At 29.1% G+C, this 144,179-nt stretch overlaps 2 protein-coding genes across 11 annotated transcripts in view; one reads left to right on the top strand and one right to left on the bottom strand.

The window, feature by feature from the left end:
* The first annotated feature begins 8,447 nt into the window (after positions 1–8,447).
* On the top strand, positions 8,448–84,967 carry LOC105149324 (uncharacterized). Of its 2 annotated transcripts, none has more exons than XM_011061653.2 (7): positions 8,448–10,777; positions 25,114–25,155; positions 52,031–52,121; positions 57,332–57,455; positions 79,812–79,986; positions 81,088–81,339; positions 82,190–84,967. In XM_011061653.2, the coding sequence occupies exons 1-7, from the start codon at positions 10,294–10,296 to the stop codon at positions 82,351–82,353; spliced, it is 1,332 nt and encodes a 443-aa protein (XP_011059955.1). In that variant the 5' UTR covers positions 8,448–10,293; the 3' UTR covers positions 82,354–84,967. The 2 variants fall into 2 exon arrangements, with proteins under 2 accessions (XP_011059955.1, XP_011059957.1); XM_011061655.2 differs by having other exon boundaries at positions 8,450–10,777; positions 81,163–81,339.
* A 1,503-nt stretch (positions 84,968–86,470) lies between these two features.
* The window catches only part of DAAM (disheveled-associated activator of morphogenesis-like protein), an 80,078-nt gene continuing 22,369 nt past the window's right edge, over positions 86,471–144,179 (bottom strand). For 2 of the 9 annotated variants that reach the window (XM_011061659.2, XM_087414782.1), the window contains exons 2-12: positions 124,205–124,312; positions 98,961–99,269; positions 98,123–98,347; positions 97,290–97,887; positions 96,949–97,223; positions 96,106–96,438; positions 95,428–95,903; positions 94,717–95,153; positions 94,329–94,456; positions 94,065–94,235; positions 86,471–93,453 (exon numbers count right to left, since the gene is read on the bottom strand). In XM_011061659.2, the coding sequence (XP_011059961.1) occupies positions 93,184–93,453; positions 94,065–94,235; positions 94,329–94,456; positions 94,717–95,153; positions 95,428–95,903; positions 96,106–96,438; positions 96,949–97,223; positions 97,290–97,887; positions 98,123–98,347; positions 98,961–99,269; positions 124,205–124,246 (3,264 nt within the window). In that variant the 5' untranslated portion in view covers positions 124,247–124,312 and the 3' untranslated portion in view covers positions 86,471–93,183. Of the gene's footprint in view, positions 93,454–94,064; positions 94,236–94,328; positions 94,457–94,716; positions 95,154–95,427; positions 95,904–96,105; positions 96,439–96,948; positions 97,224–97,289; positions 97,888–98,122; positions 98,348–98,960; positions 99,270–124,204; positions 124,313–124,991; positions 125,249–137,190; positions 137,330–139,609; positions 140,056–140,840; positions 140,927–141,718; positions 142,100–144,179 lie in introns of those variants that run through there. The other 7 variants (XR_015547812.1, XM_087414781.1, XM_087414779.1 and 4 more) reach the window with 7 other exon arrangements.

Here is a 144,179-nt window from a genome sequence, read left to right on the forward strand (position 1 = left end):
CCATAACAAAGTCTTTGCAAAAAATAAAATATGCAAAATCATTTACGACAATATGATAATTTCGATGTGCATCAGAAGCAATCAAGGACGCGTAGTTGAACAATAATTAACGAATCACGCTTTTTCCATTTATTTTACAAAAATCGCTTTCACAGAGATGTTAATCCGCATGTAACAAACGCTGACAAACCGATCGTTTATCGCAAGAGAAAATATTCAAATATCAAGCGTCAAAGTGATGCAAATTGGTACATTGTCTGTATAAAAATTTTCCACGCGATCAAAGTGGATATTCTGAATAAAATAAATATAGCTACAATACAGTGTACGTTACATAAAGCGTATAAAAATAATATTAGGAACACGATATAGGACATTACGTTCTACTAACTATGTTCTGTTAATACTTGAGACATACGTGTACTATTACGCAGAGCTAAATAGGAAGTTTTGATTCAAATTCAGTTCATTTCTGAGCACGCAGAAGGCAGCACATCCAGAATTACCGACTAGACATCTGCTGCCATCTATTATATTCTTTTTAAAGCTAGCCTTCTGTACAAAAGTTGTTATAAATTGTCCGACTGTCCAATATAAATTTAAATGTGATTTTATATTTATTTTATAAATGAGATCTGAGTTTATATAGACTTTCAATAATTATGAATTTAAGTGCTTAAATGTCGAATTATTAAACCAATTAAAAAAAATAAACCCTCTTCTCCTAAATTTATATATTCTTTTTTAATTTGAAAAATATTTATTTGTTAATTTAAAAAATTTAGAAAAAAGATTTTTGCATTAATAATGTTTACATGTCATAAATTATACTTTTTTATGCTCAAAAGGATAATTTATGACATGTTTATTCTTTACATAATTAAATAAAAAAATGTGACTTTTTTAAATCAATTAAAATTAAAAACAAATTGTTAGAGCTATATAAAATATTTATTATTTAAGTTATGATTGTAAAATAAGATAAGGCATGAATTAAAAAAAAGTGTGTGTGTGTGTGTGTGTGTGTGTGTGTGTGTGTGTGTGTGTGTATGTGTATTAAGAATATTATTTTTATAGCATTTTCCTCTTGGTATTATTCAGAAATAATTATTAATATAAAAATATTAAAAGATATAAGCAATCAGAAAGAATATATCATGCGGGAAAATGCTTCAAAATTTAAATAATATTATTATTAAGACTGATATCCTTATTAGCAGATTTTTAAGACTACATTCTTCAAAGCTAAGGAATAACATCTTTGAAAAGTTCGTTAAGTCACAGTTGATATAATAGGATTCGTAGTTCACTTTTCAAAAACTAGATTGAAGATATGAAGATGCGTCAGTATGAACATTGTGAAAATCTCAAGTGGCCGTGGATACTCGAGGATTCATGGAGTGAAGATTAAGAGAAAGACTACCAGTTAGAGGCGATGACTGGCTGACTTTTTTGAGAGGCAAAAATTATCTTGTCGCTCTTCGGACGATCTTTGGGTGGTCCGATTCTCTCACATCAAAAAGCTGCGAATTGCGACCAGTATTAATAAATCATTTTAATAACAAAAGAAGAAAACAGAAAAGAAGATCAAGTCATAATTATTATTAATTATGATACAAATATAATTATAAATAATTACATATGTATAATATTAATTTTAAAAAACTATTAAATAAAAACATTTTGAAAATGTTATTAAAACTATTAAATCTTGAATAATATAATTGTCCATAAATAATGTAAAATTATTTACAAAGCATGAATTAGAAAAACTGTAATTCTTTAATAATGTAATAAGAAAATTTTTAATTATTTTAATTTTAACTTAAATACAATATAAAGTTGATCAATTTGACATAATGTTTACTTTACTATTAGATTATCACTATTTTTTAAACAGTTTGCACAGGCAACATTAATTTTTCGATATTAGCCAAATTTAAGTAGGTGCAGCTATGAAATGTCATCAAAATTGTTAGTGTTATTTATTCTCGAAGTGTGTGTGTGTGTGTGTGTGTGTGTGTGTGTGTGTGTACATATACACACACTTCAAGATATATATATATATATATATATATATATTAAGAGATCCTAAATAGAGAAGTAAGATATATATATATATATATATATATATATATATATATCTTACTTCTATTTAGGGCATAATAATTTGAATAACGTACAACAACGTATTCCATCGGGTTTCCCCGCGGTGAAAACAGGACGAACAAGTTTTAATGATCGGACATCCTTCGCAACAGTTATTCAACTCAAGGGTGGGCTAAGCAGAAAGAGATCCGGCTCGTCCGATGGAAGGAATTCATGGAAGGAGAAACGGCAAGCGTCCTTCCTTAAGCAGAAGATACTTAGAATTAATCAGGAATGCTGTAATTGAATTTAACGTTCGAATTGAATATTTTCGCTTACAAAGAGACTAGAGAGAGAGAGAAAGGGAGAGAGAAAGAGAGAGAGAGAGAGAGAGGGGAGGGATCAAGGGAGAGAGTATGGTGATGTAGATGAAGGTATGGGAGAGTCTGTGTAATTGGAAAAGCTTGGGATTAACAATTTTGCAAGACTCGGCGAAAATGTTCTCGAAAAGAGGATTGGCAAGGCAAAGAGATCCTTCGTGGTTCTATATTTGTATAAATATATATTCCATGTATATATGTGTGAAAGAGATAGACGTAGTTTATCGGTATTGACATTGAGCTTCTTCGGCAAAATCTAATTTGAGAAATTAATTTATGAGATTTTACATTGAGCTTGTTGGCTAAAATGGCGATCATGCAGAAATTTCGGAAATGCGTATATAAACTTGCATTTGTAAAATGTTTCGTGAAAGTCCTCTAATATCAAAATGTTTTATTCCGCTTTGCATAAAAAAAATTGTTGAGATATTAGATATTTTTAAAAACAAAATTATTTTTTACACATTTTATGTGTATAACATTTGATAAAAAATTATAAAAGAATATTCTGACTTATGAGACATTTCTCTATTTCTTTAAATAAATTTTTTTAAATAAATGTGAATTAAGAATAAATATGGAAATTGCTTCTGTATGATATATCTTCAGAGCTAGATATTTCAAAACAGTTATTTAATTCAGATATGTATTTTCAATTTTCCTTAAAGAAATCAACAGATTTCTGTTATAGTTGTATATATATGCAGATCGTTTTTATCTTGTAAAAAATCATATAGAATATAAAATACAAAAATACAACACAGATCTCTCAAAGCTGAGCAATAAATTTGTCCCTTGTATTAACAGATTATAAATACATATACAATAAAGGAGCATAACAGATTATAGCTCTATTCTAAATTCCGCCTATTGTGTATGTTTGACGAAACCGTGTATAGGTGGCATAGAACGGTAGATATCTTTTCAGTAAATTGTCCGCTTTTGAAGTTTAAACCTTCTTCGGTGCAATCACAAGCGTCCGACTTACTGAATTTTTTTATTTTAGTAATCAAAAATCTTTGTAAAATTACATTAGACGCAGCGAATATTCAAATGCAAATTTCTAGGAAAAAATAATTAATAAATATAGTTTAAAACTTTTTAGATTTACTTTTTTTTTAAATTGTAATAAGATATATTTTCTAAAAGAAAATATAGTCATAAAAACAGTGATTGAATTAGTAGAACTATAGAAATTTGAATATCAGATATGTAAGATATTGAATAAATACAATTTATGTAAGATTAACTTCTTCTGCATACTTATTTTTGTTATTATACATTATCGATACGCTTTCAGTTTATTTATTATGTATATTAATATATCTAGCAAAATAATAAATTAACACCTTAATAAAATTTGTTATAATAATTGATAGAGTTTTTAAAATATATTTAGAAGATATGCGTACACATATTAAAATAAAGTGATAGCCTTAAAAAAATTGCATCTTGAAAGAAAATCTAATCGATGTTAATTGCAGTACAAATATTGCTTTATGGATAATTGCCTTAGAATGAATAAATTAGCTAACAATAGTATCTTTAAGTTAACTGGAGTCTCCTGTTATTTTACTAATATATAGTTCCATCTTTCGGTATTTATACTCGGTCTGTTAATTTATCTAATTACCGTAGGATAATTTACTTTATATATAGGAGATTTGTGTGAAAAATAGGAAAGTATGAAATTATTAATATTATATAAAACATTTAAATTTGCGTGTGTAAAACGCAATATAATCACTGCTAATGTTCAAGCATTGTCAATCTTATTGTTAATACACAATCAAAGAGAAATAAAGCTTATAATAATCGAAGCTAAATTTTTAATGTTTAAATACTTCGGTATAAATTTATATACTACGTATCAAATCTTGCCAAACTGCGCGCCGAATTGATTTTTCAGTCTTGAAACGTTGTACATACTGACAGACCCATAGTAGTAATATCATAAATTCAATTGCTTAGCAATATAATAATTTAATAATTTAATACTCATAGGCATCTTAGAAAAATCTTAATGATGATTGTTAATATATATTTAAATATTAAGCTAGAAATAATTTAAATTTTGTTTGAAATTAACATTAAAATTAACATTAATTGGCGTAACGAAATCATTTTTCCTTCATTATTTGCATGATAAGCTTATATGTAAGTTAACATGTGTAGTATATATGTATGTATATATGTATCATATATATGTATATATGTGTAATTAGCTCAGATAATACAATAGTATACAGTTTAAATAAAAAAAATATATACAACAATGCATTATCCTGCCGTTTCTATTATTACAAATAATTTCAAAGATTTCATACATTTTTGCTTATGCGTGTATATGTATATATGTATCATTATAATGCAAACTTGTCGAAATTATACTCATTTTAATACGTGACAATATAACAAATTATGTATTGTGTGTTAAAGTGCCGAAGGTACATTCAAGCAGTAGCTTAAATGTCTTCGTAAACAGTAATACAACAGAAGATCCCCCTGTTGCGAGTTAGCGCTTTCGCGAACACAAGCACTGCAAAGTGAACAATAATCTCTTGATGCTGGCGAATAAGGATGAATCGCAAAAGAGACGTCTGTCTACTTTTCTTAGACTGAAAGAATGAACAGAGAAAAAAAATCGAGAATTTTTTAGTGAAACGAAACACAAGACATCTCTTTGAAACTCTAAAAGGGCCGGCTCTAAAAAGAACTTCTGATTATTTACGATCTATTATTTACTATTATCAACTTTGTACTATTGTATTGTACATTCAAGCCTTGTATTACAATTTATATTTATTTTAATACATTACATACTAAGTTTTAATATTACTGGAGATGGATGCCGTCTTCGATATGCATTAATTTTAGAATAAAGCATGTAATAGTTATATTATTATATTAAAAAAATTATATATACATAATTTTATTTATTAATATAATTTATATAATTTGATGTTATTAATATAATTCATGATTTACAGTCAATTGTATAATAATTTTATTATCGTAATAATAAATTTATTGACTTTTAAATGTATATATTTTTTAAACATGGAGTCAGTATCAGTGCGCTCCTTATCTTGAAGTGAACAGAAAGGTCCATGAAACGTTAACATTAGCAATGGATAAAGACACGACGATATAACCCGCAAACCCTCTGATCTTATACATTCATACATATTTGATATGTGTGTGCGTGTGTGTGCGTGTGTGTGCGTGTGTGTGCGTGTGTGTGCGTGTGTGTGCGTGTGTGTGCGTGTGTGTGCGTGTGTGTGCGTGTGTGTATGCGTGTGTGTATGCGTGTGTGTGCGTGTGTGTATGCGTGTGTGTGCGTGTGTGTATGCGTGTGTGTGCGTGTGTGTATGCGTGTGTATGCGCGTGTGTGTGTGTGCGTGCATGTGTGTGTTAAATTTAATGTATGTAAAATTTTTTATGCGCATTCTGCAGATAGATTTATGCGTAAATATTGTTATTATATGTATTGTAATAAAATTTGATAAAATAAAAACATTTGATAAAAAAATTAATTTATTATATTTTAATTAATTTTCACATAAGATATAAATTTATAATAGAAACTTATTTATGTAAAGAAAATTTTGGCCATTTTGAAAAATATAATAATGAATGAAATAAAAATGTACAAAAATATGCATAATACTAAAAGCATAAAAGTATAAAAATAAAAAAACAAAGAGTAGAAATTAAAAATAGAAACAATTTAACAACAACAAACAAGTAAAAAGGAAGAGAGTTATAGTATAAAATAAAAAAGAATTTCATTTTTTTAAATAGCTCAATTTTGATTAAAGATTGACTACAGAGAGCGTTAGAGACTTTTGAAAAAACATCTTTCGACGTTATTGGGAATGTTGTCGGGGATCAGAAATTTCCACCCTTCCAATTTACCACCACCTCTTGCTTGTAGCGCTACTCCAAGCTCACCGCCACCTATCTACAGTTGAATTGGCGGTGTTGGAAGTCACGACAGGTTTGCCAGAGTTGCAAGAAGAGTAGACTTTAAGCAGAACGATTTTAAGGGCGTATATCCATGCTCGCTCACCATCAGAGTGAGTTATAAATCGATTTGTGTTCTGGCCAATGAGGGTTGGAAGTGGCGTATTCTGATTGGCCGGTACCTAGACCACTCCCACAGTGTTAATAAAGGCTTTGAACGAAAGCCGGTTTTACAACGCCACAACTGTTGCTTTGCTAAATGTAATGTAGATCAACGATGTTAAATATTCAGTAGTTTTCTTAATGTTGATAATAAAAAATTTATAATTTCTAAAGTTCAAATATTTATATTTTAATATTAATATAAATAAAATAAAATGTATTTTAATATTAATATATTTTTCGTAATTATAATTTCATTATGTAGTGCACATATCAAATTTAATAAATACAAAATAACTATTTATTAAAAATCAAATTTAAAAAAATATTTTTTATATAAAAAGTACTTCAAAATATGTGTTATTAATATTTAGCGTACAATATATTTATATATTAGTGTAGTAATACCGCATTATTATTTATCTTTGTTTTTTTATTTATTTGATAAAAAAATAAGCAATGTTTTGTATAAATGGTTTCTAATAGACTGTTTTACATATTTACGACATTAAGTAAAGTTAGTATTAAAATTATGTTACGTAAATGTAATATAATAAATAGCAGAAGGCACGTCTAATCATATTTATATTATAAAATCAAATAAATATTAGAGATATAAAAGTCAAAAATTACAAACTGTAAATTAATTTAAAATAATTTAAATGTTATTTGTTATTAAAATAAAAAGAAATGATTTAATTACATTTAAAACACTTGCAGAATAAGTTTAGATATAAAGGGTTAGTTACTGTACATATACGTAAAGCGCCTTTAAAATGAAATACATTACAATCATTTGATATTCGTAATTGTAGTATTATTGATGAATTATTTAACAATAGAAACGAGAGAGCGTACATTTATAATTACCTGGAAATACCGATAGCTTATGATATAATGGCAGTACAATGAATTCAATATGATCCACATCATTTTCAGCTCATGTTATCAATTAATTAAATAAACAATTTCGTTACATCATGAATTCTCACAATCTAATAAATCTAACCATTATCAGATCTGCGCTGTAATAACAAATTAATATATAAATTATTTGTCTATCCGATGTGATGCATTATACTAAGAATTTTATTTGTTGGACCTCTTTTCATAAATATTATTATATACGTTTATGAAAAGAGTCAGAATGGATGAGATAAATAATTATATTTTTCATTCTCTCAAACTTTCAAATTAGTTCCTATATTACAAATATAGGAAAAGATATGGATGAAAGGTACCATTAAACTGATTTTACAAATCTTTATATAGTTCAGATATCAGTCAGATATATCTTTCATATAACATTAAAAAAAAAAGCCATAAAATAACGTTAAATGTATGCAGATGTGTTGTAAAAAGATGTTATAAAAAAAATGTATATAAGAATAATAATAAAATGAATAAGGTTGAAGAAAGATAGCAAAGGTCACAAACAGGCCGTTATACCTCACCCAACTCAGCTCCAGGTCGACGTTTATTCACGGCTGCCTGGCATCGCTTGCTCTCTCCAAGTATCCATGATTGAGTACGAAAAGTCCCTCTTTTCTCCATGGTGAACCGCTCCGCCGTAGGCGTAGCCACGTTGAGGCGTCGACATTGCTAGACCCCACCTTCTCGTTGGTAACTAGGGCTATGTCTACTCGGCTGGCCGTCTCAAAAAGCCGACCAATCCGCGATACGAGACGGCCACTGCCAACGCATAAAGTAGCGGAGGCGCCTTTGTCGCCTGGGTCTACGAGGGGTCGCAGAACGGAGGGCAAAAGAGGGAGAGGTGGTGAGCGAGTCGTTGGGCATAGAGGAAGAGAGGGGCCAGGCACGAGTTGACGAGTTGTGCGCACGGATGGGGCAAACACCACCCTCAGAGCGTAAAGGGTATGTGTATGGGTGCATGTAGTATTCGTACAGTCGCCTCTGGGGTTTCCCTTCTTCGTACCCGTCGCGCACCCATCGAGCAACCCCGCGTTATTCGACCGCTCAGTTGTCCAACGCCGCGACGACGACACGGTTGCCACGACGGCAAATACTCGAGCTGCTCTAACCGGGACCATTTCTCGAGGTCCTGTCTACGCCGCGTACGCCTTCCTCTTCTTCACACACGAAGTTGCTGCCAGCAACTGTGGTGTTAACGAACGTGCGTTTCAACAACGAAAATTGGAGCGAAATTTGGAATTTGTACGAACGCACCGACAAAATGCGATAACTGAAAATTCTTCCGTGATTCGAAAACATTCAACTTGGTTTAATCAACTGCCGACGGTGGATCGTATCTTCATAGATGTAGGCGCAATAAAAGCGCTCAGAATAATGGAAATGTATTCAAGAGACATGTCGGCCGAGGCATTCTATCGAGGAGGTTGATAAATTCTGCCGAAACTTTTGGAACAATATCGATCACTTTCTGATCATTTTGTTAGCATTTTTTCTCAAAATCAGTAGTCATCAGATTTTGGGAAGTCAGTATTATTCCAATTAAGTCTGACAAATAAAATTTTACCTCTTGTTCTTAAATTTTAATACATTTTTTTTCGAAGAATGGAGGCGATTTTGCAGAGAATGGACCAATTATCTTAAGCTCGCATGTGCTTTTATGAGTGAAATTACGCGTGACATTTTTAGCGTGTGTTGTTTAGTGTTCATCCAAAGGAGAGACATAGTTTTGAGTTACATTGAAAAAGATTCACATTTACGCGCAATAAAATAGTGTCGCAACAAGCAACAAAACAGAGCAATCTGTACCTGATCACAACGAAAACATTCACTTCGTCGAAGTGAAGCGAAGAAGAACGCGAGCAGAAGTTATAGATTATGATTAAAACGAAAGTAAGTAAGATTTGGCGTTTCGTCTGATGGAAGTGTATTATTCATCTTGCCGACGGTCATGGAATGTTGAATGAGAAAGATTACTTGCTGGTGACATTCTTTATTTTTTTTACAACGAATCACGGATCCTATTCTGTTGTCACTGATTGTGAGCACTACTACAGATATTTATTTTAAAATTTTTGTTCTTATATACATCTATAAGCAGAAAATATTTAAAGCTTACTAGATGTTTGAGCTTCTTTTATGCTAATCGCGTACAATACGACTGTAAATCTAATTTCAAACGGCCTTATGTCAAAGATATGAAATTTCGAAAAAGCAGGCACTTGTGGAAATAATCGCTGCAAGCAGAGTGATGTTAAGGCCTATCAGATTTGAAGATGTTACTTCGTTAATGCTGACAATTTTTGTAAAAATTACTAATTATTAAGAATGATAATGGTACTGCTCTTGTAATCCAGATTAAAAATTTTGTAGTGTCTATTGGTTTTTGTGTTTAAATCTTAGAAAACCAGTTAGGTATTTTAAGAAACAATGTACAACGATTCTCTTCGATTGAGTTCCTAAACGTCGGAAGAAGAATCTTTCGAAGAAACCAAACAACGATCGTCTATCTGGAAGACCTAATCGCGCGTTTTGTAGTTCAACAATTAGAACACGGTAAATAAAGCCACAAATTCCCGAATGCACTCTGACATTAGCTGGTGGCACTATACGCAGCTCAATATTCGCTTGTAGCATCTTTACACTTCCATTATCAAATATCGTGGATTGAAGATTAATGGTTAGACTTCGTCCTTGTGAATACTCGAGAGTATGAAGAATGTCGCTCTAAGCTTAAAGTCGGATCTCAATTAAAAAGGATACGAAGATGCCACAGCAGCAGCAGCGATCAGCGTTCGCAATTCAGGAGCTGCTGGGTCTAGATGGTACCGGAAATAGGAGTGGTACTGATCGCGGCTCTCCGCAAGGCTCACCACCCGCCGGAGTTTCGGCTGTTTCCTATGCTCCGACTGCACCTCATCACTCGAAATTATGGGAATATATGCCCAGCCTAAATCATTTAGGCAATTTGGGGAATCTGGGAAATTTGGGGAATCTGGGCAATCTTACGGCCTCAAGGATGGCCTATCTGAATGCGCAGGCGGCTGTGGCAGCTGCCTTTCTACCGCCACCCCATCCTCACCCAGCCCACCATGTAACACACCATCAGGTACATCAATCAGGTCAACTTCCGGCTTCGCCACCCGGCGTTAACCTGCATCCTGCGGCACACGCGCAGCACGTACTTCCTGGTACGGCTGTTACCACGAATCATCATCAACATAGCCCGACACAACATACGCCGCCTCATGGTAAGTCAATAATTGTGAATTTGAGCTTTTATTAAGCAATAACTATTTGAATCTACTTGTATCTAAATTTTGTATTAGAAATTCAAAGAATAAAATAACGGCTTAAAGCTTTAAGTTCTTCTTTGCTATAAAATAAAGTATAAATAAATAAATAAATATATATATATATATATATATTACTATAAAATATTAATATTTTTATTTTTTATTATTATACATAATTTATAAATATGCAACTATATTGAATAAATAAATTTGTATCTGCTGAAAAGAAAAAGAAAATATTTCTTTCGTATTCTTTGAAAATCTTATTTTTTACTTATGATCTTCGAAATTTTTAATTATTTTTAAAAAGTCTAACCTTTAATATTATTGTTAATATCATTGTCTTATCAATATTCCTTAAATTATATTTATCAATATGTGTACCGCGAACCATTCGGTAATTGTGAATGAAATTGAACTTATAACCCTCTATTTTCACAAACTCTGAAGTAAATTAATAGATGTATCGTCGTTCTAGCGTGAAACGAGCACTTAACTGCCACTTACAGCTATCACTTAACAGAGAGCCACTCAAGATCAAGTTACCGAAAATTGACACACGCCTTTGTCGCGCATCAATGTCGACACTGTATGTGCCAAGAATCTGGGGGAATTTTTGGGAAAATAGTATTCAGTTAGACAGCTGCATAGCTGTCTTATATTTTCAATATATACAACAGTAATTGAATGTGTACATCGATCAAAGCAGGAATTACTTTTATTTAGTTAGCAGTCCAAAAATCGAATTATTATCATTTATTATAACTTGAAACTATTTTCACAAAAATGCTGCCTGCGGCACGTAAACAAATAATTTATTTTCATAAAACAACTTATTTTCTTCTTTTTTTATACCTACGTAATTATTCTTTATTCTTATTTTAATTAAATATAGTCAAGCAATAGCACACGTAATTAACGAAATGCAACATACACACACACACACACACACACACACACACACAGAGAAGTAAAAAACAAAAAGAAATAGACTGTGGGAATTGATTTTTTTCATCAGAATAATTCCAAACGTTATGAATAATTAGTGGTATAATGAGTTGAGTGTTAGGTAGGCCTGCAATGTCTCACCAAAGTACAAAGAGCGTCGACTGGCCGTTACCGAACTGTTCTCAACCTTCGTCAATGATATTGATATCTTAACCATAATTTTATTAAAACATGTATAACAAAATGTTAAATATTTTATTTACTTCTAAGTATTAATCTGATTAAGTAGATTAGATAATGAAAATTGAAATGTAAAATTAAATTTAATAAAGACAATATATAAAATTCATATTTTTAAATATCAAAAAATATAAATAAAATAAAAATTTTTTAAGCAAATATATGTATTAAATCGAAATTTATTAAATATTTATATACATATTATTAAGATTTACGTAAACTTAAACGTATTATGCAGTGAATTTAATGTATAAAGAGGGATACTTCTTCAAAATATATATGCAATACATATCATATTATAGGGACGTGTATTAGATATACGTATACATATGTATATATATATATATATATATATATTTCTTCAAAAACTATTTTATTATATAAAGTTTTGTGTAGGTATATCATTGTATAATACAAGTTATATATAATTGATATCGTCTTGAAATTGTTCTTACGTCATTATTTTTAATCCGAGATGTATCCGAGATTTCGCGGAACAGGACGAATTTTGAGAACTATTTTCGGGTGTCGGATTTCAGATAGAATACAAAGGTTCTACCGTTCCATTCAAATGTCACTCTGGCACCTCGTCTTACAGCATTTATTCGGTATGCTTCATTTGTTCGTTTTTGTCTTAAAACTTACGTAGTCTTAAATGAGGGTACAGGATAAAATCTTACTACCGTTATGTTAGCCATATAATGTGTTTTTATTAACAACTTATATTGATCATGTAGTATATGCTAGCGACGAGTTACGATAAATTAGGCAGAGAGAGAGAGAGAGAGAGAGAGAGAGAGAGAGAGAGAGAGAGAAAGAAAGATGTAAAAAATTTATTTATTCTTGCTTAGAAAAGCAAGTTACAACAGTAACAACATCTATAACAAATAAAAAAAGAAGAAAAAGGTATATGTATGTATATATGTGCGATGGAAAGAGGAAGGAAATGTGAGGAAGAGGGAAGTGCGTGAACGGGCTTCTCAGGCGTTGATAGGCAATTTAGTTGATTGCCGACTTCAAACGATCCGAAAAAGCGACTTTCAGACGCGATGCAATGCTTAGAAAGCCAAAGGCGCGAATTAAACAATCGCAAATTCAAAATTTTTAGAACAATGTATTTAGCTTTTCTTATCCTTCTTATTCTCGTAATATGATTATTCATTTTTTTTATATAGGAAAATGCTTTTAATTTGATTGTATTAAAATTATTTTAATTATTTTAATTATATTAAAAACATTTTTCTTTTCTATAAGTTTGATTCGTGCATAATGAAGATAACAATATACATAATCGAAGCGTTGTGTGTTGATTAAGATCTGTACTTGCAGTTTGTATATGATCGGTAATTTGTGCGATTTTCGATTTTAAAAAAGAATTTTATAGATACAATATTTTATTTTGTAGAAAAATTTTTAAAATATCCTAAACGTGTTTTTAAAAATCGAGAAAAAAAATTCAACTATATTATTGTGAGTGATTCAATTCTGACGATACAAAAATGTTGTTTGCCAACGTATTCATTTCAGAGAGATTTCTTTGTTATAATATCTTTGTTATAATATCATTTGGAATAAAACAAGCGAAACGTATCAATTTATTATATTTCTTTCAATCCCGATAATAAATATGCGTGCGTTACATTGAATTGTAAATTATTTACAAACGTAATATTTAAGTTTCTTAAAATTATTAAATTTGAATGTAATATCGAAATTTCAAAATGTCGAGAGTATTACCGAAATTTCAAATATGTGTTTTCGTCTTTTATTTACACATAGTCATTGTCGTTTGTCGTCATTTGTCGTTGACTTTTATGTTGTCGATTTTCGCACAGTCACACTTCTGACGAAATAATTTTCAAAAAGTTTCAACGTCGAAGAAGAAAAAAGGAACAGAATTCTTTTCAGCAACATTTAATTACATCTTCAAAGAATATACGCGGTTAAAGGATATGTTTTTCAAGTAAATCTTGAAGGAGAAGATGGTGTATGTTCCTCCCTATCATTTAACTTTTATATAATAATCAATATTGAAATTTACAATTTAACGACTACATTTATCAAAGTGTTGTTTAATTCGATTCTAGACTCAAAGTTCTGAAACATATTTTATATAGGACTTTATTTATAAAAATGCATTATGGCTCGAAATAAAACAGGAATAGTAATGTGACCTTCCACAAAAATAGATTTAAAAAGTTGGTTTTGTTTAAAAAAAAGCACAGTATTTATTATAAAATTATATAACAAAAAAGTAAAATATTATTTTGAGAATATATACAATTGCAAAATATAACACATGACTTTTTCTGCATATAGACTGCTCAATACTAAAAATTTATAATACATATAACACATAAATTATAGATTATGAACTACAATCGATTTAATTATTTTGATATGAAAATCTTGAAAAAGAAAGAGAGGCCATCAGCAATTAACACGCTTAGGAAGCCATATAAACAAAATATTATTCTATTGTTTAATTGTGTATAACTCGAAATAGCTAAATAAAATAATACATACACACAAATAAATAACAAACGATAAAATAATAAATAACATACTCAAACATATATATATGTGTATATATTTGTATAATAATACGTTCAAGTTTAAGAAGAATAAGGAAGGATGTGTAATAATTAATGCTGAAATAAATAATGCTGAAAAGTATGTGGAAAACATTTCAAAATGCTTGAAAGAAAAATGAGATATAATAAATGGTGTTGTGTATTATAGCATAATTAGTATTATATGTAACGGCAAGCTACTGAATAAATAATTCAATAAGTAAAATCACTAGAATTTGCCATCTAATAGCGGATCTGATATTGAGGGATTAGTCTATCCTGGAAGCCTGCTCAAAATCATATCTTACTTTGAGAGATAATTATTAAAAAGTTAGATATGGTACAAAATATCTTTTTATACCTAGTTACTTGTATTTTAATGTACAAAATATTTAAAAATGATAAGAAACAAAATGGCGGCGTTACAGCACATTTTTTGCACATGCCTGCATGTGATGAAGACATTCGCGGTGGACAGCAGAACAAGTCCAAGATATGTTGTAGCCAAAAATTAAAAAATTATTTTTAATCTGCATTAAATTTGTTAGAGAAATACAATATTTGACAGAATAAAAAAATATTGAAAAAATGTGAAAATGATGGATGCATGAAAAAAAAGATTCTTCACGTAAAAATTTGACATAAAAATATGAATAACAAAAAAGTATCTAAGTTATCTCAAAAATCAGAGGTATTTCTTTAGATAACACGATTGACAATAACTGAGCTAAATTTCTAAGCATTTGGATTAATTTTATGATAGTTCTGATGTCCGTTTTTGAAAGTACCATTCTGAGAAAAACGCGATTAAAGTTTCAACATCCTTTTTGTCGTATTTTAAGCACATGGACGCACTGATTTCTAACCGAAACTGCTATATTCTATATTAAAATTGTGTGTCAACTTCATCTACAGTACAGATATGTAACTATAACGTCAAATAATAGCTATTCATAAATGGAACAGTTTAACAGCGGCGTGGAGGCACCACTCGACATAACTGTATCTTCGTTAATATTAAAAATTTCACTTTCGGATAAAAAATTTTATATTCTTAAAACCCTAAATTATCGATTTAAGCAAAAAATTTTTGATCTTTTTAAAATTTCAGAGTGGACTAATCCAAGGGCTATTACACACAAGCCATAATACTCGTACCACCTTCTCCTCCATTCTTTTCCCATAACGCTTCTTTGTTACTCCGCTTTTTTATCTTTAACGTCACCACTTGTTAAAGAAAATTATTTCGTTAGAGACATGACTGTGCGAAAATCGGTATATCAACGACAAATAAATAAAGAGGTAAATACACGAGTTCGAAACTTTCAGTGATCCTTTTGACCAATTTCATTTTCGACATTTACATTGAGTATAAGATCGATATTGATTAGTATAAAATAATATATCAAAACGCGCGAGTCTACTCTCTTTTATCACTATTTAACATTCACGTTGACATAAGATTTGTGCGTAAAAACGTGCGATATAATGTGTTTGAGTAAAAATTGACAAATTAGTAGATTATAAATTTTTCAGTAGGTTTTACTACATGTAAGTGATTTGCGATGCAAATTAATTTACTAATAGTTATAATAAAACCGATATAGAACGTAATTTCTATAGGCTTATAAAAGAAATAATACTTGATCGATAGTGAGAAATGTTATCAGTTTTCAAAATTTTAAAGTTTATGACTGTTTCGCTCTATTCGAGATAAAATTATGTAAACTGTGACATAATAATAGAATGTACGTATTTTCGAAATAATCAAATCCTATATGGCCTAATATCCAATATGACCTATTTGCTGTTTGTAGGCAATTAAAGGTGAATTCATCTCTATAGCACTAAAAATGCAAATTGTCCATCTGACTCGATTGTATCAGCTTATTGTTCAATTTGTTCAATCTGTTATTGTCAGTGAAGCAAAATGTAGAAATGGTGATTTTGATGTAATATTTCGTATTGTATGTGAGTAATTGCTTTCTGCAACTATCAAGAGATGGTTATTAATTTTCGTAATTTATGTTATAGTTCTGCATTTACAACATAATTTTATTCAGTTTATATTTTTATCACAACATTTATAACCAAAGAGAGGCAACTCTTTATGAGGTAGAATCAATATGACCAACCTAGGCATTCTGAATGTATATACACATTGATTGTAATGTTTTTTTTTTGGTACTTTTGTCATTCCAGAGCATGGATTCTAATTTATTTGCCAAACATTGTGAAGATAAGTAGACAAATAGATATAAGTCAATTATTCGGAAAAATAGAATTCTTTGTGAGTTCTTATTTATCTTAGATAAATAAACAATGTCAATATGTCAACAAATTTATAATCTTATAACATTATAGTTAACAGTTTTCATTTCGCTAACATTTATTTCACAGAGAAAAATATATACAAAATCGTATTAAGTAAATAATACCCAACATGACTTAAATGCTACTTTTCTCAAATTGCCTCCACGCAAGAGCGTTTCTAATTATTAAGAAAACGTTATATATTTTTTTGTAATGTTTAGAAATGTTTCCTACTTTTATTCTAACCATTAGTTTTCAATTTTGGACACAACAAAAATTAGAAAAGAAAACTTAGGTAGGCGATAGGCTGTAGGGTCCGGTTACCTTATATATAATTCGCTAATTCAACAAATAATAATTTAAAAAAATTTATGTATTATATTTTTATATAATATTTATTTTCTAATTATTTTCTAAACATTTTGTTTAAATTAAAATATGTACAACATGTTGAAAATAACTTAATGTTGGAATTAACTTAAAACTTTGATAAATTAATAATTACAGTAAATTAATAAAAATATAATACTTCTGAAAACATTATTAAAAAGTTTAATAAGAAGTATAAAACAAGGAATTAATTCAATCAATGCGCATGATTACCAAAAGAATTTAAAGTTGTAGACTGGCGTTTAAAAAAGAAAATAAATGGCATTCACACTATAACGGATATCTTTCATTTTTTATATAATTCAAATATATTCCAAGAGTTTTTTTTCTTATTGGTTTATTTTACAGGAAAATGCAACGCAGTCGTGGCGCTTAGCCTAGCTTATGCAATTGCGAATGCAAATTAAACGAAATTAAACAGTTAATTAAAGTGCTGGCGCCCCCGGAGAAGTTAATTGAGATTCTTGGGAGATTTGTCGCGCGGAATGTCTTAATTTAGTCCCTTAAGCGCCCTAACTCGCCTTAACAACTTAGAATAATTGGATAACACTGCCGAGGCGCTTTCACCGCTAGAAGGAGGAAAATTTAGTCTTCCAGCATGGACATCTCCTTTTTTAAACGCGTCGCAATTCACGTTCAAAATAATTCTGTCGGTTTTTCCCTAGCGAAACATTTTTACTTGTCAGTACAACTTTGTGTACAACTATTTGTTCTCTACACATGACCGAAAATAAAACAATAAACTTTTATATACAAATAAACTTATTGTATTGCATTCTCTTTTTTTTTTTATTAAAAATAATGACTCTCTAGTTTTCAATTGGAAAACTAGAGAGTTTTCCGTTTGGAAAAATTTTTTATTTTAAAATATAATGGATACAATATGCTAAGCATTCTATTAATAGATATTAATTAATGAAAATAATCTTATATTATTACAATCTAATAAGGAAGATTAGATTGTATAATAGTACCTATATAAATGTTTAAACTATTTGATTAACTTCATACAACTTTAGTTACGAGACATTATTGTCTTTGTTTTTAATTTTAGAATTTCATTTTTAATTTTTTATTTGGTGTGAATGTATGTTTTGTTTGTGTTATACGTAAAATATAAATAACGAAATTTACAATATATATATATATATATATATATATATATATATATATATATATACATATATCTATAATGTTAAAATTATACATTTATAGTTTATTGTTTTATTTTCCCAATTCTCATATAACGAAAGCAAAAACTCCGTATATATTTTGCACATTTTAATGATTATATTTTAATTTGTAGCGTATATTTTTATACGATACATAATATTTTAATTATTATTTTGATAATAATTAAAATAAAATAATTAAAATACTGGATGTAACATGTAAAGTATACATATTAAAATCAATGTTATGTGAGGTAGTAGAAAATCTAAAAATCTTAAGAATTATTTATAAAAATCTTGTTATTGACGCTAAACAATTTTCACGTGTACATAAAATACAGATTGTTGAAGACACCATACTTGTACTATTGTTGTGATTAATCGTCTTCTTTTTTTTCTAGTCATATTTTGTTTTATTAACTTTATATTGTTTGACCAAAATTTATTAGATGTAATAATCTTGATTTGATATTTTCACTAGTGACAGATTATATGACAGTCAGTATTGAACATATATGTATATAATAATTACATATAAATAATATCAAAATCTAAATTAATCAAAAGTTTTTGTAGATTAGAGATGACTTGCTAAACTCTTTATCTATTTAACATCTTTGCTCGGCATGTATAACAGTCTAATTTGTATTCTATCTCCGATTGATTGAATTTTTCCGAATTGAGCGGAGAAATAATTTTCTCTCATTATACTCTCGTCACGACGTCAATCATTTGACCCTCGTTGCCACAATACCTAATCGTATAATCCGCTCCAACAAATCAATTCGGGTCTCTGACAAAAGCACCACTTCACTCGCTCTATAGCTTCTGTCTGGCAACTATGTTGATTACGAATATAGAGAATTTTGTACGAATTTTGCTCGAATTATTTGGCATAATACATTTTGATGTGAGACAACATCAAACTTTGAAATTTGTTCCATGATGATTTTGCACATATTTGTCAAATATTAATTGCAAGAATTAATGAATTTATAATAATTTGTACTTGAAACCGATCATAGTGTTACATAATAATGTAAGAAAAGAGAAAGAGAAAGATAAATAATATACTGTATTATAAGTAAAATAGTGTAATATGTAGTGTAAAATAGCAATAGTATTCCATTGTATTCCTTGTAGGTTCATATAAAATTATACAAAACATAAATCTGCTCTCTAGACGCTAGAGATTTGTAATGAATAGGAAATGCAATTTGTGTAAAATGTTTTTTAGATATATGAATGTACGAACGTTGTTAGATTTTTGATAACTTAGATGTAAAAATTTATTTAACATAATATATTAACTAATATATTATTCATAATCATAGAATTTATAATTTGTATACGTTTAAAATCTTCTTATTTTGCGTAATACTTTTTAAATTAATGCATTATAATATTAAATTAGAAATAAAAATTATCTAATCTACATTTAGATATTTAATTTTACACCGACCGACTACATTCAATTTTGAATTAATGGTTTGGCATTACAAACGATATTGATCTACTCCGAGTAAAGACATGCGCGCTGCTAACGGGGTAGGTAACTATGGTTCGTCATCCCATAAACTTGTCGGCATTGTTTCAAGGCAGCGTACATACGGCCGGCTATCAATCGGTCTTTTCGCGCGAGGCACTCACCTCATAAATTCTCACCCTTTGACACGTGCCCGATACGAACCCCTAGACCCGGCGAGGATCAGGGACAACTATGGCGCTGCGCGTCGGCGCGACAGTGGCAACCCCCTTGGAGTAGAAGCTTTACCCCTCGGGACCTGTGGGACGTTAATGAAATAACACGGGAATTAGTCTCGGACATTACCGACAAACTATGTCCATTACCACATCCCACGAAAGTATAGTACCCCACGAAAGCTGAACTTTGAGGGTTTGTTGCATCGGGATAAATTGGGAAAGACCTAAAAAATCAAAGTAAACTGTTTCTTGTACGTTGTATATGTGTAATTATACTTGCGTGAAATTCATTATTATATTTTTCTATCAAAATTATATAATTATATTTAATATAATTATATTGTAAATTTATAAAGTAAACAGGCTCGTAAGATTGCAAAGCAAAGTTACAATGTTTAATAGCTTATAACATGTAATAACAAGTAGTAATTAATTAATATGCATTTAATTTATTGTCATAACCATATAATAACAAAGATGTTTTGATTTACTTAATCTTTCTCAATTTCTAATAATTACATCACTATGTTCATCTAATCTAAACATTATTAATTAACAACTCATAAAAATTAACACAGCCAATTTATAAATAATTTTCGAACGTATTATTTATACCTATCTCTAATATATGACAGTAAATCTTGAGGATAAACGCGATTTTTATAAAGATTATGTTAGTATTGCTAGATAGTAATTGCCAGAATAGAATGTAACAATAAATATTCATCCGGTCAATTAGCATTTCAATATTGTAAAATAATGTGAGTATTGTACATTCAAACTTTTTTATCCCGTGAAGATTGAGAAAACAAATGTACATATTATTACATAGTTTATATATATATATATATATATATATATATATATATATATATATATATGATAATAATGTACATTATATGTATATGCATATACATATATGTATGTGTACATATACATATATAGTGTATGCTGTTACTGAGCTTTTAAGCGAACGCGTGTAAGTCGCTCAAATTGGTACGGATTTCCAGCCTAACACCTCGATTGTCTTCTCTAAAGAGTACTTCACAGGCACATACGTGAAATCATGTCTCGAACACGCGCGCGTTGTTGCCCTCTCCCCTTCATCGTGTCTTGCCGCAATACGCTCTCTCTCTCTCTCTCTCTCTCTCTCTCTCTCTCTCTCTCTGCGTTTCTTTCTCTTTTTTGATCTCACTTTCTTGCTCTTGTAGTTTCAGCGTATAATTATCTTCTTTTCTCTTATTTACAAAATCCTTTCCTTGTTGATCTCTCTTTTGCTCACGTGTGCCACCCTTTTCTTATTCGTTCATTCCTTCGTTACTCATGCATTTCATTCCCTTTCTATTCCCCTCTTTTTGTTTTTTCTCTTTTTAATGTACTAATCTCTCTGTCGTATGTCGTATCTACTCTTGCATTTATTCATTCTTTAGTTGCGTGGCTTTCTGTTTTTTCCTCTTTTCTTACTCTATTATTCTTATAAATTTTCATATAAATTTTTTTCTTTAGTTAGTTTTTCTTTTTATTAATTTAATTTTAGATTTCATGTATATACAATTTCTCTTATTTATTTATTTTTTTCTCTTATTCGATTTTTTGACAAAATTATCTTTTTGTCTCTTTATTTCTGTTGTTCTTATATATTTATTTAAATCAGATTATATGAATATCTCTTATTTGTATATACATATTTTAATTTTTTAAATTTTTATAGTCTTAATTCAATGTGAATAAATATAATTTTTAAGTTTATTAATAATCATCTAATTTTTAATCAACTAATTATTATTTCTCTTTCTTTCTTTGTTAAAATTTGTAAATTGTTCAAATTTAATATTGTTAATATTGTTGTGAGTAGCAGTGACATATACGGAAGCAAATGTAAATCTAAGAACAGAGGAAACTCGATTTTTTTCGAGGGAAATCGCATGTCAAGTTATCAAGAAGATACGCTCGAGCAGTGTGTTGAATGAGCCGGCGTGTCCCGCAGCCGTCCGCGTGCACGCCTTCGACCGTAAAAGAGACCCGTAGAGGACTCCTTTCAAGAAGTAACCGCAAATCCTAGTATAATACTAATAGGGCCATAATAGGGTCAATAGGGCTTAGCCGTGCGACGACAATAAGATCTTGTCAAAATACGCCAGGTAACACGAGCCTAGGAAACGGATTTTTCTCAATGGGGGTCTGTCTGTTCCCCTCTACTACAACTCTACTCAACTGGTACGACACGATGCGCATTATGAGGTTTTCAAAAAATCTGAAACCTTCCACCCGAGTGCGCGATTGAGGTTTAAATTTCATCACGTTCGGTAGTTGTGAAAAGAAGATGGATAGGAAAAACCGAAGAATGCCATATCAGTCTAACTCTATTGGGATTTCAAATGAACAGTTTCACACACGATATATGTGGCATTTACACTGAATGCTAATTCAATTTCCGGCAAAGTTTTTTCTAGAAACGGAATAGTTTTTATATAATCACTTAATCAATGTAATTACGAGGGACAGAAAATAAGTATTCAAAAAGTAACGTATTATATTTTTTTCGACCAATAATAAAAATAGAGAAGTAAAACTTTACATTCTGCTAATTTCAAGTTTATCTAGCTTTTGTGTAAAATTACATGGCATTTTGATAGATGTAGTAGTTGCAATCATTTTTGAAAATACATTCACAATATTTGTGTTCAGTGCATGGAAGTTGTGTAGTCGATAGGAGCACTTATTAATCAATCAAAAAATTATAATAGATTACATAGTTCGTAATTTGTAACGCGAGTAATTCGCAAATGTTATTTTAAAAAATTACAGCAGCTGCTCCTGTTTGTAGGAATGTCATATAATTTTACACAAAAGCTCGATAAACTTGAAGTTTTGTTAAATATTAATAAAATTTCACTTTCTTATCTATATTATTGACCGAGAAAAGAAGTATTATTTTCTGAACGCTTCTCGTATATGTAATGATGTATTAACTAACGGCATTATAAAAAAAAAGTTAATTTTATAATATGTTGGCATTTTTTATATTAATATTAATATGGAGATTTAATAAATTTTGAATTAATTAAAAATAATAAAAAATTTACATATATATATATATAAATGTGTGTGTGTATATAAAATATTTAGAAAGTCTGTTTTTTTTTTCGATTATTTTATCAGATTTATTATATTATTAAGATGTATACATATGTGTGTAATTTCGAACATGTTTTGTATTAAGGTCCAAAATTACGTCTCTAAGGTTGCACCAACGTTACTTTGATTTTAAGCAAGACTCTCTCCGTCGTTTTAAAGCGATAGAAAGACAGATACTAAATATGTAATACTTAACTAAAGTTTAAAATAATCAGAGTGTTCAACACAAGACAATAATTTTTTTGCGCGCGCGTATAAAAATATCGTTATATTAGGTGTTGGAATTAATTCGTAGCGTTTTTTAATGAAAGAATGTTATTTATTTCACATGAGCATTAAAAAATACATTAATGAAAGTACTTCCCATCACTTGTAAAACGCTACGAATTAATTCCAACACCTAATACATATATAATAGTATATATATATATATATATCCTTAAAAGAAGCGTATCGCTTTTTATAAAACGAATAGTGAATTAGGCTTGTTTAATCTTCTATCGACAAGCCATACTTTTCTGGATTAATTTATCAAACAAACGTGCAAACTTGGGTCAAGCTTGGCGTCCCTATTTTAAGACGCCAACTCGTTAAAGTCATTTGAGGGTGCAGTTCCGCCACCATCATTGCTAACCTTCCCTCCGTGAAAACGCAAAGTCTATCTTGTACCCACCAACAAGCCCCAACTTTCTTAGAAGGCAAATCTTTTCCAACCCCTGTTTTTCGCCACCCTAACATCTACGTCGTGCATGGTAGGATGACTTTATCAGAACATGGCTACGCTGCGAAATATCTTAATATACAGTGTTTCTTACTCTAAAAATGTTTTTGCAATATTAAAAAAAATATTTACTTTTTATTATGCAGCAAAATTAAAAGAGTAATTAACAATTAAATATTAATTTTAATATGTATTTAAATAGTGAGTATATATAGTAAATATAAGAGAATACGACTGCGCGTATTCTTTAAAAATTAAAAAGAATATTTCTACATAACGTCAGACAAAAGAGTTCATATTTTACGAGGTACTTTAGAATGCTGAAATAATGCAAGTAATTATGTTTATCACATGTTAACTAAGCAAATGCTCTGACAAATTTTCCCAATTGTCAAAGTGATGTATTTGCAATTGAGCGCAAATAACTTAAAAAAAATTTTCTCCTTTCCTCGGAAAAGATAAGATATTTTTAGTTTCGTTGGTTTAAGATTTTGAATTAATTATAATAATTTCGACATTTGTCATCAATTTTTCATTAATTTGTCATTATTGCCGAAAAAAATAGAAATAGTGGATTCTTATATACTTATATATAAGAATTATTTGAATCAGATTACCTATAAGATCATAAACTTCTTTTTCTTTGAAAGAGAGAGAAAAATTTTTTAATATGATTTTAATTAATTGAATTACAGTTAATTCTGAATATTAACAAATTATGGCACACTTAAGCTACATCGTGACGTATGTTTATGTAGGCAGAAAAAATAATTAAGAACATTGAGATCTAGAATATCTTAATTCGCAATAAAGAAGAAATTGTCACATTAATTTCACAAAATTCGCGTTAATATGTGATATATCTATTCATTTAATGATATATTTACTGATTTATTTAATGATCAAAAGAATGGAAATTTAACGTCAAACTATCAATCTTACTTTATAGTTATGGATAAATATTAATCTTACTATTTGCAGACTTAAATTTGTAGTGAAATAAACTAGTTAATGATAAAAAACTTTTAATTGATTAATTATTAATTAGTATTATTATTGATAATTTAATTAATATTTATTTCTTTGTTTTAGGATTTTCACAATCAAAAGGGTCATTCTCCAATACAAGTCCAGGTGAGATTTTTTAAATAAAAATATGACATTTCTAACATAGTAATAATATTACACTAAATTTTAAAAAATGATTTTAATCATTTAAGAAAATGTAAAATAATTTATGTAAAACGTATCTACATTCACATGTAGATAACGGGTAAGATTAATTTTAAATATTTTAAATGTTTACGTTAATATATTTATTTTAAAAAGTAAATAAAATATAAGCTAAAAAGAAATATACTTTTATCAAGAAAAAACATACATTTGTGAGAAATTATAAAAAAAAACAAAATCATATAACTTAAGGATAGAGAAGGAAACTTGATATCAAATAAGAAAGATCTGCTGCACAAAATAGACAAATTTTATATAACATTTTATACAAATCAAATCCACTTAGATATAAATAAACAATCATAAAGTACAGAATCAAGGTTTAGAAGACATTTCGGAGATTTCAAAAGATGAGAGAAGATGAAAAACGATAAAGCTCCTGAGAAGGATAGTGTCACAGAGAATGTAGTGATAAAAGTAAAAAATAGGAAGGCATGTTTAATCGATAAAATTTAAAAGCTTTTCAACCTCTGTCTCTATAGCCAAAATATTCCCACTCAATGGAATAATTGTATTATGATCCTTCTCCATAAGAAAGGACATACAGACCGATCAGTTTTCTAAGTCATTTATATAAACTTTATACCCGAATACTAGCAACTAAATTGGAAAGAAAGTCCGATATTTATCAATCTAGGGAACAGGATGGATTCTGTATTGAATACGGAACAAACAATCATTTGTAATGTTTAAAAACTTTAATAGACAAATTATATTATTGTTTAAAATTTGACAAGATGATAAAAAAATGTAACGCTATAACATTTTTATACTTTAATAGAGTGTTTTTGAGCGTTTTTTCTGATATGCATATGAAAATTCACTAGTCTTTCATCGAGACGATAAACGACTACTAAAATCATAAATACGTTCATATAGTTGAATTGAATTTATAATGCTTCTCGAATGCGAACACTATAAAAATTGATCAAGTTTGTAATATGTGTGTATGCAATACTTGTTCCATTTATTACATATAATAAAAATAATGTTTTTGAGTTAACGTATTTTGTTTAAGAATATAAAACTAACTTGTTGCAAATGGTACAAATTTATAAATATTAATCTATTGATACAAACATATATATTAATCTATTATCAATATATATTATATTATTAATATTATTACGTTGACAATATAAGACAATTACGTTATATAAAAATTCTTCAAGTGTGCTGAAATAAAAATTAGAGTTCTTATTATTTTGTAAATTGTAACGAATTACAATATCGTTAGTTAATCATAGATAATATTAACAAACATGGTATTTGGAGTTCTATACAACAATAAGTTCTACAGATGCAATAACCATTATCGCCATATGACATCGTGTGCACATTGAAAAAAACTGCTTACGTATTCATGTGCGCGATGATTTCGATTTTTCCAAGCCATTAAGCGCGATCCGTTTAGCCCGCAAAGCGATGTCGCTCGAAACAAGAAACGACAAGTTAAAAATGATTACTGAGGATGAGTTTCACATCTAATGGGGTTTCTGTATTGCTTGCCATAAATTTATTGTCACTATTATATATCTATCAATTAATTATTATTAATGATTTTTGGAAATGTCTCTGTAAGATGTGTCGTTAATGCCATTTTTTAAATATCAAATTAAATATGCATTAATTTGAAATGAATCTAAATATTTGTCTGCAAACAAAACTTCTTAATGGTTAGTAACAATTGCTTCTAAAAATAATAATATTGTTTGGTACTTTTATGCGCGTTAAATAGATATAATTATTTATTTTTAATAGATACAATTATTTTTGATAAAAATATCTTAAAAGTAATTTTCTTTAATTTTTAAGAATAATTTTCTTCAATTATTAATTTAACTGTCAATATTATTTAAGAATAAAATATATGGATAATATTATATATACGTGGTTTCTCAAAATTCGCGAATCAAAATATCACAGTAACAAAGTTTTTAAAAAATTAAATAAAAAAGTTACATATAGGTACATTTTTTTTTAAGCAACAATTTGTATAATAATAAAGATATAAATATGACCAATGCGGACTATATTTAAACGCTAAAATCTGTGCTTACTAATACTATCGCACTAACGATTGTTAGACAGATGACTTAGTATAATCTATAATTGGCTATATTTAAATTCTATATCTTAAAAACTACTGCTTGAAATAAAAATGTACACATAACTTTTTTATTTAATTTTTTAAAAATTTTCTCGCTAAAGTTTAATTCATAAATTCGAGACATCCTATATACATACACGCGCGCGCGTGTGCTTAACGAAATAACATTTCAAAAAGTAACACTTTTGAGGAGTTGAATTAAGATTTGACAGTAGGCGTGGATACATACTCGAATTTCGAGTAAAAAAGTCTCCCGTTACCAATTAACATTTCAATGTAATGAACTGTGCTCAAAACTAATAATTCCTCAAAATATTTTGACATAGAATACAATATATCTGTATGAGACAGATATTAGGCATGGAATCATCTAATTAAATATTAGATCTAAGTATCAGAGTTTAGCAAATTGAGATATAAATATTGTCTTATTTTCACAATCACACTTATTTTTAAAGTTATAATTTTTTAGTTCCGTTTTATATAGTGTTTTAATTTATTGTCCGATAATTTAAATCATTAAATATTCCATAATATCTATTATACGCATAGCTGATATTACAACGAATCCAACGGTGCCAAAGAAAATTTGCATGTTCTTTTTGCGAAAAATCAATGACAATGTTGGATGGTTAAGCTTCACTTCCGCATTGCTTCACTCCACATCATGTTTCCGTACGTCTCCAATTTTCCAGCAATCTTTTCCGAGTAGCACCACCGCGCGCCAACGCAAGTCTCCTTTTACTTGCAGGATTCTCTGCAGTATTTTCCTTTGCCGCCAAATTGAACTATTACGCTCCTAACTCTCATACCTCAGAAACGCGTTTTCGCGAGAACCGCGTACTTCTCGCCTATCTTCTACGTATTTGGGAGTTCACACTACGTTCTGCTTCCGTTCTTATTTTTCTTCTCTTACTTTTTTGTTAAGTTCTTTTTTCTCTTTCTATCTTCGTCTTATACAAAATTCTTTACAACTCAAAGTACTACACAGTTGTTAAAACAACCAATTCTGACTGAAAGCCTCTTGTTACTAGATATCTATTGTTGTCAACTTCTATGTGTCTGATATAAAAAATGTTGTGCTTTATAAAAAAGTGTAAAGATTGTTTTGTCTGTAATTAATATAGTTCTTATAATTGTGTATAGTTAATGATATTATTGATGCACTTTTCATTGAATGTTGACATATGTCATGATATTTCTGCTGAAATGAGTATTAATAATATTTATTGAAATTCATGATTTTTTTTACATACAATTTACATCTAAATAACATACACACATTGAATAGTACTTTTTTACTTACTCTAATACATTAACATTTATATAAAAAAATATTGTTTAATAATTGATGAGCTTAAAGAAATTTAGTTTATAAATAAATTATAATAATTCTCTTTGAAATATAATAATCTAAATAATATGGTAATATACTTACACAGCTATTAAAGCTTCTGACCAAAAGATAAATGCTATACATGAAGAGAGATACATGCATGGTTTATCAAGGTACTGTATCGTCTGTATATCATATTTCATATAGTATATTTTAAATTATAAGATCAATAATGATAATTCTTCAATCAATTGTTACTTTTTATTGTAACAATTGACTTTACAAACAATTACTATAACTTTGTATAAATTTTTGCTTTATGGATTTTGCTTCATGGAAAATATAACAATCATAATCATATTATATATACGTTACATTAATTGTAAGATATTATCATGATTATCCTGCTTATTATTTCGCACATTATTTCAATACTACTTTGCTCGAATGTACAGATTTACGACATTTATTATGTTGCGAAGAATGAAATTATTAAGTAAATCAGCTATCTCTTAGAAAGATTTTATATAAAGAAAGGTCACTGATACCGACATACCACTTTGTTCTTAGACAATTTTTTTAAACAAAAGTAAGAAAACTTTAAAGACATAAATACATACTAGAAAGTATTTTCTATCAGATAATGTAGCAGTTATTATAATAATATTTGTAATTATGTAATAATTAACTTTTCTCTAAAATAAGCAAAAATGAGCATCTAACAAAATAATCTCCAAAACTGGCTCTGTAGGTATAGTAATGTCATATATTCTTGTTCTTTTTCTTTTACAGGACTCATGTGTACAAAATATCTACAAATGAATATATAAAAAGATTTTCTAGAATTTTCGTTTACTTCGATATGAATACTTTTTAATTATTTATATGCGTATTTTACACTGTCTTGCAAGACGCAATTATGCAACATAACTTTTTCAGTATCTCTTTTTCCCATAATACACAATTGCTTTCAACTCCGATAGGACTGTTTAACACCATAACATTATAAACATTATGTTAGCTTATGGTATCTTACAGACAGATGTGCATCTGTTTTTATATTTAAAGCCGTATTATGAAACAAATCTAAAATTGATATACAAAAAAAAATAGCAAGAATTTAATTTTCGCATTTATTGTAGTATTCATTTTAAGCTGATTTTGTATAGAAATATATGCATAATGAGTTTTTACTTTTTTAATCATCTAAATAGATAAAGTTTTTATCAGTATTAATAAAGTGCAATAGTTACTTTCCGAGAAATAAGGGGGCGCCTCTTTAGAAGACTTATGTCAGACTTTCCTCTATTTGTACTTTAATTATTATAATAAATAGTAAATATTTGGTGCAAAATCAATATGTTCAAATTGCACTAATGATTTAAATTCACTAATTTTGTATTGATTGTTTTTTTCTAAATTTCAAGCCTTATACTGCACATCTATATTAATATGTGTATATATTATTGTACAAGTACACTATATAACTTTGATATATTTTTATATAATAAAATGTTTCTTATATAACTAGAGATGCCACAAGCTGCATTATTAACGTTTATCATACCTGAAACACGTTATTGCAAGGAATCTGTACTTTCAGACAGAGCAACGATTGCCCCATCGAAAGGGGCTGCGCGCTATGGAGCGTTTAGAGGAGTGCCAGAAGCATTCCCGTACTCCAATCCAATCATCTCGTTTCCTCTCGTATCGATTTCATCGTCCGCTAGAAATTTCCTCCGTGAAAAGAAATGTACAAGACAGCTGGAGAGGGGAGGACAAGCGACGGAACAGGGAATTACGGTGGTAACTCGCGAGACGGACGACGAGGAGAGAATAAAACCCGGTTTCTATAAACGATTTTGAAATTGTGTGCGTCTCAGCACGACTAGAAGCCCGAACCGGGGGTAGTGGGACAAAAAGGAGGCGGAAGTGCGCGAGTAGCTAGGAAGGGACGGCGAAAATCGAAGTTGGGAGTTGGCGTAAGACATAGAGAGCGAAGTAGGAATATGGCTCGTATTTTTCTTCTATGAAAAATTAAGTGCGTTCAACCATGAAGGAGTTCGTACCTGATTACTAGCATCACTTGAATATGGGAGACTCGCCAACATTTTTGTCGTAAATTGGTTTCCGTTCTAAAAATCTAACCTGCGCTCTATATATATATATATATATATATATATATATATATATATATATATATAGAGCGTAGGTTAGATTTTTATATTATTATATATATATAATTTGATCCAATATACTTTTCAAGTTTAATATAGATATGAGTCCTAGCGCGAAATGAGTCAATCAGTGCTGTAGAAAAATAAGCCTCGTTTTATTAAAAAGAAAAAAATAGGTCTGTTTTTTGTGGCGCTGAACTGGTATACACTTTTGAAACTTAAGTGAGATAGGTATATGTTTAATATTTGGTGAAAGTAAGAGAGGTCTAGTGCAGTCTAGTGCAGAAATAAAAAGCAGAGCTAATGTATTATATATACAAAATATCTGAATACTTTCAAGACAAATATTATAACTATGATTAAAATTTTTATCATTCAATTGATTATTATCTCTACAAATTATTATACAGATTATTATATCTCTAACATATGTATGTACATACTAATTAAATAATAACATATATACTGATTAAAATAGCTAAGGATAACTAAAATAGAATGGAGAGAATAAAATGTATTTAGCAATAGATTAATAAGCAGGAAATATTCATCTATATAAACAATGATATAGCAATAATATTGTATCTAAGTGGCAGTAAAGCTAATATTAAAAATAAAATAAATAGAGAGAGAACAAAAAAAAGTTTTGTTTTTCTTTTTGTGAAATATCTCATATGTAGAAGTCGTATTAGACAACGAATAGGACGACATTTCGGATAGTTAACTGCACCTTGAAATATAGAAGAGGACAGCATATAAATACGACGCGTGAATGTCATCATTTAACTATTGATTCTGACGATCGATTGATATCAATTGATTTTGTGTTTTAGAGAAAAAAGCCAAGTTGTGAGTTTCGGGATTAGGACATGTATTATAATTGTGGAAACAAATTTTATGAAACTTAAATATATATTTCATGTGACTCGTCCTTGCCGTTCAATTTATTTACTTGGAGTGCTATATGGGGATTATTATGTTTTAAAAAATGATATTGTGAAATTGTAAAATTCAGCAATAGCAAAAAGTACATTTTGGTCAAGTAACAAACGAGTTAAAATTAGAAAGTGACTTTACAGAAATAAAATTTTTTGAATCAGATTTTCTGCTGATTGTCATTCCTTTTGTTTCTACTCTCTTTTTCTTAGGCATCTGTGGTTGATTGTAATGGCAATAACAGTTTGAGATACAAAAGCATGCTTTTGTTTGCAGCAGTTTCTTTTTATTCAGCAAACTTTGTTGAGGGAGAGGATATATCATAACACATATTAGAGACGGAAATATAAGCGGAAAGGAAGAAAAAGGAAGAATAGGAAGAAACAGAAGAGAGGTGTAGCTGAAAGTAGAAAGATATATATATTAGGTGTTGGAATTAATTCGTAGCGTTTTTTAATGAAAGAATGTTATTTATTTCACATGAGCATTAAAAAATACATTAATGAAAGTACTTCCCATCACTTGTAAAACGCTACGAATTAATTCCAACACCTAATATATATATATATATATATATATATATATATATATATATATATAAAGAAGTCTACAATGGAGAGAAAAACAAGGACATTAATTAAGAATTAACATGTGCATTGAAATTATTCTTAATTACTAACATCGCTGCCGGGAATATCTTTGTGCGAGGATTTATAACGCTGCTGAATATCAGCAAGATATTTTATTTAAATTGCAATGTAAAGAATTAAAAGAGTGTTCAATTATGACTTTAAAATTTCATAAAATTTACTTTAAGTATTGATATTAAATATTAGTCTGTAATTAAATAAAAAATAGAGGTTTATGGATTTTACTGAAGAAAAGAATTTTATTAATTGTAAAATACACAACTTTTTGATTATATGCTTATGCAATACTAATATTAGTTGGACATAAATTTGTCAATAATAAGCTTTCCCTAATTAATAGGTGACATTAAGCGGATTCACGTGCGATTGTTTTCGCTTAATCTAATAACAGCTTCTTTTCATATTTTATCAGAAACAATGAATTTCGAATCACTTGAGTAGGATGACACGTAACTAAATTTTACGCATACTTGTATGACTTATGAATTAGTTATAGGTGATTTGACAAATTTGTATGCAAAAAAATTAGAAATTGGAAAATTTCTAGATTTTTATTATTTATACTTTAAATACTCAACTACTTAATTGTTTATACTTTAGTCAACTCTCTCAGTTGAGATAGAATCTATGTATGTATTAGGTAGAGATATGAAATTGTGACGTCATTGCCTGGTGGCCATTTTGGCTCAGCTGGTTGTGACAAAAGATAACTCGAACAATAGGACACTATGTCCTGTCCTACGTCCGTCATACAATAGAGACAATATATTCAATAATACGCATATGTCGATGCCGTGAGTCTGTATATGTTTATTTGCATGCTCTCTGTGAGACACATACTAATTACAAATCTTTTACAAAGACATTTTAATTTTACATAATTACATTTTGTATATTAATTTGATTATTAATTGCAAGATATTTTACTTGATAATTTAGAAACTCTTTTTATTTAAAAAATTAATTTTAAAAATTAATCAATCGATATAAATTAGATATAAAATAGAATAAAAAGTTTTCGCTAATCAATCTTTATCAACATAAAAAAAATTCTCTGTAAGACAATTTATATTATTCGTTTAAAGGATGAAAGACATGGAATGAAAAAATGTGCGAAAGGAGGTGTGAAGAGGTAAGGTCTCGGTTCAGAAAATATTTTGACATGTACGGTTGGTGGCGGTGGTTGCATGTAGTGTGTCGGGTAAATTTTTTACGTGGGGGTTTTGGGTTACACTGTATGGGTTGGCGCTTTAAAGCGATACACGACTCGTATAAATATTGCGCGCCTGAAAATGCACCGTCAAGAGCACGTCCGGGCCATCCTCGACTCCTCGAGGCGGAATTGCGAAGAAAGGTAGACGGGCGAGGGTAGTGGAAAGAGAGGGCCCTTTTCCACCCCTGCTTGTACTCTATCTTCTATACGGATACAGTGACTACATTGTGGGTTTAGGGTTCATTGTGCGTCCGGCACCATGGGTATTGTCGCGCTTTTTCGAGGGCCGGAGATTCACACCTTTTCACAGGCGCGATTTTCCACGATGAGCGCGTTCTATTGAGCGAAAGAGGATGAAACGAAAAATCAGAGGACGAACGAAAATGCGATGTAAATCTTGCTTGGACACATCGTTTTTGAAAAAATGTGTACAACTAGTGTTTTGTATAATTTTATTTTGTGCATAACGATAATGCATAACAAAAATTATGGAAATGTCGCTTTATTGCAAATGTAGTAAGAAGTAAATTATTTATGTATTTGAATTGTATGTATATGTGCATATTAATGCAAGATTGTATTAAATTAACAAATATTGCACGAACATATAATTCTTTAATAATAATTTCTGCTTGCTTTTACTTTTGCCATGTGTAGTAATTGTATTCATATTACAACGAAAATATAAATAAATCAGTTTAATATTTTCGATTTTGATAATGTCGAAATTGATGTAATAATTGATATAATAATTGCTATTAACATTTCGATTTATGTGAGAGCATTGATAAGGATCCGAAATTGGATCAAAATGTTTGCGATTGCGATTATTTTAAATAAATCAAATTTCACACTGTGTTATGGTTCTAATCGGCATTATTTTATTGTATTGATTTATTATATTTCAATTGAGCCTTAATACTCATTTTATTAATGAAATTGATATAAATTATTAAGTCGCATTTTTTTCTGCTATTCTCTCAATACGTCGGTATTTAATTGTGCTAATTTCAATGAATCTACTAAGAAAATGTATTTTCCAACGTTTTATGAATTTGTAATCAAAGCAATTGTGTCAGGTCTCTCTCTCTCTCTCTCTCTCTCTCTCTCTCTCGCTCTCTGTCTCTCTCTTTAAAGAGACAATTAGACTTTTCTTGCTAACTTGGAAGGAAATCCGAGATGTTGAAGAGTTTGGTTCGATCATTAAGTTTCTTCCATAGCATTCATACCCTCAACAAAAATAAAGAACTTTTGCATTCCTTATATAAAATATTGTGATAATCAATATAAGTTACAAGAAATAATGTATAACTTAAATATTATATGTAACTTAAATTAATGATTTTTTTTTGTAACATAAACATATATATTATATTGTATAACATGTTTCAAGAAATTCTATATATTTAAATTCTATATTTTATTAAATTATTTTTTAGATATCTTTTTTAAGCCTTTTTTTTATTTTTTATTTTAAACATATAATAGTTTTTTTCTAAAATAAATTTATTATAAAATTTATAGTAAAAGCTTGTACATATATTTCTAAATTCAACAATAAGAAATAGAAGTAATAGCTATAATGATTAAAGCTGGATCTTTATAATGCTTAAATATTTCAATCTGAATTACTATATATACTATATATATATATATATATATATATATATATATATGCATATATATTTCTATTTTTATATGTACTTGCTTACATGTTTCTATTTTTATCTGTATTTCATTATTACACATCCTATTAAATATTTCTTATATGTTAATGTGTACAAAATTAGTGATATTGAAAATATATTAAATAAAATTACAAAATTAAAAATTATTAAAAAAATAGAATAGGTTTCTTATAATATTACTTTTTCTTTTACTTTAGTCTGTATTTGACGGTTCGCGGGTTATGTTTAGATCAACATGTGCAAGCGTAACTTTGTCTGGCGCCAAGAAACAAAATATGCAGCACAAGTTCAGAAATATAAAGTTACATTGAAAACAGCCGGTAGTCGACACTTTCCTGAAACGTTACATATGTCTTTAGAACGCCGTATTGCGATGCTTTGGATAGACTACTTTCAGAGTTTCTCATAAAGTCTAATACAATGTTGTTTAACTTAAGTCAAGTAGATAATAATTATGTTTTACAAATGTACACTCTTTATTATTTCAAGTAAATACACTTATTGAAACAACTATTGAATTGAACAATCAAGATTGTCGTTTTAAAAATGATATATTATCTATGTGTGTATTTTATAAAGAATAATTTTGATTTTGAATTACCGTAGTTAGATTTTCTAATATCAAATTTTTGCGAGACATTTTGCGAGTATTTTATGACATTTAGTTGTTATGAAACACTCGTAATTTTTTTAACGCTATTTTACGATTAAAATTCCTTCTACTAATGAGATGGTTAATTCTAGCACTTTGGTAATGATATTAACGGTACAATAAATACAAACAACGTGCACTATCCAAATAATTACGAATTCATTGAATCATGAAATGTTTCAATTTATATATTCACTGTTCACTCGCTTTTCGACATTTAATGACATTATTTGCAAAAGCTCTGTTATTTATCATAATTATTCTATCCGCGTGATATTCCATATCATTCACACATAACTGTTTTAATTAGGATAAATTATCTGAATATCAATATTAAATAATAAGTAGTACAAACTGATGCAATTATCAAGCGTTTTATCTAAATCTTTTTTTGATCAAAAGAATATTTATATTTACAAGTAAGGAGAAAAAAACAAACTATATATGTAAAGATTTTTACAATATAATATATTACAATCTTTCATAATTTAAATGTAATAGAGGAGACAGTAGTCTATAATAATTTAGTTTTTGCGCGCGAACTGTAGGCGATACGCATATCGATACACTAAAAATTGGAAATTTCCCTTTAGGTGAAAAAAAACATATTTTTTTCTTATAAAAATGTCAGTCTGCATGAAATAGAAGCCTCAAAGATGATTTCTAACTGATATTTTGCAAAATATCGGTTAAAAAATCATCTTTCAGGCTATTTCAAATATTGATTTATTTGTATAATAATCGTCCCTTTTTTACCTAAAGAACAATTTTCAAACGACTTTTAGCATATCGATATGCGTATCGCTTATTCTTAGCACAAACCTTATGTCAACCCGAATCAACGCGAATGTTGAACAGCGATGAAAGATATAGGACCCGTGCTTTGAAGTTAGGGTGACCAGATCTAACCTAGGTAAATTAAGACATTCCCAATTGAAAAATAATACAAAAGTAGAACACTAAGATTCAAAAGTAGGACAAACAAGAGGACAATTTTAGTTAAATTATAATACAAAATAAGTTCTATCTTTGAACTTAAAAGTAGAATAAGAATATATTTAGAAATCCTAAGTATATAAAAATATGTATTTAGTGTTAGCAAAAAAGTGCTTTAAATATAATAATAAAGAAAAGTCACCGATACTGACATATCACTTTGTTTTTAGACAATATTTCTTAAACAAAAGGTAAAAATAAAACTTTAAAAATATAAGTACAAACTAAAAAATGTCTTCTATTAGATAGTATAAGTAATTTTTTATAATATACTGTCTGCAATTTTGCAATAATTAATTTTTTCGTAAGATAAGAAAAAATAAGCATTTAACAAAATGGGCTTCAAAACTGATACAGTAGGCAGTAATGTGAGCTACGTATTCTTATAATTTTTCTTTTACAGGAATTATCTGTATAAAGTATTTACAAATAAATGTAGTTAAGATTTTCACTTCGTTATAAAGCATTTTATTGAATTATATACATATTTATTTTATGTCGTTCTATAAGATGCAAATATGTAACGTGATAATTTTTCAAAAGTTTTTCCATATATGTACGATTGCCTTTAGCTTCAATAGAGCTATTTGACGTTATAACGTAACATTATAAAGATTAAATTAGCACATGATTTGTTTTACAGACAGATGTAGCGGTTTACGCTGCACTCCAATTTTATATTTAAAATCGTATTATGAAAAAACTAAGAGAGAAAAAATACAATAATATAAATAAGATTGATTTGGGAAACTACAAGTATTTAAAACGACGCAGCCTTATCAATAATATAGTCACTATTATTTAAACTGTACAGTTTATAAACGAAAATCGTAAAAATTTTATTTTTATATTCGTAGAATTCGTTTTTAGCTGATTTGATACATAAATAAGCTACAAATATACGAATTATGAATTTGTACTTCTTTACTTGGCTAAACAAATCATGATTTTATTAGTATTAATAAAGTGCAATAGTTAGTTTCTGAGAAGTGAGAGGATGATGCTTTAAAAGACCTATGTCCGTATCGGCGACTTTTCTCTACCTAATTATTTTCAAATTTTTTTTTATCACAGATACATAGATGATGATCTAGTGATTAGCTTACTATATATTTATGTGCGATGAACTTAATAATTTTCGGTTCCTTTACATTCTCTCTCTCTCTCTCTCTCTCTCTCTCTCTCTCTCTCCCCTTTCTCTCTCTCAAAATAATTGCCAAAAAGGGACACACTGGGTTTTAAAAATATCCAAGAAAAACCGGATGTTTGATCATCCTATTTGAAGTACTATTATATACTAATTAGAATATGAGTATATCCACTTACTGATGTACGGATATAATTATTGAAATTTCAATGGTCTAATTATCGAGAGGGTCATTGAAAATTTCGAACTCGTATTTGTCTTTTTGTTTGGTATATACACAGTTTGTTGTTGACATTTGTGTTGTCGATTTTTGTACAGTCATACTTTTAACGAAATAATTTCATTTAAGATGCTTCTACAATAAAATGCCGATTTGGGGTGCCTCACCAAGACCCATCCAAAATCACAAATATCTTAGTAATTTCAATAAAATATTATAAAACTATGTATATATTTTAATAAAATAGTATGAAATAAATGATATTTTGTATGCAGAAATTAATATATTAAATAAAAATAATAATTAAATAAAAAAAAGTTTTGTTCGATATTAAGATTTCATTCGATATTTTGCCATTTCAACATTAAATATCTTTCCAGAATATCTGATGCATTACTTATTACTTTTTGTGACTATTACAATCGTAATTTTTTAAAAATATTATAATCTTGTTTTTAGAAAAATCTATGGTAATGTTTGTATGCAGTTAGTTAAAGAAGCGCCTCCGATCCTTATCTTTCACTATAAGTATTAAGTTACATTTTCAACATTTTTTTCTTTATATTTCATCGATAATCTATCCTAAAATTTTGAACATGTCAAGTTCGGTACTTCAATTTCTTTAAAAAATTAGGCATTTCTATGGTAACTCGATTTACTGTAAAACCATTTTAAAAAGTTGCGACGAAGAGAAAAAAAAGGAGCATGACAAAGAAGGAGTATGGACAAAGAGTAGAGCAGAAGGTATATTATAGCCCTTATAGATATAATGAATCTTCTTAATATCTTCCCTATTAGATAACGAATTCTTATAATTATTTATTAGCTAAGGCCGAAATTAGACGCATGAAATTTGATCAAGAAGGATAAAAGAATTTTAGTTCCTTCTGTTTTGATTGGTTAAATTTCAATCTTTTACTCTTCAATCTCAATCTTCAATGTGTATAAGTCTAATTCAATAAGTCTAACATTTATTATTAGGTGTTGGAATTAATTCGTAGCGTTTTACAAGTGATGGGAAGTACTTTCATTAATGTATTTTTTAATGCTCATGTGAAATAAATAACATTCTTTCATTAAAAAACGCTACGAATTAATTCCAACACCTAATATAATATACTTTTAATTTCAAGCTTTTTCAAAAACTTCATCAGTTTTTTTTCTGTAGTTTTTCAAAGTATATATTTTAGTATTTAGTTACACATACCTTCTCATTTTTTTTTAAATTTGAGCATATTATCGCAGAGATAATATCATAGAGAAAACGATTTTTTTTAAATTTAATAAATTTTATTATACCTAAAATAACAAAAAACAAACTAAATCTGGGCTAATGAGAGTCAGCGCAAACGGAGATGCGCAATAAATTTTTACAAATAAATTTATTAATTCATACGAAGTATTGATATCTTTATTTGAAATCTTGAAAAATCTTGAACGTTTCGATTCTCTTTGGAATCTTCAGCTTCTTTATCCATACTAGATTTCGCGAATGGTCAAGATAGAGTCACTTGCAGGTTGCCAAAACTGTAGTGTAATCTATTATATTTAAATTCATATACTTAAGATATTTAAATTCAACCAATAAAGTAACTCACCCACACAATAGCTAAATCTCATAAAATTTTGGATGATATATTAATATTCACAATTAATCACATTTTATGATACATTTTATAGATTTGTTTGAACTCCGTCCAAGCCATCCGGAGTAACAAATATGTCTAACGAAACGTTTAAATTGACAAAAATCAAATCAACAGAAAATAGTAGACAATAAGTCATAATAAATATAAAATATAAAAACAGTACTCGTATAAAGTATAAAGATAGTATTCGTATAAAGTTGCGGATTTTAACATATACATGTAATATATTTACATATGTAATGTCATATCATAAATGTAATAAATATAAGAACAGAAAATTATTGTAATAATTTGAAATATAATTTAATACAAGAGTTAAAGTGTCAAAAAGAATCTAGAATAATCAAGTTAAAATTTATTGCGTCACATTAACATTATGCGTAAAATTGTGTAGTAATTTATAATCTCTCATTGTAAAAGTTATAAATATAATTGAATACAAGAATTGAAAGAATAGTTGCAAATATAAATTAATAAATGAATTGATGAGTAAAAAAAAATTAAGTAACAAATCAAAATTTTAAACGTCGCATTAATATTGTGCGTAAAATTATAAAGTGAATTTATTATCGTTCAGTCTTGAAATATAAATTATGTCAAATTATTTAATATGGATGCATAAGCATGATGTAGTCCATCTGTGTCAGACCGTAAATTAAGTCTATTTTTTTTTTGCAAATGTATATGTGCTTTTTCAGATATTAACCGCTTATTTAAGCTGTTTTTTCTGACATTCTCCAAATCGAATTCGTGATTGTATTCCAATCTGTGATCCAAGCTAACAGATTAGCTATTTGTATTCCAATTTGTGATTGTGATGTTCTGCAATCCTTGTACTTAATCTCCTATTTGTTTCACCTACTTAAGTTGCATCGCGACATTCCTTTACATTCAATTTTATATACAACATTTTTGTTCAAATTTTTTGGGAGAACGTCTTTTTATACTTTTATAAATTTCTTTAATTTATTATTACTAATAAATGATGGTTTTAAGTTTTCGTTCCTACAAATAATTATAAATTTTTCAGCGTTTGTTGAATTATATGATATCAAAAACGAAGGAATCTTTTCTATACTATTATTGTCGTTAGAAGTATCCAGTTTAGTTTCCACAGAACTGCGTTTAGAGAATAGATATTTTAATATTGTCGAAATTGTTTCAAAAATAAATTCCACTGGATAATTATTTTTTAATAATGTATTAATTATGAGCTTAATATTTTGTTGATGGAACACATAGGATCTGAAAGTAATACCACTCTATTAGTCATTGTACTTAAACTTTGGAATGGACAAACCAATGTTAAATCAATAACGATAATTGTTTTAATTTGAAGCAATGTATATATTTGTTTATTTTTTTATTTTAAATCTTTACGTTTGTAATGTACATTTTTATTTGAAATAAATTATTTGTTTGAACAAAAGATATGTGCTCGTATAGTCAGACCCTCTATACTTAAGGCTTCCTTAAATATAAGGCCTGACTATGAAATACGGGCATTAATCTCTTTTTAACCGGGAATTATATTATTTGTTTCGAATGTTTTGTTGCTCGTATTTATTGTAACTACTCAGTTGAAAAATGTTATTTCAAATAATATTATTATTTCCGTCTATATATATATATATATATATATATATATATATATATATATATATATATATATATATATATATACGTGTGTGCGTATGTGTGTGTGTGTGTGTGTGTGTGTGTGTGTGTGTTCGTAAAAGCTTTTTTAATGAAACAACACAAAAATTGTTATTTAAACAAATAATTTGGATAAGCATATATTGTTCCAATAAAGCAAATTTTAGTCAATATGTATTTCAATAAATAAGAATACTAAATCTAAAGAGACTTTTTTCTCTGTGTGGGTACATTTAAGTGTATTGTTTGTTATTTGGTAGTTCAATGTAGGCCAAGTTAAATAAGATAACATAAGATATGATATTTTGTTAATGTAGCTTTTCATAATATATTGTTAATTGATAACGATCTCTTTTTCGAGGTTTTTGTAAAAATAATTATTCGAGTTTATTGTAGCTTTAACAGATAATATTTATAGACGTTTTATGTAATTGTATATAAATTTTTAGTATTGAGCAAGTCTATATATGGAAGAAATTATGTGAACCTAGATATACACTTTTGCATTCTGCAATATTTTTTTTATAAATATATAATTTTGTAACCAATATTATGTTTCTTTAAACAAAACTAATTTTTTAAATCTATCTTTGTGGGAAATTATATTATCACCTTTATTTCTCTTCGATTCATTATACAGTGTTGTGTACATTTTCATAAATAATGTCCTAAGTCCTAAGTAATAAATATTTTATAATTTTGAGTCCAGAATCGATTAATATTGTATAAAATGTAAATAGGTGAGGAGCTATAATATCATCTTCTCCTCTATTAATTAAATTAAAATTCGATTGCCAATTATCTTTTAAAAAGAATTGTATATCTCTTAATATATAATATAAAAGTATAACATATAAATTAAATAAAGAAATATAATAACCAAAAAAAACAAATGATAAATGTATAGTATAATTTCTGTATATAATTAGTATATTTATCTAAAGCCTTACTTAGGAGCATATATTATTACGATTTATTCCTTCGTTTTGTGCCAGTTTGTGAAAAATTGGACATTGAATCCAGCTGTTAGGATACTAAACTTTCTACGATAACTATTGACAATTTATTCGGTCATTGATGTAAAGTTAATGCTCAATGCAAGACTGATTCAAGGATGGCTTCCGACAGTGCATCGTGGTGGGTGGACAGAAGGCGGTGGCGGTAGTGGCGACAGTGGTAGTAACGGAAGGAGACGAGGAGAGTGAGAGGAATTAATGGGGACGGACTGTAGAAGTGGCTATAGCCTAGAGTCGTGTTAGGGCCAGGGCCATTAAGCTTAATGACATAATGAAGTAAATGGCTGTGCATGCCATGCCACGCCTGGGACTATAGCTTATAACCGCCGCGCTTCCATCCCCGCGCAATATACTGCATGCCAGGAATTCCTGACTTATGCCGCTACTGCCCAGTCGAAAGGGGTAGTCGCGTTGCTTTCTCTCTCTCTCTCTCTCTCTCTCTCTCTCTCGTTGCTGATCTCTCATTCCCTTTTCCGTTTTCTCTTTCCCTCCCGATGTCTTTTTCTCTTGCTCTATGGTACATTACATAAGGGGCGCTTACGTATCGCTCTACACAGCACACACATGCTGGAAGTATTTCGGGGATTGCTAAGACGTCAGCGTTCGGGCATCTCTCGTTTTCCTGGAGATAATCCATTAAAAACGTTGTGTCCTCTGTTTACATACTATCGTGACCTCTTTTTGAGATCTCTTCTTGAAATTAATATTTATATTTGTCTAATTTTTATTTTATCAAATATAATTTATTTTTTTAAATGTTATGATCAAAATTTTGAGTTATATATGTAAATAATATATAAAATATTTTACTCATATTTAATATGTATAAAATATAAAATAATTTGTTATTTGTAATATATTCATAATCAAGCAATAAGTTAAAGGAAAAATTAGTTTTTGAGAAATGCTTATTAATAATTTTAAGTGACTTTGAAGTATTAAAGTCAAGTATGTATTCCAAATATCAAAGATTATTAGAGGAAAGGCCCCTATTATGAGATATCGAGTTTATTTTGGATAAATGCTAAAAGTCTATGGCCAGAAAAAAAATAATAGGTCATTTTGAAGAGAATTTAATAAGCTTTAAGATAATGTTATATTAAATTTAATTCAAATTCCATTTTTTTTTTAAATTAAAGAAACAAAAAGTGAGAAAATCACAAAATCAAAAAATTGTGCTCCTAATATGAGATGTCCCGAGAAATCGATAGTAAAACGCAAAATATATCAGTATTGCAATTAAAAAACTTTATTTCATGTTTCTAAAAATGCAAACAAACACAGCCAACGTAAAAAAATGAGCATACGATAGATTATACTCAGAACTTGTCTTCAGATAGTTGGAATCAAGCATCGCAGAAATAGGCACTCGACGTTGTCCCTTTTTATTATTGTACAATAACATTTACTCTTTAGCAACGATTTTCACTATAACGTAGGAACATGAGTTATTTCATATTAGAAATATCCTGGATATTTCATATTGCGAATTCCACGCCTTGTGGTTTTACGATCATCAAATCTAACTTCTGTAATTAAACAATTCAATATATCCCGTATTTTTTTATTAGTACGACCTTACTCTATCACTACATGACGAATTTATTATTTATTGCCAAATATTTATTTATTAAATAATAAACAAGATTTAAAGGCTTATCAATGAAACTTGAAGATATCCAAATTCTAAAATCTTTTTTTTACAATGACTACAGGCATGATCTAATAATAAATTTTCTACTAAATAATTTTTAATCCAAGAGCAATAAATTTATGGTGGAATCAATAAATAGCGTTTATTAGTTTAGCAGAAACGCCGCTATCTCATAATAGGGGGCTTTCTTCTAAAAATAACAAACCTTAATAAAATTTTTTAATTAATAATTATAGGTATACTAGTTTCATATATAATAAGAATTAGATTTACAAGATTTTCAGTTGTGTAATAGACATTAAATATAATTAATTAATATTTTTAAATTATAAAACAATTATATAACAATGTACAAAATTTTAATTAGTAATTGGTATTAGAAATACACATAACACAAACATGTTTTAATATTCTTTTAGGTATACTCATATTCTTTTTTACTTAAAAGAAATTCGATATATTAATATATTAAAAAATGCTAAATTAATTAAAATATAAAATTCTTTTTAAAATACTTTATTTATTGTTTTGCTAAAAAAAATGACATTTTCAAATATTTTTACTAAAATTTTTTTATAAATTTTCATATATCTATTGGTTATTTATAATTATTTTCTTTTGCTTTTCATTTCCATAAAAAAATAATACAATATTATGATTGGAAGGTGAGGGAATAATTAAGATTGGAGAATGGAATAATTATTTCTCTCTCTGTCTCTCTCTCTCTCTCTCTCTCTCTCTCTCTCTCTCTCTCTCTCTCTCTGGATGTTTTTTTCTATAGCATTCACAGCATGGAATAAAATCTAAGAACATCGATAAAAAAATATTATGTTTTCGGGCAATCAACATTTTGTGCTCTTTGTTCTTATCTGGCACTTGAATGTATGGACATCACAATATTCACACTGTTCGTAAAGGCTCGAATTTCGAGCATGACTATCACGAGACAATGGACCGAATTAAGCACGTAAATACATGGAAGGTGTGAGATTTGCGTCGAAAAAAAGAAAAATAAAACAAATTGTTGAAAATTGAGAAAGGTCGAAGAGGTTTTGAGAACTATCCATTTGTATCTGAAATTTATTATTTCTCAATTTATTAGTATTTATTTTAAATGCTTTCATTCAAAATATTGTTTTTTTTTCTATATATACTTGACAACGAATTAACAATAACATAGGAAAAAAGGAATATATATATATTTTCGATATAGAAGCTATATTACAAATGTTTAATATAAACGTAAAATTTATTTTCTACTTACAATGTAATAGAATATTAAATATAATAATTAATTAATATTTGTGAACAAATTGTGTATAAAATTATAATTAATAATTGTTATTAAAAATACTGTTAATTGTTAATAACGCAAATATATTTCTATATTTCTTTAGATATAAAATATATATATTGTATATATATGTGTGTGTGTGTGTGTGTGTGTGTGTGTGCGTGTGTGTGTGTGTGCGTGTGTGTACGTATATCCTCTAAAATATTTACATAAAATCGTTTATTATTATATAAAATTTGCCTTTGTTGATACGTATTGCATTAGATTAATCGAAAGTGAAAAGAATCGTAGACTTATGCAGTGTGTGATTCTCCAGAGAACCTGACGATTGAATCGATCAAATTAATCCGACTAAAAAACATCGCGGGAGCATTAGCAGTTTACCCTAAAGCTACTGGTTGGTCCGTTACAAGTGTTTTACGCATTGTAGCATGGTGCAACAAAACTGACAGGGTGGAGGGTACCTAATCCACCGAAACATCCCTCGGGATGTATCTAGACTTCGACTACGCTCGAATGCGCTCCATTCGCCCTTCCGACTATGTAGATGACCGCATTACATGTTTCATATACTCTATGAATAATTCCCATTGACGCATTTTTAAAGAACGCCTCAGTGATTGGCGCCTCGATGCTTCTGATGTCAACGGTGTTGACTTACATGGCAATTATTTGCCAGTTTAATTTTAATTAATAATTTGATTTTTAATGAAATTTTCTATGTAATTTATTATATATCCGCGGTAAATAGAATATATCTTAAGAAACTTTCTTATTATTCGACGAAAGAATTTTTTATCAAAGGAAAAGTTTAGTAATGCAGTACTATTGACAATTTTCCGATCTTTGATTATAAATATATTAAAATATATTTTGATTATAAATGTATTAAAATATGAGTAGATGAAAAACATTTCTATATAAAAAAATCATGTGTTAAAAAGATGTAAAAGATAAAATAAATTCACAATTATTTTTTTATATAAAAAAGAAAAATAAGGGGTTGACACAGTGAGGCGTGACTAAAGTTAGCGACAGCGTACAAAATTGACGAGTAATGTGATTTCGTTGGATCAAAGGCTATATTGGAGCATTGCAATTCGTTACAAGCAATGTGCTGACTGAGCTGATGACTTATAAAATTTATAAATAAACAAACAATTTTTCTCTTCGTAAAGTATACAAATCTGCATATTAAACTAATTTTAATTACAATTTCTTATAGATCTTTATTCTTTTTAATAAAATTGATAAAATATTATAAACATAATTAATATTTATATCTATATAAAAGTAACTTATGTGTTAATAATATTTTTTACATTTAACGTACATATACATAAAATGTCGTAAGAAATAGTTATCCTCAATAATTTTTGCGAATAATACAACAATAATAAATACATTGTACAAAAAGAGAAACTGTCATAATATAACACTCTGTGTAATTTTAAAACAAAATTGTATAAAATTTTATATAGAAAATTATTCGTAAATTTATTAATTGTACTGCTAATTTGTTCTCCCTACATTTCTCAATTATGATCTTTTGTGATTGATGTAAAATAGTAGCACAAAATGAGAATGTATGTTTGAGTTGAGTCATTTCATCTTACGACGCGCGACAAGGCAATTTTGATGTAAATCAACAAAAGGCTATTTATCCCTTTTTCATGCCACGAAGGTAAAGGCGGGGGAAGGCAGAGGGCACAAACAAATTTTCAATTACTACGTACAAAAGAACGGGTAATTCACAGTCTAAAATGTCTTTGCGTCATGTACACATTACGAGCGGCGTGGCGTGTGGGCTTGAAAAGATTTCTAAATTAAATTTTGGGATTAGTATCCAGGTTTAATGCGGACAAGTGATAGCAGAAGATGTCCCAAGGGTGTGCTATACGCTACCTTGGTCCTCCTACCAACCCCCATGGGATCATCATACATACGGCCTACTGTGTAAGGACACGACGATGTGCCGTGCTGCCCTCCTCGTAATACTTCACGCGCGTTTCCATTTGCTGGATGTAAACTTGTTCTCTTTTTTCTGTTTTCTCCCTCTCCCCCTCTCCCCCTCTCTCTCTTCCTCCCTTTCTCTCTCTCTGGAACGTCAATCTTCACATGTAAAACGGAATGCCTGGTTTCTCGAGTTACTGTCAGAGATAGACAAAAATGCGTACATAGATCGTGCAAACTGCAATCTTATTATTTAAAACTGATAATGGACGTATAACAATACTTATACATAATCAAACAATTATTTAAAAATTACTTTGAAGTAGGCAATGGTTAGAATATGAAATTTAAATCAATTGATCGCTAGTCAATTAAAAATAAAATTAATAAAAATTTTGGAATGTCTTCATTAAAAAAAAATTTATTTACATCGCTGTAAATTTAAGATTTAGATGTAGTAATCATTGTAGTAATTATATAAGTTCAAATTTCAATATATTAATATTTCTATCAGGATTTTTATTAGGACTACTTTCCCATCCTTAACATTTTTATCTTTAGTACCTCTAAGTATCTCTTATAAAATACTTTTTAGTACTTATAATCTTTGTATTTTTAGAAAGCATCTTTTTCTATGCTTTTCATATTTGTTATTTAGTTATGTATAGAATAAAAATCTTATAATCAAACAAAATTAGAACAATGTCTTTATTTTGCAATTATAGGAAATAAGAAAAAGTGCAAAAAATATGGATTTATTTGGTCTTAACCAAACAAATAGATACTAGAATAGAAACGTTAAGAAATACACACATCTTTATCTATTTTCACTTTTGAGATAAAAAATATAATTATCAATGGCGTTCATTGAATTGGTATATCAATTGTCCAGAAGACTAAGAAATCGAGCTTTAAGGCCAGGTTTTGACATGAGCTGTCCGACACGAAACTTAAAGGCTTTGACAGCTATTAAAGCAAAAGCCTGTTTCTGTCTCGCTTTTTAGCACGAGAAACAAGCTGTGTTAGACGAAGGGGTATTTTGAGGGCCGCCATTGGCTATCCACGTTCCTTATTGTCGGTTGCCTGGTAACAGGCCTGCTACGAACACCGGTACACCCTCGATGGCAACCATCCTGCAGCCGCTACTGACACATACACCATCAGACTCGGACGAGCGTAATCTACCACGACACACTAGCAATAGCAACCCTCTCCGCGGTCTTTCCGCGCGTACACGCACATCCCTCTGTTCGCTCTGATCATTGCGTCTACATACACTTCGGGGTTTCCCTGAGCATGTAAAGCGCGTATATAGCATATATACACTTAGCTACCTCCCTTTCTTAACATGCAACAAAACTTTCGAATTGTCGATTTTTAACGGTTATATCTAATATTGGATATCTAATACGTATATATGGATATCTTTAATTTCAAAATTTCATACGAGAGAGAGAAAGAGAGAGGGGGGAGGAAGAGGGGGGGGGGAGAGGGAGAGAGAAAAAGAGTTAGTAGATATATGAATTAAAAAAATTATTCTGCATTTTTTTTAGAATAATCATAGGAAATATTAGATAATTGAAAACGTCATTGAAATTTCATATTATAAGTGAATACACAATATTAAAGTAAAATTTAGCATACGATGTTGTTTGTGTAAGAATAGATACTATTTTATATTTATTATTTGTATTACTTCAAAATTCATTCTAATACACTACATACTTACTCTTAGCTATTATAAATTCTTAATATTATGATAACAAATATATTTATATTAATAATCATAAAATTGGATATCTAATGATATCCAACATGCATTGTGCTTGTTGGATATCAATATGATATAAAAGTTTTAATATTCAATTCTGTTACGAGACTGAATAAATAATTATTTTTTGAGAGCTTGTACTCTTTGGCGAAGAAATTTTGAAGATAGGTTTGGATATTAAGAAGATATTTATTATCTATAATATCGGGATAATATCTAAGAGCGAATTAGATAGTCTGATTAACGCTTCGCGAGAGCGTTATTAATTAAATGGTCGTATTAACGCATACATTAGTGCATACGCATAGTTGTTTGCATAATAGCTAACTAGATTTGATTAATCGATTAGGTTGTGTATTCCTTAAGCGATGCGACGCAACGCAACGCGATGCGACGCGACGCGACGCATCTATTCAGATGAAATGTTTTCTCATACGAACGATGTTGATCATTTTCATATTGTCAAACATTAGCCATGATAACGAATACAGCTCATTAGCAAAATGATATATGATAATTTTAAATTTTTAAATTGTCTTTCACGTTAAATGTCAATAACTTACTTAATAATTATTTTATTGTCATTCCTTTCTTTACCTTTATTTCTTTAATGTAAGAAAACCAAAAAATTTTCTATTTATGTAAAAATCCTTATTTTAGGATATATTTCCATAAGATGATTGGTTCGACGGCTTGAAATAAACGAGTGTACTTAAAAACTCGGAACAAGAAGGTAACGTAGAACTGAGGGTTTAAAGAGGCCTCTTTGCAGAACTGAAAACAATGCATCGCGCAAACTACAAACGTTGTTATACTCCGAACTTGAAATATTTATTTTTTCTTTCTTATTCCATTTTTCTCCTTTATTAAATTCAAATGTGTTCGACTGCATGCGCTAATTAGATATTCCTGATCATGATAATTTATATAATAAATGTAAATCTTTTTTTCTCTCAGTATCCAGTACTTATTAAAATATTTTATAATAAAATTTATATTTGTATTAAAAATATAACTTGCGAATAGTAGCGAATCAAAATTTACATTATTTATTATCATAATGAAAACATAAATTGTTGCAATAACAATATATGTTTAGAAAAAGTTTATAAGTTTTATAATATCCATCGTAATTAAAAAATGTCTATTCTTTATGTGAAAATAGCATTAAAACGTCAACTAAACGGGAAAAAGTGTTGACCAATCTTCTATGTATTAATGGTGACGTCAGCGAACATTTCAGACTCCAATTAGTCGAGGGACATGTATAATTGGAATTTAGCTCTTAATTACTACTTAATTAGCCACCAGCAGTATCAGCGACAGCAGGAACGATAGTAACGAGAGTTACCCTTAGGGAAGAATTTTATTGTGCACAATGCTTCGGGATGCTTTTCGCTCGTTAATTTGACATTAATTTACAATTGATAATTATTTTTGGCCAACGGATTTTGTTCGTAGCTGGATTTCATTGCAAGCTTTCAAGAGTGCCATGTACTTCTATATATCAATTTGTCGGAAAAATTGCCGTTATTGCCATTGCGTATGCGACAATCATTTCACAGAAATTTGATAAATTTGATAAATTGCAGGCTTTTATAATTGCAACATATAATTTCTTCGACAAAAATGTGTGTATATATAACGGAAAGATGATTGAGAAGTTAGTTAATATAATTTATTAATTTATTTTAAATTAAATTTATATGGACGTTTTGAAATTATTTTTTAACGTTTATTTTTAACGTTTTTATTTGTAACGTTTAATTAATATTTTTAAATAAAGATAAATAAATTATAATTAATTATAATATTTGTACTTAATTATACATACTTTAAATGCTTTGACTATATACTACAGTAATTAGATATAGTGCAATAATCAGATATATGTAGTTGAACTATATATATAGTTATTATTGCTAATATTATAGTAGTAGCCAGAATCATAATTATATATATAGTAATATGTGATTATAATTATAAATATTAAACAGTTTTTCTCTCAATGTATATATTATTGTGTTTTGTAATTAAGTAAGAGAAAATAATATTTTATAATATTAAATGACTTTAATTAAAAAATTAAAAAATTTAATGCGCGCGCAGAAAGCAATATATAGTATTAAACCTAAATGAACTTTATTTAGGAATAAAATATTAGTCTAGCTTGTTTTTGTAATAAAGCAAAGTAAAGCAAAAAGTAATGAATTGATAAGGAGGTAAATTATCGAAATGTAAAATTCACACTTTTTATACATATTTACTAGAGTGGTATTCTGGGTCCAAATCATTGCCAAGTCTGATGTAATAGGTAATTTGATACGTGATGTATACCTACGCAGTTTCAATATACAGAGCTGTATAATCATCAATTATAGATAATGCTATCAAATAATGAGCTGTGAATTCAGTAAAATATTAAATCTCGACACATCTCTGATTTTTGTAATATACAAACATAAATTCCGCTAATTTAACGCTGCTTCATAATTACGTTTTTCTTTTTACTTTTTGTTAAAGTATAAAATTGCAATGTGTAACAATAATGATAAATATTAATAATAAACATACATAAATATACTGTTACTTTCTTAAAGTTAGACAAAAATTATAAATATTATCACAAAAGTTTTATATGTTCGTCTATTATTACAGGTGTTGGACACAATATAGAGTCGGGAAAGGATTTCACGGTAGATGGACTCTCAGGTTTTAGTAAAAAAAAGAAGAAGAAACGTCGTCATAGGTGAGTCTCTGCCAGAAACTTTGCATTTTCCTCTTAGACCACTTTTCTCAGTGAAATAAGACTGTTCAATATTTTAATGGAAATATCTATACTCGTTAACAGCAACTTGTAGTTAGTAAATATTCTTTATTTAAGGCGATCCTTCAGTAAATCGAGTTACTAGAAATGTCTTATTTTTTTATATAATGAAGTTGAAGTATCGAAATTGACATGTGCAAAAGTTCTACAGTAGGTTAACAATAAAATAAGAGAGAAAAAATAGTTAGTAACAAGGGAAGTTATCCAGATGTCCAATTAATTTTGAAAAAATAATGTTTAGAAGTTGTAGTATCCTATCTTATATTAAATAAAATGAGTGCCATTTGCTCGGAAAATTTGATATTTGTTAAAAGAATGGTATTAAAGTCTTTTGTAAGCGACTCCGAAAATAAGTTTAAATGAGTATTTTTTTCATAAATTTTTTTATTCTTGGATTTTTTTTACATATGTACAAGTAATATACGTAAGTGGAATAGAAAGAAACTTGGGTCTCGATTGATGGATTTCAATTGATTTCTAATTTTTCTACCTTATAGTATAGCAAAACTTACAATAAAATATTTTTAACTTTTTAAATTCCAATTCGTTGAAAACGTATAATAATATAGTAATGAAAATGTATAAGTAAGAAAACATATATGTATTTTTGTACGTATATACATTCGTACAACTTTATAAGTATATCATACTTAAACGCAATTCCAACTTTGAGACGGATAAATAAACAAATATTCAAAATCCATCATTGGAATCAACGAGATTCAAGTTTTCCTTTCTATTCTATTTACGTATATTACTCACACGTAGAAAAATCTAAAAAATAAAAAAAATTACAAAAAAATGTTATTTAAACTCATTTTCGGAGCCATTTATAGCGGATTTTGAATTCATTCCTCTAACAAATATCAAATTTTCCGAGCAAATGGTACTTATTTTAATTAATAGGAGGTAGGATACTATAACTTTTAATCATTACTTTTTAAAACTAATTGGATAATTCCCTTTGTTAATGACAGATAAGGTCCGCAGATGCTTTTTTGACTAACTGCACATAAATCTTACCATAGACTTTTCTTAGAAACGAGATTATAATAGTTTGAAAAATTACGATTTTTGGTCACAAAAAAATTGTAGGTCAACGGCCATTCTGGAAAGATATTTACGTGCATAAACTTGCATATAAATTTAACCCTGGAAAATAAACATAATCTTATCTTGTTTTCCTTCGATGAAGATGCAGCTCTTGATTTACTATTTTATTCAAATTATGCAGATATTTGTAATTTTGGGTGAGCCCTGATGAGGCACCCTAAACTTTTGGCACTTTACTAAAGAACAACCTTAACAGTTTTGTATGACTATTGCATATTGATAGTATAGTTTTTTATTTTGAAGCAATAGAGAATTTTATGGTTATTATTTTATATAAAATAACTTTAGTATATCCAAATGAAATGTTACACAAATTCTTCGCACTTTCAATTATTATGCTATTTGATGAATGTTATTTAAAACAATCCTATACAATCAACATTTAAATGCAACTACAACTACTTTGTGTAAAATACAATTGTATGATATTTTAATGATTAATTAATTTAATAATTTCTATATTTTTAATTTTAAAACTTAAACTCTCGATCAAGACACGATTACAGAACTTATACAATACATTCAAATCCCTACGGCACAAAGTTGCAGCAATATTGTAAAGATTTTTGCAGCGATACTGTTGCAAATTCTGTTGTAGGGTAATCTCTGGCAAATATGCCACGTTAGGATTTACGCCGCAGAAATCAGAAAAAAAGAAGAAGTGGGGGTAATTTTCCCGCAACTACTCTGTTACATGCCTTTATGTTATATTAGTTTGTGTTACGATTTCAGTTTTTTACTGTTAATATTAATGAAATTACTGTGAGTTGAATCGATTTGTGTCACTGTGTTAGGTAGCGCAATCATAAATTATAATCTAAATAAATTACTGTAGGAAGGCAAAAGACTTAATGTTCGTGATACATGAGTATAGAGAAATAGTAAAGCATGTTGTATAACAAAATACAAGTACTTTGCTCTTATATTCTTTGTTTAGTTTGTTGTCTTGTATATCCCATCTGTTTGAGATATATGACATTTTTAACAGGCGGGATTTATGCCCAAAGCATATAAAGTGAGCAGATTGAATTCAATGCACTAAATACAATAAACGCATTACATGAAATATGTACCTCGCATCATAACACTTGTAATACACCTGAGAAGATTGTAATTATTTACAATAGTTGATATACATATTTATCATTCTTATTCCTTAATAAAACTTTATAAACGCATTTTATAAGTTATTGTGTTATTTTATGTCTTATTTATATGCTGTCTTGTAAATTTTTTATGAGCCATACATAGCCCTCCGTCCCCCTATGAGTAACCATATATCCCACCCCCTATGTGATATACGGCAAAAATGCAAGGGTTTAAAAAAGTTCATTTTTTAATACGCGCGCGAAATACAAATATTTCTAATATTTTTTTTATAATAGTAAACAGTACAAAATTTTTACTGATATGGATTGTTTACTTTAAATATAGTAAATAATACTTAATGAATTAAGTTTTTAATGGTGTGACGTATATATCGGAGTTACTCTATGGAAGTGTATTGAATTACCCACAGCAATATTTTTTATATTAAAATTCAATTTTTTTTTTAAATAAAATAGATTCCAATGATAAATTCTAATAATAAATATTTAGAGACAGATTATATTAACATGGTATTAACAAATGTTATTAGGAAGATTTATCATATACATATTTATTGTATAATATTTTTATACAATTTTATTTTAATTTACCAATACGAAATAAAAAAATATTTTACTACATGCTGAAATATTATTGGATTATATATAAATCGGATAGTATACACTATTATTATATTTATATATACGATAGAGTCGTTTGAAAAGTTTTGAGCCTCAATATGAAGATGATGTTTACTCGTCAAAACCATTCTGGAACTATAATTGTACATGCTTTGAAAGATACCTGTGAAAATTATAGCCATTTTGGACGTTCAGTTGTTGTTTGAGCTGTCATTTGTGCAAGTAAATGTCAGTGTTTTCAAAATGGAAAAAATATCATGCCATGATTAAGTTTTTGCATTTGAAAGGCAATATACACTTGCGCAAATTAAAACCGAGTTGGATGCTGTTTGCGAGAACTCTGTCCCATCATTTATTATTGTGAAAAGATGGACAACTGAATTTAAACATAGTCGTACCAGTTTGGCTGATGATGAGCATTCAGGACGGCCAACAACTGAGTTAAAGGGGAGGAAGCATCACTGAGAAAAGTATACCGACTTAAAAAGAGATTGTGTTGAAAAATAAAATTGAATTTCGAATTGAAAAAAATACTAATGTTTCTATGTTAGGCTCGACTTTTCAAATGATTCTCGTATGTGTTATACGTTACAACGTTTATATACATAAAAATTATTGTAATATAAAAAAAAATCTGGAAAAGAATCTAATTAGATAGGATAGAGCGGGATTATTCTGTCATTTTCAACCTCAAAGTAACATAAAGTTTATGACAACAAGCAATATCTTTTTGCAGTAACAGCTTATAACCTTATACAATCATGATTGCTTCTTGAGAGTACACGTATGACTTTTAATATAAACAATATCGTGAGAAATGGCCCCGCTCTATCCTATTTATATATTTTGCACAGTTACATTTATAATAAAAAAATGATATTTTATATATGTATGTACAAGAGCAATTGTAGATATTCTCTAATTGTAAATATTCTCTAATATATAAAACTAGAAATATAATTATTCGTAAAAACATATTCTAACAAACTTTACAAACTTTAAATTAGCGCTTATTTCAACTTATTTGATATTTTGATACGATCACTGTTCAGTTAATTCTGTCAAGTTAATTCTGTAGAATTCGAAAGGATTACACGGCAATCTTTAAACGAGCACACAAAACTGAAGCAAAATTGTCGACGATTTTCGCGTGTCCGCTTAACGAGCGGATGATCGTTCGGGAAATGACTTTCAATTTCGAAGCTTTCGTTCGGCCCACAAAGGCAGATGCCAGCTCGTTCTCCGCGCAACCTACAATTTGTCGAATCGCAAGACTAATTGGACGTCTTGCCGTCAAATTCGCTTCTCCAGTTTCTGTCATATCACGCGCATATGTGCCTTCTGGCTGAACACTCGCCTGTCTACCATCGACTGTCCATCACGCGTTGCTAAGTTATACATCCTGCTTATGAAAAAGAAGAAGAAACGTTGAAGAAACGAAGAAATCATTGCTTACTACGCGTTCGCTTCGTCTTTCGAATTTCTACATCGAATTTACGTCGACAAAACATATGTCTGTTTGCAACTATAAATTGTAATAAGCTAACGATGGAATAGATACTTGCGGTTACTTAGGAAAATAGACCTGTGACGATTTTGTGCTGATGCACGTTACCAAGAATGAGAGAGTATGAGAGTAATTTCAAAAGTATTGTCGAGTTGATGATGATTAAATTAAATTAACATTCTATCACTGCCAACGTAAAATTGTACATTCTGTCATTTTTATAATAAACATTATTGTTGCTATTACATTTAGATAATATAACATGCTCTTTAATAAAAATAAAATATGTCTATTCTTTACATATAAATATCGTTTTTAATTTCTTTCTCATAAAAAGACACATTTTCAAATACATTTATGTAGCATACTAAGTACATAATATTTATTAAGATAATTATTAATGTTCGATACGTGGTGTATCTCTCCACAAAAAAATTGTGAAAGCTTATAATTTGGTATTAATGATGCAATAACGATGTTCATAAATTTCTAGTTTGATTTAGATTTTTAGTATTTTTCTGTATTTTTCTGTATTTTTTTACCTAATATACTCATAGAAAACATTCGCTTATTATAAAATGTTATTTTGCTAGTCAAATAATTATTAAAGATTTTAATACTTCTGGTTTTGATATTTCTATATAAATGCCATACATGTTATTTGAATTTTTTCAGTCTTTTGAGAGAGAGAGAGAGAGAGAGAGAGAGAGAGAGAGTAGGATAGATTTAAGGTAGAAGCTCTGTAATGGCATATAACTAGGTTCATGTGGTTGTTGCTCCAGGACGATCTTCACGTCACAGCAGCTGGAGGCGCTGGAGGCAGCTTTCAAGGAAGCCCATTACCCTGACGTCTATGCCCGCGAGATGCTAAGTCTGAGGACTGATCTACCTGAAGACAGGATACAGGTAAGCGAAAATAAAAAAATTTATTTTTACGTATAAATTAAGATAATTTTATATATAGTAAGATAAAATTGAGCATTTTTAACAAATTAAAATTTAAAATAAATTACAGATAAGTAATTAATTTTAAATCGAAATTAGAACGTGAGAAATCTTTATAGCAATAACATCTAGAATATAGGCTATTTTTAGTCTAACTTGTTTAAATAAACTTAAATAGCAAATTATGTATATATTTGTGCTACTATGTTACTGTGCTACCACAGAAAATAATTTCCTACAAGGTCTATACATATGTATATATATATATATATATATATATATATATATATATTTATATATACATATATATATATTTATTTATGTATCCCTAAATTTCTTGGAGCAAAATCTCATTTCAAAAAAATGATAATATTGTCGCTATTAAAAAAGAATGAAAATATATATACTCTTAAATAAGAGTGGCAGATTTCACTCTTTTCTTTTTTAAATAAAATTTTAACCATTTGGAGTAAGATTAACTCCAAAAAAGGAATATGACTTCCTTTCTTTGGAGAAAATCTCATTCCGGAAGAATAAAATCTCATACAAAAAAACTGCCATTCTTATTAAAGAGTGTAAATATTTTCATTCTTTTAAAATGAGATTTTATTTTAAAAAATTTAGAGAGTAGATCCTCTCTGACCGCTTTTCCCCTTTGCGACAATTACATAAGCGTTAATAAATGGTTATAATTGCAAGAATTGACCAATCACTGTAAAATATTCACCTCAAATTCGACTGTAATTGGTCAATTTTTATAACTACAACCACTTACAACTACAGATAGTAATAATGTATTCTTCTTACAGACTCTCAAATTCAACAACAAAAAATTCAAAAAAATCAGGGCAAATGAGAGTCAGCGTGATAGTTAATACGCAATCTTAAATTTTTATTCCAGAAAATAGAATCTTTATTTAAAAAAATAGTACATTTCAGTTCACTTTGGAATCATCCTCAGCAATACAATTTCAGAATATCAATCCCTTCATATTCAAGAAAAATCTGATGGTGATTTTTTTCTTGGACGTGAAGAGATTGATATTTTGGAATTGTATTGCTAATTGAGTCCCTTTTTGCAGCATTGGTTTAATTGTCACTCTTAATAATCACTCCTTAGAATTAGATTTCATTTTAAAGATTTTAGAGAATAGAAAAGAGACTTTCTGTTGCGAGATCTGTGCTGTACTTGGCAAAGCAAAACATATGACCGAAGCAAATTGTGTTTCTTTTAAATATTAGTATGCAATAAATATGCGACGAATTATTACAAAATATATTAGGTGTTGGAATTAATTCGTAGCGTTTTACAAGTGATGGGAAGTACTTTCATTAATGTATTTTTTAATGCTCATGTGAAATAAATAACATTCTTTCATTAAAAACGCTACGAATTAATTCCAACACCTAATATTAGAATTGAGAGTGCCTTTGTGAAAGCTCCAATTTGATAAACTAATTTGGGTGAATGTTAGCTATAGTATTGACTTCTAAATCAGTTGGCTTTTATAAATTTAATGTAACAGCTCACTTTTGAAGCAAAATAGAGTACAAAGAGGTATATCAATAATAAAATATGCCTTCAAATCTAAATTTTTTTACTCTATTATTTTTTTATTGTTTCAATGATAGGAAGAAAAAACAAAAGAGAGCAAGAGAGAGAGAGAGAGAGACTCTTCAAGTATCATAACATGCAGTTTTCATCTATGCTGTCCCAATTGCGCGCGTGTGTACATTAGTGCGGTTTGCGTATATTGTACATCAGAGGTGCCTAAGTGGATTTAACTAAGAGAGTCCGCACCTTGCATCCCCACTACTAACTTATCACGCTTGTCGATTCGCATCGTAGACTAGGGGAAACGGGGAGAGCATGTGGGAGAAAATGGCCCGCGGGCCACGACTCGGACACTTCTGTATATATGTGAATAAGCGTTCCCAACATACGACATATACATATGCACACAACCTGTACGCGGCAGCCAGTGATTATATTTTGATATAATTCGAGGTACGAGGGCGGCTGCCGCGAGCGGCGGGGGTGGCTGGTGAGCCAAGTAGAAGGGAGACTGGAAGAGGGGAGGACTGGGGAATCGCGCGGGGTGATGGCATGGGGTTGTCGAGGCTGCTTGAAGCGTGCAGGCGCGTACACATAGAGTACCGGGGAACGACAAAGCGGCCATTACAGGATGGGTGCGGTCCCGCGGGCCAATCAGAGAGAGGAGTCAGGGACCGGACGGCCAATCAGAACGCGCTTTCCACCCGTCTTTTGTTTCTAAATTTGCGCGCGCGACGGGGACACAATATAACGAGGCGCGAGACGGAAAGAGGAGCTGATAATCGTTAACGGGGATATTTTTGCATGGAGAGGTGGCGTCTTTCCTTCTCTATCGCTCATTTCGTCTCATTCCTTTTTATTTTGTCGTGTATGCAGTTTTACTCTTTATTTTCAAATTTATTTTTGTCTTTCTTTGATTGAACTAGCGAGTTATTTAGATGTCGCACAGTGTTTTTGTACGTTATTTGAATTTAAAAAATTTTGAATTATGTATGACTATTAAAAGATTTATCATTTTATGTTATATTTTAAATAAACATAATCTACGAATTATATTTATGTATATAAAATATACCTACAGATTATGTTTATATGTACAAAACATTGTACATTATTACTTGAAAACTTTTCTGTTTGTAGTATAATTATATCTTGCTATTTATATTAGTCCATTAAATATATTTATTTAATTGCATTTTTGAATTTTTAAATAATGTATAAAGCAATGTATAAAGCAATGTTATGTAATACGTTTACGTTATATACTATATATAAATTTTTTAATACTTATAAATGTAAAAAAAAAGTTTAATTGATATACAATTAGCTTGAAAAATTTTAAAAAGGAAGTATTTAGGTATTAATAAATTAAAGAAAGCAGTTATATTTTTTTAAAAATTATGATTTAATAAGGTTATTAATGACGAAATCGTAAATAGTATCAAAATGTAATTAGCTTTCTAAAAAAGAAATATAGATACACTGTTTATGAAATTAGGCAATTACAAGATAACAAATGAATGTTACAAGGTACAAATGCATTTGTCTATATTTCACATGTCTTTTTTTTCTTTTGTGAAGAATAGTGTCAAAATGATAAAAAATTGATTACAGTTACCTACCTAATATAAATAAAAGATTGAATAAAATTAACTGAATTAATATTTTTTATTTTTTGAATCTGCAATTAATAAATATTACGATTCTAAGAAACTGTGGAATGGAAGATTTCCATTCTAATTGTCTTTTTGGTAATTTGACAATAAATCGATTTATGAATGCCAAAGTATTATTTATTTATATTTATGTTAATACTATTAATGGTTTTAGATACATTGACCTGATCTAGGTAGAATTAATTAGTTATGCTTATTAAACTTCACAAATTTGTTAATCATTATCCTTATTATGAATATACAAGATTTATAAGGAAATTGTTCTAATAAACATTTTTATATGAAGTTATTTTAATGGATATGATAGAAAATAAAAATAATTTATACAATGATAAAAGACAAAGGATTGATGAGATTCTTACAATAAGATGAGAGTAAAATAAGCGGCATTTATGTGCATTGCATTTGCGCGCATTATAATTTTAAACAATATTTGCACTAGTATTGAATGAAGTTAACATTGAGTTATACATCGCTAAATTTGTGTAAAGTAACAAATAAAGTTTAAATGAATAATGTAATCAAAACACTTGTTATTTAATTGATTGCATGAAACAGATTTAAAAATTATTTGATTATTATATTTTAGCAACGGAAACTATCGTTAAATACTACAAAGCTTATTTTATACGTTTCTTGATCATCGTTCTTATTATTATTAGTACAATAAAATTTTGATACTTTTGTTATCATTTTGCCAGTGTTACGGTTGTACCCGAACTGAAATATCGAAGAAAAGCAATCGAAACCTCCTGCGGTGAAGTTAATCGAAATGTCTTCAACAGATTGTCGTATTGGTCTTTTATATTTGAACTTTATATATAAAATATTACTATATATATGATAAAACATACGTTTGTATTGGAATGAAGAGAGCAATTGATGGTTTTTCTTGATCGTAATTTTTTTAGTGCTTTACTGTATTACATAACTACTGTGCAAGATTAAATGCTTAGAACTTCTAACACACAATCAGTTTCCCTGTATACGATATAAGGGAGGCAATTCGTTATAGCGAGCTCATGTTCGCAACTTGGCTGCGTCTGATTGGCGGGTAGAATCACGCACAAACGGACATAATTTCGGTGATCTGAGGGTTATGATTTCTTATGGGGTGCGCGTGAAAATTGCACACTGTGCTATTCCTACCAGTTTTGACGCGATCGATAGGAAGGGTTCCATGTTGCGGAGTGATTCACACTAAATTATAATAGAAATGAATTATTATATGATTATAGAGCTGCATGAATCAAGCATTGTAAGAAAATAACTTAGTTAATATTTTATTCTATGCTTCATTTAATGTTGTCGATGCTATTTTGCTTTTGTTCCTTTAGTTGTTCAACTTAGTTGACTGTAGTTAACTGAAATTTAATAAGAAGAAGGAAAGGATTTTTTTTACATGAATAAGGAATGATTTTTTATTTAAATAAAAAATTTGCTTATTAAATATTATATAGGCGAATAATTTGTTGAATTATACGATTGACTATGTTGATCCAAGAGTTCTAAAATTTTTTGTATTTTCGCAAGGGCGACGATTTTTTTCCTTGGAATAATTTATTGCGCGTAACGAGAATGTGAACTCGTGAAGAGAAAGATGATGTATAGGATCGTGCCAGTGTTCCGTCGTAAGCGGCCCATTAGCAAGGAATTTTGACGTGATTCACACAATCGTCACGCGTCCGTTTGGACGAAGAAAGCAGAAGGATGGAAAGCCGCCTTCGAGTCGAAGAGAAAAAAAATTTATTTCAAGTAGCAGCTCGCAGCTCGCGATGCGCAAGTCATCCACAGAGCTCTCCAGGGTTCTCACCCGAGTTCCACGTGAGTTCCCTGACAAAAGTTTCTCTGAAGGAATCTCCCTTCCTGACAACAAGGCCTCATTGTCAAGGCCCCGTTTGCACTCGGGCGCCATTGAGGATTCGTTAGAACGGCCAGCCAGGTAGGAGGCGCGAGTTGCTCCTCCGACAAGGCGTTCGACATTTCCTTCTCATTCTGCAAGATCACTCTGCCATGTTTTACGATATATATATTTCATATTGCTCTTTCATGATTAACAGTTCTGTCTAAAGCATTTTGTGATTATTTTATATTTTTTATGTTCTTAGAAAGGATCACGTATTGTTGAAAAATCTTTGATAACGCTTAATATAGATATTGTCTATTCGTTTCCATTTCATTATACAGTACCTATATTATGTTTATTTAAAAATATGGTTATTTCAATAAAAATTAAGTTTAATAATCGAATGAATTTTGGGGGAGCTTGATGATGACAACTTAAAGATACATGTTGTTATCAAATATATTACCTTATTTATTAATATGTTTTATGCCGCGCTATTTTTAACGTTTTTACGCGATCCATTTATGTACCATCAATTGTATAATAACTACCATATAATAAGTACTAATTCTATATTCTATATTTTATATATTCTATACACATTCTATATTTAGATTATATCCTGAATGAAAACTTTACCGATGAGACACGGTATTGAATAAGTAAAATATAAGGTGTGATTGGAAATTTTAATATATATGTAACGGTTTATTTTTTAATCAGATTATTATTATTATAATATCCATTAAATTAAAATATTTAAACACTAATATTAAAATTTTTAATGTTAAATTTTTATGCAATCTCGTATGTAAAATACAATATTATAAAATGTAATATTACATATCTACCAATAGATGCATTATAAATGCATTATAACAATATATTTTAATATTAAACAGAGTCATAAGAAGAAAAAGTGTAATAAAGAAATTGTTTAAATAGAAACAGATTCTAATTTATCATAAATACTGCGAATATTAAATAAGTTACAAAGATACTTTGCCAGGCTTCTTTCGTAATGTAGTTCACGTTAAAACTTAACACCACGTCTCACAAGTATACATCGTCTTTCGTGGTTTAAAAACAACTTGATGCAATTTACAAAATGGCGGCTACAGCTAACACTTGCGAAAGCAATGCGAACAACATCGCTCATAAAACGGCTGAAATGGCTTGTTCGAATTCGGTTTCGTCGAAGGAAGAGCTTTTTTTAGTACACACAGCTGTTGTTGAATGCTTTCGTCGCTATTGCAGCTATTGTATTATTTGTAGGATCGAATCGAAAATAAGGAATTCTGTTATGTTGCTATAATTCTTTCGTAACAGCTATATATAAAGAACTAATATACTGTATATATTTATAGCAATAATAATTATCTGTAGATAATTCTAAATAAATTTTGGCAGGAAGCACTGTAAACGATAATAAAATTTCAAGTCTTATATCCTATTTCTATATATAGAAAATATCTATAATTGGAAGAAATCTAATGAATATTCGTATTATAGTAAGTATCTGAAAAAACAATATCTAATTAATAATTCAATTAAGGTACCTGCCCATATAATAAGATCCATATAATTAATTTTATTTTTTTTTATTTCTATTTATGGAAATATTGAAATAAATTAAATAAAAATCAAATCTTCATTTCATTCACTCCCAAAAATAAAAATACAGTTTATATAGAATATATGTAAATGAATAAAAAAAAATTTTGTTAAGCTCTGACATTGAGCCTTATTATATGCATATAATAAGGCCCAAATTAGAAATAAATTAAAAATAACAAAAAAGTAAACATTTTCTTTCTAAATCAAATTTTAAAATTAATACAGAATTAATTACAGAAAGGAAATTTCTTAGGATTTACTCTGCTTTTAAATATTACAATTATCTTTAATTTTTTGTTTGTAATTAACTTTTTAATCTTTAGAAATGTTCAGTAATTTGAATGCAATTTTGGCATAAAAGATAGCAGCATTGAAAATCGTTATTCTTTAGCTTCACATAACAAACAAATAATAATAGCTATAATAATAATCATACAAAAAAAGTGGATCTTATTTAATAAGTACATTGTTAAAAAAAAAATATTTATACTTATTTAAAAAAATTGATTTTTATAGTTATTTTATTTTTTATAGTTAGGAAGTTGAATAATATTATAATGAATAATAAATTATAAAACATGATATACTGTAAATTTTACAGTGGATTGTTGATATAAAAATGGCTCATACTAGTCTCATACACACAAATTTTTATTGTGTTAAACAAACGTGTTGTTATCAATTCTAATTCTTTAATCTTTTTTATCTACTTCCTATGACATATCTTTTAAGTATATATTACAGACGAAGTTTTAAAATAATATTTAAAAGTAGGCCTTATTTAGTGTCTGAGCCTTATTCAGCATAAGTACCTTATAGGTATATATTATATTGTATTTAGCAACAATTAAATTACATTAATTTACAAAATTCAAATATATATAATTATAAGACAATTTTGCATTTATCAATATAAGTTAGACACATAAAAGAGGATTAAATTAGCTATTTCTTGTTTGCTAAAATAAAAGAATACTGAGATGTACAAATTATATATCATGTTAAAGAGTTACTTAAGCAGAGTCGAGTAGTATAATGTTTATCTTGAGAAAATATTAATAATATAAGAAAAATTGTATAAAAGTCAATAAATACGTTATCACATTTATTAATAAAAAATTGTTAAGTATGATATTAAGATATTTCAGGAATTAAGCAACAACAGTTGTTATTTAAACACGTATAACTTGCAGGTGATTTTCGAGCAATGGACTTATATTATATATGTTGGACTTACATATATATGTTTAAGTACTAATACAGTTTTTGTTGCTTAATTCCCGGAATATCTTGATGTCTTATGTAATAACTTTAATTTTATTCTTTGACAACGTTTTTATTTTTGATAATGATTTTTCCATATTCCTGATATTTCTTCCATTATAAGTACTACTTACTCGATCTAAGTAAATACCTGCTACATATAATTTTTATATTTCGTAACTTATTCATTTTAGCTGAAAAAACAACAACTAACTTAATATTCTTTTTTATATTTTTATTATTCACTCTTATGAATAAGTTATTCTGTAAATGTCTGTTATTCCTAAAAATATAAATATTTCTGTTTGTACTGAATATTCTGAATATTGTCCAACTTACATATTATATATTATATATGATATGATGATCGTAAAGAAAATATTTCAGTTTTCTAATAGTTTTCTACAAGATTATAGATTGTATAGAAGTATGCGTATCTATTTTGGCTACTTTAACAACTAATAACTTAGTATATTATGTTTTCTGATGTATCAAATGCTTCCACTATATTGCATCATACGTTATAGAATAAGCATTTTCAGTATCGTAAATATTTAGAATCGACAGTTGAGTGAAATAAAGAAAATTCGTTGGAAGATACAATTTTCTGGAACAACGTAACGAGAAATCGAGTCACGTCTGTGTTGCTACAAGTAACTTTTCTCCTTTTCGTATCTTAAATTTTTTTTCTTTCTTTTTCTCCTTATCTTCCTTTATATCAACTTCTTCGATTTTCTACAATGTCTTACAATTCTCCGCCTATTCTTGGACCGAGTCACAGGATTACTCGTAGAGAAGATGTGCTAAGAAAGGGTAATGGCGCGGAAACGGCTCAAATGACCCGCGAATTTTCAGCAGGCAGACGAGACTTCCTACTCGTGTTTATGTTTAGTAGGCACCCACTGTCGTAAGTCGTTGAGAGTTATGCCGATATTACCATTTACACGGAATTTATTGTAATTCGCAAATCAGTTGTAGTTTCTTCTCTCTATCATCGCACCGCCGTTCTCGGAAACGACCTCCTGCACTATACTCCGACAATTATTATTGATCTCTTGACATTTTTTGACATAGAACGTATTTCAAGTGATGTCTTTAATAATGCAGCGAAAATTACTTATTGCTGCGATGTATAGATAAAGGAGTCAACGGCAATGTTTCGCGCCATGTCTTAGCGCCGAGATACTATCGTTTCTCCAGATACAACGTATTATATATTACTGCAAATTCATACGAAATATTTCTTTTCTGAATTAAATTTAATGATTTCACATGCATTTTCTAATAACAAACGTAAAATTTATATTGAATAATGAATATTGGTATTATTATAATTTGGTATAAAATTATTATATAAAATTATTTCTCCGTTATTATTACTAAGATTTTTAATATATATATATATATATATATATATATATATATATTTTATTTTAGTATCAGTTAAAAAGTTATGCTACAAAATCATGTAGATATAGAAGAAGAATACGATAGAGTCAATGTTGAAAAAACTTGAAAAGAGGTCAAATTATTTTTTAATTTTTAAAGCATAGTGAATTTTAAAGCATTGTGAAAAAGGAAGAAGACGATTTTATTGTAGAGGTAGTTAAAATATGTAATATATAAAACATTTTTATATTACGTTACAAACTAAATAAACTGTATTACAAAATATAATTGAATATTTTAAGAAAAATTTGACGTTTTATATTTATAAAAATTTTTTACAAATTTTCACTAAGACACATAATTTTTATAACATTACTTAATATTTTTTGTAATTTATAAAAGAGAAATTAGTATATTCTATTTTTGTGGTAATAATATTGTACAAATGGAGACATGTCTCTACAATATTTTATAGATACACGCAACAAATGTTTACAACATTTCATTTAGTATACATTTTTATATAAATAAAAGTAAACGTATTCCTATAGAAACAATATAGTATGTAATAAATGTCTTTCTGTGTTTTTAATTTTGTATAAAATTATTTATTTAAAAGTATGTATTCTTTTTATTTACTATTTTAGTATAAGTAATTGTTCTTACACAAACATTTCTGTAGCATTTGTTTAGAGTTGTTGCGAATTCTAGTATTATTAGATATTTAGAAATTTTATTAAAAAGTTCTTATTCTATTTTATTTAAAAAAGCTTACTAAATATATTAGACTGAAAAAAAAAAATATTTTCGTTCAATCGGCCTCTCTGTTCAAAAGCTTCCATTTTATACTAAAAGAACAACTCTAAATTTTTATCAAAAAATATTAAGATTTAGAGATGGTTAATAAATGATTTTTAAATCAAAGTTTCGATTTTCCTTAATATGTTATTTTGATGCAAAAATAGCTTAATCCGCTTAATTTTAAATGTGGTACTGTATATTTTTTTGGTTGCTGAACAATGCAATAATTTAACTGTCCTACGCCTTAAGAAATACAGCCAATTAAATGTGAAAAAATAACCAAATTTCAAGTTCAAGGTCGATTTTAGCAAAGTTCCAAGCGTTCAAATGGCTACTCCTTTCGTTACTCCTTTCAAATTGTCTGTTTACGTAGAACAAGATCCAGTTGGAATTTTCCCGGGAAATCTCCTACAGGGCCTTTAAAAGTTGCATTTAACTGAATTATAAATCGTTTTACATAATAAACAAAATATACTACATAATGTGCAGTTTATTTCAATTAATTAAATAATATTCTTTTTGTGTTATATACTCATTTTATTTTCTAATAAAAAGTTTTTTATTTTTAAATTGAGACATTTAATTTAAGGATGTCAAAACCACAAAGCGATATACTTTAGAATTTGTAAAAAAATTTTTTCCTTACTGAGGTAATATTTTTCGCAATAAGTTTTTTACCAAATTAATTTAGGAGGGGGGGGGGGATTATTTCATATATAGGAATGTTTCTGCGAATGTTTCGGCGTCTTATCATATTTATATTATTAGTGTCTCAGATCAATTGTGATTGATCTGTTTCGGCGCACAGTCACATCTGAGATAATTAAATTTAAATCAAGAATGTGTATATTATATTCATAACATCTAATTTTGACTGATTATTGGCGTTCTCTATCATATTTATGTATATGATTTACACGGTCGTATCTATTCTTAAAATATAGATATATTATCTTATATTTGTTCTATGCACAAATTTTTATTTACATTATTTAATTATCGTCAATTTGTACAATTAGAGTTTTTTTTATTAAAAACTTTATCATGAAAAGAATTATTATTGCCAATTTAAATTATTTATTATTGTAAATGATTTTCCGATTAAAAATAACAAGAAGATATTGTTATTTTATACTTGTTATTTTATCATAAATAGACGAACATTGAAAATCTCTTTATTTGCTGAAAAGTTATTCCTCCATCACGGGTGAGTTATGAGATGGATATCCGGGCTAAGAATTGTATAAGGACTCGAAACTGATTGTAAGGATCTAGAGAAGACGTCAACATCTTTAAGAGTGGGATTAACGCTGAGTAAATAATATTGGGACCCGAAATTAGCTATTTCCGACTGAGTAAAGTAAATATTTTTTTATCGACCGTTCTTAAGGGATTATGAAAACTTTGGAGTTGGATATATGTACATGAGCGCGCGCGCGCACGCGCGCGCACACACACACACACACACACACACACACACACACACACACACACATATATATATATTTATTCGGCTTGATCATATGGCGTGACTGTTTTAAAGTTATAAGAAGTAATTATGACGTGTTCTGTTCGTTCGTTTCTCATTATACCTTTGGAATAAGAAAATTTTAATCATACCTATTTGCTTATAATTATAAATTGCATATTTTATGCATACACAGAATCACTTTTTATTTTGAGAAAAAACTAAAAAAATACAATGACAAACATAAAATATAAATATTTTCTTGTTCCTAAGTTTATTGATCAAGAATATCGAATTAGTTGTACAAGTGTATAGGTATGTGTACATATACGTTTAATTAAAGATTTAATTAAGAAACAAAATAATAATAAGAAATGACAGAGTAATATAAAGAGAATATAAAGAGAATATTTATAACACAATTACAATATTCCAATAAAAAAGTATAAAGCAATTCATAAAGAGAGAGGATAACAATCTCTAATTCAATATTAAAATTAAAAGCTCAGAATGTTTTAATTCCTTATAAAAATAATAACACAAACTCTATATTCATATATATATATATATATATATATATATATATATATATAAATTTGTGTATATATATATATATATATATATATATATATACAAATTTTAAATATTATATATTTATTGAAAGGTGAAGAAATTTAACGTTTTTTTTAAATATAAACGGTTTTCTTTCATTCACAATCTAAAACATAATTTAAAATAAGTTAACAAATTATATATATATATATATATATATATATAATAGTATTTGTATATATATGTATATATTTAATATATGCCACAAATTAAGACTACGTTTTCATACATAACAATTCAGGGAGAACTTTTCGGTACCGCTGACCGATTATTGATTTTATCTTTTGTACGTCTGCAACCAACGCGTGGTCGCGGGTCTGCGCGCGTGTGTCTGTATATGATCGTATATGTGAATGTAGAATATACATAATATCGTAGGGTGACAGACCAACGAATGTATTAAATACTTGAGTATATTCTATACTGACATTATGAGTGAATATCTTCACTCATAATGATGAACACGAATATGTTTAGGAACAGCTTTTATAAATTAATATCTAAAAACGAAAAGGCTCTTTTTTTGTCTGTGTTCGATTTTATCATACCAAAAATCTTAAAAAGCAACGTATAGAAAAGTATATATATCTTTATTTATTCCAAATTTCTATTTTTATTACACTTTTTGCTTAAATTTTTTCACTTTCTATCTTTTACTCGTTGCCCTTGACATCTTTTTTAATTTAAGTAATTTCCTTCTTTTATACGAATTTATCTGTGATGATCCACTAGTTTTCTTTGTAGCACAATAACGGCATATAGTTTTTCGGTATATAAATGTAATTATTAATATTGAATAATTTTTCATTTGCACAACTTCATTATGCACAAATATGTCATACATTAACTTCTGTAAATAAAAACGTGTAGCTTATAGAAGACATAGATTTATGAAATAGATTTATGAGATAATTTAGACGATAAAATTATTATTTAATTCGAAAAATTATGCATAATAAATAGGATATAAAATTTATTACGTAACAATTTCGATTTACTATATAATAATTTATTTTAAGCTTAAAAATAAAATTACGTATAAGCTTGGAAATTCTTGTTTTACAAATTAGAGAACATTGAATAATACATTTATTAATATTAATATCTATTTAAAAATAAATGTATCTTCTTTTTAAAAGATATTTTATTTGTATGTACGTATTTTGGAATTCGTACTGTAATAGATTAAATTACTGGACCAAACCTCAGTTTATTTAAATACAATATATTTCCATTGGTGTGTACATGTACGTTTCGGCTAAATTCTAGTCTTCTTCAGCATGACAATATTGACAATTAATCGAATTGCTCACGTGAAATCTTTGGTTAACTTCTACTTATTCTCTATGTCCAGTTAGTGCTGGATGCCTTCATGTACATAGATCGAGATCTTAAAGTTGTCAAATATTTGTAAAAACAAATTATTTAGATGTGTATAGCTTATGAATAATTAATAAGAGAGTTACATCAGATAGCACGTGCACATATACAGATAACAACGTAGTTTAATTTCCGGATAAAATTGTAATACAAAAATATCACATATAACTAAGAGTAATGTAAAATTGTCGATGATAAAATTGAACTTGACAAAGGTCTTGACGGTTGCGAGTCACATATTAAAATAATACATAAATATAATTGTCGTAAAGTCAAACATTGTTTATCGCTGTTGTATATAATTAATGATCGGTTAAAAAGCAGTGGTAACAAGGACTTAATAACTCTGTGTCTGTGTTAAATTTATACCGTTCTCTCTCTCTCTCTCTCTCTCTCTCTCTCTCGCTTCTCTTTTGACGTTTAATATTTATCATTTCGGAAATCAATCGTTTGTTGTAATTTCTTTCATTGTCTAAAATTTCCACCTTGTCCCAATTGATATATTACCGAATTTATCGGTTTGGATCTGTTAATATCATTTTTATGTTCGGTTATCCTTGTCTTTAATTGTCTATTAGTTTGTCCTGCATAAGACACGTCACAATCATTACATGATATTTTATATACTACATTCTTTTTCATGTTTGCAGGAAGCAGATCTTTATGTATTTTTCATTGAGCACAACTTGTTGAAATTGAAGAACGAGAGCTTTACACTAGAATTATTTATAATATTCTTGAATTTCCGAAATTAATCCAATGTGTGGAATTGTAAACTATGAAATTTTGTCTTTAGAATTGTCCGATAGTTTTTTATTATTTGTACGTGTTTCTCTTTTGGTTAGTGTTTTAATTCTTTGACATATGATTTAATTACTGTTATTTATGTTATTTTATTATAAAGAATCTTATATTACGGCTTTTGTATATTATACATATTTCATTAAAATAAATAAACTTCTCAGTGTTTCAACATATTTAATTCTTAATTTGTAACACGAAGAGATTAATATTTAATCGTTCTATTAATTTGTGTCACTGAATTGATATACTTAGATATATGTAGACGTATACATACCTTACTTTAATGCACTGAAAGAAAAGCTTAGCTAAATATAGCATAGCATTTTTAATTGATTGCTGCAGCCAATTTTTAATTGCGTTAATCTATTGAAATCCTATACTGAGCTTGTAGATAAGCTAACGCAACCAAAAATTTGTTGCTGCAGCCAATTAAAAATACTATGCCATATTTAACCATCTAATTTGCTGCAGTAGTCAATCTTTTCTTTCAATGTGCTGCAAAACTATCGATAATTCGTAAAACATGAAAGCCTTCTCCAATATATTTTTTAGAGTTTATATCTTCAAATTCTAAAAGAAAATTAATATTTGCATCGCTTTATTATTATTAATTTATTTAACTATTACCGAGTTTGATACAGATTGTATATTGACAATCGTAGAATAAAATAAAGCTTTCGTTATCTATATAATTTAATGTCTACAAAAAGAAAATTTTAAAGAAATTCTGTATGTTATAAAAATTAAATTACATTACGCATCCTTATTTGATCTTTGCGAGATCTTTAGAGATTTTAATGATATTGCATTTGCCATGCAAAAATAAATGAGGTTTTACGACTATGTCGGTGAAGTCGAACGCTTGTTGGAGAATCAAATTAAAAGCGAATTATAGAGAATACACGTGTGTGATTCAACGCATAAGCATTCCCATGACGAAGTGGCCAAAATATCTGGATGTATATATACATCCAGAGCAGCTATCACTTGCACATAAAGCCAGGGCATCATCACCCTCGCACGTCTAATACACCATGGACCAAGCAACTCCCATAATAGGGTTGCGGCCGCCAGTAACGTCGGGCTCATGAATTTTCTATCGTTCGTCGTCGAAATGATTAAATGATCTTCGTGGAGGGTGCCCTTTCGACTTTTGCGTGTTTAGCGCGACAAGTGGCATCCACCCTTCTAATGCGATCATCTATTATTTATATTAATAAGCGATTCCTTGGCTAACAATTCGGTGTGTGACTTCGGGAGTGAATGTATGCGTTTCGCATGTTTATGATATAAATAGAGAATTTCTAATAAATGCATCGCTTGCACAATTTTTTGCAGTGTACAGAATTGATCATTAAATCTGCCAGTTATTTTTCTTTAAAGCACTACAAGACTAAAAGATATTTATTTGTGATAAGATATACGTATTTAATTAATTTCAAAAGAATTAAAAAATAGAAAAATGTTTGCAAGAGAGATTTTTACCACAATATTACACTTATTATTAGTAAAGTAAGAAATTGGTAATTTTAGGAATGCAATAAATTATTCTATGTTTACATAATTGTAAAGTAGAGTTGATAGTTTAAGACTATTTAGATTGAATAAACATTTATGACTATTTGGTTGAACGATGACAAGCTTTGAAATTATATTCGCAACACGAAGGATTCCTTGGTGATTTTTAAGACGAAGACTCATTGCCGCGCTCTGCTGCCATGGTCGTAAAACCACCGACAAACAAAGCGATGATTTCCGGATGGGCGCGTTCCACCCCAAAAATTGACCAATAATGCACATCGCGTAGTAGTATCCACTGAGCCTGGTCTGGAAGTTAGCGTAACGGGTGACAAATAAATACGAGTTTCCAACGAAAATCGGGGAACGCGAGTCACGGAATATCCGGCAGTTTGGGCGTTGCGCTACTGTCAGCAGGACCGCTTATAAATTCTAATAAACTCAGCTCGTGCTCGAAAACACGGTGAATCGGTGGTGAATTGGCGAGGTCGGGGGTGAGGAACACGTCGACGACGACTTTGAACAAGGGAATACTGCCAGTAACAGATATAAATCTCGCCTAACCGAATTAAGTTAGAAGCATGGACCAAAGTTTTGCCACGCCCACGCCGCCGATGAAATGCTATTGAAACTGAGTCTGCGTGATGAAAATCGAGAATATGAAAACACGCTGGCGTCCAATACACATCAAGAAGGAAATTCAATAACGAAAGAAAAGATACGTAAAGTCTCAATTAGGTAAAAGCGTCAAAAGTGTACAGTGTTAAATTCATAATGTCAAATTATACTCATACAATTTAAATTATTTTTAATTATGTCTATAGGTCACTGTTTCTACTCAATATATCGTTAATTTCACTAAAACAATGGAATTAAACAATTTAACTCACGAAAATGTATTAAATTTGAGAGACTCAAATTTAGTTTATTATTTACTAAATGCAGACATTAATATGGATGATATTTGGAACTAATCACAGAAATGGATAGATTTACACTTTGACATACATGAAAGTTAAAAATAACAAAATGTTATTTAATTCAATGACTTTTGATATTTAATAATGTAGATGGCAGTTTGGCATTGTGATTATATTCTATAATTCCAAATGCAAAAATTAAACAAAAGTAAGAGAGAGCGAGAGAGTGAGAGAGCGAAAGAGAGAGAGAGAGAGAGAGAGAGAGAGAGAGAGAGAGAGACCTTATCATAACTACTCTACATTTTAATTCGTGATTTGCAGTCGGCTGGCGCTATTAATTTATCGCGGTTCATTACTTCAATGCACGATCGAAACTGAGTTTACTTGCTAATGCATCCGTTCGTCTGAATTATTTTCTGCTTATCGACGCCGAGTGATGGCTAACGCGTACATCCCTTTCGGGCCACCCTTGGCTTGGCAAGTGTCTCACGTAATGATGTCCTGACGCGTGCCGTTTCGCAGCATGGGGTCCTCGCGATGGTCCGTCTGCGACTTAACTATTTATTACCAGCGGATAGTCAAAGAAGGGGCTACTACTAGGCCAGTCTCTTATGCACGTATTATGCGGCAAATAAGTCATGCGTTTCCGAGGGATAACGCGTATATTCTATCCCTTCTCCCTCGCTTATTTGCCAAGATTAATTGGCTTACGAACAACCCCTGATAATAGGGATCGTCGGGATTGTGGGAATCTACGTAACTATTACATCTAAGTATCTCTTTATCTGAATAATCTAAGTATCTCTTTATCTGAATAATCGTCTTTAATATCGAGTAAATGCGAAATAAACTTTTACCATTTAATGTAGACTGCAATATATTTACTTTCTCATATTTTTGAAGTGAACGTAGTCAGAGTTGATATTACGACTAATCATATACTTATTACATATTTGTGTGGATAATACTTAATAATTTGTGTGTTTGTATCGTATCATGAAGGATTAAGTAAAAAAAAGTTGCAAAAATAAGAAACTATTTAAAAATTACAACTTTTTAAGGTTTTATGTACAAATAAAGAAGAAATTATTATTTGTACATCTATAACCAAGAATGTAAATGTATATATCATTTATACGTGTATATATATATATATATATATATATATATATACATATATATATATATATATATAGAGAGAGAGAGAGAGAGAGAAAGAAAATATTCTAATAAATCATAGAATCTCTATAAACATTTGAAAACATAGATAGAGACATAAAAATTTTTATTTTTAAATCTATCACTCAACGTCTCGAACGTATAAAGTTGTCATACTTAATTCACATTTTAATGATTTTGATTAATAAATTACGGCATTTCTAACTTATTTGCAATGTAGAACTTTATCGTTTGCGAGGAGAAATTCCTTCTATTTGATATTACAATATACCAGGAATCAGTGGTAATTTTGCAGAACTATGTAATGACCGTTTACATATTCGCGCACAGTTCGATAACGCTGGCGCTAATAATAACACGAAAATTATATAGCCGTAAATTATTTAGGTATTTCATTATATCCCCTGATATTGCGCTTACGCCACATTGGAGTCATCTTTCCTGTGCATAATATCACGTTACCACAAGTAATGAGATTTCACTGCATATCGCCATTATCATTCTATTAATACCTGTGTACGCACATGCAATTCTATCCTTTTACATTTTAGAGCTTGTATTATTTAAGATTTTATTTAAATCTGTCACATTCTATCATTCTATACTATATCATAAAGATAACTTTTTATTTAAAAGTGATAAAAATTATCGTTATTTTTAAACAAAAATCATATGCTGTTTGTATATCACTCATCAGAGTAATACTTTTCAAGCATAGAAAGCATAATCTAAATTCAAAGTTTATAAACATGCAAAAATGTCATAGAAAAATATGTTTTTATTGCAAATTGTATGATGTAGACAGACATTTGAAGCAGTAGATATTCGATACATTGAAGATATAAGATCTGCGAGAAACGTAATAATGAAGCATGCCGATGCAATAAAGACATGCCGATGCTCGCAGTAGAAGAGAAAAAGTTGCATTGAAAAGCATTGTCGACCAAGCTCGTAAAGGAGGATCAATGATGTTCTGTGCAGAGGTGTCGTTTCGCAGCATTGGGATTGGAAATCGGGTATCTGGATTATCCTTTGGTATCTTCTGGTATATCACGAGTTGCTGAGTTAGAGTAATAGCGGGGTATAAGGAAGGGGTGCAACGGGTCTGCATTGCTGAAGCAGCGGTAGCAGTAAGACGCTACTAGAAGAGATCCTTTATATGATCACCTTGATTCGAAGGAGCGAGGAACTCCGACAAAACGCTTTCTCGGTATTCTTCTTCCCTTTTTCCTTTCCTGTCCTTGCATTTCTCCATCATCTCTGTAATCTCTTCTTATCTTCCTTTTCTTCTTGCTCCTCTTGCTCCTCCTTCTTCTCTTCCTCCACTTCCATCCTCCCTTTATTGGCACACCCGGTATAATAAGGAACGAGTTTGTATTTAGTCGGCCATGCGCAGTACTGCCTGTTGGCGTATCATCGATCAGACTGGCGACTGACTATTGGACCAAAACAAGAGGGATGAGAATGGAAATGGAGATAAAGAGAGAATATCGAGACAGAAAGTACAACAGAGATAGTAGGAAAAAGAGAGATAGTGGGAGGAACAAAACATACGGAAAAAATTTTTGCAGAGACCGATTCTTTGTCAAATTAGATAAAAATAAATAGAAAATGTAAGGAGTAATAACAGACAATTTGCAAGAAGATTATTCTTATTATTCTTATTTATCAAACAAGACATTTAAAATGATTTTTATTGTAATAATTATGTATATTTATTATATTAATCTATCAAACTGTACAAGTGTGTTACAAACTTTCACTGTGAGCTAATGATAATGTTCATTAATATCATATTTTTTGAATGATATTCAAAATGATATCGCAGTAGCGATTAATAGATTTTAGAAAGAAAGGACCTTGCTAATCGTATCGCATGAAATAAAGAGATCGAAGGTTAAGAATTGCTGTACTGTTTCTTTTTTCGAAATCTGCGCAAAGGAGATATATATATGTATATATACAGGGTCCGGCAAAATGATCTCCCACATTTTAATCTTTAATAAAAACGCCATTGTAAATGCTATTTAGATTTTATTTTTATTAACTGAAAATTTATGCTATGCCATTTGTTTTTATTGAGTTTTGAAAATTACAGAGTCCAAGTGGCGATCATTTTTTTCGATACACATTCGAAGCTGATTTCTAAAAGTTTCCATCACTCGAGCAATAATTTGAGGCGATATTCCTGTAATTTCTTGGCGTATTGCTGCTTTCAATTCGTCAATGGTTCGGGGGTGGTGTTGAAAAACCTTCGCTTTCAGGTAGCCCCAAAGGAAAAAGTCGCATGGGGCAAGATCGGGTGAACGCGCAGGCCACCCAACGTCTCCACGTAACGAGATTACGCGTCCTAGAAACATTTCCCTTAAAACGTCCTTAAACGCCCGTCCAATTCATGACGACAACTGAAATGGCAAGGCGCGAACTACCAACCGACTACGCTAAGCTCCCCCTCTCTTCAGTGGTTCGGGGACAGTGGCGGTGCAAAATGTGGGAGATCATTTTGCCGGACCCTGTATATGTATAAGGAGATACACACACACACACACACACACACACACACATACAATATGTATATGTATAATAAATGATAAGATAGAATGACACTATCCCAAGGATAATTGGAGATCTCGTTACTTCCTACTGGTGACTTCAATTTAGGATCGACGATAATGAGATATTGAATCCTGATCCTCTATCTCCGGGCTTCTCCCTCTCTTCTCTCTCTCTCTCTCTCTCTTTTTCTTTCTCTCTCTTTCTTTTTCGTTACCCAGAGTTTCAGATAATGTTTTATAGTTTTTTTGGTTTACGTGCAAGCAACATCAATGCAAATTTTGTGTGTGTGTATGCGTGTGTGTTTGTTGAATTGATAAACATTAAAATACTCTCTTACTTTTTAACATAGTATCAATGTTATCACGTTTTGATAAAGAGATAAGAAACTATATAATCTATTCGTTTATGGGATTTAATTGTTTCCATGATGTAACTGTAATAATATACATGTTTTAGATTTTTTTTCTTTTTAAGAAAACAATAATAGTATATTTTATGTTTTTCTTATTAAATTGAAAATCAGAAAAGTATATATCGTTAAAAGATTTTTTTAATAAACCGTAACGTAAATTAATTTGAATCGATATCTATGCGTGTAAATATTCTGATTCTCTATCTCCGTGAAAACCTATATGTTCGTTGAAATATAAGCGGAAGATAATTTCGGGGTAACAGCTTAAATTGACAGGGCGACGCGTTCCCATTCATTCAAATTACGCACCAATTCTGTCGGTGACTTTGGCATTGTTGCTGTAAATTGGTCCACGCCCTAGCCTCCGGCCTCCCTCTTCTGTTAGAAGTATATGTGCTTGTGGAACAAATGCATGTGTCCAGTTTTTTAAATAACATTTTGTGTGTGTAATCATTATATATGTCACAGTCACAATGTTAACTCACTTGGTAAATGTATACACTTACTGTAAATGTATACACTTACTGTAGTCTGCTGTAGTCAATGTATACATTTACTTAACACTTTAAGTGATATATGAATATTCCACAAAGGTAATTTTTTTAAAATTTTTTCATCAAATTTTAATCTAATTTTCTCTTGTACAGCTATGTTGTAGCAATGTAGCACTCACAGTTTTTAAATTATAATTAAAATATAATTAAAATAAAAAAATTTTTTTAATTAAAAATTTTAGAAAAATAAAATGTTTAATACATGTATAAGATCTGTTAAATAATAATTTATCTAATAAAATGTAATACTTGTTATTTTTTTAAAAACGGTAATCTATTATATATATATACAAGCATATTGGAGAAGGTGACACGCGTCTTCACCACAGGAGGTCGAATAAGGGGGTTTGTGTTAACAAGTAATCTAAAGAATATAAAAAATAGAATAGCAATTTTTGATGAGGTCGTTTGAGCACGATAATTAACCATAAAACGGATTGTGGCACGTGTCATGCAAGTGATAATTGGATGAAGTAACTGATGATCTAGTCTAGAACAATCATAATAATTTTCCAATTAAGAATGATAGTGTAATGTGTAGAACACATTAATATATAAATATTTTTCAACTGTAGTCCAAACATACAAATGACAAATTTTTACCGCTTTATTACTAACTATAAACTTTATTACCAACTATATATTCACGTTTTTGTGTGAATTCTTAATTAATATCTAAAAAAATCAACGAAAAAAATAGATTAAACTTTTTTATTATGTATAAAATAATTTTTACCTTTTCACATAAAAATGCAAAATTTTTTCAGGTTTGGTTTCAAAATCGGAGAGCAAAATGGCGCAAGACAGAGAAATGTTGGGGCAGAAGTACTATAATGGCAGAATACGGTTTATATGGAGCGATGGTACGGCATTCTTTACCACTTCCGGAAACAATTTTAAGAAGTGCCAAGGAAAATGAATCCGTTGCACCGTGGTTGTTAGGTAAGACAGAAAACATCTCTGATAAAAAATCTTATATTAATAACACTTTGACAAATTAAATATGTAACATGTATTTTTGAATATTTTTTTTTAAACTTGATTCTAAAATTATTTAATTATAATTATAATTATAATAATTTTGACTACTGGAAATTAGCACTGTATTATGTGCGCGATAAAAATTTCAAATTATTAAATTGTATCTTACATATTTAATTATTAATTTGTATACATGTTTCGATTAACTTTTTAGCTATCCTCAATACATAGATGATGTAATTAGATGAGCGATGAGCATAAGACGTATAAGACGGTATCCGCATGTATTTCATTAATTTAGTATCCGCAATGTTTTCATGTGAGGTGGTCAATCACCATTTCCTAGAGTGAAAACGCAATCAATTGGAGAGGGGGGGGGACTAGCTGGATGGTGCAACCGTGATTAAACGCCTCCATCAAATCACTACCGATAAACGTCATTGATATAAAACATTGATATAAAATCAATTCAGTCAATTAAAATAAAAATAGTTTCGCAATAAAATTCTTGTTCGCATTTGAGCATTGAAGTAAACTGCTGTCTCATCAAATATAAACTCTAATTCCCAATAGCTAGAATTATTATAATTATATTTCTTATATCAGGGAATTAAGATTATTAATTGTTTTAATTATAATTACATCCAAGTCTCTCTTTCTCTCTCTCTCTCTCTCTCTTTCTCTCTCTCTCTCTCTATCTCTCTCTCTCTTCCTTTTTAAAACTAGGTAAGATATAATTAATAATAACTTTATACGACAAGAGAATAGAGATTATTTAATGTCTAAGAAAAAAATGTGTGTGTATGTGTGTGTGTGTAAATATAAATAAGTATAACATAATGTTTACGTATATAATACATTTTCATTATTTATTGGTTACTTTTGCAGACATAACTAGACATTAAATAATTCTAAACCGTATTTTCATACTTTGATAATTAAAGCAATATTATTCTATTACTATTAAAAACCGGAAAATATTCTATTTTTTCGTTCCGTAAAATCATTTAAGCTAAAGCGGCGGAACAAATTCCGAATATTTTTTCTGTTGGTTTTTATCAGCTCAATCATCTAAGACAAGCAGCTTTAACCAAGATTTCGAATATAATCAAGAACTGATTGACTGTGGACCTGTAGGGATGCATCGGAAATCGCTCGAGGCAGCAGAGCATCTCAAATCTGGTGGAGAGGACAGCGGCAATGATCAAAACGGAAGCGGAAGCAGTCCCCACCATAATCATCATCAAGGAGGACCAACCAGTTCGGAGAGTGGACAGGAGAGCCAGGATGGTATGGGACCTTCGTCATCTACGAGTAAGTATTCTTATTCTATTTAGATAACATATATTTTATATTATTTCATAGAAATTTTATATAATAAATAAAATAAAAGTTTTGCTGCAATATTGGCATTTACAATAATATTGGAATTTACAATCAAGCATATTGTATTATTAAAATACTAATAAATTTTTCTGTGAATACAGCCTTTTTAGAATTTGTAAGATTATTAGTGAAAAACTTTGTTAATAACTCTTTCATTATAAATAAATGTTTAAAACACAATTTAGAAGGAATGATATAACTTTTTGAACTATATACATATAATAATAAAAATGAAATAGGAAAATTTAATAAGTAATACCTAATAAAAACTAGAAAATTGAAAAATCTATTCTTTAAAGTGAAATCTTACTCCAAAAGACTGAAAATTGAGCTACTCTTAAAGAAAAAGTGAAAATATTTCCACTCTTGAACAAGAGTAGCAGAATTTCATTCTTTAGGAGTTAGATTTTATTCTTTTGGAGTAAGATTTCATTCTAAGGAAAGTCACTCTAAGGAATGAAATTTCATTCCAAAAAAGGAGTGAGATTTCATTCCTTTGGAGTGAATCTCATTCCAAAAGAGTAAAACCTTATTAAAAAAAGAATGAAAATTTTTGGTTCAAAATTGAAAAGTCTTTATTTTTTTTTCTAACTGGCTCAATTTTCACTCTAAAAAATTTAGAGAGTACCTATTCAAAACTATCGACCTTTTGTAATAGTACTGTAGGTATATGTATCAGGTATATATATATCTATATATATCTCTATATATATATATATATATATATATATATATATATATATATATATACACACAATACATGTATTATTGTTTATAGGTGTTGTGCAAGATACGGAACAACTCAGAAACGAAAGTATTGCTTGCTTGAGAGCGAAAGCACAGCAGCATCAATTGCAATTGAATCTGCAACCAACATCGACGCCTCCAAGTGGGTCGTATCCGTCTGCACCACAATCCAGCACGCTACACACTTCTGTTTAATTGTGAAAATACTGACACTTTTTCTGATACTTCCGTGTCTAATATTTTTGCCGTTGATGCGGAAGCATGTGTCCTGCCTGGCAGACTGTCGTAGATGAATCGGCAGCACCGATTTTTAAATTAGTGATATTTTTTTAATAAATATCTTGTCAAAGATTCTTTTAAAATATAAGGATCTTTCTAAAATCACTTCTAATTAATATCAGCCAGATTGCAGCAATGGCATCGATTGGACAAATTTCTTGCGAGAAAGGATTTCAGATTGTTCCGGCATTGTTGTGATTCCAATGTTCTACGTTCCTCGCGTCGCCTTTAAACGCAGTTCTGTGAATTTTTGCGACCGAAATTATCTGTAATGCAGTATTAATTGTGAAGCTCGAAGATATATACAAAAGATATATATATATATATATATACATATATATATATATATATATATATATATGTGTGTGTGTGTGTGTGTATTTAAAAATTACAACGAAGCGTAACAAACTAATAGATCGAGTGCTTGATTTGCATTATGTAAATCTCATGTAATAATCAAGCAAGCCTATAAATCGATATGGATTCACATAATCCTTCGCAACGACTTGACATACAATGATGAAGATGCTGTTTCCATGTTGCGTTTCAAAAAAAATAAAATGCCGAGAAACACCGTTGAATAAACAATAAAATTAATTATAATAAAATTAAGCTTAATACTTATCAACGAAATAACAGCCTACTGATCCATATAACAAACAAAAAAAAGATTATCTATCTGGAAATCCTGTCGTTGACGAACATAAGCAAATATTCAAAGAAATTTTTTTTCGATAAGAAAAGTTATCAATGGACGAGGCTTGATTTTTAATCAATAAGTTTAATGGATCGACAGATCGAGATCAAACGGAACTACCTAATTAGAATATAATTGCTTTTAAAGCGCAATTTTGTGTATGTATGTATTATTTGTTTGTGAGCGCGTGCGCGCGCACGCGCGCGTGTGTATGTATGTGTGTATGTATGGGAAGGAGAAGAGGATGCGTGCGCGTACACAACTGAAACTGAGAGTAAAGTGTGATAAAAAAACTTGAAGATTTTCTCTTCAGAATGTTAACCTGCAACGAATGTTGAGCAACGTAAAGAATAAAAGAAATAAAAAGACGGAAAGAGAAATTATCGAATGCGTAGTATGAAGATTACAAAATATATAAATACACATCGAAGAGAAGCGAACTTAAAGACTTGTACACACTTAAAAATCTCCTCTAAGATTTACAAGTTTAAAATAATATGCAATCATCGAAAGTTAATTCGATTGTTAAACTTATGTGTATGGGTATAAGGGAGATAATATGCATGTAGATGTGTATGTCAAATAAAGTAAGAGAGAGAGCGAGAGCAAGAGCGAGAGCGAGAGCGAGAGCGAGAGAGAGAGAGAGAGAGAGAGCGAGAGAAAGAGAGAGAGAGAGAGAGAGAGAGAAGGGGGGGGGGTGCAAGTCAAAGATTTATTTAGCGAAGACTTCCTATATCCTGGTACTTAAAGAGAAACGTAACTGTTGTCAAATGTGCAATATATCGATATAAGTTCTATACTGATAAGATATTATTATACTTTAGTAACAGATACATCTACGTAAGGCAGCTACAACGGCGTCGGTGTCTCGTCGGGCGATTGTTATAAACAAATTTTACAATATGTCTCTTGAAGATTGTATGAAATGAAAGTTGGTGGAATATTGCAAATCTAATCCTTATACTTTCCATTTGTGCTACGAATAAACTTATCCCCGGGTTGCACCGTCGTTTCGGGACGTCCGCCTTCTGTACATAAATATATAAATAAAAAGTATATATATATATATATATATATATATATATATATATACATATGCGTAAATATAAAAAGATGACTAAAATTAAACGTGATTGCGAGATATCTGAGCCAGACAAAAATTTTTTTGTGAGTATAAACAGTCTAGAAGTTTTGTAATTATTATGTAAAAATAATTTTAAAAAATTTTGTTTATTATTTTATTACTAAATTTCTGCAAAGCATTAAAAATATAAAACAAAATAATAGATAATGTTAATTTGTTCATTTTTTAATTACTTATTTAAAATGCTTGCTGAAAGTTGTTTGATTCGATGTGAAGCTCATTATCTACGTATGTTTGTTTATTTTAAATGTTGAACACAGATATTACATCTGAGTAATTAAGAAAAAAAAATTGTTTAACTCCTGTAACATAGCAATTTAGTAGGGAACTACTTACTGATGTTTTGTTACTATTACATTTAAAATAAGTTAAGTTCTATAAAAATAATGAAGAGATTATCAGATCATAATTTTTTTTTCGAACGATGTATTTCGTCTGGCTTAGAGTTATCAAGTTGTACACGTAACGTAACATATTATAATTTAAAAGATTCGATCATGGGAAACGAAGTAATCATACATTCTTTAGAAAAAAAGCAACTTAAGAGTCATAAATGGAAGTGACACCGCTGTTATTGTGAAAATACTTGATGATGGACTTTGGATCTACAGTGAATTCTCTGTATCCGAATGTTCCAACGCATGCATAGTAGTCGGCTAGTATACGTAATAAATAAAATTTCTGAACAAGTATGCTTTCATTTTCATTATCCCATTTATATGTTATAACATTATTTCGCAAATTATCATATTTGTTGCAAAATCTTATTACATAATATAAGATTGATATAATTATTTTAAAAACATCTTTATTAATCCTCCACGGACCAGGTAAGATATGACATACTCCAGTAAGATGAATTTCCATAACTTCTTAAAAAGTAACGCGTCTAAATTGCCGGTTTCATGCAACTTAAGAGTGCGTAGTTACCAACTATATTAAATTATAATATATTTATGATGAAGTATAGTATAGGGTATGAGATATTCCACAGATCCATGTTGATTTTCCACTTGGTTTGCGGAGGGTTAAATTACGTAATAGAAATAACACATAAAAAAATATTACAGTTATAAAAATATGCCTTTAAAAAGAAACGTTTTCAATACAATAGTTTCTCAATACAATTCTAATTTATATTTTTTACTTTGTCGAGCAAATATGCGTGGTCGATCGATCAAGTTATGAAATCGTGATTTTCCTCTTTATCATTCCTTATGTATCACAGATATTATCACTTCTTATACATATTATAAAGACGTTTCAGTAAATGCAATTATCTTTTATAATAATAAATAATAATTGTTAAAATGAGGGTAATATATGCAGGATTGGAAAAGTTACTTTGTAAAAACGACTAATTACAGTTACAGTTTTTTGTTTTAAAAAGTAATTTGTTATCATTATAAATTACCGACTTTAAAAAGTAATGAGTTACTCGAAAAATAATTTTTTAGTTATTTTTCGTTTAATTCAGTTATTTTTCGCCACGGAGAAAAAAATGTTTGATTGAATTAACTAAAATTCTGATGGAAAATGAACAATCTGGTTGTCTACTAAATTTCTGGTAGCTAGAATTCTAGTAGCTTTAACCAAAAATCGAGTAGATTTATCCAGAATTCTGAATCGTTTATTTTCCATAAGAATTTCAATTAATTTAACGAAACATTTTTTTCCATTTTTTATTATTAATAAAATAACATATATAACATTTTGATACTAATAAGACCACAAAGGAAAAAAATTGATTTACGCTTTTATATGTTATACAATCTTATTTAAAAGATAAAAAGTGTTAAATCAGAAGCATATAAAAAAATCTAAGATAGTAAGATATAAGCAGTACGTAAGCGAATAGGCCAATTACAATAGAAAATGTAAAATAATAATATATTTCTATGTTTTTTATGACTGGCTGCTTCGCTTATTGCTTACGTGCTTACTGTCTCACAATATATTCCAATTAATTACTAACACAAAAAGAAATGTAATTAAATTAAATTAAAATTACAACCTGAAAAAAGGAACAAAGTTAAGTTAAAGTTACTGAAATAAAGTAATTCTAACTGTAACTTACAACTTACTTAACTAGTTACTTTCCAACCCTGGCTGTATATATAGATTTTATAAATAATTAATAATATTAGGATTTTATCATTAATATTTGTTTCAAGAAATGTAAACCAAACAAGTTAGTTCTTAAAATCATGAAGATTTCTTTTACATTTATTTAATACATTTCTTTATATTTTAGTATACATATATGTGTAATATTAATGTTATATAATATATTAATTGGATATTGCGAATATAATAGTTAGATATGTTCCAAGGAACAAAAATACCAATGCTGAATATTTACAAAAGTACAAAAGTTTACAAAACATCGACTACTATACAACAAACTTTTCTAATCATACTTTTTATATTAATCTATTTCTACAATCGGAAACTAACCTTAACGGCATAATTAGTTAGCATAACATAGTTTTCTAACTATCAATTTATCATATTCGACTCGTATATTGTTTCGTTAAATTAGATAAACAGACTTTTATTTTTTCGGAAACAGTTAACTGGCAATTACTGCTTGTCTAGGCCTTTTAAATGTCTGTTATTATTGGCAGAGTATTATTTTATCGATTAAAAATCATCCTTTATGATAAATATCATTTATCAATGTATTTGAATATTCTATGAAATTTACATATTATACGAGATATTCATAAAATTCTTATCACATTTACTCAAGGCAAAATTATTTGATATATAACACGTAATCAGGAATTTAATCACAATTGCCATTAACTTCTACAAGTTATATAATATATATATATATATATATATATATATATATATATATGTGTATGTATTGTATATATACAGGGTGAATCACCGGTCATCCAAATAATGCTCACAATTTTGGATATAGGAAAAAAATATTTTAGATGAAAATGGAACGGTTCCAAAGGAGACGTGTTTTAGTCATGTTGACCTTCTTCTAATTGGAAGCGTCAAAAAGATATGAAGGTCACCTTCATTTTTTTAAATGGAATTGTATAATTTTTTTTACGACTATGATTCTTCTAATGATTCTGCATATAAAAGTATTAGGATAGAGATACCAAAAAACTAATAGTTTACGAGATATTTTATCTTTTATTCTGACACAAAAATATGTATGCAAAATGGATAATTTTTTAAATAAGCATTTATGTGTTTTCTTTCTACCAATTGATTCATCTCATTATTCTGTTCATGAAAGTATTAAGATATGATTATTGAAAAGCTAATAGTTTAGGAGTTATTTAATATTTTATGTCGATATGTGACACAATAAAGTATAAAATATTTAACTAAACTATTGATTTTTTTAAATATCTCTAGCTTAATATTTTTAAAGATAACAATATTCCCGTATAAACTGTAAAATAATTAAGAACAAACTGGGAACCACACGACCGAATTAATTACCAATATTTGTATCATCATATGTTTCGTCTATCAATATATGAGCATCACCTATTATCGTATTATGCTGAAGAAGGCTAAAAAACTAGCCAAAACATGTACAAATTTTTTTTATTAATGTAGGATAAAGTTTTTTAAAGCGAATTACGCACCGATCACTGTGCCAATTTTCAATTGCCCGCTGTTAGTTATATTTTATAGTCTAATACTTTTATAAAAATTGTACAATTCCATTAAAAAAAATGAAGGTAATCTTCATATTCTTTTTTACGCCTCCATCTAGAAGAAATACAACATGACTAAAACACGTCTCCCTTGAAACCGTTCCACTTTCATCTGAAACATTTTTTCCTATCTTCAATTGTAAGTGTTATTCGAGTGGCCGGCTTTATAGGTGACTCATCCTGTATATATATATATGTATATGTATATATCTTTTAGTACATGTTATAGATGATTTATGCTGTACTTTGATTTTGACATAACGGAGATACATCTAATACAACATAATCTTAAAAATGCCTTATTTTGTTTAAAATCTGATTAGTGGATATTGTTATCATCAAGGATTTACAAAGTTAATTGTGCTTAATTGCAGTCAGTCTTAATTATTAAAATATACAAAGTAATTTTTTATACAAAAGAATTTCGTATTATATGAATAATTTATTAAAAATTCATATAATCATGTTTATTATTTTTTATTAATCAAGAACGCTTTATAGCGTATAAGAGTTGAATTTATACATGTGTTCAAGAATACAATAATTTGAAATAATACGAGTTTAAGTTTGTATTTATCTAAAAATACTTTATTTATAAGTCAAAAAATTGCTTCATTAATTTGCATTGACTCTCGATTAAAACATTTTGGAAATTTGAGAAGTATGCTTTTATTCTTACAGAAATCTAATACTGATCAATAATGATCGGAAGATAGTAATTAATTATTTATTTTAAATATTAAGCACTTATTGTTATTACTATTGTCACTCTTAATACTTTAAATAAGTAATTAATTTATACTGTTTTTAGTAGTAAATTAGCCAGTATAATATTACCGACAAGGGTACCAAAAAAGGATAATTTTTTAAAAATAAAATAATAGCAAGACAAATTGCACATACATAGTATGCATTATTCAATCATGTGGCTATTATTAATCACATTTTATTTTTTTTTAAACTTATTATTTCATATTATTTTATAAAATGCACACAAAAATTTTTGACAAGCGTGAGAAATTGTTTTGTATGTTATGCTTAGTTTAATTTATACAATAATTTCGTAAATATTCTTGATCATTATAGATTGAGCAAAATATATTATAAATGTCACAAAAAATACGATGCATTTTGCTACATTTTCTCCTTTTGCTTAATTATTAAAATTTTCTTAAATTAAATTTTGTTACACAATTTAAAAATATACATATTAGGTTATTTATATTAAATCATGATACGTAGCAAATATATATATATATAAAACCAGATTAAAATTAATATAATTTAACACATTCACAGAATTATTATATAATTATATTATATTTGATTCATTGTAGAAACTTATTGCAAAAATGATATTAATTTTACATCCGATTATCTTTTTCCTATCAAAGCAGTCTTTCATATACAAAATTTTTTGAAAATAGGTAAATGAAAATTAAAAATTTTTTCTATTGTAAAATGTTCATAAATAATATATTTATATTAATAAAAAATTTTGCAAGAAATGTTATATAATAGCATATTAATAGTACAGATCACTGTCAGAAAATGTAAGGACAGGATTATGAATTTTTATAGAAAATTGTTATAAAAAGCATTTCATTTGATAAATATAAATGTGCCGAATTTTATATTCTGTAAATTCTCTTTCTCTCTCTCTCTCTCTATATATATATATATTAGGTGTTGGAATTAATTCGTAGCGTTTTTTAATGAAAGAATGTTATTTATTTCACATGAGCATTAAAAAATACATTAATGAAAGTACTTCCCATCACTTGTAAAACGCTACGAATTAATTCCAACACCTAATATATTAGGTGTTGGAATTAATTCGTAGTTTTTTTAATGAAAGAATGTTATTTATTTCACATGAGCATTAAAAAATACATTAATGAAAGTACTTCCCATCACTTCCCATCTCTTGTAAAACGCTACGAATTAATTCCAACACCTAATATATATATATATATATATACATATACCAGGTGTTAAGACCACTCATATACCTTTTTTATCTCCGGAGCATTTTAGAAAAGAAATGTTTCAGACAAAAGTATAATATGATTTCGAGATATACATAAGATGGAATCATTGGTTTGAGCTTAAATAATCGTTTGAAAGTCATATGAAGATTACGTTGATTTTTCCAAATGGTACATCCTATTTTTCATTACATATTCTTTTATCTTTTCAAAACACTAATAATCTTTTTGTTAAAACTTAACAATGTTAATTGAATAGTCTCATTATTTCCGTGTATAAAAGTATTAAAATTACGGAAAATTGAATATTTTACAAGATATTTTATATCACTTTTGTATAGATAGAGCAGACTAAACTGAGTCGAAAAGTTCTCTACTATTTTGCAATTTTCGCAATAGTTAATGAGATATTAATTATTAAAAATCACTGAATATTGGTTTTCAACAATTTTTTACTCAAACATTATCAAGCAAACATCTTTGCAGAAAAGTAAGAAACAAAAATTGTTTATTTTTTTCTCATAGAGTTTTGAGAATATTTTCAGAATTGTTTTAGAATTTTTTAATACTTTCTCATGTTGGTAAAAATAAGAAAATGCAGTACTAAAAAATAGATAAAAAATTCTGAAAAAATTCTTAGAATTCTATGAGAAGAAAATTAATGATTTTTATCTCTTGCAGTTTACTTGTAAAATTGATAGTATTTGAATAAAAAATTATTCCAGACCAATATTCAGAAATTTTTAATAATTAATATTTTGTTAACTATTATAAAATGATAGAGAACTTTTCGACTCAATTTAATTCGTTCATCTACGCAAAAGCGATTGGCAAAAACTTGGAGAACATCCTATATGTGTGTATGTGTGTGTGTGTGCGTGTGTATATATCACGCACGCACGCACGCATAAGGTAAAGTCGCCTATTATGGAATGGATTCTTATATAATATAAGATAGCGGAGTTTATGTTATGCTAATAAGCGTATGTGTTTGGTTCTATCATGAACTTTTTACTCTTAGTGTGAAATCTGTTTAGTAGAAAATTCATTATTATAGATCATGCGTGTAGTCGTTACAAAAAAAGATTTGTGAAATTGAATGTTGTCAAATTTTATTGAGGTTAGTCTTTAAATCTTGTTTTATTATTATATATAAATATTAGATAATAAAGTCTGCATGCAGTGATAGAGTAAGATCGTATTCATAGGAAAACATGTGATATAATGATTTGTTTAACTGTAAAGATTAAATTTGGTGATCGTGAAATTGTAAACATGGATTTCGTAATATGAGATACTCCGGGTATTCCTAACTAATATGAGAGCATCTAAACAATTCAATATCTCAAAACATACTATCGAACGAAATGTTAAAAATGATGATGCTATTGTTAAGATAATTCATACACACATACTCACATCACACACATCGGAAAATTATATAACTATTATGTATAACATTTAAATTCCTTGTTCCTACTTGTATGTAATATAATAAAAGTGCGTACAAAAAGCTTATCTTTATTTTTTCCTTAGTTTCCTATTATGATATATCACCTCATATTAGGAACACTTTTTCTAAATGATCAAAATCGGCACATTTGGTAAAAAATTTCGCATATAACAAAATATAGCTATTATCGACTGCTAACTTTTGACAATAAAACTTAAATATATTTCCCATAAATTTGACCTGAAGATACAAATTAAATAAATTACAAGCCTTTAAAAAAAGTACCTCATAATAAGCAACTTTACCCTATATGTATATACATATACGTATACATATATATAAATCGTTTAGACAATAAATTTCTACGTTATTTTTTTCGAGTTGAATTTAAAAGAGCGTTTCAGGTCTAAATAGAAATGCACTATTAAATTAATATGATTTTTGTATATAATGTCACACGCGCGTGTCTAAAACGCTTCAAATAATTTTATAGAATAAATATGTTAACCAAGGACTTTCTCTCTTTAAAATAACAAAAACAAAATTAATCTGGGCTAATGAGAGTTAGTGCGAGAGGAAGTGCGCAATAAAATTTTAACAAATAAATTTATTACTCCGTTTGATGTCTTCTTTATTTAAAATCATTGAACGTTTCGTTTCTCTTTGGAATCTTCATCAGCAATATTCTTAATCCATATTAGATTTCGCGAACAGTCAAGATAGAATCACTCACAGGTTGCTAGAACTGTAGTGTAATCTATAATATTTAAATTCATATACTTGAGATATTTAAAATCAATCAAAAAAGTAACGAATAACACATCTAACGAGTAACTCATCTACACAATCACCAAATCTCATCATGAAACTTTGGATATTAATAATCACAAATAATCGCTTTTTAATACATTTTATGTAGAATAGAATGCGAACAAAAATGTTATATATAAAATTGAGTGCAAAGATTGCGATACAACTTACGCAGATCAAACGAGTAGGAGACTAAGTACGATACTAGGATTGCAGAACATCGCAATCACATAAATTGAAATACAAATAGCTAATCTGTTATCCCGGATTACAGATTGGAATACAATCACGAATTTGATTGGGAGAACATCAAAATACTTGACTCAAAAAGAACGTTAAACAAGCAATTAATATCTGAGAAAGTACATATACGTATGCAAAAAAAATGAACTTAACTTGCTTTCTGAAACAGATGGATTACATCATGCTTATGCATCTATGTTAAATAATTTGACATAACTTATATTTCAAGACTGAGCGATAATAAATTTACTACATAATTTTATGCACAATATTAACGCGGCGTTTAAAATTTTGACTTTTTGTTTTAGATTTTCTTTTTGACTCATTAATTCTTGTATTAAATTACATTTGTAATTATTACAATAAGTAATTATAATTTTACTACATAATTTTATGGATTAAGAATATTGTTGATGATGATTCCAAAGAGAATTGAACGATTTTTTAAGATTTTAAATAAAGAAGACATCAACACATTAAATGGAGTAACAAATTTATTTGTTAAAATTTTATTGTGCACTTCCTCTCGCTGACTTTTATTAGCTCAGATTAATTTTGTTTTTGTTATTTTATGGAATGTTATTTATATTTGTAATTAGATCACCCCCTGTAATGTGCTATTAAAACACGATATGTAAAATTCTTAATAAATGAATTCTTTTATATGTGAAAAAACTTATATCCTGACAAATGATCTGTTTGATCCTATTGGAGTTTCAATGACGTTCTCGGGAATCTTCCTTGTGAGTACTATGTCTACGTGATTCTTGACTGCTAGGTGTAACAGGTCTTCGTTTTGACCTTTTGAATTTAGCAATATCTTCGCCGAACACATCACCAGTTCGAAGAGCAGATATCAAGTCGTCGAATTCACCTTTGTTATCATTTTGTTGTCCATTACTATTTACTTCATTCTTCTTACTTAAAGATATGCTATTTAATATACCCTCCCGCGAGTTCTTCCTCTCTATCGTTCTCTTTCGGAGCTGTAAGAAATTATGCAATATAATATTTACATTTTATACATTTTATACGTTTTTTACGCAAGAGAGTTTTTTTTGCCTACAAATTGGTTACCTACAGATCGATTTGCCTACAAATATTTAAATTATATAAAAAAATAATTTGTGTTTTTAAAGCAAAGAATAGTGCTCGTAGTCAATCGAACTTCTTCTTAACTTAATGGCTCCCGCCTCTTGAAATTGTAAACGGAGATCGATACGGCGAGATCATTGTCTTATGAGGGATACACAAAATAACCCAACATAATCGATTTATAGGTAAATAAGATATAGGCAAACGATGTTGTAGGCATAGATGTCTATACTAGTATTAGATCGCTAACTTTGACTAAAACGCTGTAAATCCGGCCGGATATTCGGTTGAGTTCATTCAATGGCCGCTCCAATAATTTTGCACATACATACACAACACACATCGTGTACACATATATGTATAACATAATTATATACTATTGCTGTCATTAAATCAACTCAGAAGTTAGCGATCTAGTATACTATTTATGGCTGTAGATAATCAATTTATTGGCAAATGGGTTCTTTCTTTATACATGTATTTATGAAACAATATTGCTTACTTCCTGTTCTTGTTTCGCTCTACGTTCCTCTTCTTCGATTTTCTTTCTCATATTTTCTACATCTTGTCTTGCTTCAGCTAAGGCTTGTAAAAAGTTTTCAAAAATGCCAAAGAATTCATCTGGTTGAACACCAGCCGAATCTTCACCAAATAGTCTCACTGCTCGATCAAACTGTTTTGGTAAAATTATATTAGTTATATTATAGTCAGATATATTACTTGTCACAATCACAATTAACATTAATTGTTTATTTTATATTCTTACTCTAGTTTTCATGTCTTGAAATAAGTCTTCGGCCTCTGCTAATCTACATGTGGCTTGCGCTTGGAAATCTCTCATTGCTGGTAAAAACATATCTCCTTGAAGCACCTGAGATTGACCTCGATGAAATTCTAAAAAATGAATGAAATTGAAATAAGATAAATGTTACAATAATAATTTATTTTTTTCGATGCTAACAATAATCTAAAAGTATCTTTAAATACTTTTAGATAATCATTAGCATTTTTGCTCAGAAAAGGCATAGAAAATAGAAATTATCATAGACAATTAATCGTTTTAAAATACTCATGAGCTTTTAAATTAAACTTATGCAATTGCATTTATTCGAATTTTTATTCAAGTTGCTTAAAATTGTATAATCCGTTATTACCTATTTCTCTTTGAACATCCTGCAGTCCGTTTTTTAAGTTGGCCACTTCTTTCTGCAAATCGGCCATACTAACTTTAGCAGCCGTTTTAACATGCGGCATGTCTTCTTCGATTTCTAGGACTTCTCTAAATCTGGCTTCGAGAATTTGTACAAGGTAATGTAGTAAAGTTGTTCCCTTGGAACAAGAAGATTTTGTGTCGACTAGACGGTTCAAAGAAGCTAATCGAAAGCCGCATGCGTTACCCCGCGCGTTTCCACGATTCACGTAATTTCCCAATGCTAAAACTAATTCTAAAAGTTTTCTGAGTCTCCTTGATCTAGCTACTTGTCGGCTCGCTTCTAAAACTGCTCGCATCCTCGGTGTCAATTCCGCAATGCTAGCTGCGAATTTCTTTTTGTAATGAAGAGAACGCAATCTCTGTTCATAATGTGGCACCCTAAAAACAAGAGAAATCTTATGTTTTATTTGTTCTATGTTTTATTGATCTCTTTTGTTCTTGCTTAACGAAAGACTAAAATTTTGAAATAATTCGAAAATTAATTAATCGATGAAAACAGTTACCATAGTTTCAGAGAGAGAAAACGAGAGGGAGCGAGGGAGGGAGGGAGGAAGGGAGAGAGAGAGAGAGGAAGAGGGTGAGGGGGAGAGGGAGGGAGAGGGGGGAGAGAGAGAGAATCTAAGAGTTAAATAATGTTAGAAATACAACTAACTTTGATATTTGATATAAGAAACAATCAGCCCTGTTCTGCAATTCTTTTTGATGGATATCTAACAAGGCAGCCTCTTCCGAGGATGGTATGTACTTTAACAACTGCTCCACCATATCGATGTGCAAAATATTCTGCTGATCCATCGATAATATCGTTCTAGTAATTTCATTATCAGACATTTTCAATTTTGACAATAATATAGTGCAATTCTGCGCTCTTCTCGAATCAATTACCGACATCGTCTTCTTATTCTTTCCTAATGTTCTCAAATCCTCTATCGAGCCTTCCGTAGAAACGCCATTTTTTTGATAAGCGCAAAAGATCTTATCAATGGACTCGAGGTCCATTACGTTATAGAGTTTCGAATCGTCCAATTCTGACCATATCGTGCCTTGTAATTTCTGCTCAGGTATTTTGGACCAGTTAAACGATTTCAAAGGATTACTCGGCTGTGGAACATTCTTTATTATCTCCATCTAAGACATTTAATTTGAATTAAATTATCAGGCTAAAGATAATTACTATATAACAAATTATACTGTTGTGATTGTAACAAATCTTAGGAAGTGTTTTTAATTGTGTACTGTTTTCTAAACTAATTATTAAACGTTAAATTATTTTTTTATTGCTGTAACATAACAAATATTTAATTTATAAACTTTTAAATACAGTAACAACCTTCATCGGCGGAGGAGCAGCCGGCATTAAACAAGGAGGTGGCGGAGGTGCTAATGGAGGAGGTGGCGGTGGTGGCGGAGTAAGTTTGGTCTCAACTTTCTCGAGTACTTCATCTTCCACAATTTTTAAAGTGGCTTTTGCATCGTCTGGCAAACTTCCTGAAGCTACTAATTGTTCTAGACGTTTCCTTTCTGATTTTTCGTTGTTAACTTGTCGCGACAATGTCTCAAGGTTATCTTGCAATTCAGAAATTTTTTGTTTTGTCTCTATGTGCATCGATGTCTCTTTTTCAAGACGTTCTTTGATTCTTGCTAAACTTGCTTCCATATCTTCCTATAAATAAATAATAAATAATCATATATAATGATTATTTGTTCTAAAAAACAAATAATATCCAGTAATAAATGACAATTAAAAAAAATATGACATAAATTTATGACATATTAAAGATAATAAGAATAAAATATAAGGATAACGAATAACTTATTTTATATTAAATAAATTTATAGAAAAAAAAAGAAATGTTGTTTATCATTTTTTATATTACGGATTAGACTTACATTAAAAATGTATTCAGTATATCTAAAAAAATATCTTTACGTCTGAATAATATGTATGTTTTTCTCATGTTTATATTATTATACATCAATCGTAATATTTTTAACGTATTTGAAAAGTTGTGATAGCAAATATGTAAATTAAACTAAGAAAATAAAATTCTTTTTGTATAGACTGTATATAGTATGTCTGTGACTACTTTTTATAAATAAAATTTGTTATTATTGGAGATTATTATAAGATTCGTTAATTGTTACTGGCAAAAATATGAAATTTGGATAATACTTTTTCTTGAGTTCTCAAATCTAGTTCTTGCTCCTTTTTAGCCAATTTTGTAGACATGTCCAAATTTTCGCGTTCCATCTCCTCAGCCTTTTTCCTTGCTGCCACAAGTTCCTCCTCTTTGGCGAGAAGATGAACAATTTCTTTCACGTTTATATCTATTGGAGCCACATCAGAATTTCTTACTAAACCCGTCTCGTTGCTTTCAGACTGTAAAACAATTTGCTGAACGATTCGATCGAATAACAACCAATGTTGAGGATGCGAACCGTAATCCACTGAAAAAAAATTTGCATTATAGAATGTTTTTGCTAAAAATAAGATCTATCAATCCAAGAACTCACGTGGCAATAAAAGACAATGTTCAAGTAAGCTAAGAAGATGAGGATAAGCAGCAGTATGGCTGAGTTTCCGTCGCAAAAGATCGAACATGGCGCTAGCACTTTTAGTGTCTACATGATCCTTTTCAAACTTCCTGGCAAGCTCTTTCTCATCTTCATTTCGTACCATCTCAAAAAAATCGAGATGCCTATCGAGTGTCTCATTTTCGTATTTTCTTAATTTCTCGATGATAGGTTGGATGCCGAGCATCAGTAGCTCATATCGTAAGTGCAACCTAAACTCTAATGTTACTTGGCCAGGTCCATAATTTAGTACAGCGTTAATGAATGACATGATCGCTGTTTTCAGGGATAAATTGTCTTTATAGATGCCGAAATTTTTGTCAAGATCATTAATTATACATTGGAAGCGCGTTCTTTCGGAATGATATTGTTGGAAATGCAACATGGCTTCTAAAACTTTGCGGTGACCGCCTGGCACTAGACAAACTGCACCGAGAATTTCTAGGACAGAGATTTTCGTTTTTATATTCTCAGATGCGAGTGATTGTGATATTGTGTTGATTGCCGTCGGATGCGCTAACACATGCGCTCTACCATTCTAGAAAGAAAGAAATATTAATTAAAATTAAAAGAAGAAAAATTGTGATACATGCAAGATTTTCCTTATTAGAAGCATCATTGAACAATGATTCACGTTCTCAACCCTCATGCAAGTATGAAAAAATTAGGTAAGCTGCTTATTAAATAAAAATAAATAGTTAATTATTAATAAAGATTTATTTATTAATAAAGATTTTTATGGATAATGCTTACCTATATTGATAAAAACTCACCGAATTATTCATTAAAGCCTTTAAACATCCTATAACACTGGTGTTGATATTACTATTAGCTGCTTCGGTATCCATAGTTTCTAGAACTTGTAATAAAGCATTTAAACCATCTAGTTCTATAAATCTGAGAACAAAGCTATGCGGCTGCGTCCTCAGGGCAGTCTTTAGAGCTTCTGCTTGACGCATTTGATTTGATACTTCTTCATCTTCTTCCGGGAAAGGATTCTGTATAATATCCAATAGGTTTGTATATTTATTGTATATTTATATATATATATATATGATAAAAATGCAATGTTTTGCAATTCATTTTTTTATAATTTTTTCAGCAAAAATTATTAAGCCTTAGTAGTCATATTATTGTAAATATACGCAAAAACATGACAAAAACTTTGAAAATTGTGAAGCAACTTGTAAAGTATACGATAGCTATTTTACAAATTTTAAATTTTCTTACGAGCTATTTACCAATCTTTTAATTTTGATTCTTATATCTTATCTTTCTCATGGCATCTTCTTAATTTCAAGAAATTAATTTTAAGAAAATTTCCAAAGCAAAATGATTGTAATTTGAAGTAAATCACATTAATTCATGCCATTCACGTAAACGTCAAAATTATTTTATTAAAAAAAATGTATATAAAATGTATTTGTATTGTTTATTTTTTTATATTGTAGAAAGACATTTCCATGGTGCGAATAAATATTTTTAAAAACTCATCTAATACAAAAACCTATTTGATCGGAATCTGTTTAAAGTAATACTTTACATACAAAAAAACAAAATGATTTATTCCATCATTATAATAGATTCCATTAAACATTTTTATTTACTCACATTCGCTATCGTCTTCAATCTATTGATATAATCTTCGGGATCGCCGCTAAGGTCAGTGGTGCGCAAGCCTCCGTTATCTAATGTGTCATTACCTTTCCTGGAGCAATATATTTGCCACTTTTTATTAGCTGGAAGTGCCAAAACTGCTTGTCGATTGGTTTGAGTTAAGTCCAACTCGTCGACAAGCTCGAGAAACATTTTATTTAGCTCTTCCTCTGCTGGCATTGGCAAGGTTGGTGTCATTGCTTGTAGCGTGAGCGTACCCGTATGTTCCACAACGCAATATGTGATTTCCGGTGGCTCGTCATCCTGTGAGGAGCATCTAGATTAGCATCCTGTCATGCATTACAGATCATGCAAATAATATATTATATCAATAAATATAAAAAAGATACAAAAATAATAGTTTTCTTGCTTTGCTCCTATATGTTGAATTATTAACATGAATTTTCTAATATTTTTTGCTTTTTATTCTGTATACAGAACATGTGTACTATGAATAATTGTATTATTTGTATGTGCCATAAATTCAATATCAATTTAAATAAGTCAATGTTTGCATTACACATACGAGAAGAAAATATTTAAAGATGTTTAAAAATTTAATACAATATAAAGGCTAATATAAAATCATTGCAAATACATTCTTGCAGATTAGCTATTAAATAAAAAATATTTATATATAATAATAGTTACATGTATATATACGTATGTGGAGTTTTGAGGAAATAAGTAGAGCATTCTTATCAATAATGCAATCGACTCACGGCCATTGCACAATTTTTTGCACTAAGTTTCATGTTCAATCAATAAAACTTTCTAGCCTTTTACATGTTTGTTCATTGATGTATTGAATAATTTAACTACAGACTTAAATAGAATAATAAATCGTGATAAATATTGTTCTTATTGTAATTTATTAATTATATAAATAGATTGTTGACTCAATGTAATAGAAAGAGATAAACTTGATTCCAAGCTATCCTTGTTTAGTTTCCATATGCATATGTATGCATCTTGTCTGTGCGTAAATTTATATAAAAACACTAACGTTATCATTCGTGTAATTTATCTATGTGAGAATCAGTGAACACAAATATGGCGCTGTCCAGCGCTGTCTTCAAACATGGAGGCAAAGACTATTTATAGAAGTGAATTTAACAAAATTTCTTACGAAAATTAGAAAGAATTATAGAATTAAAAAAAATATTATTAACAATCCATATATACTTTGTAGAGATACATGAAATTTATGCGGTCAAGAATAGAAAGTTTGAAATTCATAGACACCATGTCTTAGTTATAATATAAATCATTATTCTGTAATAATAATTAAAAAATGCTATTATGATAAAATTTATAGACTAAAGCCGAATTGTAGCTGTGTTTGTTGATGTGATCGATAAACTCTTGTCTGACGAAACTTTGTATGTAATTTTAAGATTTGGAACATAAAAATTCTATCTTTCAAAAAATATGTTGAAATATTAACATTTTTCTGTGCATACTAAAATTTTTTAAGAAAAAGATATTACGAAAATATAGTGCAACTTATATATATTTATTTCAATTTATGATAATCAAAACAATTTAAAAGAAATCATATTCTGATGCCAAAGTCGATCAACAACAATAGAATAATAATGATAATAATAATAGAATAGTGAAATTTACATAAAATATATACACACATATAGGGTATTTCAAAATTCGGTCCCGCAAAGCAAGACGTCATACTTATGCTAAAAGAAATAACTTTTTCCTTTTGCAAAATTGCGTCTGACAAGTAGGTTTTGCAAGAGAACAAGTTGAAGTTAACAAATAAGAGCTCTGATCTATGTGGCGCTCAGAGCTGACGCGTACTCCTCGTTCACTTGAATCTAATTGGCTAGTATTCATAAGTAATATTTTAAAATACTAATATGACTTTGTTATGATTAGTTTACGACTGTTTATAACTACCATACGCAATTGTGCAATATTTAAAAGAATAAAACTTTCATAATAATAAAGAATAAAGCTCATATTATTATTCACATTTGTTTTTACTTTCAAATAGATCTGATAGATCTACGAAATTAGACAATTCTTTTATCTATTTACTTATTATTACGTAAAAAATGAAAGCAATAATTTATTCTGCTATCTTTTCATTTTTTTAAGCAATATAATATAAAAGAAGCTCATGGTCAAGTATTCACGTAATTGATTCTTATAATTTACGTACAGATTTAAGTAGTTGTACCTAATTATAACACAAATTAATATTTTACAATATTACTTATGAATACTAGTCAAGAATTAGGTACAAGTGAACAAAGAGTGCACGTCCTGAGTGTCACATAGATCAGAGTGCTTATTCATTCTTCAACCTAGTTCCTTGCAAAAATTATTTGTCAGATGCAATTTTGCAAAAGAAAACAATAATTAGGTTTCTTTTAGAATAAAGTATGATGTTTTATATTTCGCAGGCGCAAATTTTAAAACACCCTTATACAAGGTTTTAAATAATGCATTAAGATTTCTCAAAAACTATGATAGATACGGAAAAATGTGTCAAACAAAAGTTGTGTGGTTCGGAGAGAGACATAAGAAGGTACCATTGATTTGACCTTGAGTGGCGTCACCAAGGTCAGGTCAAGGTCACATCGATTTTTTTTTATAGAACATCCTATTTTTGATGGCAGAAGATCTAATAGCTGACCTTCTAGGACTTGACCTTCAGTGACCTTGTCAAAATCAGGTCAAAGTTATTAATGTTTTTTTAAATAGAAAACCCTATTTTTTATTACATACTTTTGTAGCCAATCTCGAGAGTTTTCCAAAATATTATAATAAAGTTACATTTCATTGAGTACTTTCCAAGTTATGGAGCTTGAAAATTAGTACTAAATAGTACCGGCCATGTACGCATGCCCGTGAGAGCGGGATTCTTACGCGCGCGCGTCTCCGCAATCTATCCACACTGCTTGACATACGCTTACGCGCACGGAATTGAGTCCAATCCTTCCCAATTAAACGATTCAACTTTCTTCTTTTTTCATATAGCTTTTTCTTTCAATGTTTTTACATTAGTGGGTTTTTTCAAAATTTTTTTCAAAATGGCCGCTTACAGTTCAAATGAAATATTGTTGATATTATTCTTGTACTTGCAGTACTAAAGCAGTACTGGACAAAAATTGTTGTAGAGCAGAAAGATTGTATCATAATAGATATCCTTTAGATAACATCCAAATGCAATGCAGATAAGAAAAATTTTATTATGAGAGCGTAGAAGAATCCGTAAGAGGAACCGCAAGCAAATACAATAAATGCTGAAGATGACGTTAATAATTCACGTGTATTAGTAGTGCTAGCAATGATAAATTTGAATCCTCATATTTCGATTAGAGAACTGCAACGTAATTTAGGAATTCCTGTGACTGTGTTGAGGATTTTACTAAGATATAAATTCCATCCCTATCACATCACTTTAATCCAAAATGTAAGTGAAAATGATATGAAGTCAATCTAAGAAGACAATTTTGTCGTTGGGTATTACAAATGATAAGAGAGGATCCAACTTTTTTCCAGTATGTTCTCTTCAGTGACGAAGTCTCATTTCATAACAATGGACAACTCAACAGGTATAACTGTCATTATACAATTCTCCACATACAATTCTCACTGGATTCAACGTGTTGATAATTGACATCGTTGGAGTTTAAATACAGTGATGCGGAATTGTAAATGGATATTTGATTGGTCATACTTTTTTGATAACCGCTTAAATGGGGAAACTTTCTTGCAGAATAAATTGCATGAGCTTTTAGTAAAGGTTGATCTTGCTACTCAACAAAAAAAATATGATGGCAGCAAGATGATGCGCAATTCTATTCTCATCGTATTGTGACGGAATATCTCAATAACATCTTTCATGAAAGATGGATAGGGGGATATATTCGATGACTTCCATGATCTTCTGATTTAACTTCATGTGATATTTTTTGTGGAGCTATATAAAAAATATTGTTTACAAAACTCCGCCGACATCTGCAGGGGACATATTAGGTGTATAACTTTGCTTCCACTGTTTTCCTATAGATGGCTTTAGTGGTAAGTGGTCGAAACAAATAGATTATAGACGTCATATAATAAACTTGGGCATCTGTCAAAATAACTCCATAGAAACATTAGTCGATTTGTGTCTGCATTATAAAGTTATTCTCGATTGAAAATGTTAGTTTATGAGCCAAATTTTCGTCATTTGCAGGAGATTTTAATTTTCTGCTTCAATATGAAGAAATCTGTCGGCTGAGGCTCGAATGCTCTCAAATACTTATGGTGAAGCCGCTATTAGTAAAAGAACGTGTCGTGAATGGTTTTAACGCTTCAAGAACGGTGATTTTGACGTCGAAGACCGACATAGTGGTGGAAGAGAGAAGGTTTTCGAAGATGCAGAATTGAAGGCATTACTTGATCAAGACTCGTGTCAAAATCAAAAAGAATTGGCACGATCATTGGGAGTGACTCAACCAGCCATTTCAAAACGCCTCAAAGCCATGGGAATGATTCAGAAGCAAGGAAATTGGATGTCGTATGAGTTGAAGCCGAGAGATGTTGAACGGCGTTTGTTTGCTTGTGAACAGTTGCTTGAAAGGCAAAGACGGAAGGGATTTCTGCATCGCATTGTAACTGGGGACGAAAAATGGATTCATTACGATAACCTCAAGCGCAGAAAATCATGTGGAGTTCCCGGCCATGCTTTCACGTCGATGGCCAAACCGAATATTCACGGCTCCAAGATCATGCTCTGTATTTGGTGGGACCAGCTCGGCGTAGTGTATTATGAGCTGTTAAAACCGACTGAAACAATCACAGACGATCGGTATGCATGCAATTGATGCATTTGAGCCGAAAGACAAACGACCGCAATACAACGAGAGATACGATAAAGTGATTTTGCAGCATGACAATGCTCGACCCCATGTTGCGAAAGTGGTCATACTTGGAAACGTTGAAATAGGAAGTCCTACCCGCCGTATTGCTCCCTCTGACTATCACTTGTTTTGATCAATGGCACACGATCTGACTGACCAGCACTTCCGGTTTTATGAAGAAATAAAAAATTGGATCGATTCGTGGATCGCCTCAAAAGATGACCAGTTTTTTCGACGCGGGATTCGTACGCTGCCCGATAGATGGGAGAAAGTAGAAGTCAGCGATGGACAATACTTTGAATCATGAATATATAACCAGTTTTTTACAATAAAGCTTCGAATTTCGGAACAAAAACGGCGGAAACAAAGTTATACACCTAATAAAAAATTAAATAATTAATGTTTGTCGTAGCCTCCTCCTCGTATAGCCTTCCTCAAAATATTTTAATTTCAACAGTAGAAAATTTTGAGAAACAGCTGAGGCTATGTCTGCAAGAAAATGAAGCTCTATTTGAATATCTTATAAACAGTTAAAGACATATTCGAATTGATCTTGCCATAGTTGGTCGGATCAGTCCCGATTTTATCTTAATCGGTCGGATCAGTGATCGGTCTTGCCTCATAACTTAACAAGTACTTACCGAAAAGTAACTTTATTATAGTGTTTTAGAAAGCTCTTGAGATAAGCTATAATAATATGTAATAAAAAATAGTGGTTTTCATTTAAAAAAACATTAATGACCTTGATCTGATTTTGACAAGATCACTCAAGGTCAAGTCCATATTTCCATCATGCGTCCCTTTTCAAGCGATGCAACTTTCGTTCGAAAAATTTTTCAATAAAATCATCAATTCGTTAGATAATCGACCATATCACTTAAAATAAAACACTCTGTATATACATATATACAGGGTGTCCGACGAAACTTCTGCCTTTTTGTAAATAGATCGGACTAAACTGAGTCGAAAAGTCCTGTACCATTTTGCAATTTTCGTAATGGCTAACGAGATATTAATTACTAAAAATAGTAAGAATTATATTTTAGACCGTATATGTAAGAACACAATCAGTACGAACTAAAAATGCTTATACCGGCCAAAGCTAGATCTTTAATGCTAACTATTCAATATATATTATACAATAGGATTGCCAAGCGGATTTCCGAAAAAGTCCCGGAATTTGTCGGCTTGTCTCGTGTCCAGTAATTGAACATTTTTGTCCCGTAAATTGCGACATTCGCGACTCCCCGTGGCGGCCATAGTCCACCTATCAGTCGCGAGTATTGCGTCACTCGCGACCTCCCACGGCCATAGTGGCGACCTCAGTGGCGACCGTGAGCCGCCTGTCACCCAGAGACCTCACCGCTCCAGCCAGAGCGCTGGCTATCAATAATTGGTTGCAGTGATCTTGTGATGATGACATAGATAAGTAGACGTTGTAAAGTTACTGTTTAACATTATGGAATCACAATATCCATCAACAAGTAAAAAAAGAGACTCACAAGTTTTAATGAAAAATGGATAAGTGATCCTGATTACGAGCACTGGATAAAAAAGAAAAATGAATTTATTGCTGAGTGCAAGATAACTCTGATATTATAATTAAGTACGAAGATCGCCATGCACTCAAGTAATAGGTACAAAGTAAGTAATAAGAATATAATCTATAAAAATATGATCTTATTATGATATATAAAAGTTGATAAAATGGACTTATTTTAATAATTTCTTGTAGAATTTAATACAAAAATTAACTATTAAGATATATTTAAATTTAATTTTTCGTTAAGGTTTTTATTATTTTAAATTCCAGTTACAAAGCCAATGAAGCTCAGAAAGATTTCATTCATTTAATGCATACTAATATTTATTCAATAATATTGAGACCATCTCAATATTTTAGATCCACGCAAGTTCTGCAAAGTATAAAAAATTAGAGTCAATAAGGAAAACCACAAGATGTACAAACAACTTTTTCATTAAAAAAGCTTCAAAAGAGGAAACTTTGATCACAATTGCGGAAATAGTATTTGTTTTTCATAATGTTAAACAACATGGTTTAAGTTATAGTTTGGACTGCCTCGCTAAAAATACGAGGGCAAGTCAATAAGTTCTTAGAAAATCTGTCAGAGGGCACTCACAGTGTCATGTCACATTACTTTTTGACAAGTAACATCTTTCAGCTGATTACTGTTAAATTTTGAGCGAAATTCATCGCGTGGTTTCATTTCTGTAGACGATTAAAGCGAACAACCTTTGTATTTTTTGCAAAATGGAAAAAACGAGTTTCGTGCAGTGATCAAACATCTACATATGAAAGGTTTAACGCCGAAAGAAATCAAAGTCGAATTGGATAATACATAGCACATCTGCACCAGCGTTTGCGACTGTATACAATTGGGTGAATGAATTTAAACGTGGTCGTACATCCACATGTGATGCTCTCGTTCGGGACGTCCAATTGAGGCTGCTCGCCAGAAATCATCGATAAAGTCCACGATATTATTTTGACTGATCGACAAGTAAAAGTGCGCGAGCTTGTTGAGGCTACAGGCATATCACATGGCACAGTGATTTCAATTTTGCACGAACAATTGGTTAAAAATAAAAAGCTATCGGCAAGATGGGTGTCGCGTTTGCTCACTGTGGACCATAAGCGCGACCGTGTGACGATTTCAAAACAATGTTTGGAAATGTTTTAACGTAATCCAGATGAATTTCTGCGTCGATTCATTACTGTGGACGAAACATCGATCCATTACTTAACATCCGAGACGAAGGAACAGTCAAAACAATGGACTTCACCGAATAAATCAGCTCCGAAGAAGGCGAAGACCATGAAGTCAACCGGAAAGGTGATAGTCACAGTTTTTTGGGATGCACGCGGTATAATTCATATCGATTACCTTCCGTCGAAGCAAACGATCAATGGCGATTACTATGCAGCCTTATTGGACCGTTTCAACAACATTTTAAAGAAAAAACGCCATTTAGCGAAGAAGAAAGTGCTCTTCCATCAAAACAATGCACGGGTTCACACGTGCCCGGCACCGATTTAGCCTCCTGCGATTATTTCCTGTTTTCAAACCTGAAGAAATGGAAGGAAAGAGATTCACCACCAGAGAGCAGCTCATCGCCGAAACAGAGGTTTATTTTGAAGGGTTGGAGAAATCATATTATTCAGACGGCTTGAAAAAGTTGGAGAATCGTTGGATCAAGTGTATCGAACTGAAGGACTATGTTGAGAAATAAAAAAATGAATCGATAAAAAAAAATGTATTTTATTATGTTTTTCTAAAAACTTATTGACTTGCCCTCGTATCAACAAAATTATTCCAGCCAAATTGCTGCTACAATGACATGTGGGCGCACTAAAGCTTCAGCAATTACACAAAGTGTTTTAGGACCCTTTTCGCAGCAGAAGGTTGTATCAGATTTGAAAGAATTTTATCATTTTGCAGTAAGTTCAGATGCATCGAACGTTGGTAATATAAAAGTGTTTCCATATGCTTCAGTAGTTTTATGAAAGAAATGGGATTTGCCAAAAGTTATTAGAAGATTCCAACGAGACATCTAATGATATATTTCAATGCCTTAAAAAAAAAACTGTTGCTGCTAATTTAAAAATAAGTCAAATTATATGAGCGCTTATAGTGCAGATAATGCTTCTGTGAATTATGAACATATTGGCAAACATAATTCCGTTTATCAAAAGTTAAAAGTTAATATATATATATATATATATATATATATATATATGTGTGTGTGTGTATATATATATATATATGTGTGTGTGTGTGTGTGTGTGTGTGTGTATATATATATATATATTAAAAGAAAATAGTTATGTTTTTAAAGCAAACTGTAATTGTCATATATAATAAAAGACCTAGATATTGATGTGGAAAACATTGTCATTAAAATATATAATGAAATAGTTTAGTTCTTCTGCATTAAAAACTAAAAAATTAAAAAATTATTTTGAATTCGCTCAAATTGAGTTTAAAGAGTTATTATGTCATGTTTCCACAAGATAGCTGTCACTTATACCAAAATAAACAATTTTTATTTCATGCTGTTTTTCTGTAAAGTTGATAGTACTTGAGTAAAAAATTATTGAAGAACAATATGCGGCAATTTGTAGTAATTAATATCACGTTAACTATTGCGAAAATTGTAAAATGGTACAAGACTTTTCGACTTAGTTTAGTCCACTTTATCTACAAAAAGCATTTGGCAGAAATCTCGTTGGACAACCTGTTTATATAGGTGTCCCAGAAATAGATGGCCAAACTTCGGTATCGTATTCTACTGTCCATAAGAATGAAAAAGGTCATATAATCCGGAAATTCTTTCTTTTTGAGATATAAACATTTTTAGTTTAACAAACAAGATACAAAAAGAACATAAAGAACCACACCACAGGTTATAATTTGTGATATTTACTTATTATTATATAAATTAAAACATTAAACGTTTCGGCCACAATCTGGCCATCTTCAGTAATACAATAGTCTTCATAAACCGCAAAAATACATTTAGTTGAAATTAAATTCAACAGTCCATTGTTGTAATAAAAGTGACATGTTCTTTTTAGTGTGCAGATGCTTCATACAAAATGTTATAACGCCCATAGTCATATCAAGAAGTGTAGAACAAGAATTTCCAGATTCTAATTAAATTTAAATTTATATGTCATTAATTTCTCCTATTCGAATATAAAGAATTATAATCGTTACCTGTTTTACAGCCAAAAAACTGAGCGAAGAATATCAAATGACACTTTCACACAATAAGACTTTCTTCGTGACATTATGTGTTGTTGTTTGTTATATCGCGTATTATACCACTATTTATACGCCTGAGTCAAACAAATTAGAAATTACTAGAGTTATTATTGAACAGAAAAAGAAATCTTACTTAAGAAAAGGAAAATAAATATCTGGCAGACTTTCCGTGTCACTTTGTTTATTGATACCTCTTATTTGTCTTTTTATGTGTATCATTTCGGAAATTCTTCTTTTTATTAAAGATTGTTCCTTGTCTAAAACTTTTATGTTTTCCCAATCTAACTCATGCATCTCGTTCAAACGGTGACGTGAAACCACTGAAATTTCGGAAGGTGATTTTCTTAAATCCGCTTTATGTTCTTTTATCCGAGTCTTTAATTTTCTTTTTGTTTGGCCTACATACGACGAATCACAATTTAAACAATCGATTTTGTAGACAACTCCACATTGGTCATCCCTGGACAAAGGATCTTTCCCCGTCTTAATAAATGCATTCATTTTATTCATGGGTTTGTACGCTATTTTAAAATCATGAACATGTGAGAGTTTTTTAAACTTTTCCGACACTTTGCTCAAATACGGCACCACAAGAAATTTCTTTGAATTAATATCAGAATCAATTTCTTCATTACATTTTTTACTTCTATTTTGTAATGTCTTAATTCTATTTTTTATTGTTGCAAATATAAACTTTAAGGGATAACCGTTATTTAAAAGAATGCGAATTTTTAGTTTATCTCAAAAGTTTACATGAAGATATCACACAAAGTAAATGTTGTGATAGAACAAGTATATTGTCATCAAAGGCAGTTTATTGTAATAAATTAGTTTTTATCTAAACATTGCATGATTAATATAGTGTTACCAAAATCATTTATTCAAATATTGAGATAGCAGATATATTCGTTTCATGACTCATGTATGTATAAGCTGACGATTATATGACATTATTCCATCCTTACGGATAATAGAATACCTATAGAATATAGGAATACCTATAGTTTATGTAGACACCTATATAAACAGGTTGTCCGACGAGATTTCTACTAAATGCTTTTTGTAGATAAAGTGGACTAAACTAAATCGAAAAGTCCTGTATCATTTTACAATTGTCGCAATGGTTAACGCGATATTAATTACTACAAATTTCCGCATATTGGTCTTCAATAATTTTTTCACACACACACACACGCGCGCGCGCGCACGCACATACATCCTTTTCATTTTTCTTATCTTATTTTCATTTTTACATAAAAATAAATTTGCAGTGCAAAAATGAAAGAGTTAAGATAAACAATCTCCAATGATTTATCTTAACAAATATTATTTAGGATATGATCCTGAACAACATTCAAAAAGTCTTAACTGTTAATCGGATACCTTGCATAATGTTAATGGTATTGTAATTTTCAAGTCATATAACTCGGAAAATACTTCATAAAAAAATATTTTATTATAGTGTTTTGGAAAGCTCTCGAGATGTGCTACAAGAATATGCAATGAAAAAGGGGAATTCCATATGAAATTTCAAAGTTGACCTCCGAATGATCTCGAAATATGCTTTCAAGGTCAAATTTAAAGTCACTAACTTCTCCCCCCCCTCCCTCTCAAAATTACACAACTTTCATTTCTGGTGTTTTTTTTTTGGAAATGTCCTTTTTAAATTACCAGCACGGAAAGATTTAAATAACCTATCTTGTATAGGGTATTATGAGCACTGCAAGTAATATGAGCATCCTTTATATTTCTGTAACGGTTGATACTAGTAGTGCCAACTATTGTAAAAAATGCATCTGTCTTTGCGACATTCTAATATGCTGCGAAGTTTGATCTAAATTTCTTCAGATATTTATCATATTAAGTAAATAGATACGTTATTTTTTATTCCGTACGTTTTTTTTCCTGTGATTTCATAAAATCCCCAATCATTGAGATAAGATATTTTGTTGTTAATATTTGTAAAATAAACAATATTGAGCCATTATTGTAACTTCATAAAGTCCCGAGATCATTATTGATTTACATTTAGACACGGGAATTTTTCGAATAAGTATGCATGGTCGTGTATTATGAGCACCTTTATTATTCCTTACAATGAAAAAAGAGTCTAGCGAGGGGTCAACCACTGTGGCAATCAGTATACATTTTTTAAGAAATATATTACGATAGTAATAAAATAGGCATTGCTAGCAGTAACAGTACTAGCAATACGCTAGCAATATGCTAGCAATACATTAACAATACTTGGCAATATTGCGCGCAATAGGCAATACATAGGATAATAATGTTAACAATATGATACCAATGCTAGCAATAAAGTGTGTTGTATTGTTATAATTAGCAATCACTATACATTAGTATACATTTTTTTTTAGCAATAGTTGACTCCCTTAGAGTTTGATAATAGCTATTAATTGTATGGTGATATAATGCCAATCAAATGTTTAATTTAATAACCAAAAATAATATTACTTTTACAAATATTTAATAAGTATTATCAAACTATTACCATTTGATAATATTTACTAAATATTTGTAAACGTAACATTATTTTTTATATTAACCCTTCATGGCCACCGTGAATCAAAATGACTCGAGCATATGCTAAATCATCTCAAGAGGACTAAGCGAATATGTATTTAAAAATATTATAAATTTAAAAAGTTATAATTTTTCAGTGATAAAACTCATTCTTCCGAACATTTTTACGGTTTTTTTTAGTGTTAAAATTAAATTTGTCACTACAATATTATTGTTCAATTTTTTTAAAGAACAAAATTATATACTGTAATTTTTTAAAGTCAATGGAACTAATACTAATGATTTGATAACACTTCAAAAATTGGTTCATTTTAACCCAGAGTAACCACCGTGTAGCTTTTTTAAAAGTGTGACTATGAAGAGTTAAACAAACATTTGATTGGTATTTGTTCTAATAAAATGTTTCATATATATAGAGTGTTTTAGAAATAGTTGGCCAAATTCTAAGAACATATTTCACTCATTGTAACGATGAAAAAAAGTCATATAAACATGGGCTCGGAAACACTCCCTTTCCAAGTTATAAACATTTTTTTATTTTATACTTATACCTATATTTTATTGCGAAGCATGCATCGATATGGAAGGAAATTATTTCCAGCAATTTCTGAAATGAAAAAATATATATATAAATAAAAAATAATATATAGGTATAAGTATGAAATAAAAAAATGTTTATAACTTGGAAAGGAAGCATTTTTGAACCCATGTTTATACTTTTTTTTATCCTTACAATGAGTGGAATATGCTTTTAAAGTTTGATCAATTATTTCTAAAACACCCTGTGTATATATATATATATATATATATGTATATATATATGTATATGTGTGTGTGTGTGTGTGTGTGTGTGTGTGTGTGTGTGTATGTGTGGGGAGGAGGGTATTCTTTGATAAAAAATCAGAGGAGCCTACAAGATTCGTTTTGGGCTTAAATTATTGCTTGAGATGTCTACTTTAAAAATAAACGTGACCTTTTCGGAAAATCAAAATGGCGTACTCAGGATGACCAGAATGAACAAAGTCGAGCGGAAAAAAAAGATGGTAAAACCTTCAAACTACATAACCTGCAAAATTAATGAAAGCAAATTTTTTAATATATTTATGGCTACTGAAAACGAATCTAATAATAAAATTTGGTACTTGGCTATATTTTGGCTATTATTTTGAAAAAATTGCAAAAAATTCGCTTTTTTGTGTACATTTCAGAAAATAATGATTTTAGAAAAAAAGTGTTTAACAAAAAATAAAGCTCTTGAAATTCTCTACAAAGAAGGTCCTATGCATAATTTTTGTAATTTTAACCGTTATTCGTAATATGACTTTAAATTACGAGACCCTTTCGAATTAATTTGACTCTTAAATTCGTAATTTGACCCTTGTGTAGGGTAATTTCAATAATTTTTGCAAATATACAAAAATTATGAATAGATTCTTATATTTTAACATTTTTAAAAAACATTTATGAAGTTGTATATTTAAAAAGAAAGAAAGGATAGAAAAAATTATTTAGCCAGATGCATTTCGAAGATAAGAAACAATGAATAATTTATCATGAGTGTCCTAAGGATAAAATTATATTATAATAAAAAAATAATATTGTTCGTAATCTGCATTATATACATACATTTAATTTGTGAGATATGACACAGAAAAAAATTTATTTTGAGAAATTTATTTTAAGAAATTAAATATATTGTAAAGATTATATCTAGAATCTGACGTGTCTCATCATATATGCTATACATAGAGAGTTAGTTTATACTCTGTGGACTGTGAATACAATGAAGAAAAAGTATCGCGTGATTTAGACAGCCAATAAGACCGTTAATGTTTCATCTCTATTTTCTAGGACTATAGTTACGACTAAACTTTACGTAGATAGAAATAAAGTTAGAAATAAACACACACACACACACACACACACACACACACACACACACACACACACACGATAAAAATAACTAGTTAAATCGTTACCGTTACCCCAAAAATGTAATTATCATAAACGTTACTCAGAAGAAAATGTTACGTCGTTACTTATTCGTTACCGAAAAAAGTAATTTGTAATGGTAATGACGTTACAGATAACGCGTTGTCAACCCTATATATATATATTTTTGCGGTAAATATATATTTATATATATATATATGTATATATATATACATATATACATATATATATAATATATATACGTATGTGTAAGTATTTATTATAGGCATATATTTTTTGACCTCTATTCCTTTCCTAAAAAATAGAATTTTGACATTTTTTTTTACATTTACCGCAAAAATCTGCATATAATATTCTATTAGTGTTAAGAAAAAAAAGTAACGAAAAATTAACGGTTCATTATATTTTGAGTAACGATGATGGTAACATTACTTTTGCAAATCAATAACGAGTAATGGGAACGAATTATTATTTAGGAAAAAGAACGGTAACAGTAACGAATTATTTTTATGAGGTAACGTTGCCAATCCTGTTGGAAGTGTTAAGGCACAAAAGCAAAATGTGACAATGCTATATTAATGACGCAGTAGAGGACAGACTTAAAGACAATCATAAGCACAGAGAAATGTTGTAATAAATCATTAAACAAAATATACTTCCCATTCTGGCAAACAACGAAAACAAAAATCCAAACGAAGAAATTCGAGACCACACCCAGTGTGAACCAGTAATGAACATCATGCAAAATATTTAATCACGAGCACACAAGTATTATTCTGAATGAAGATGACTTGAAGTGAGCCGAAACATATTAATGTAAGAAATAAAAGAATAAACATTTATCAAGAATATGCAAAGAAACCCGTGAAATTATTCACTTGTCCGTTTTTTACTTATGTATATGTATTTTTTTTTTAAAGGACAAAAGATACATATACAAATGCGTACGTATGATCATATAGATAAAAGCGTAAATTGTCATCAATAATATTATACAATCTATAATATTAGAAAAATTTTAAATATAAATATTTATATTTATTTGAAAACTCAAGTCTTCTTTAAGCAAGGTAAAATTATTTAAACTCACTCATAACAATTATTAATTAAAATATTTAAATAAGTAGTATAGACTACGTCAATGTACTGTGTAGAGTGTGTGTGTGTGTGTTGTGTGTGTGAGGTGTGTGTGTGTGTGAGGTGTGTGTGTGTGAGAGAGAGAGAGAGAGAGAGAGAGAGGTGTGTGTGTGTGTTGTGTGTTGTGTGTGTGTTGTGTGTTGTGTGTTTTGTGTGTGTGTTTTGTGTGTGTGTGTGTGTGTGTGTGTGTGTGTGTGTGTGTGTGTGTGTGTGTGCCAAATATATATCTCATTTTAAATGTAAAAATATTTTGGGATTTCATGTAACGCAAATCACAGATCTAATGGCTGTGATGAGAGACGACGTCTTGTATTCAACAATGAAATACATATATATCTACAGTCTGTTCAATAAGAAAGTGTCTGCCATAATCAAAAAATTATAAACATTTAGACAGTTTTTTATTTTTTTTTTGAAGTACACATTATTAGCTATTGCGCAATTACCTACCCTAGTATTTTGTCCAATCACCTTCATTACTGATTATTGCATGACACCTTTTTTCCATACTTTCGACGAGGTTATCTGCATATTTCTTTGGCAAAGATCGCCATATCTTCTTAATTTGAAATGACAGCTGCTCTACCGTGTACACTGGCTTTCCTTTGAGTTTCATCTTCATGTACGACCACACATTTTCAATGGGATTAGCATCTAGGGATTGCCGGCCATTCCATTCACTAAAAACACTGTCTCGTACCGCTTCAAGAATTTGGCACTCATTGTAAAAATAATAAATTCGCTGACGTAAACTACACAATGTGCTGATAGGATATATTGCGCAAAAGAGCACGAAATAAAGGTTCAAACGAGTTCAGGAAGATATCGCTACGGTCGCTCTTTGTAGAATAATGAGCATCACGTTCTTACTGAACATAATGAGCATCACGTTCTTATTGAACAGACTGTACCTTTGATATAAGTGTATTCAATGAGTTGTTATTTATCAAGAATATCACATGAAACAGTACTAATGGTCAGAGCCAGTTGGACTCTAAAACATAATTGTCCCAGTGTCTGATCACAATTAGAAAATTAGGATGCTGACGGGAAATATTAATATAAATAGATGTTTAATAAAAAAAGACAACTAATTCAAATTGATTTTTAAGGTAGAAAATATTTGAAACTAATATTAATTTAAATAAATAAAGTTTCGTGTAACTGTCTGGATATAGGTACCGTTCGATCTGATTGGACACCTATGTTCAAACATTTACACAACACTTTATTTATTTAAGTTAATATTAGTTTCAAATACGCTTTTTGAAACTATAATAATTAATATTAATTAACAAAAGGTATTAGGTGTTGGAATTAATTCGTAGCGTTTTACAAAGTATTTATAAGTTTTAAAAGTACTTTCATTAATGTATTTTTTAATGCTCATGTGAAATAAATAACATTCTTTCATTAAAAAACGCTACGAATTAATTCCAACACCTAATAATATAAAAGAAGGGCAAAGAACCAATGACGTAAATAAAAAATTATAATTCAGATAAGAAAACTTAATACAAAAACAATTAAAATACAATAAAATAAAACAAACGTTTCAACTCCAATTGAGTCATTTTCAATGCCATCATACAATAATATAAATGTCGTTCTAAATTAAAAATTAATACATAATCTTACAATATTCTTAAAATTAACAAAAAATTCTTTCCTCTTTCGGTGTAATACGCTGTGAGTCATTTTTATCAAGAATTAACAAAGTCATAAGAAAGTTCTGGAAAAGTAACCGTATACAAAAAAAATTAATATTAATCATACAAAAATTAAAAATATGATGATATACCTTAGTAAATCTGTTAAAAGTCCCATAATACACAACGAGAAAAAAATGTACAATGTGGTCCATTTTGTGGTACAGTAAAATAGTTTTTTTAATTTAATAGGTAATTAAAGCAAATTCGCAAAAGTAACGAGCATCTGACTTAAACGATGTCACACAACAAAATGTCAAACAGAAAAACATTATCGATAAACGGAAAAAGGAAAAATAGGAGGAAAAGGACAGACGATGTTAGAAAGGAGAAAGTGAATGTATAATGTCAGAATACAAATCCGGCAAAGACTCCGTGTCATTTTGTCTATTAATCCCATGCTTCTGTTTTTTAATATGAACCATTTCTGATATCAACCTTTTGTTGTATGAAGGCTCTATATCCAATATTTCTACTTTATCCCATTTAAAGTTATGATTCTCCACCATACGATGGTTGGAAATCACTGATGGAGATTTGAACTTATATTGATATCAGAAACATGTTCATGCAATCTGGTCTTTAATTGTCTTTTAGTTTGGCCAACATAACTGGCATCACAATCATCACAGGATATTCTATAAATCACATTTTGACTCTGAACGTGTTCCAAATCATCCTTTCCTCTCCTTATAAAACTTCTCAATGTGTTAGGAATAGTAAAAGCCAATTTACAATTAAGCATATTAACAACAGGTATAAATCTTTCGGATATCGTATTAACATATGGAATCGTAAAAAACCTTCCCCCAGTGTCATCCTTATTCTTATTTAAATTATTAAACTTATTAATGTGATATTTTATTCTATTATGAATGGTCGAAAAAATAAAACTTAATGGATATCCATTCTGTAAAAAAACCTTAATAGCGTCAATAAAATTATTTTGTTGGAATTTCGGATGACAAACAAAATATCTTATCCACGACTCCATAAATCACACCTCTTTTATGACAGAGCGGGTGGTGAATGGAAATTAAGAAATCTGCCGGAAAAGGTTGCTTTACGGTAAACATCAAAAATGAAATTCCGTTCATCGATAATTACCATCGTATCTAAATAACTTATTCTTCCATCACCTATCTCCATGGTGAACTGTAATCTAGTATGTAATGAATTGAAAACATCCAAAATATCATAAATACTTTCAGAAGGAGCGGCTAAGATAATATCATCGACGTATCGGTAGTAAAACAACAGACGACAAGGCAGCATTCCAATAGCCATCTTCTCGAAATCCTGCATAACAATACTTGCAACAACCGGTGACAAAGGTGAACCCATGGGGGTCCCAAAAATCTGTTTATATATTTTTTTATTAAAAATGAAAAAAGTCGAATTCAGAACCATACGAAAGGCTATCAGAAACTCGTCCAAAAGAATCTTAGTTTTCTTAGATATAGCATCCCACCTCACAACCACACTATCAGATGCCAAATCTATAGGTATGTTAGTGAAAAGGGATACTACATCCAAGGAAACCAAAACGGAATCTGATTCCAGTTTAACATTTTTAAGTTTCTTGATCAAATCATAGCTATTTTTTATGTGACTGGGCGTCTCCGGTAAAGAGTCTGCAATAATGCCATGCAAAAATAATGCCAAATTATATAACGGGCTATTAACCGATGAGACAATAACTCTCAAAGGATAGTTTTGTTTATGTATCTTAGTAACACCATAAGCCCTAGGAATGACCCCATCAGTCGTCCGCAACCTCCGATACGTCAAATCATCTATTACTCCCTTATCTTTCCACCTACCAAGCAAGTTACGTAACTCACCCGTAAGTTTCTTAGTAGGATCTTTCGTTATTAATTTATAAGTATTCTTATCCGAAAGCATCGATTCCATCTTGGATATGTACTCAAATTTATTCTGAGCAACGGTGACATTCCCCTTATCAGCTTTGGAAATTAAAATCTCGGGATGATCTTTTACAAATAGTTTAGTTGTTCTTATCCAATCGCACAACTTGTCATTCGAGTCGTTCTTAGGAAAATCATTCCGAAATTTATCAATAATTAAAACACTATTATTTCTAACAAAGTTAATTAAATTCTTCTGACGGCCAATAATATTATTCTCAATATTTTTAATAAATTCTATCAATGTTCTATCTAAATTGTGTTTGTTAATAGGAAGACCAAAGCCTTCCCCCAAACATCCCCCAAACTGAAGCAAACATTGGACCTCTAAAGGAATGTCAACATTGCTCAAATTCAGAAACCATTTATCATTTAAAACATCAAGAGGAGCCGCATCTCCGAACAATTCTGCCGAAATGTGAATCTTTTCTACATTTTGTACATCAGTGCAATTATTAACCTTGTTAGGTGTAATTTTATTAAGCAATTCATTATTCGAAGCACAACAGTAAGATATCGGCTTAATATTTGCTTTTTTATCTTTTAAATCTTTTTCTTTCAATCATAAAATCTTCTTGTCAATTTTTCTTGTATGTTGAAGAAAGTAAAAATTATTAGTGTTATCTAAATATTTGAAAAACTCACAAACCATGGAGAACGGTAAAACCTGGTAGATTTTAATGGAAAAATCAACAATGCTCATTCTAATAAAATGCAAATGTGTGTAAGAATCCTTCAATTCCAATTGCAAAATTGCTTTCACATTGTTGAACTGAATTTTTTGAAGTCTTCTGTAAGAATGACTATTAAACAAATTTAAATTTCTGATATTAGTATATCTTTTAAGATGTGGCGGAACTAAATTATGATTAATACATGATTTCAAGAATCTAATGCGAGTTCTAATATTAACGCTATATTTAATCAGGTTACAAAATTCTTTAAAAAATTGACAAGCATCAAAGCCATATTCATATCGGATATAAGCAAAAGAGAAATTAAAATATTTATGAAAATTACGCATAATTTCGCCCGCGTATACCTTTTACTTATTACTACAGAGCCTTTTATATTACTTTTAATTAATATTAATTAATATTATAATTTAATTGTAACCTTTAAATGCATTTGAATTATTATATAATACAGTAATAAAAAAAGTATTTGAAATTAATAATAATAAATTTTGTGTAAGTGTCCGGACATAGAGGTGTATATGTTCGGTCACTGGTACCTCATCAGTACTTCAAAAACTCTCGCAGAATGATTTTGACATGAGGATCCAATTCTGTACATGGGCTCAAAATACATTACAAAAATCCTAACTTTTTTCGACTTGTGTTGTGGTCAAATGAAGCAACATTTAAGAATGATGGAACCATTAAGCACAATTTGTATTATTGGAACGAAGTCAACCTATACTGGATGAGAAATGTAGATCATCAACACCGATAGAGTATTAATGTTTGGATAGGAATTATTGATCTTTGGTTAATTGGACTATTCTATTTTGTGGAATCTCTAACAAAAAACCGAAAGGTTTTCGTAATTTAAGAGTTTCTTTCGAAAGGGACCCTTTCGAATCATGAACTTTGCAATTCACTTTATCAGGGCGAGGAATAGCCCGATATTAGTAAAGTGCAAGATTTACGTTGGCATTCCAAGAATGGATCTGGACACGGAGGAAATCTGCGAAACGCATAATATTTATATACAAAGCACCCGTGGAAGCCTCAAGAATATTATTTTGAACATTTATTGCAATAATACAAAATTTGTTCCAAAACTTTTAGTCTGACATATTTTATTTTATATCCCGACAATAGTTAAATTTTCGAAAATATACTCTGCAAAATTATTCAGCTCATTGAGCACCATCGATAGAACGTAAAAATATCCCTTCCCATTAAAAAAATATTGACAAGATTGTCAAAGTCTCTCTATTTATTCTACAATTTTGATACTAGGTATCTTCCCTCTATCTCTAACCGTTTTTGAAAAAAAAAACGTGAAATTTGTATCAAGCTCATCCTGTATACATAGGGTATATTCCGATATATACGCCGCACCTTAACTTATTAAGTATTATTTACTATGTTTTTTTTTGTTAAACGAACTATATCAGTAAAAATTTTGTACTATCTACTATTATGAAAAAAATATTAGAAATCTGAAATATTTATTTTTTATATTAAAAAATGAATTTTTTGAAACCTTTGCATTTTTGCCATATATTCCATAGGGACGGGGGATATGTATGGCTCATAAAAAATTTACAAATAATGTATATAAATAAGATGTATAATGACACAATAACTTATGAAATGTGTTTATAAAGTTTTATTAAGGAACAAGAATGGTAAATATGTATATGAAGTAAATAATGTAGTAAATAATAATTACAATCTTCCTACATATATTACAAATATTATGACATGAGGTACATATTTCATATAATGCGTTTATTGCATTTAGTGTATTGAATACAAGACTTTGTTTTTTTATACATATGAGTTTTAATAAAAGATGAAAGAAATAAACAACGATCTTCGGATGAATACATAAACAACTTCAAACGAAGAAATCTATAACCAAAGTCAAATCTGAGATTGCTTGTTCTTTTATGAATAGACAGGTAAATCAATTTTACTATCTAACATTAAATATATATGTTATTTTTTTGTTGTTTTAAACTTAAACTCTATTCAAATAGTATACCTTCATATGTATATGTCGATATTTTCAATAAAATAATTGTGTCTGTAAAAAAAACACGATTATCTAAAAATTATAAGGTGCTCCAAACTTTTGAACGGTTGGTGTGTGTGTGTGTGTGTGTGTGTGTGTGTGTGTGTGTGTGTGTGTGGTGTGTGTGTGTGTGTGTATGGTGTGTGTGTGTGTGTGTGTGTACTCACTGATAAAAAACAGGTGACTAAATTAGCACAATTATTTTATATTTAAATTATTATAGCTCAATGAAAAATCATCGTATCGAGATGTACCACAGCTCAAAGTAAAGCTTGAACGTTCCTCTTGATCATAGAGATCAAATTTGAATTACACAAAATGTAATACAAAATGGCGGACGTTGGCCACGTTGACCGGAGGTGGACCGAAAAATACAGTTGATAAATTTTTTCTTTAAACTACTGTTACACTGCTGAGGGGAATCGGCTGCATAGCACAAAAGTATATGAATCTTTAAGCTCATTGATTTCCAAACAAATCAATATTTTAAACATTTTTCTACAATTTTTTTTTATAAATTTTGACGGTTTTAAAGAAAGTATTACAAAGGCACAAAACTCAGTATAATTTAAAAATAAATTTTTGTAAACTCAGTATAATAAGTAAAAAAATTAAATTATTGTAGAAAATTTTATCGGAAAAGAAATTAAAGTGTAAATTTCCAATTTTAACTTTTTAAATTTTGTGTAAGTGCGTGCGTGCACATATACATACGTATGTCTTGCTATCGGCGTTATCCGGGATCAACGGCATCGACATGGTAGGAATCTGATTCCTTGTGTGTGTGCGTGTATGTGTGCGTGTGTGTGTTTTGTGTTTAGTATATGTATTACCTTCGCAATGCTGTGCAGAAGATATGGCATAATTTGAGACAAGAAAAAGTTAGACATTTAACTAACAGTATAAGTATGCCCCGACGATATACGAATTGATAAATGCGAGAGAAGGCAATTCACATTACTAAAGACACGCACACATGCACGCACGCACGCACGCACGCACGCACGCACGCACGCACGCAAGCACGCACGCGCGCGCGCACGCATGCGCGCACAGGATCAAATTGCTGCAATGTTAATCGACACCGTTAATCCTGAGTAACGTCGAGAGCAGGACAAACGCATGTATATACAGGTTGTTTCATAACAATTAATATTTCAGGGAGTAAACGAAGATGAAATTTTGGAAGGAACTAAAAGTTCCTTTGCCAATTTTGGCTCAGACTATTACTTACCGAGTTATTAACGATTAAAGTTGATCAATCAGATAGCACGCAGCCGGAGTATGCAGGAGCATAGTATGTGATAGGACCCCTCGCGCTTGCTATGCATTATCCCGATTGAAACTTTATTTTAATTTTTTATATTAACAAATAAATAAATCAATAAATCAATAAAAAAATAATAAATATGGTCTGAGCCAAAATTGGCAAAGGACCTTGTAGTTCAACATTTCATTTCCTGAAATATTAATTAATCGTTATGGGATATCCTGTATATACGCATGCACTTAAACAAAATTAAAAAGAATTAAAATTTGAAATTTACATTTTAATTTCCTTTCTGATAAAGTTTATTACAATAATTTGTTTCTAAATTATACTAAGTTTAATAAAAAGTTGTTCCGTTTTGTAACATTAATTTCATTAAAACGGTATAATTTTCAAAAAAAAATCGTAGAAGAATATTCAAAATATGAATTTGGAAATCAATAAGTTTAAAGATTTATACACTTTTGTGCCAGCTGATTCCTCTAAGCAGTATAACAGTTAAAAGAAATATTTTTAACTATTTTTTAATATCCTTCAACGTCCGCCATTTTGTATTATATTTTGTGTAACTCAAATTTAATTTCTATCAAGGGGAATATTCAAGCATAATTTGAGCTGTGGTTCATTTCAATACGATGATTCTTCATTGAGTTATCGCTATTTGAAAATATTAAAAATTTGCTAAAAGTTAGTGGCCTGATTTTTTGTCGGTAAATGTATATATATTGGCCTATATAACACTCAATCATACTGATTTCGATGTCTATCTTTACTATTATCGACACTGTTTTTACTGTTGTCAATTCATTCTCGCTTTTTCTTATTACCAACCAGTCAAGAACTGTAGTCAAGTACTATAGTTCACTAACGGCAGCAAAGGTCAGGGGATCGGCTTAAAGATTGGATTCCTAAGATACTTTCACACGTGACTAAGAAATTTACATCCAGAGTTCAGACGTCGATTTATTCTTCACAAACATCATTTGCACGATCGTCGCGGTAAGAGATCACGCGCATGTATATATATATATATATATATATATATATATATATATATATATATAGAGAAATATTCGAATAAATCCTCTATCCAAAGTTTTTTATTCCGATAATTTTTTACACATATATCTTTGGCGTATAGAAAAAAGATGCATGTCGTCTTCACGACATCGAGAAATTATGTTGTTTCAATTAATTTATCTGTAGATTAATTTTGATGGATTCCACTATAAAAATAGTTATAAAATTCTTTCTTTCTTTCTCTCTCTCTCTCTCTCTCTCTCTCTCTCTCTCTCTCTTTCTCTCTCTTTCTCTTTTTTCACACATTCATTTTTTCCTAATACTAAATATACAATTGTATTTGCACATATAGATTTTTAATTCATACGCCTTGTGATGTGAAAGAAGTGCAAGCAAAGGATCAATCGAGATAATGGAATCTGCAAATCACAGGCCAAACCAAGGACGACCACTTATAGATTATGCCATGTTTCTAAAGGAAATGATTTTCTTGTTTTAGCCAACATCGTGGTTGCGATGTTAAAGACCTTGAATATTCATGCAAGATGGACATGTCAAGTTCGTGATTGAAACTGCAAGACGCCATTCATGAAGCATATTTTTTAAAGATTAGTGTGCAGTTTTAATGTGCAGTATTACTAAAAAAGTAGCAAAAGTAAACAAGTTTTCAACGTTTTAAATTTGCCAAGTGTATTGCTTAATTATATCAAGATTTTCTTTACTTTAACAAAAATAAACATATAAGAATTACAAGAGGAAGAAAGCTGCAAAAATAAACATATAAAAATTACAAGAGGAAGAAAGCTGCAATATGAAAACTAAAATAAATGGTATGTAATTTTTTACAAATATCAATGATGTTAAAAAACATAGCATGTAGCATACGAAAAAGATACATGGAATTTTTTTACAGAATGAAATTTCTGCTAACTTTGGCATTGAAAATGTAAGCGGGTGTAACATAAAAAAATTTATTTTAATAAGCAACAATGATGTATATTTCTGATGTGAATAATAAACATATGTATTCTAAGAACTAACATTTATTTATATAAGCAAGTGCATGTAAATTGAAATATTTCTTTATTTGATTGGTCATAAATTATTATCCATTAAAAAAGCATTGTTTAGTAGACATAATCTAGTAGACATAAATGATTTAGTATCTTTTCTCTTTATTTCATCGATGATTGTATTTGTTTGCATATGAATCATACTTAGACTCTTACTTGGAGACATCCGCAAAATGATTTCTTCACTCGTGATGGCATAGTTTGGCAGCGACCAACAAATTCTTTCAGAGGTTGTGAATTTTTAACAGAACAGTTTGGAATTCTCTGTAAATCATAAATAGTTTCATGTATCATTTGTTATAATAAATTAATTAAAAAGATTTTATAAATCACTGTTAGTTATCGGTAATACACAACACATACATATGTATATATATGTATACATTGTATTATTTTATATATGTATACATATATAAAATAATAAAAGTAAAAAAAAGCAAATTATAAAGACAAAAATTTAATTTAGAATTTTTTATACTTAAACACAAGATCATTTTACGCAATATTATTACGCAAAATATTGTTTTTTTAGAATTTAATAATTTAAAAATAATTAAAAATTTAATAATTATTATTTCTAAAATAATTAAGAAAATATAATAAAATGTTATAATTTTGAATTTCAGTAATAAAACTTTATAAAAAAGTGTCTATATGTATAAATTAATCAAAAAATATATGAAAAAGTATATATATTTATATGTCTAAAATAAAGTTTAATCTATAAATATATACAGTTTTCATTGGAGAGACGTAACAATACATAACTTGAAAATATGTATGGAAATATATATAAGAAATTATACTATATCTTAACAAATAAATTTCGCATAATTTATAATTAAAATTCTATTTCCTGTTTCTTTTCTCAAACACGGTGCAATGAGCAAATTGGAAGTGATGTGTTAAATTAACGGAAATTAAAGCAGCAAAAGCATCTTACGTGTCAACAATTAAAATTTCTTCATAATTTGATCACCCACGTGAAAAAAAGCGCCATCTGTCAACTATGGCTCCGAGCAAGACGCTATTGGTCTGTTTTCTATTCCTGCACTCGAACTCTCTTTCTCGCTTTCAACAAACGTCGAACATATAACTATTTCACTTTCTGTTCCAAAAGTGTACACTAGTTCAGCCACAGAAAATTGACCTTTTTATTTCAGTTTTCATCGTTGGAGGACATATTAATTATAGTGAGTCATTTTTCTGTGTATAATAACAGTATTATAATAAAGAGGCTTCTCTTTTACTCGATTATAGCACACAGAAAAATGATGAATTATAATTGACATATCCTCTAACGGAGATTTTTCACGATAACTTCTCTTTCACATACACATAATCATAATCCTCCTTACAATTAATCGTGATTTTTATTTTTGCATACTTTGCAAATGAAAACTGTTTCGTTCGCACGTAAATACTCGAGAATTTGAGTCACCAACCAGTTTCATAGGCAAGAAATTCTCTTATCTCGCACTTTGAAATTCTTATCGCGCCGGAAAAACAGAACAACGTCAATTATCGTGCGCCAGTTATCGCGCGATTATGCATATCGTTGTGATGTCCTCGATGGGACCAGTCGACTTGCAGTCTTTTTTTTATAAGAAAAAAAATTTTTTAAAAATGTATTTGATATACTGTCATTGATTCATTAATTTTTTATTTCTGTATAACAAGAAAATGATATCAGAATCTAAAATAATTTCTTTATATATTCTTTTTCTTTATATATTTAATATGATAAATTTTATTTAAAATAAGTATTCATATTTTAATCTTGAGATATGTATTCTCAAAAGTTATTATTTTCAATGCAAGTTCTATTACACATGGCATTCACGGAAGTTATTACACGGAACTATGATGATTAACGAATTTGTAAACACACTTTCTAAAAATTCACATTATAATCCGTCTTAAATTTTTTCTCATAAAAAAAATATATATATATATATATATATATATATATATATGTATCCATTACAAATTTATGATTTACTATTATTATCAATTTATACGTAATAGTATTATAGTAATTGTATAAAAATAAATAACATTTTAAAAGCTATATCAGTCTTATTATCAATTATTTAAGCACTCATTATGTAATATTAAATCAGAAGGATAAAAAAAATATTAAATTCTTCAGATTCTTTATCAACATGATGCTTTAGATAAGTATTAGTGATTAATAAGTAATCTATTGTTCGTTAGTCATATACAATATATATATTATAATAATAAACTTTATACCGTAATAATAATAATAAACTTTAATACGCAATCATTAATGCATTGTAGTTGTAACGGTCTCACAATACTTTCATCGAATAATTAAGACAGAAAATGGAGTAGATATATACTCATCTTTACGAATAATCTTTATGAGAAAATATATGCACAGCGAAAAACTGTTATTTTAATATTTACATCGTTACAAAAAATATATGATCTTATATGTTGTTTATATAATGTATTTTATATATATATATATATATATATATATGTATATATATATGTATATATATTTCGTATATGTATAACTAAAACTTTTTAAACTTTAAAGCGTTTAGAATGTAAAAACCCCTGTAAGAAGATTTATATTTGTACATGTAAGTAAACATATAAGTATATATAAACATGTATGTATAAATACATATATACATATATGAAATGTATATTATTTATTTGTATAAATTTCTTTCTTTTGTAAAATTTCTATTTGATACAAGAAAAATAATAATATTAAGAGATAAAAGATTAAAGGATAATTTCCGCATTGTTTTTTTGCAAGAAGTTTGAAGAGATAAGAACAATTTAACTTTTTGTGAAAGAAACAATACGAAAATTACCTTTTAATTATTTTTTATGTCTCATTACTTTTTCTATATGAAATTTTGCAATAATTTTACAAAACAAAGAAACATGTATATTTCTTTTATTTTACAAAAAGAATATGTCTATATAGATAATATGTTATATTTTGTATATATATATATATATATATATTTATACATTTTTATACATGTTTATATATATTTACATAGTACACACATATATATATATATATATATATATATATATATATATAGGTGTTGGAATTAATTCGTAGCGTTTTTTTAATGAAAGAATGTTATTTATTTCACATGAGCATTAAAAAATACATTAATGAAAGTACTTCCCATCACTTTCTACTACTTTTGACCATCTTTCGGGCAGTGAATGAATACCGCGTCGGAAGAACTGTTCATCTTTAGATGAAATCCAGGAATCGAACCATTTTGTACAATCTTCGTAAGATGTGAACTTCTGCTCGCACAAGCTATGAGCTAATGATCGAAACAAGTGGTAGTCGCTAGGTGCAATATCAGGAGAATACGGCGGGTGCGGTAGCACTTCCCATTTAAGTGTTTCCAGGTATGTTTTTACCGGTTTTGCAACGTGTGGGCGAGCATTGTCGTGCAGCAAGATGACTTTATCGTGTCTTTCGAAGTATTCCGACCGTTTTTGCTTCAATGCACGGCTCAAGCGCATCAGTTGCCGTCGGTAGAGATCTCCAGTAACGGTTTCATGCGGTTTTAGCAGTTCGTAGTATATGACACCCTTCTGATCCGACCAAATACAGAGCAGGAGCTTTGAGCCATGGATATTGGGCTTTGCCACTGATGTTGATGGTTCGCCGGGCTTAACCCATGACTTTCTGCGCTTTGGATTGTCATAATGGATCCACTTTTCGTCACCGGTAACAATCCGATGCAAAAAACCTTTTCTTTTCTGCCGTTGAAGCAGCAGTTCGCACGTGAGAAAACGTCTCTCAATATCCCTTGGTTTCAATTCATATGGGACCCAATGTCCTTCCTTCTGGATCATGCCCAAACTTTTAAGACGTTTTCCTATTGTTGAGAAGTCAACTTCCAATGACGTAGATAATTCTTTAAGTGTTTGACATGAGTTTTCATTGAGCAGTGCCTGCAAATCGTTATCTTCAAATTTTTTCGGCTGACCAGGTCGCTCCTTGTCATCCAAGTCGAAATCACCAGCTTTAAAACGTGCAAACCACTTCCTACACGTTTGCTCAGCCAGAGCATGTTCACTATACACATCCACTAAAATACGATGAGCTTCAGCTGCACTTTTGTTCATATTAAAGTAATGAAGCAAAACTCCCCGCAAAAACACTTTATCTGGCACAAATTTTGACATATTCAATGAATTATACAGTATTGTTATTTATGATTTCAAGAAAGGTTATGTACGGCAAATGACGTCCTATGATAGATGTTTACAATGTATACAGAACTATAGGTAACAACGAAATAGTGTACTGCTTGTGCCATCTCTTGTAAAACGCTACGAATTAATTCCAACACCTATACATACACATATATGTATATACATATGTATATTAATTATATGTATATTATAATAATATGTATATTAATTATATATATATTATATGTATATTAATATGTGTTTTTATATGAAAAACTTTTTATTTGGATGGTATGAGTAATGTCTGAACGACAATTATTTTTTAATTCTTTTATAAATTCAAACAATTATTACTTCTATATATACAAAAAGTTAAATAAAACTTATTGTAAAATGCGTATGTACATCAAATTGCATAGAATATAATCATAAATTTTAAAAAACTATTAAAAATGTATGCATATAAGAATTATTTGTTTATATTTTTCATATAATTTTACATATTAAAATAATATAATGTAAGAAAATTATATCAATTAAAAACAAGCGCTTTTATGTACAACTGAAAACATATTAAAAATACGTATTGCACATATTGTATGTAAAAGATCGTATTTATTAACAGACATGCGATTATATTCATCGATATGCATGTCAATAAATTCATATATGCTTGTAACAATGGACAATAAAGAATAGCTGAATTACTTCATATCTTTTCTCTTTCGTATTGTTTCTTTAGCTTCTTCTTATTAGCTCTGATCTTTTACATTTTTCTTCTTTTTTAAGTATTCTTATCAGAAGTATTCAAGTAAAACTTTAATGCGCCTTTTTTTTATCGATATCAGTAGACTAAGTAAGTATCTGTTAATGTATTGCGCGGTTGCCGTTTGGGATTAAACTATCTCCAATAAGACTATTTCCAATAAGAATAATTTTCTCTTATCAATCGCTCTATGTAATTATTCTATGTAATCGTACTATTTTATCATTCTATTAAGAATTTTTATAATTGCACAGTTAATATGATTGCAAATTATATTAAAATTTATACATATTAAAATTAAAATTCTAGATTATAGAAATCTAATAGTAATATAATTGTGTTGTATATATATGCTCAAAAATAATTGTAGTTAGAACAATATTTATGTATTAAACAATAATTTAGATTTGTAAATATAATGAAAGATTTGTTAAAAAGGAAGAAAAGAATAAATATATATATATATAATATATATATATATATATATATATAAAAATATTAGGAATAAATATAATATATTATTAATTGATATACACATTGTTATATTTATTAGAGGTAAAAAATTTAAAATACAATACAAAATACAAAAAACTTCTATGGTACATTTCATTATTTGAATTCTTTCATACTATCAGCTTTAATGATTGTAATAAATAAATCCGTTACTATATTAATATTTGTTAAATACGGAGACTAAAAAAAGATGTGCTTCATTATTTAATTTTAGAAAAAAGATTTAATAGGAGTACCCTCTTTTTATCTGTATATATATATGTATATATATATATATATATATATATATATATATATCTTTCTTCTCTCCTCTCTTTCTTTATAATTATTTGTATTTTTTAAAATTATTTTTATCTATGTGTTTTGTTTTGTTTTTACGAAATTTAACATATTATTAAAATTATAATCGTAGGAAGATAGAAAACCAATGCGAGCCAATACAGATTGTTAGTGTGCAAGAATACCATATATTTCGGAATGAAATAAAATTATAGATGACTCTTATTATGGGATCATCTTTAATGTAGTTTTTGAAAAAATTCAATTATGTAAATTAATTATGTACTAACCGCTTACTATTTCATCAGTATAATAAATGTAGAATTTGTTTATTTAACTGAATACTCAAACTGAATACTCAAACGAATTATATTATCTGCAATATATAATAGCATGAAAAATAATAAAAGACATAAAATACTAATACAAAAAAGATTAAAAAATTTATACATTTACATTACATATTGACGATCAGATAATTTAGAACGTGTGTACAGTAAGACATTTCAAGAGTGTGTGAAGAAGTCAAAACGAAATTGTCTACAATAAAAAAAAGAAAAATAAAAAGTCTAACGAGTTATAAAAACAGAATATGTGCATTAACTATAAAACTCGAAAAAATCATTCTTGTTAAAATAAATCATGGTATAAAAAATCCAATATTTCAGTATCCTCTTGTAAATTTAAACCATTCTTTTGTTTCTTAATATAAATAGACTCTAACCCACAAATAATTTTAACACACACTGACAAAGGAAATGTAGAAGTAGCTCTTGACAAAATTGATTGATGTAAATAAAATGGACTTTTTGCTTCCAGATACTACCTACATTATTATCAAACGCAATCCTTGAAATAAGATATTATCTGACTTAAAGGATTTATTGAAAATTTGGAAAAGTCGAGAATTAGTTTCTGATCATACTTATAATTTTTTAAATACTCAACAAATACCTAGGGTTTATGGCCAAAATACACAAGCGCAACCTGTTATGTGTTATAGTTTCCTCTGGAGGCAGTCCCTTACATAATCTGGCGACCTTTTTACACAAAATTTTAGATGATAACTTAGAAAAATCTTACGGTTACATAAAGACAGTTTTCAACTTGTGAATGATTTTACTAAAGTAAATTTATCTAATGACTTGGTGTTGATATCATTGGACATCATCTCACTTTTTATAAACGTACCTGTAGACCTAGTGATAAAAAGTATTGGTCGACGTTGGTATTTTCTTAATACATAATCTGTATATATATATATATATATATATATATATATATATATATATAGTATATTAGTATATATATGTATATATTAGAATATATATATTAGTTTAACTCTTGAAATGTCTTACTGTACATACATTCTAAATTATCTGACCATCGTCAATGTATAATGTAAGTGTATCCAGTTTCTTTAATATTTTTTGTATTAGTATTTTATATCTTTTATTATTTTTCATGTTATTGTATATTGCAGATAATGTAATTCGTTTAAGTATTCAGTTAAATACGATAGACAAGTTCTATTATTATATTGATGAAATAATAAGCGGTCAGTACATCATATTTAAATTTACACGATTGAATTTTTTCAAAAACTACATTGAAGATGATCTAATAAGGGTCGAAATGTCTGTAATTTTATTTTATTCCGAAATATATGATATTCTTGCACACCAACAACCTGTGCTAGCTCACATTGGCTTTCTACTTTCTTATGATTTATTCTTTGGAGCCTTTAATCAAGATTGAGAATTTTGAAATTATAATAACAAAATTTAAATATATATTTCACAAGAAATGTCTTTTAATTAATTTATTCTATGCTATATTACATTGTACTTTCAAAAATAAACAAAATAAATTATTAAATATCTACTCATTTTAGAATTGTGTCATTTAATAATGAAAAAAAGGAATTGTATAATCATTAGAAATTAGTACGTTCTCTTCGTATGCTATTGTACTTTCGAAAATGTCTAAAATTTCATAAATTATTTGATGTACTATCCGTGAAATGAGTAACAGACTCAGAAAGCGTGCAGATTTTTCGATCGTAATAATGACATTAATGACATCGATGTTACTGATGAATAGAGACGTAATATGATCAATATTGATGTGCAGTATTCGTGATAATAGTGTTTACGTTCTAATTTAACAATGTGAACAGATGTTTGATAGATCACTAATACAGACAGCCACGGCATGAAACTCGAATGCTATAAAACAGGAAGATTCTCATTCATCCCTTGAACTTCAATTCTTTTTTCGCTAAATACTTATACAGTGATGTACACGATGGGATATACATATATAAAGAGCAAATAAATTAAGTAAATCAATTCATGAGAGACAGCGCCATGCTCACATTGCATTTAAGCAAGAGTGGTAGAAAGCAAAAAGCCTCGATGGATTTGTTGGAATTTCAACTTATATATATATTTGCTTAAGTTATAAATGCGACTTATAAAAATCTTGTTCAATATAAATGTAAAAAACGGTAATTAACTTTAAATGATTCACAATTAAATAATTCATTAATATTTTACTAATATTCATATAATGTTACTTCTATGCATTTACTGATTTATAATTACAGATATTTATTAATATAATGTATTTTATTTTGTATGTTATTTTATATTTATTATGTTCAACTGCATTTTGTGTGTATTTATTATTTAAACCTGATACCATAAACATCAGCTACATTGATATAATTGACATTTATGTTATCAGTTTAAATGATAAAAATAATAATTATTAATGAAACATTAATGATTCGAATATTTGAGAAAACAAAAAAGTTATAAAGAAAAATAATGAATTTCTTGAATAAAGTACTTCTTAATTTAAAATCAGTGCACGCGCACATTAATAGGAAGATTTTCACTCACATACCTTTGATGATGATTTAAGTATTTTTTTCGAAATTGCAATAAAAAGTGTTATGGATATTTCGTCACATGCTCATTATATATGAAGAATCACATATTAGAAAGTCAATAAAATTTTAATGTGACAATTAATCCAATTAGGATAAAACCACTAGATGTGAATCAGGCACTAATTTCCGGATCACTTTTGATATTAAAATAATTATAATATTTTTTATTAAATGGTACATATCACAAGATTCTTTAGCATTAGTTTTATTTTTTTCAAGTGTCAATTGAATTTAATTTCATAGGAATAGCGCTACACATTTTTTTGTTGTTAACCAATTATGTGTAAGGTTAATTAACGTATGCGACTTTAAAATTCAAACTATTCATTCAAAGTGTAATATCATAAGAATTTATGGCTTTTATAGTTAGGTAATAATTAGGTTTCATGAAAAAAATTAACATTATTTTCAGTTGAAATTAATCCAGACAGCAAAATGCTAGCAATATGCCAGCAGCACGCCAACAGTATAGCTTGATCAGACATTATGCAGATATTAAACTGCTGCTTCCTCATTAAGCTTACTTTCTAACAGCATAATCTGCTAACATGAAACGATGGTAGAAATGCAATAAAAATCGAGCATTCTTTGTTACAAATACCGTGACAGCAAATACGTAGCAAATATTGGCCAAAGTTTACTATATCAAATATTAATAGCAGAAAGACAGCAGAAATTAAGCATAATCTAATGTCATAGTGACAACGAAATCGCGGCAAAGCTACAGCATAATTTATTATATTAAATATAGTCAGCAAAACTACAGCAAAAATCGAGTATAGCCTGCCGTCACGACGTGACTGCAGAAAACACGCATAATAAATAAATAAAATTTATATTATACATTTAACTTTTATTAACTAAATGCATTAATTGATTAAAGAAGTACTTAATCAGAAGTATTTAATCAGAATAAGATTTTGCTAAATAGAAATTGTATTATTTAATTTTTTTGTATCTTAATAAAGTAGTGTTAATAAATGAATAATTTTTCATATTGAGAGAATTGTTGCTCGGTTTAAAAAAAATCAATTTAATATTCAGAATTCTCTATAGGAATTATGTCAGAAATTAAACCGATAAGAAAATATTACACATTTTTATTTTCACTAACCGCATGTAGTCTTTATATTTTTTTAAGATTAATTTGGGAAATTTGGGGAGATTGATTGCGTTAAAAGTCCGACAACCATATCGACACGCAATTATCATTTCTGAAATTAATTCATTTATATGAATATATATATTAGTTTAACATCTCAATATTCAAACCGTAGTGGCGCTTCGTATTTAAAGTAATGTTATTTAACATAAACAGTCTTGTTTCAAATCTTATAGTCTTTATATTTGCCCGTGATAGAAATTTAAATACGAGATAAAAAATATTGATAGATAGATACCGATTGCCTATCGGTAAACGGGAAAACTATGGTACGATATAACATTTGACGACAGATTATACATGATTTCTACTTTTTTCTTTCAATAATTAATAAAGTAAATCGCGACATACATATGCCGCGTTTTAAGCAGTCACATCGTGATAGATTATCTTCGATAGATTATCTTCGATTTTTGCTGTGTATTTGATGTCAGTATTTGATATAATAAGTCGTGCGATATTCTTGCTGCGTTACCGTTCTCACAATGTGATAGATTTCTGAGTACATTTTGCTAATTTAACATGACAAACCTAGCTTTAGTTTATTTTCTGTTTATAGTGTACCAACATACAAGTATAATGTTTGAATTTTGTTCTATTTATGCTGAATTATTGTATACAATTTTTGTAGCATTTTTTTTAAGTATGTTATGACGTATTGTCTGAAGAATTTTTGCTGTATTTTTGTTAACGCTATTGAAATGACATCGTGCTCAATTGCTGCCTGACTTTTTCCAACATAATATGTAGCATAAATTTGCAATGCGTGCTTTTGGCACGCATATTTAGTCTAGCTATTTGGGTAAATGTGTTCGCGGGTGTTGTTTAATCACTATGCTATAACAATATTTTTATTGCGTAAATTTATTATAAAAATGTTTAAAAATTTGTCAAATCTTACAAATAATCCCGAAAAGATTTATTTGTTTTAAGTATCAAAATAGAATATAAAATAGTATACAAAAAGTGTTACTATTCATAATTTAATTGTTTTGCTAAACGTTTAATTTTCATAAATTTTTTAAAAATTATCATTGATTTTTAATTGTCATTAATTTTAAATAAACTTGAATTTGTTATAATTGCATCATTATCCGTAATTAGAACTAGATGTGGATCATCAATTATAATTTCGTTATATATATATTACGATATGCATGCACAATCATTTTTATTCTTATAAAGTGTAGTAATGCCATCAGAATAACGCATTTAGTGAAATGATTTGCAATTAGTACATGGGATCTAATTGTTAACAACTGTTACTGCTTTATTTAAGGGGGAACATCACTGTGACAGCCGAAAAAAGAAGAATATCTTTGTGGATTTTTTTTTGTAAAAACTAATAGCTTGTGTAAATTATTGTCTTTATACAATTAGTACACATATTTACAAAGTACATATATTTACGAAGTTATTACAAAAAATTCATTAAACAATATTAATACGAGTATTTCTAGTCTCTTAGTGCTCATTGATGTGCACCTCGTCTGGAAAAACATGGGTGCACGGGTGCTCATGCTGTGTCTGAACGGGAGATTTAAAATAAAATTTTTTGTTTTAAAATAGGGAGAGTCCGGAGTCAATTGACTATAAGGGTAAGTAGAATAATCGAGGCTACATTAAAAACACGCGAGACACGCATAAACGTGTCTGAGCACGCAGCAATGACTGCCGCTGAGTCTGCTGTAACATCTTGTTGCGAACACATTTATGACAGAAGTTATGCCACAATTTTAAAAAATCGTACACCTAAATAAATATTTTTATTCTTAAAGTTTTTGTTTTACAGTCGTATATGATTGTCTGAGATATTTAATTTCTGTTTAGATAGTAAGTGTAGCTCTTACTTAATAAAGTCCAACAGATTTTTTTTGTTTATGTGTCTTTTTTATCATATATTGTTAATGTTTTTAAAAAATGAACGGATGGGGATAGCAGACTAACCACAGCATGGAACTATATGACTCATTTAGTGACAATTCTTAAAGTACTAACTCAAAATTTTATTCCTTTAAACAGATTTACCTCAGTGGTAAATGTTATAAGTTTAGTTCCCTCCCCATGTCCATCTCGAAAACTAGGCTCATTTGACGTGTTTTTGCACGAAATGAACAAATTTTGCAAAAGGAAGCATTGTTTTGCTCTGCGAAATGAATGTTTGTTTAAAATATAAATTTTATAAAAGTTTTATTAATATGTAGCCAAAGATGTAGCTTAAAATACATTAATCTTTATTTTAATTATTTTAGCCAAATTATTAAAATAAAGCCCCTCCCCCGGTCCCAGGGCTAGTTGAATCAGATGGAATGCATTACAAAAATGCATTTTTTTTCATATTAATTATTTCATATTAATCAGTTTCCCCTTATTATTAAAATATTATTAGGTAGTCAAATGTATGTAGTAACTGGTATAGAATTCATTTTTTCAATAAGTCTCTTAATTTCGTCTGTAAAAATTCGAAACTGAAAAATTAGTTTATGCATCTGATCATGTGCTACTCCATCATATTTATAATACTATCGTTCTGTTACGAATTTCAACATAATATTTTAGGGACATATTAGGGACATAAGACTCTAAACATTACAAAAATGCAAAAAACAAAAAATCGATTTTTTGAATCCGTCACAGTGATGTTCCCCCTTAATTCAAATTAAACAATATAAAACGATAAAATGAAATAAAATGGAATAAAATCATTCATAACGCATTCTTTATCAATCATGACTATTAAATGTTTTATTAATTGTTTGATATTGTTCTGGATAAAAAAAAAAGATTTTTTTTAAAGAGTGATCTACAACTAGCGGTTTTACCCTGTATGTAATATGTTATCAATCCTATATCATCATAGCTTTATAGAACATATTAATTAATTAATTAAATAATTTAAGTGCCATGGTTTTTAATTGGATAAAAATTAGTTTATTTATAAATCCAAATAATTGTTATATTATTAAACTCTTTCATTATTATTTACATATACTATCTCAAATATTTAAAAAAATTGATTATATTGATGGTTCGGTATCTATTTTTCCAACTGTACAATTACACAATTGTCATTTTTAGCTCAAATACAATTAAGCAATAGCAACCGTAAATTAGAGCATATACAAAGCATTTATTATTCATGTTGCTAATATACCATAACAGCGTGTTATATTTAATTTATATAGTTTATAATTAATGTGTTATTTAAATTATATATATAATTATATACTAAACTAAACTATAGACGTTACCAAATTTAATTTTCCTATTTTCTCCAACATGATGTCCATTTTCAATTTCCTCTTCAAAATAAATGTTTTCTTCTGAATCGAGAATCAAGACATCTCATCTCGGATATACATTCGAAAGTTGCTTGCTTCCTACGTAAGACTGATCAATATTTGCGATTACATTATTGAATTACATTGTGTCTGTAGAGTTTAAACTCAACACTTAAAATTAATTTTACTCTAACTATTAAGATTTCATTTTGCTGAAATAGTAGAGACTGGGGATAGTTGTTAGAAAAACAATTCTTAGAAATATACATGTCTTTCTTTAATTATGACAAATACGTTTATTTCTTTTAATATTTTGTAATTGTAATTATGTAATTGTAATTGTAACGTAACAAATATTTGAATTTATGGTACTATTTGCAAAAAGGTATAATTTTAGACTATTTATGATTAAGATATCAAAATCCGAATTAATACATCTTGCTTCGATTTAGGGCAAAATGAAGCAAAACTAGGGAAAGTTGTAACATATTTTAAAAACAAATTATCTGTTCTAAAACATAAATTGACTGTTTTAAAAAACACAAATTCAGTGCTTTAAATTCTATTCTAAAACAGAAATCTTCTTATATTGTATTATTGTTTTTAAATCAATAAATTTATTATTAAAAAGCAGTGAATTTGTGTTTTAGAGCAGAAAATTTGTTTCGAAGCAGTGAATTCGTTTTTAAAATAGTAAATTTGTGTTTCACAACAGATAATTTGTTTTTAAATCAGTTTGTGTTTATAAAGCAGTGAATAATATCTATTACAATAAGAAATACAACACATTCGCGGCCATAGAGCATGAAAATGTGACCTCATCGCGTACTTGCATTGCAGTATATTTCGTGTGACAGATTTCCTAACCTGAATAGTCGTCAACTTAAAATATTCATTTCACGAATCAGAGCGACATTTTTTTCTTGTCAAATCTTGATTTTTATACGAAAATGCATAAACATTCAGTGCATTTTTTATTAAAATTTGAGGTGAGCCGGCTCTTCTTAACATTTACCGTTTATTATAATGGTGTTACAATGTATCCTGGCGATGTGGTACTTTTAACCCCAAATCGATGTTGTCAATATTTACATAAATATATTTAAAATCACTTAAAGATATGCAAATAAAAAAAACATGCACATAGTTTGAGAAAACATATTTTAATTAATAAAATGAAAACATGATAAAAAGCATTTTATTTGAAAGTTTAAAGCAAAAAAGTACATCGTAAATTTACATTTACATGGCTTATCTGAGCATATAACTACCCTACATATAATTTCTTTTACATGCGGCGCACGCGCGATTGATGTCATCAAGCAAACGCAGGCCTTGGTATCGACTATTTTTGTTCTTCATATGATTATCTTATTTTTTATCATTAAAAAAAACGCATTGTTACTACCTCCGTTACAACTGTCCCCAGTCTCCCCTAAAGATCGATAGAAATTTATTGTTTTACTATTTTTGTTTGCGGATTGAGATTATACGCAGCATTGAAGCTGTATGTTTTTTAAATCAATTCATGTTTAAATCAGTCCTCTCCTTTCACTCTTATAATCGGAGATTTATGATTCTTCTTTATCAATCAATGTGTTTTTAAATTAAATTCTTGCTTTAAAAAATAACTAGTTAAAAAAAAATTATTTAAAGATATTAAGTCAATCTTTAAATTGCAATTTTGACCGCAATTTCATGTAATTATAAAAATTGGATACATCTAAAATATTTAATTAATCATTTATTAGTTATACAATTTTCCTAACTTACACAAATTTTTACTAAATTTTATATTAAAGTTTTTTTTTATTTTCAGTAATATTTAAAACATCATATCGATATTTAAACACGATGTTTAACACTTAAAAATATATCTTCATAATGACAGTTTATATAAACTTTAGTATGTAATTAAGATTAAGTTTTATAACAATAAAGTTAAATTAGTTGTAAAAAAATTATATTATTTATTATTATTATTATTTATAATTTGTTTATTATTAAACTTAATTATTATTATAAAGTCATTTTACATATTAGGTATATATTGGTTTACATATATTGTTTAGTCTTTGTTATCAGATTATTTTATAAAAATATATTTCAAGGTTTTGTTTCACTACAGAGAAAGATTCTTACAAATGTTAATCAATTTGTAACAAAATCTGCCTTTCATATTTCTTATCTTTGATTATTCTTTTAATGTCCAAGATATATCTGAGATCTACCTTCAAGTTGTAACAAAATTATCTTTGTAATTTATTATTAAAATTTTAGCTTTTATTCCAAAAGATAATTAATATATTAATATATTAATAAAATTGTAGCTTTTATCACTTTTCATTCAATTTGTTGTTTATGTTTTATGATCTTCAGAAAGAAGTACCTTTTGAAGTTTCATGAGAAGTGTTTCGTTGATTTCCTTCATTTATCTCTGACAATTCAATTTAATTCTCGTTGAGAAGAATAAAATGTTTAACAGCACAACGTTCCCAACGTAAATCCTTCACTTGTCAAAATATTTTGTATTTATAGAATTATTAAAAAATTCTACAATTTTTTTAAAAGAACAATGATGATTGAAAATTCTATCATGAATATCGTAAACCGACTTTTCTGTTCGTTTCAATCGAGACAGCGGACGACCTTCTCCGCGGAACGTTCTTGCACGCGATTGTAGGTTGAACTGCCAAGTGAAAACACAACATCTCTCAACCTGCACAGGTGCACATAGGGGTCCCCCAATCGGGCCCTGGAAAGAAGGGGGGCCTACTTGCGCGCTAGGATTTCTTTGCCACGAATACGCCGATCGGCGCAGGCCTGATGTAAAACCTGGAATATTATTTGTAATTCACATCACAGAAATCGAATTTGCGTTCAGAATAAATATGATTGTTAGCTGGTGAACGAGTACGAAAAAAATCGAATTAAAAGTTACAAATTTGGTCAAAGAACCATCTTGTTTTAATATTGGGTCGGGGAAAAAGTTTCTTCGTATTTTTAAAAATTTTTTGCAAAAGGTTTTTCATTTGTTGCGAAATTTTTGTTACAATTATAGCATTCGCTAGCAAAATTTCAGCTTTAAGAATGTTTTTTAAATTTCGGTATGATGATTTTAATTGGAATTATAAGCAAAGTTAGAATGCTTCTTTATTTAATTCGCGAATAACTCAGGAACAAAAAAATCATAGGAACATTAAAAAAAAACATGATTTTGTAGGGAAAACTTCAAGCTTTCACGATAGGTAGTCGAAAATTTTTGTAAACTTTTTTTGGGCACGTGAGAGACATTTTTGACGAAGATATTGTATTATATAATATATACAATTTTGAATTAAAAAATACGAAGAGACTTTTTCCCCGATGTTTTTAATAAAATTTTCAATATTTTAGTTAAAAAGTATATATTTTTATTCTAAAAAACGAAAACTTTATGTTTCCTTTAATGCTTGTTTTCTATACATTTTCTGTACTTTTTACATTGAATTTATTCATAAAGATTATCATTGTTTTTGTTGGGAATATTTCTTTATCAAAAAATTTTCATTAAAAAATAAAATAATTCTTGGGTTCATAAGTTGATTTGGAGTTGATTTTTAGGATCGTTTGATACCTACTAGATTTTTCTATTGATCTTCATTTATCAATAACTTTGATAAAAACGTCGATTTTCTCGATGCAGCGTTGATAAAATGTTGATCTTCTTTGAAAATTAATAGAAAATGTAGTCGATATCAAAATCAATAGATATTGATTTGATTTCGATTTATGAATTAAGATTATTAAATAAAATTTTAGATTCATGTTTAGATTGCTTTTATCGATAAATACGCATTTCTACTTTTAAAATTATATAGTAATTTTAACGTAAAACTATATGATAAAAGCATGATACTAAATAAAATTTATATTATATAAAATTTCAAATAAAATAATAGCATTTAAATATACGATTAGAAAATCTATTAGGTTAGCATGTGAGTTGATGATAAATAATTATCAGAATATTCAGAAGAGTTCATCACTGATTAACATACTTAAACATGCAAAAGCAAACAAAAAGACAAAGTTTTTGAAATTATCAGATAGTCCACCATATGTATATTGTGCATACTGTGAGTGAATTTCTTAGATCATCGATTCCAAATCATATTCTTTGTTTTTTTTTTGTTATGATTCATTGTGTCTAGAGACATTGTATATTGAGACTAGTCTGGACATTAGCGGTTTTATCATAATCCTACGAGACAGAAGGATATATAATTTCTCCTTGTATACAGTGACGTGCAAAAGTTTGCGGCCAGTGACATTTTTACTCTAAAAAAAATTTTAATCATTCTCGAATGTAGTAGAAGATTTCGTTAGCCACATCTTGTACTAACATCACAATAATGATTAAAATTTTATCAGGCTTTTTTTCATAAATTAGAATACAAAATGTCACCAGTCGGAAACTTTTGCACGCCACTGTATATATACTATCTCTTTAACTTACATATTTCACTCTATAACTTTAATTAAGATTGTAGAGTGGGACAGTGCCAGTTAGAATGTAATACAAAGAAATTATATATATATCTTTCTCTCTCGTAGGATTTTATCAAAATCGCTCGTGACCAGACTCCCTGATATAATAGGAGCTTTTGTTATATTGTGTAATTATCTGTATATCTTATGTAATCGTTGATCTGGCATATGATGGAAAATCTTTGCTCGTCCTGTAGTTGTAGCCTTGCCAAGCGGAATCCACTCTTGTCTTTTCATCGCTGATGCGCGACGACTGGTTTTTCAGGAGGAAAAATAAAGCGCATGCATACCGTCGGTATATTTTCCCTTCCTTCTTGTACATGTACTTTTATGCTTTCCTCTTGCATAACTGAGAGATGAAAAAGAGATAGTTCCTTTTATCAAACCGTCTTAAAGATAATTCTCACATATATTGCGAGAATTGCATCTTGACAATCGCAATTTGATTAGATTGAATCAGCCGAGAATGTATGTTAGCGCAGTTGGACTAGTAATAACATCATTTTTATTATAGACATAAGGTAATCGAATTCTGTATGTTTCTAATGAATTTTGCGATTTTTCTAGGTTTTTGTTAAGTTCAAAATTAGAAATTGGTCACATACAAAAGAAGGAATGTTTCTGAGTAATAAAAAATATGAAATATTTTCAAATATTTATATAGATGCTGAAAGGATAAAAAAAATTAGCATTCCGCGCTTATTGGGTACATACGTATTCAATATGACCTAAGTGTATATTTTCCTCTTACATAAAAATATGCAATACTTACTTATTTATAAGATTATAATATAAGTTTATTAATGTATATCTGCATGTTTATTGACATTAATATTTATGTATAGAGCAGGAGTATTATGAGTACTTTAAGGAATTTTGATATAGCCAGTATATCGAAAAATAAAAAAAAATTATGCATACCGTTTGATTTATTGATGTTTTATGAGATGCTGATAATGCACAACTATGCATATCTATCCGAAAAATTCCTGTGCCTAATAAATCAATAATGGTCTCGGGACTTTGTGAAGTTAGAATGGCTCAATATTGTTTACTTAACAAATATTAACATGCAGAACAGAATATCTTATCTCAATGTAGATTGGAAACCTTATAAAGTTAGAGGAAAAACGTAAGAAAAAAAAATAACGTATCTACTTATTTAATACGATAAAATCTGAAGTATATAAATTTAGATCAAACTTCGCAGCATATTGGAATGTCGCGAAGACAGATGCATTTTTTACAACAGTTGACACTACTACTAGTACTAATCGTTGTAGAAATATAAAGGGTGCTCATATTACTTGCAGTGCTCATAATATCCGATCTTACCCTACAGGATGTCTTACGTAAGACTGGCCACCCGAATAACGCCCACAGTTTTAAAGATAGTAAGAAATGCTTGAAATAAAGTTGTTCGGTATCGAAAGGAGCATCATGCGATGATGAACATTTTTTTTAAATGGAAGTGCTTAGAAGATTTAAAGATCACTTTCGTTTTTTTTAAATGGAATTAAATAGTTCCTCTTGATATCGAACAACTTTATTTCAACTTTATTTCTTTTTATCTCCAAAATTGTGGGTGTTATTAGGGTGGCTGGTCTTAGATGAAACATGCTGTATATAAGTGTATCCCAAAAGTTCGGCAACGGTTATAAATATAAATATAAATATCTCATAGAATATGAACTTCTTTAAAAAATGTTTTTCATAAAAGCTGTAGGTTTTAAGTGACGCATTAAATAGTAGTATTAATATGATCCTGCGTGGCGTCGCCACGGTCAGGTAAAGGTCATCTTAAATTTTTCAAATGGAATATCCTATTTCTTGTTTTACATTCTTGACGTTGAGATGTTTTCAAAACACTGGTTACTTTTTTATAAGAACTTTCCGAGTTATGGGATTCGAAACTTACAGTACCGCCGACATTAGCATTATCCGAGGACTGCGTGGAGGTGCTCAGTTGGATTTATACTGCTTGTGTGTGTGTGTGTGTGTGTGTGTGTGTGTGTGTGTGTGTGAGTGAGTGAGTGAGTGAGTGAGTGAGTGAGTGAGTGAGTGAGTGAGTGAGTGAGTGAGTGAGTGAGTGAGTGAGTGAGTGAGTGAGTGAGTGAGTGAGTGAGTGAGTGAGTGAATGAGTGAGTGAGCGAGTGTGTGTGTGTGTGTGTGTGTGTGTGTGTGTGTAAGTGTGTATAAGTGTGTATGAGTGTGTGAGTGAGTGAGTGAGTGAGTAAGTATGCGTGTGTGTGTGTGTCCGCATGCGTGCGCGCGTGCGTGCAAAATGTTCTACAATTTTTATGAATATTTGGCACATCGTTAAACCATTGATGGCCGTCAATTCAAACATCTAATAAGTTAAACAATCATCATTAATATAGAAAAGGTTTGGAATCTCTAGATACTACGAGAGTGATGATCCGCAGGAT

This window comes from Acromyrmex echinatior, chromosome 16 (assembly GCF_024713525.1).
Source record: "Acromyrmex echinatior isolate Ae372 chromosome 16, ASM2471352v2, whole genome shotgun sequence".
NCBI classification, from domain to species: Eukaryota; Metazoa; Arthropoda; class Insecta; order Hymenoptera; family Formicidae; genus Acromyrmex; species Acromyrmex echinatior.

What these genes read in the sequence shown, in the direction of transcription:
- LOC105149324 (XM_011061653.2), top strand. Translation starts at nt 10,294, where the DNA reads ATGCCACAGCAGCAGCAGCGATCAGCGTTCGCAATTCAGGAGCTGCTG. An exon ending in ACAACATACGCCGCCTCATG is followed by an intron (nt 10,778 to 25,113) that starts GTAAGTCAATAA and finishes TCTTTGTTTTAG; the next exon opens with GATTTTCACAATCAAAAGGG. An exon ending in GGGACCTTCGTCATCTACGA is followed by an intron (nt 81,340 to 82,189) that starts GTAAGTATTCTT and finishes TATTGTTTATAG; the next exon opens with GTGTTGTGCAAGATACGGAA.